Source organism: Nyctereutes procyonoides, unplaced genomic scaffold (assembly GCF_905146905.1).
Source record: "Nyctereutes procyonoides isolate TBG_1078 unplaced genomic scaffold, NYPRO_anot_genome, whole genome shotgun sequence".
NCBI lineage: Eukaryota > Metazoa > Chordata > Mammalia > Carnivora > Canidae > Nyctereutes > Nyctereutes procyonoides.
Window position 1 is genome coordinate 44326962 of NW_026575139.1, and position 118314 is coordinate 44445275.

A 118314-nucleotide genomic window follows, 5' to 3' on the forward strand; every position below is an offset into this window, starting at 1 on the left:
TAGGTAGTTGTTTTTCATCTCCTTGAGAGAAGATGGGACATCGGCTCAACTTGTAGTAACAAGGATCTCAGCCAGGCAGAGAAGCTGTCTGTTGATCTAAAAGAGCTCAAGCATTAGACCATGCAAGGTAAGAACAGAATACTCATCTCTGCAAGACCTTTTAAGACAAAATAGAAAACCTTCCAAATGTTTGCCATTTAACATCTGCCTGACACTCCTGGTTCTCTGATTCTCACATTATCCTGAGATTAAAAGATATGGGGCCTGCCTTGTGCATTACCTTGTGCTTCACATTTACTTGCCAGAAAATGATTGTGTCATTTTCTTAATGAGATCTACATTTATCAAACATCAAACTGTACTGCATGATGATAACAAGAAAAACAGGAAATACTTGAAACTTTTTGGAATCTTTATATCTTATGTCCTGTGCATATATCTTATTTATGATTTTTTCTGACATTTATTGATTAATCCACTCAATGCTTAACTCATGCTGCAGAAATGCTTTCTGTATAATGTTTCTCCATTAGCAAGAAACTGAGGGTAACACTGAGCAATATCATCTGCAGGCATTAGCAGCAATAATACTGTCTTCTCTGAGCATGTCTTTCTAGGTTACCTGTTTGCCTGAGCCAGATGTAGCTTTCCGTGATCCCAGCATGATGATTTCTCTTCCACTTTTGGAAATCCTGAGAAAATTGTAGCTGAATCTTTCTGAATCTTTATGCGAGGACTCTTTGCTTTCAATACATTTTTGTAAAACAATGACCTTGTCACCTGTATAAATTTGTACTATAGGGGACCATCTGTTTATTTCAGTGATAGCAAATGGCCCACAACATAATACTGCTTAAAATGCTTTTAGGGAATGAAGAGGTGCTAGAACACTTTTAATATAGAACCGTTTACATTCTAAATGCCTTTCTATAATTATATAAACTTTTATAACTCTGTGTGACACAGACAAATATGGTCCTTGTTTAGCAGAGGAGGAAATACATTTGGAAAGAAGTCAAATGTTGGAATCAGGATCACACAAGAAATCATCAGCTAAATCAAGTTTGAACCATTACTCTTGCCAGATTCTTTTTGGGCCACTGTCTTTGAATAACAAGCAGAAAAAAAGAAGCTTCTTTTTGGCTATTCTGAAAGATAATAAGCAGATACCACCACCAGATCACATTGGATGTTAAATTATATTAATCTAGTCAACCTCCTTGCCACTGCATATCCCCATATCACATGGTAAAAATTATTTTCAGAGGCCTCATGAGTAGAGTATGGGATAAGAAAGGAAGATTTTGACCTGCTTTTCATTGTTCTTCATTTCTCTAGATTTAAACCTGTAGGGGTTATTTTCATTCCATCATCAATAAAACTCCTCATTCAAGTTAAATGCCTGCCCTTGAGAAATTTACAATGAAGTCAAGGCGGACTGACTATACATATTCAAAATGGAAAATATATGTGCAATCCTAGTGTCTAAAGCTGGTAAACACACTGTGGTCCCATTGATATACATATCTACATCTTGATGGCATTGATTACCAGAGGTATAATGTCTTCCAGTGTCTTTATCCCCAAATAAATCTTGGCATTTCCAGAATGCACACTTGTGTCCAAGACCCTGTCTTGATTATTGAAGCAACAGGTATGAGAAAGCCAAGGTCCTGATCTCCTTGTTCTGACAGCCCCCAGGGGTGTCTCTGATGATGGTGAACACTGCTTGCTCTGCATGGCCACTGACAAGTGTATACATGTGGTTCCCACCAAGATGCACCTGGGCTGTCTTCCAAGTGTTGAGAATACTTCTATATTGTCCTCCATCAGTGCAGGAGAGGGAAACCTATTTATTCAGCAAATTCTTATTGACCATCTGTTACATGCCAGACACTATGACATCTAGGGTGAAAAAGAGGTAGTCCCTCATGGAACCTATGTTTTCAATGGAAGAGAAAGACAATAAACAAATAAGGACACAATCTTGTTAAAGCAAACTCCTGAAGAATCAGTTTTTCCAAGGGCTTCAGTCTCTTTTTGGTGTTGTATCATCAGTAAAAGGCAGAACAAGGCAAACATGTATGAGGATAATTACAAATATAAAAAAAATGGAAATTGTTTTGCATTCAATTTTTAGTCAGTGTAGGCCTAATTAGGAGAGTAAGTCTCAAAGGATAGGTTTGATGGATTTTAATTAAACAAGTGACTGTTATCCCTTTTATTAATTAATTGTTTTGTCTTTTTTGACGTATTTACCCAGTTCCAGAAAAATACATTAAATATTATCAGACGGCAACTTGGCTGACCAGGAAATGGGCCAGGGCAATTTTATTACTTAGGACTATTTTAGCCAATAAATGTATTCTAGCCTCTTGAGCAACTCAAGATTGAGTTTTCTTATTTTCTGTGGGGGACCATCGTCAGACATAAATTATGAATCTTACATTATAGTTCAGGAATCCTTGTGTAAACCAAAAAAATCTATATTGGACAGCTCTTGGTAAGTTTTGTAAAGCTCTCAATAAAATGTAAGTAAATGATAGAATGGTTTTAAATGCTTGGAAAGAACACATTACCATATCCAAAAAATATTTTAGTATGGTAAGGACAAGAGGACTATTTCATTATTCAATAAGAATAGACTCAAGAGTATTGAGGTACTGTTAAATGAGAATAGGGACTAATAACAATCTGATTTTATTTTATTTTTAATTTTTTAATGTATGTATTTATTTTAACAATCTGACTTTAATTGGTCTAATTGTAGAGGACAAAATCCCAGGAGAGTTAAGAGAAAATGCAGTGATTCCTGTAGTTTTATGGAAAAATAGTTTGGACCAGTTTGCACGATTAGTCACATGTCTCCTTATTTTCTGATGTCCTTGCATTCCTTTGAAGCTCAGAATAATATCAGTAACAGGAGCTAATTGGTGGGGATCTAAAATCCCACTGAAGTATAGAGATGTGTCAAAGTTAAAATATGTATATTTTAGTGAATTTGGGGGCTATAGATTAAATTTATTATGCAGAAAGTTTAGTGGTCACTGCAATTCTTTGAGAAAGGCAAATTTAGTTCAGAGAATTCTATAGGAAAGGAAGTAGTTGAGAAGAGATTGAAAGAAATTAACACAAAAATAAATAAAGAAGAGACAATAAATCTTAAGTTCAATGATAGGTCCTTTGACCCAATCATAGATGTTCATCCAAAGGTGTTGAAAAAAAAACTATCTATACTTAATGACACCTTTTTTCATTCACAGAGGGTTGGGAAGTAAGCTGATGACTTCCAGAAGTTGTCTTGCTTTTGGAGGACTTTTAGTGAACCTTGAGTCAGATATATAGTGGTCTAGACTTTAGGATACAAATGGAGGATACTAAGTATGTTTACTGCCACATGTGTGTCTACGATATATGTCTTGGAATTTAAGAACAATATGTGTGACTAAGAGTACCTGAAATAGTCCTTTTTGGTGTAGTGTTTGTTTTGTTTTTTTTAAGGAGGCTCCATGCCCAATGTGAGCCTTGAACTTAGCACTCTAAGATCAAGAGTTGCATGTTCTACTAACAGAGCCAGCTAGACGCCCCAACATCTATTGCATTGCATTTTTTTTAAGTAGGCTCCATGCCCAGCATGGAGGCCAATGTGGAGCTTGGACTCATGAACCTGAGATCGAGCCCTGAGCTGAGATCACGAGCTGGATGTTTAACTGACTGAGCCACCCAGGAGCTCTGCATTTTTTTTTCTTTTCTTAAGAAAACTCTATACCCAACATGGGGCTTGGACTCAGTGCAGTTTTAAGGCTGACTTTCACTGGGGTCTGTTTAAATATATTTGGTCTCCTAAATCTATATCCTGTAGTGATAATTTCAACTATGTACCTTTTATAATGGCAGCTCACATCTTTTGCACCTGTGACCACATACCTACCTGATCATATCTGACAAGACCAAATAGAATCTGCCAGGGAAAGAGTCAAGCTTAGTCTCACAGTGCTTTATGCAACAATTTTACAATTTTTTACAGTGCATATTTATGGAGGTTTTGACAGATTCCATTAAAATGGAAAACTGGGACATTTTTTATTTTCAAGTACCATTAGCTCATTTTATTTTCATAGAGTTTCAGGAAGGATATTTCAGTGATATATTTCTTTAAATATTTCTGCATATATTTTAACTGTAAAATGAGATTTAAAAAAATCATCCAGTTTTTCCTGAATTATGATAGCTAAATATAGCAGGATTTGATCATCTGTTGAGTCTCTCAGGTAAATTTTTTCCAATTCAGTTTTGTAAAGTCTGAACCGATTTAGCCCTACCACTGTCGCTTGGGTTTTTCCAAGTATGTGTGTGTGTGTGTGTGTGTGTGTGTGTGTGTGTGTGTGTGTGTTGATTTGTAAGTATAAAAACTTAGAGATGTGGTTTGGAAAGACATCAAGGGATGTGAGAAAATTTTGAAATAGTATCTTTTCTTTTTCAGTGGAGAAGATTGTTATATGTGAGGAACTCTATTTTATTCAGAAATCCTATTGAACCACTGTATTTTAATGATAGTAACACCCGCATGGGGTATTTGTTTTGTATAATAGTAGGTTAGTCTATTTTCTTTTAGAATGGTGCCAGTCTGAATTAATGAGACTTCCCTTTGGATATTAGACTGTTCCAATAAGTAGACATTAATTTTTTAAATTTGTAATTGGAGTTTCCAAGGAGGTTAGAAAACCCCCTTTTCTGGAATAACATGTCAAAATCATGAAAAATATCAGCTTAGACATGTTTTAATTGTGGCATACTCACATCAGAGCTATCTGAGGAGAATAAGCTATTGATAAAAGAATATCTAGAATCTATTACTCATGCAGTACAAACTATGTATTGATTATTCTTAAGATGGGACAATCACCAAATATATCATTGTCATGAGGGTTGAACAGTCCAATCAGAACAGAACAGTCTTTGAACAGCTCTTTCATGTCATGAGATTCTTTTATATTAGGAAGAGAATAGGATGTCTGGCTGCCTCAGTTGGTAGAGCATGGGACTCTTGATCTTGAGGTTGTGAGTTTGAGTCCCCTGTTGGGTGTAGAGATTACTTTAAAAGGTTTTAAATAAATTTTTTTAAAGGGAAGGTTAGGGAGAGTTATTAGGTTTGGATCAAAGCAGCATTTAATCATGTATTGGAAATAGCACAAGAATTTAATAGGTGAAAATCAACCAGCCTAGAGTGCTGGTTATTGTTGGGTTGCCTCCAGCAGATAAACAAAGTATATAAGCCTTAGATGAGGGGTCAAGAGAAACATAAGCAATGGACTTATGATGAGCTCCTACTTTGGAATAAGTACCCTTAAAATATGACCTTGTCCATGATGCACGTATTATGATAAAGGGTTGGTATAAGTTAAAATGTCAAAAGTAGAGAGTTAGTCTAGTTTTTGAAGAAAAGAAAGGCTCATTTTGTATCTGGATCCAGAAAGTGAGCATTGATACAATTATTTCAGTCACTCGTATAGCTGATGGAGCTAATTAAACTATAAAGAGCATGAAACATACCTTATTATTTTAATATCATTCCTTTTATAAGGTGAGGGGATAATTCTTTTTAGTTACCTAAGGACCATCTGGAAAACCTCAAAGATATTAAGATGTAAAAGACTCTTCACAGATTTTTTAAATAAAATTTGAATTTGGGGTTTAAATTTACAAAAGACAAAAGAGTCTCTATGCATTTAGGAATAATGATGCAGCATCTGTAGGATGACTTGGAGTGGAGAAGGCTGGCAGCCAAGGAGATTAGTTAGGAAAATATTGCAATAATCTAGGTATGAGGTAGTGAGAACCTGAACAAGAATCTGTTCTTGAGAATGGAAAGGAAGGGAATGATGTACAGTAGGGAATGAAGGGAGAACTGGCAGGTCTTAGTGAGTGCCTGAGAGAGAAGGGACAGGAGAAGCCAAAGATAAAGTCTAACTTTGATCCCAGGTCACTGGGAGAAAGAAGGGAACCTAGGGCAGAAATGGGTTTAGAGTACAGGGGAGTTGAAATTTAAAAGGCAGGGGGAAAGGTATGTGTAATCTTGTAAAGGAGGAGATAGAAGGAAAGTTATGTGTGTTTTCATTCATTCATTCATTCATTCATTCATTCATTCATTCATTCATCACGTTACCTCATTCCACAATGGACCTGAAGCCACTTATAAAATTACAAAGTATAAATAGACAAGAGAATCAGGTGGTAAGAGAAATAGGAAATATCAATCAGATGTGATATCAGCACATAGATTTGCATGTTTAAAGACACTACACTGGATCTTACTAGGTCTATAGCCACATTTCCACTATAAACCTGATAAGACTAGGTTTTTGCTTACTAAGCTTCTTCTCCCTCTGCATGATTTGAAGACAACTCTGCCTTTGCAGACTTTTTCCCCCTGGATTTTGTTGATGACTAATTGAGAGAAAAGGGAGAAGGATGGGAGCCAAGATATGTGTGAACTAAGATTGGGAGAGAAACCCTCCAAGGACTTTGGGAGGAGTTTTGGCTTAAAGAATCTATGAGGCATGAAAGAAACACAGAAGAACAAAATGCCCCCCTCCCTTTTTTTAAAGATTTATTTATTCATTTCAGAGAGGGAGAGAGAGTAAGAACACGAGGGGAGGGGCAGAAGGAGAGGGAAAGAGAGAATCTCAAGCAGACTCCCCACTGAGTGCAGAGTCCACTGAGGAGCTCAATTTCATGACCTTGAGATATGACCTGAGCAGAAATCAAGAGTTGGACACTTCGCTGACTGAGCCGCCAGGTATTCCAAGAACAAAATGCTTTTAAGAAACATTGCTGTTGGGCAGCCTGGGTGGCTCAGTGGTTTAGCGCCACCTTCAGCTCAGGGCCTGATCCTGGAGACCCAGGATCGAGTCCCATGTCAGGCTCCCTGCATGGAGCCTGCTTCTCCCTCTGCCTGTGTCTCTGCCTCTCTCTCTCTCTCTCTCTCTCTCTCTCTCTGTCTCTCATGAATAAATAAATAAAATCTTAAAAAAAAAACATTGCTGTTGATTATGTATCTCCCTCATAGTGTTTGAGAAATATTAGTCAAAGATTGCTTCACTTAGAAATCTTAGTTGGTGCTGCAGCTTTTTCTGTGGACGTTGGCACCATTCTGAGACTGATGGATGTGGGTCACGGTGCCATTATGGATCTACAAGGGGCTTTCAGGTGTGATAGCAGACTCGGGTGCTGGACAGAAATCACCAACACAGCTAAGAGCCAAGAAACAGTTTCCCTCTGATGGTTAGACCAAGAGCACTGGAACAGGAGCCAAACAAGACTTGCTTTACTATGAGTTGCCAAATAAGGGATAATGCATGTAAGTATGTTCACTTAATTGATGTTGTTTCATTAGAAATAAAATGAGGGGTGCCTGGATAGCTCAATTGGATAAATATCCAACTCATGATCCAACTCATGATTCTGGCTCAGGTCATGATCTTATGGGTCATGAGATGGAGCCCTGGGGGCATGGCGGTCCTTGCTCAATGGGGAGTCTGCTTGAGATTCTCTCCCTCTGCCCCTCCCCCACTCTTGCATGCACTCTCTCAAACAAATACATAAATCTTTTTTAAAAAGAAATAAAACAAAAACAAGACAGGAATCTCAAGAAATGACCAACTTGAAGTTGCTTTGTATGTCAATATATATGAATGCCTCCTTTTTAAAAGAGCTCCAAGAAGAGATAAAGGCCAGATTCATGTTCTGCATGATTGTGATTGTTCCAGTAGCACATTTAATTATAGGACATTTCTTTGTGAGAGCTGCAAAAAAAATGAGTGTTCCTAGCCTCTCCTTTGTGCTTCTATTGCTCCCCAGAGAAGACTCTGGCTTTATCTAATGAGCTTTCTTCCTCTTCTCCTATTGTCTAGGCAGTGTCCTGCCCTTAGTAGACAAATGTCTCTGGAATTTTCCTAGAGATTTAGGAGTGAGAATCAGTGGGAACTATAAGATAAGATGGTTGATCCCAGGTGGCATTTTTTTCCAGTAGCTTTATTAGTTTTTACAATCTCATTGAGGTATAACTGACATACAATAAACTGTACGTATTTAAAATATACCATTTGATGAGTTTTGCTATATGTATAGTCATGAAATTATCATTACAAGCGAGCCTGGGTGGCTCAGCTGATTGAGCATCTGCCTTTGGCTCAGGTGGTGATCTCAGCATCCTGGGATTGAACCCTGTATCAGGACCCCTGTTCGGGAGGGGGTCAGCTTCTCTCTCTGCCTCTGCTTCTCTTCCCTCGCTCTTCCCTCCTTGTATTCTCTTGCTTTCTCTTCCATGCTCTATCAAATAAATAAAATCTTAAAAAAATAATAAATTATCATTACAATCAAGATAATGAACTTGTGAAAATAAAGAAAACCATAATTATTAAAAATGGAGTCAGGAAGCCCAGAAGGGAAGTTCTCACACACTACTATTTTCATACTCCAGCAGAGGGAGGGGAAGAACTTCTCCTTGTCCAGCAACAGCTCAGCCAATGAGAAATTGCTGCATGATGAGCAAGAATGTTCTTTTTTAAAAAATATTTTATTTATTTATTCATGAGAGACACAGAGAGGCAGAGACATAGGCAGAGGGAGAAGTAGGCTCCCCACAGGGAACCAGATGCAGGACTTGATCCTGAGACCCCGGGATCATGACCTGAGCTGAAGGAGGACACTCAACCACTGAAGCACTCAAGTATCCTCAGCAAGAGGGTGCTGAGTAGCACTTAGGACCTAGCTAAGGTTGTGTGAGCCCAGCCAGGCCTAGCAGCCTGAGATCACAGTGGGAAAAGCCAAGGGCTAAAGAAACTGGGTGAGGCCGATTACCCAGGGAAAGCTATGAACCAGGCTCTGGGGTCCAGCCTCTGCATGGGGAGAAGTAAATCCAGAAGGAGGTTGGTGTTCAAAGCAAATGGACCAGAAGAGTATTGCTCTGTGGGACTTTGGTTCAAAGTTAGCCTGAAGAAGCTGAATTCTGAAAGAATTCTGAATTTCTTAATTCAGAGAAAGAGACTTAAAGTTTAAGGTCTTGGTGGTGAGAAGTTGCTATCACTGTGTATCCTGGGAAAATTAAAGTTGGAGGAAAGTTAAAAAAATTTGCTCTAGGCACACAATGAACAAGCTGTGCAACCTAAGAAACAGGATTTCACCTCTTGGAGTCCTGTTATCAGAACAAAGTGCAATTCTAAAGTCCTATTTGTCTTTCTGGCTTCCATAATACTGCAGCAATGGTGATATAGACTCATGGTTCAGAATGAAGAAGCTGTCCATAGATAATCTTGATTTTACCCTGCTATAGAGTATATCAAATATATTACATATTCCCAGAAGTCCCTCCAGCAAAAGGAGGAGGTGGATGGTGGAGATAAAGAGGAAGTGATAGAACTTCCCCAGAACACTGGAGGACCAGCAAGGGACCATCCTTTCCGCATCCTTCCTTCACCAGCTTATAGGGTGTAGCTTCCGGAACTCCACCAGTGCTCTTAAGTCATGTCTGCTTTCTCCTTTTTCTGCTCCACCCTGGCACACCCTGGCAACAGAGTGAAAAATGAATGGATGACCCTTTACCCAACTGCCCAATTGGACTGCCTTGAGCCATTGTGCCTCCACCAAAGGACATAACAGGAGGGTGACCAGCTACTCCTTTAATGATGTGGGAACTAAGAGGAAGGCTTGAGTGTAGACAGGAATCCAGCCCTGTGGTTGTCTGGATTATTCTACACTATGGCAAGTGGAACCTCAGGCCCAGGCCCTTAATGTGTATGCCTCTGAACCAAAGATTTTTATATTTCAAAAATTTATTCCTCTGGGCTCAATGAATTTGGATATTTTGAAGCTTGTTACACCCAAATTTTTAGCTACTTTTTTTTTTTAAAGAAAAACAAAAAGGATGAAAGCTTTAAGATATTCTAAGGAGGAAGATTCTCTTGTTGGCATTATATCAAATTCTTTTCTCTGGGGGAGGCCTGCTGTTGGGGCAGGGTGGGGTGGGTTCAAAAGGGTTGTAACATATTCTGGCTTTGGGCCCAACATTGTTGAAAAATGCTCAGAGGAGACTCAGAGCACTTAGATGTTTGGCTTTAAAATTTTCTTTGTTTAGATGTTCAAATTTGTTTAAATATTTTCTGAAACAGAAACAATAAAAGAACTTGAATAGAATTTTTTTCATGAAACAAATTCTTTCCTGACTTAGACTGACAAGTTCACTCTAAAATCACATGCATGTCTTTGTTAAATATTGTGCAGAAGGAAGTGAAATATATATAGGATTTGGTTAAGTTTTAAACTACTCCTGACTTTCCACAACAATAATAACAGCCACTATTTGATGGTAGGTCCTAGGTCCGATCATAAATGTTTCACATACTTTCTTTCACTTAATCTTCTCAATTGTCTTTAAACTAAGTAGTATTATTATCTCCACTTTAAGGGTCAGGAATCAGAGGCTTGTGGCTCTAGGAACTTGCCCAGGGGACATTAGTGAGTGTAAAGTTTAGGTTTGGTTGCAAACCTGTATTGATTGGACCTCAAAGCTTGGTCTCTGCCAGTAGTGTGATGATGACTGTTCAACATCCAGCTCTCTGGTACAGGAGTGGAGGTCTGCTTTAAAGTGCTTGCCAATTTCCAGTAGTATAAATATTCAACTACCAAACAATAAACCACCAAATGTTCAAGCCACCAACTTGACCTCACTGAACACAGAATGAGGAAGAAATACACAAAACCAATCCTTGCTGCTATCCACTGCCTCCAGCACACCACAGTTTACCTTGCAGATTATGTTATCAAATACATGTCGGAGCCTGGAGGAAACCTGTGTCACTCACCATTGAGTGGCAAGGAATGCAGTCTTCTTACTCCTCATATTCCCACACATTTCCTCTTGTATGTTGTTCTCTTGGAGCACTGCTCCCAGGTACTTCACCTGGCCAAGTCATAAAGACTTCCCACACAATTTTCTCATCTGATTTTCTCTATAGTGGGAGACTACTGTTGTTTTCCTTCTTTCACAAAATGAGGAAACAGAGGCAAGGGTTTAAGTACTTTGGTGAAACACACAGCTCACAAGTGAGTGAAGTATTGCTAGACTAAGGCTAGCCTTGAGTCTGTCAATTCCGTAGATGACGAACTTTTCAGGAAGAACTGGAAAATAAAGACGGAAGAGAGGTAATGTTAGCCAAGTAAGATTTTACATAGATGAAGTTTATCTATATCATGCCAAAAAAAAAAAAGCTATGAGTCTGATAATAAATATCAAAATGATTAGCTGAGTTTTTAATTTTAAAAATCTGGATAATTTGGGAAAAGTAGTTATGGTACAGTGAAGAGAATGTGAAGAAATCAAAGAGTCTGGATTGAGTTCACTTCATCCAATGGATAGATACACGATCTCCAATGTGTCCCTTGACGTTTCCTAGCTTTGATGATCTCATCTCTAAAACGGTTGACTAGACATCAACTGAGACAATTTAAGTGAATGGAGTTAACCATCCAAACGTTTATATAATATTAAGTTTTGGTGTTGATCAGACATGGCTGAACAAAAGGAACTTCCTTTTGTTTACAACTTTTGAGATTTCTGGGAAAATGTTAAACATTGAGAATGAGGGGCACCTGGCTGGCTCAGTTGGTAGAGCATGCAACTCTTGATCCCAGGGTCATGAGTTAGAGCCCCACATGGGGCATGGAGTCTATTTAAAATAAAAAAAATAAATTGAGAATTAGATTAATAATTGCATAATTCGAGTTTTGATGATGAAAAATGATACATTATTTTTTTAATCTTCAAGAATTTTAAAGAACGTGTCCAAAAAAGCTATTTTTTTCATGGAACTAAAAAGTTGTGAATTTATGGGATGAATATCTGGAATCCATCTTCTCCAGGAGAACATAGTCCAGTTGCTTTATTCTGTTTCTTAGACCTTTTGGTTCTTGCTGATTTTAAGGTTAGGATAGAAAGCCACCTGGATCCAGATGGACTAAACCTGTTGTTCCAGGTCCCTTCTTAGGGCTGTCTCTCTAAGTTCAGTTGGCACGGAAATGGTAGGTTTATCTAGCCACAGGCTTATGAAAGTTTTCTCATACATCTATACATGCAAATCACAGGCAGTATTAAGACTTGATGCTTAAGGAATTAAATCCTCTACATTCTCTTTTGACCAGAAGGAATGTTGAGAAAGAAAAGTATAGCTCTGTTCCCCCATAGATGTGATAAAGTCTGAGCCTTGCAAAAGAGCTTAAGTAGTACAACTTGTGTAAGAAGAATTCTTTGGGTGCAGTTAGTATAAACAAAGGGTCCTTGGCACGAACAGAGAACTAAGCAGCTGCAAGAGATTTGCTTTAAAAACCAAAAGATTAAATACTCTTAGGAGAGAGAGAGAGAAACTCACTAAGGTCTCCGATATTTCCTTTTTCTTTCTTACTTCTGTGTAGTCTTCTAGATTTAAATAATGCCTGTCTGTGGTTAAAAAGACCAAAAGAATCTTCTGCTTAAGAATGACCATATTGTCAGCATTTTCCCTTTATCTCTCTCAGTTTAAGCAAGCATAGGAGTCTAAGGTTAAGTCACAAGAAATAAATCATTTTCATTCCCTTGCCACCATATCTGTTCTCTATGAGATCATCAATGAAAGGATAGTGATAGTAATTTGACCCCCATGAGAATATTATGAGTTAGTGGGAGTGATTGATGCAGAAAGTAATTGCCTTGAAATGAAATAATTAAAAGTACATGCCAGAACCAGTTTGTTTAATATGGAAAATCCTGGTGAGGAATAATATAGTGTAATAAATTTCTTTGTAGTCTTGCTATTCCTTATGATACAGCAGCTACTCACATGCCAAGTTTCTTAAGACATAAACATGAAATGGACTAGACTTTGTTTTATATTTCCACACAATTCAACTGGTCACATCTTTCTAAAACAGTCCTTATTGCTGCAACATAATTCTCAGTTCAAAGCTGGGGAACGTGCAGTGTATAATTTCATCAGGAAGTTTATACAACTTTAAATTTTACTCAGGTATACTAGAAATACAATTGCTATTATACTGAAGCATATGGAATTGTGGAAATGTGATTTCTTTAACATAAAAAACACAGAAAATTTGCTTTATTGGAAAATATAACACATTAGATGATTGAATAAAGCATACAATTGAATAGCATGATGTAGAAGGCTAGCCAAGATTATTGTTGGGTGATAAAAGCAAGTTTTCAAACTGTATATATAAAATGCCACTGTTTTTGCACTTGTATAAAACTATACTATATACATACTAGAGCACATCCATAGAAACTATATGGAGGAATATATAGCTAAGCTGTTGTAGCAGCTATAAGTAGAAAATAAAATTATTAAAGGAAACTTTGGTATTCAATCTATTATATTTCTGAAACATTTTAAGTTTTTAATAACAAGCTGTATATTGTGTTTGAAATCAGATAAAGGTATTTTTAAAAATCTGTATATACAGATGGCAAATAAGCATATGAAAAGCTGTTCAACATCATTCATAATTAAAGAAATACAAATTAAAACCACAGTGAGGGAACCCCTGGGTGGCTCAGCAGTTTAGCGCCTGCCTTTGGCCCAGGGTGTGATCCTGGAGTCCCAGGATCGAATCCCACATTGGGCTCCCTGCATGGAGCCTGCTTCTCCCACTGCCTGTGTCTCTGCCTCTCTCTATCCTCTGTGTCTTTCCTGAATAAATAAATAAAATCTTTTTAAAAAAATAAAACCACAATGAGCTACCACTACATATTTATCATAATGGCCAAAATGAGAAATAATGGCAAAATCAAATGCTGGAGAGCATGCAGAAGAAAACAGATCATTGACGCATTGCTGGTGGGAATGTAAAATGGTACAACCATTCTGGAAAACAGTTTGGCACTTTCTTATAAAGTTAAACATACTCTCAACATATGACTCCGTAGTTCCACTTCTAGGACAAGAGAAAGAAAAATTTAATTTCCACACAAACACCTGTACATGAATATTTCTAGCTGTCCTAGTCATAGTTACCAACATCTGAAAACAGCTAAGTGTCTTTCAACTGGTGAATGGATAAACTGGTATTCCAATAAAATGAACTACTATTCAGCAGTAAAAAGAAACAGGCTATTAATTCATATGCAACAACATAGATGAGTCTCAAATGCATTATGCTGAGTGGAAGAAGTCCACCCAAAGAGCTGTATGTTTCCATTTATATGACATTCTGGAAAAGGCACAACTGTAAGTTGGTATCCAGGGATTAGGGATGGGGTGAGAAAAGTGGAAGCACTGGGCAGTGTTTTAGGGTGATGGAACTGTTTTTGATTTTGAGTGCAGTTGTGGTTATACAACTCTAAACATTTTCAAAATTCCTATAACTATATGCCAAAAAGGTGAATTTTATCGTATGTAAATTAAAAAAATACTTTTTAAATGCTATTAAAAAGATCTAATTAATATTTTTATAAATCCACAAGTTTTGATTCACCCTATGAATTTTCTGGGTCATATTAAGAGAAACTGCTTTTAAATTGACCAAGGCGGTTGCCAATTGTAAATTAACTGTGAGATTCTTGCTACTTAAGGAGAGATTGGGAGTTCAGAGCCATATCTTGCAAAGTCTCTGCATAAATGAAGACTGTATGACGTGCAGGTCAATACTCATTATTCAGGAGTAGACTGCAGATTGTAGGTGCCTTCTTTTAAGGCTTTAACCCCCTTCGCACCAGAGGGTGGCATTACCCACCCATTACTTAGATGCAAAAAATTGTTTGATCACCTTTGTCTCAAATGTCTATGCTGCTTCTTCCTTGATTCAAACCATAGTAAAGAAGTCCCTAGAGGGCTCCAAAACCTAAAATGAAATGCTTAGTGGGCAGCATTAGAAAATCTTTAGGGCAGCCTGGGTGGCTCAGCGGTTGGTTTAGCACCACCTTCAGTCCAGGGCATGATCCTGGAGACCTGGGATTGAGCCCCGTGTCGGGCTCACTGTGTGGAGCCTGCTTCTCCCTCTGCCTGTGTCTCTGCCTCTCTCTCTCTCTCTCTCTCTCTCTCTCTCTCTCTCTGTCTCTATGAATAAATAAATAAAATCTTTTTTAAAAAAGGAATAATCTTTAGCAGTTAGCATGGTACTCCGCAAAATAAAAACACTGTTTCCAATTATATTTCCCTTTAAGTTTGTGTGTCTTATGGAGGAGTAAATAAATGAATAAATTTTTAAGAGAGGAAAAAGAAGAAAATGGAGAAGACAACACAACAAAATCTGCTGCCTAAGGCTGAAAGCCTGAGCTTTTCTTGGCCACATCCATTTTACAGCTCAGCTTAGAAATGAAGTCTACTCATTTCACATGTCTTATTAATGAGTCAGGCTTGATAAATTTTGGTTTGTTAATAGAAAAGGCTGAAACAGATTGTTCCATATAAATAAGTTCTCAAAGTAGCACCCTAAGTAATGGTTACGATGCACCAGATGTTCTTAATGAAGTGACCACTTCACATAACAGTGTACGCTAGAGTCTAAACTGAAGGAAGTTCCCCCTCCCCACCAAATGCCTATCATTTTTTTCCCTTCTTCTAATAGAACATCTCCTCCTGTCCGCATCAGAAAATAACAGTGGGACACTAGCTTGCTGCCTCTTTGCTTCTGTCATTCTGTTTACTGTGGTTGCAGCTGCTTCAAGTCAATGCTAATAGTAGGTCTTTTCAACCCAGAGCATCAAGCTAATGTTTCCATATCTCAGTCAAGCGAACAGAGTCTATTAAGTCCTTCCTATATACTTTGTCTTTGACAGGAATTTGTCTTTGACAGGTACCCTCAGGAAAGAGGGTACCACCACTGCTCGGCACTGATCTGAGAGAGGGTGCTTTTTCTTACCATCACTGTGTTATCTCTGGCATGCCTGCTCTAGTGCAGCAAGGGCTGGTGCTCTGGCTTTGGGATTGCTAGCCTGGGAACTAGGCTTGATGTGTTCCTCCTGGTGCTATGACCTGGGAATAAGTGACTGTAACTTTCTGAGTCAGAATTTTGTCACACTAAAACAAGGAGATTAGATGACGGGATTTCCTGAGCCCCTTCCAGTTCCTTTTTTTATTTTTTGTACTGGAGTTCAATTTGCCAACATATAGCATAACACCCAGGGCTCATCCCGTCAAGTGCCCCCTCAGTGCCTGTCACTCACTCACCCCCTCCCACCTCCCACCTCCCTTTCCACTACCCCTTGTTCGTTTCCCAGACTTAGGAGTCTCTCATGTTCCTTCACCCTCACTGATATTTCTCACTCATTTTTCTCTCCTTTCCCCTTTAATCCCTTTCACTATTTTTTATATTCCCCAAATGAGTGAAACCATATAATGTTTGTCCTTCTCCAATTGACTTACTTCACTCAGCATAATACCCTCCAGTTCCATCCACGTTGGGCTATGAGTCTATGCAAAAAGGCGAAAACATAGGGTCCAATCAGTAGTGGAGTTCAAGGATACACAAGGCCTAGGATTCTTCCTGAATCATTAACTCATCTGCATTACAGTATACTACTCATTCAATACATAGACTACAAAGTGAAGAAGTGGTGGGTACAGGCAAGTGACACTATTAAAAGATGACAATTTGGCAAGATTGAGATGTTTCTAAAGTCCTAGGGCACATGGCATAGTGACAGTAGATATTCAAGTTTTTGAGTCAGCCTGCCCTGGTTCAAATGTTAGTCTTATCAGGTAGCTGTGTATCCTTAGCCAAATTCCTTGCTTTGGGGCCTTTGCCCATCAGATGTGAAAAATGATAATAACATTACTCTCCTTAGAGAGTTGCTCTGAGGATTAAATAAAATAATGCATGCTTGCCTGGATCATGAAACATTTGAAGTCAATTACCAACACCACTTCTGCTGCTTCTTCCACATACAGTTTGTAGTGAATGATATGCTCCAGAACCACACTGAGCAGCAGGCAGTGGTGGGGAAAGGAATGGCAGTGGTGGAGTGACTAAGGCACCAGACTTGGCCTCCAAAGTTGGATTTTACTTCAAGATAACACAGAGATCAAGAATGTGCCTGCAAACAAATTCCACAGTTTAATTTACGCTAGGCATGTACCGCCACTTCCTAGCCGGGTGACTTTGACCATGTAGCCAACCTCTCTGAGCCTCAGTGTCCCCATGACGGCACTAATGCTTATCTCTTAAGGATATTGGAATGAGGTACGTGAGATAATGCACATGAAATCATGCATTGTAAACCACAAACTCCCCCACAAACGCAAGGATTGCTATGTGCCAGTAAGAGTATGAATGAAAACTTTGGACAGAAATCTTTCTGAAATGATACTCTGTTTCTCCGACATACTGAAATAATTTGCAATTATTTTTTTTAATGACTCAGGGTTATCTTTGTGAACATCTATTACAAACAAAACATACCTGTCTGTGGCGCTTCACAATTTTACCCTGTTCACAGGCCCAACTTCCTTCTGTTCCCTCTGAGAGGTGCAGAAGCTGTTTGTCCTCATCCTGACCCTGTGCTTCATTCCCATCAGCATCTTCCTTCACAGCTGCCATGGTCTGGTTGCTGCTCCCACTTCTTTTCTCTCATACCACATAGCTTTTATTGGAAGCAGATGTAAGAATCCTATCAAACCCTTCTGCCCAGGGCGTGATCCTGGAGTCCCGGGATCAGGTCCCATATCAGGCTCCCTGTGTGGAGCCTGCTTCTCCCTCTGCCTGTGTCTCTGCCTCTCTCTCTCTCTCTCTCTCTCTCTGGTCTCTCATGAATAAATAAATAAAATCTTAAAAAAAAAAAGAATCCTATCAAACATTCATCTTGAATGCTAGGGCAAGGGGAGCCTTTGAGTAAGGAAGAGGCACATTCAGGTGTTTTAGAAAGCTTACCTAGAAACTGTTGATATGACGGGGTGAAGATGGGGACTGGGGTCAGAACAGAGTAGTGTTATTTACTGACAAGGAAAGATGAGAAGAGCCTGTATTTGAATGATGACAGGCAAGAGCAGGAGGGGGTAAAGCCTAAAGAGAGTACCAGGCAAGCCAGCAAGTCTCTAGACCTGTATTTTTTTTTTAAGATTTTATTTATTTATTCATGAGAGACACAGAGAGAGAGAGGCAGAGACACAGGTAGAGGGAGGAACAGGCTCCATGCAGGGAGCCCGATGCGGGACCTGATCCCGAGTCTCCAGGATCACGCCCTGGGCCCAAGGCGGAGCTAAACCACTGAGCCACCCAGGGATCCTCTAGACCTTTATTCATTCGATAAATATTTATATTTATTTATATTTAAATTTAAATATTTATATTTATTTATATTTACCGTGTCAGAGATTGTACCAGGGAATACATTGGTGGGTGAAATAGGCAGAATCTTGATGTCTGTGAAATTATGGTCTGTTCCATTAACTGGAGGTCAGCGAGAAGGGAAAGGGGAAAGTCAAACAGAGGGTGCCAATGTTTCTAGCTTGCGTGTCTGAGGAAATGCTGATGCAACTGACAATAAGGAAAGGACAACAAGGAAGGAGGACTGGGTCAGTATGAAAGGTGACACATTCAGCGTTCAGCAAAATGGACTTGAAGAATTGATATCTAATTAAAATGCTTTCCTAAAATGAAATAAGCTTCAACTCTTGAGTTCTATGGCTGGAACCAGGTGATCTGTGTGGAGTGGTAGTTTCTCAGTGTCTAATTAGAGAGACATCCAGATTAGACTGGAGATGCTCATTCCTGGTCTCGGATTTGGGGAGACTTTTTTTTTAAACCTAAAATGAGAAAATTCATTAACGTAGACAATATCTGTAAGCATAGTTTTAGAAAAAGATACTAAAATATATGTCAAGTTGACTTTTCCCATAAAGACCTTCTATAAAGTTGAAAGCATAAAAATAAGTCTTAACCCAGTCAAGGTATTTTTTGGAGGCAGCAAGACAAAATAATCCAAACACATTTTTTATAATGATATAAGTTAATATAGGGATGGAATATAGAACTTATGTCCCATAGGCCATGTTTCAAATATCAGATGAGTCTAGGAAACTACTGCCAAGGGCTGGATTTTGGTTAATTCTTGGCCAGAGAGATTCCCTGCCTGCTACCTAACACAGCAATATTCAATGTGGCTCATCAAAGAAAGCTCTGTAGGCCACTGATACGTGCCAACAGAGTTGACATGCTGCTGGAAAAATTTAGAAACCTTCCTCTTTTACTCCTTCTCAGGCCAGAGATCATTCTACTTCCTCGTGGAGGTGTGCCACTGAGATGGTAAGATCATAGTTTCCTCAAAAAAAAAAAAAAAAAAAAATTAAAAAAAAAGTATAGTGAATCTGCTCATACTTTTAAAGGATTTGTTTAAACCTTACTGCTTTGAATCATAACTACAGAAGAGATCATTTTATCTCGAAAAAATATTAAGAGTAGGTTCACACAATCAGTGACATATATAAATAGGTTTTCCTTAGGTCAAGGTAGCCAGCAAGCTATTATTTATAAGGTGTCTGTAGAACAGTGGTTTTCAACCTTGGCTGTATTTTGAATCACCCTGGGAACCTTAAAACATATTGATACCCGAGTCTGACCCCAGGGGCTGTGTTTTAATTGGTCTTTGAGAGAGAAAAAATTTCCTAGGTAATTCTCATGTGCAGCTATTGTTGAGAACCATAACTGTAAAACACTGGATTTGGGAGTAAGACCATATCCCAGGGACATAAGCTGGCCGAAAAACAAGGTCCAAAGAGAAATCCTTATTTACTATGACTCAGTGCTTACTTAGCCCTTTTCACTTTGATGTACTTTACTTTGGTGGTAGAAATGCACCCTAGCCAATTCAAGGAGTATCTTTATCAGGTTACATGTGCATGGTAGAAACAAAAAAAAAAAAAAAAAGAGAGAGGGCAGCCATGGGATATAGCCCCTTTACATCATTTAGAACTTGAGACCTTGTTCTTACTCATGTTAACCTTGGTAGTAGTATTACATTATAAAGAAAAAGAAGTAGCATCTGATATGGCCGCTCCACTGCTTGGGGGAATCTATCAATATATTAATGGAATCAAGCCCTGAGAAGGTTTTGTAGCCTTCACATTTTTGTCTTTTCTTCATTTATTTATTGTTTTTGTTATTTCTGATATTTATGCTTGGAAGATTGCTAGCTCATTTTGGTGCTCATGCTCATTCTGGATGACTTATGTACCAGATTCCTGTCACTGGATGCATGAAACACAATCATATTTACATTTGATGTGACTGTTGGGGCCATCAGATCATAGTTCAGCTATTGCTTGTTGTTATAGCCTGAGCAAGTCAGTTTAGGTCTCAGAATCTCATTGTCCTTGTCTTGTAGGGTTGTTGTAAGGATTGCAAATAATATATTACAGTGTCTATTGCATAATAAATGCTCAATAAATTATAGCTGTTATCTCCAAATCTAGATTACAGACTCCTTAAGGGTATTGGGTCATATTTTCTCTATGAAGTTTAGGTATTTATAGTTTCCTAAACATGCACGAGATGGTTTTCAATAAAGGTAATACAATTCCAACTTTATAAATGATAGGGAATATTAGAAAGAATTGCCTTTATCAGGCATACAGAATTGAAAGTACTGTCTACGACCGTGTTACAGAAAAAAATGACCATGTCTACTGGAGAATCAGGTCCACAGTCTTAAGAGGTTAAAAGCTCGGGTCCTAGAGTCAGACCATCTGAGTTTGAATTCTGGTTTCAATTCTTGCTGGCTGAGTTTTTGCTCAAGTTGCTTAATCCCTCTTCACTTGTTTCTTCATCTGAAAACTGGATATGTTGAATGGATGAATGAAATAATGTATATACAGTTCTTACCTAGAATCTGGTACAATATAAAGGTTCAGCTAAGGCTTGCTATTATTATCTTTGGCTTTATTAGCATTGTTCTGACTCATGTACTAACTTCTAGAGGAAGGGACAATGGCCAGCAGGTCACATGCAAACAGAAATGAGGTGACTCAATTTGGTAAGAAGCACAGGATGTCTAGGAAAGAAGCACAGACGAAGCCAAGGACAACAGCCTTTGGAAACACAACCACAGCCACTACCCGATGGAGACAGCACACACTGAGGTCACTCTTGGGCAGTCACTCAACTCATTAGAATTTGACCAGCCCTATTTATTCAACATTGTGTCCGATAGTGGTGGAAATATTTAAAGGAAGTGAAAAGTAGACCCTTAGAGGAACTTCTAGTCTGGGTGGGGAAAGAAGTCTTTGTGAAGAAGGTGGATGCTGATGTTAAGTGCTAACTTGTGAGGTTCAGCCTATGCTTGCAGTGGAGTTTCAAGAAGAGAGAGAACAATTTTGGCCCTTCTGCCACCATTCTTTCTAGAGGAAAATAATGCTGTTACTCAAAATACCTTAAAATATGATTAGTAGTGAAGGTATCCTGGCTACCAACATAAAAGCCACACCTTTTAATTCCTTTTATTCCACAACAATCCAGGATATAACTAATCTGTGAAGAATCAGGGAGTAGATTATTCAGGAAAAGGTGTGGGAGTTATGGAAGATTTCTTTTTATTTATTTGGAAGATTTATTTACAACACTTTTTCCCAGAAATAGCCCAGAAGGTTGTACCAGGTACTGTGCTAGACCTGTGATGTTTAGGATGAGAAAGATATGGTCCTACCTTCAGGGTTGGTTCACATTCTAGTGGCCTATCAAGGTCTGTTTCTTTCTCTGTGCTCAGGATTGTGGTCAAATGATCTGAAATAGATATACTGAATCCATATGACTATATAAGAAAATAAAGAAGACAAAGGTGTGCCATTATATGAAAACTACCCCTTCAGGCCCTTTTAACCAGTTGAAGGGACAAATATAAACAGAGCACTTTAGTATTTTTGGTGAGGACCTGAGATGGGAGTGTGCCCAAGTGTTACAACCACTTGTGGGGTAAGTTCTCTGCCAGAACTCTGAGAGGCTGCAGATGTGTAGTGATGTCCGAACTGAAGTCCCAGAGGGAATGAGAGATCATCAGGTGATAAGAACAGTATTTTAAGCAAGGAACAGCATAAACAGGGCACACTGGAGTCAAGCTATCTGTGGGGATGGAGAGCTACCAATAGTTTATTATCCCTGACGGTATAGGTAGGAAAGGGCAGGAGTTGACAGACTGAGGGCAAGCCACAGGGACTTTCCAGCTAAAGATTTAGCCTGCAGGTGAGGGAAGATCCAGCAAAGGGTCCTAGACAGGAATGTGTGGTGATCAGATTTGTGCATTAGAAAGACGTAGAGAAAGGAGTTAGCCAAGTATCAGGATTAGGTACTATTGCACCCAATGTTGGATTAACACCAGTGCAGGTTTGTTTTCTCACATAACTGACTATCTGGAGGTAGGCAGTTACAACCAAGTCACTCATCTCCTATCTTTATACTTTGCCATACTTTTGTTCTCATAATTGTCACTTTATAGTCAGGAGAGGGTTGTCCAGGCTCAAACCAACACATTGATATGTAAGGCAGCAAATGGAGAAAGACACAACTATGCCTGGAAATCACTTGCCTTCCAGCAAACTGTTAGCAGTTCAGCCTAACAGTTTGGTAACTAATGGTGACTCCAGCCACAAGAGAACCCGAGAGAGCACTCATCTCCTTCCATCTATGGTGGATTCTTGCAAGGGAGGAGATTGGGAATACAGGTTGGGTAGATAACCGTCATTTCTGTCACAAAAGCTAGCCAGTAAGAGGAGACAAGGACTGGAAATGGGGCAATGGTAAGAAAGAAAGAGTGGTCATTGCTGCCACTAACAAAAACTGAACACAGAAATTCTGAGTAGTGGATCTAATTCTAAGAGTGGGTTTGATGTGTCATCCCACCTAGGGATGGATATAAATGAAAAACTCAAGTGAAAGCCTAGGGTTTGGGATATATTTGGAGGTCATTAGAATGTAGGGATCCCATCAGATATATCCCAAGCACTACTGGGAATTTCTAAGCAGTGCATGGTTTTTCTTAGGCCTAACAACTTCAATTAAGCCTAAGTCTGTGGAGGCCTGCTAATTTGCACAGCCCTGTTTTTTCTACATGTCAATATACCCACCCTGGAATTTAATGGATAGTAAAGTTATGCAAAGAATCACTGTGTGCAACAAGAACCAGAACATTTTCTGCCAAGCCCACCTCCAATACAAACACATACACATACCAGTCAGGGCTATACATAGAACTTGCTCTTGAAACCCAACATCTATTTGCCACACTGTGGAGCAAATGTGTTTTCATTCTCTTGATTAAAATAACAGGAAGTATCATCATTCTTGAAGTCTTGGTATTTATAACAGACATATAACCACACACACAAAAATATAACTATGGAGACTCTTGATGAGGTCTGTTGGCAAGGTGTCTGGTATGATTCCTGGCTTGGGATAAAAAGTCCTGCACCTGAATCATCTTACCTCTCAAGTAATAGTGCTCAGAGCTACCGTGAAGATGGAATCCAAGAAGACTTCAACATCTATAGAGGTCTTCTTTGACTGCCAACCCAAAAGGGGCCTCTGCCTTTTCAGCCAGTCTGGCAAGTCATGGAAATTCTACTCTGGAACTGGATACAAGAGAGGTATTTCTTCAGTATTTACTTTGACCAGTGAAATTACTATGACAGATTTTTTTTTCTTTTCCTCAATACACAGAGTGACATTTTAAAGGAGAAACCACTTGGTGCCATAGTCTTTTAAAAATAATATTAGAATAAGGGCTCAAAGGAATGTCTGCTCAGGCACAACTGTCTATAGCCTCGTATTTCAAGAAGAATCCGGCCACTCTAAGCAGACAAAGAGCCAGAACTGCTTATTTCAGCCCCTGCCCCTTCCCTGTACTCGGCATCAGATTAAAAACTAGTGACATCCTCTCAGTGCAACAGCTCTTTTGGCCTGTTTTTTTTTTTTTTTAATATTTGAGAGAGAGTGAGAGAGAGAGAGAGCAAGAGCACAGCAGAGGGGGAGGCAGAGGAAGAGGGAGAAGCAGACTCCCCATGGAGCAGGGAGCTGATGTGGCCTCATCCAGGACCCTGGGATCATGCCCTGACCCAAAGACAGAAGTTTAACCTACTGAGCCACCCAGGTGCCCCTCCTTTTGCCTGTTTTGCTGCCGAATCTATGCTACATTGTGGTGTTGCTTTTTTCATATTTATACTTTATTTTTCTGACCAGATTAAGAGTTTCTTGATGTCAGAGGTCATACTTTATAATCTAATACATCTTGCAGAGTTGTGTTTGTCATGGTAAACTTGCAGAAAATAATTGTTGGATGGATGAATGAAAAAATGACAAAAACTGAAAAACAGTGGAAGATGAGTTGCTTTACAGCCCGGTAAAGAGGATTACGAAACTCAGGTCAGATTAACAGGAAAGGTGGTGTGGGGGAAAGAATGTTTCATTTGTGTCAGCAGACATGGATTTTAGCCCCAGGCTGCCTTGCTTGTTTTCACTTATTCAACAAACATTTCTTTAAGTTTCTCCAGATGAGCGATGAGCGGTGTAATCCTTGCGGCAGGCCCTGAATAAGACCAAGTCCCTGCCCTCACAGTGTGGTGGTGAGGGTGAGGAGGACATGTGGCAGTCAGGGAATATGGGAGATACAATGTGATTGGCAATATGATAATGGCACATACAGGGCACATGGAGATTCTAAATCAGACTGTGGATTTCGGGAAAGCTTCCGGAAAGAGAAAGATTTTTTTTTTCAAGTGTTGAAGGATGAATGAGTGATGGGTAGAGGAGATTGATTGAGAAAAGCATGATAGGTAGAGGGACTATCATGTGAAGGTGTTACATACCGTAAAATGGAAGATTGCATTTGAGAACTAAGGGCTCAGCTATAATGGTAGCTGTGGCCAGAGCTGAAGTTAGAGAAGTAGGCTAGAACTACCTTGCAAAGGGCCTTATGGAAATATGATTTAGTGTTCAGAGCAGACGTTTAGAAATCAGACAGAACTGAGTTCAAATCCCAGCTCTGGTAGTTAGCAGCCACATAACTGATTTTTTTTTTAACTGTAAGTCTTGGTTTCCTTAGCATAGTGTCTAGCTCTCTCATTTATCTATTGCTGCCTAAGAAATTATTCCAAACCATCACACATTTATTAAATTCTCAGTTTCTGTGGGTCCAGAATCTGGTCCTCTGCTTCAGGATCTCCACAAGGCTGCAATCTAAGTGTCAGCAGAGATGAGGTGTCATCTCAGAACGTGACTGGAGAAGGATCCATTTCCAAGCTCCCTTACATGGTTGTGGGCAGAATTCAGTGTCTTGCTGACCATTGGCCAGAAGCTGCTCTCAGTTCCTTGCCATGTGGGCCTTCCCAAGATAACAGCTTGCTTCATCAGAGTCAGTAAGAGACCATCTGTGACCAAGACAGATGTAGCCTAATCACTAAAGTGACTTCTCAACACTATTGCCACATTTTATAGGTTAAAAGTCATCAGGGCAGACTACACTCCAGGGGAGGGGATTATAAAAGGAAATGAGCACCATGAAATGGGGATCTTTGGGAGTCATTTTAGGCTACTAGCCTATAGATGGTAGCTTATATTACCACCAAATAAATGTTAGCGATTTTTATTATGCTCAATTGAGAGATTTGGAAAACCTAGAGAAAGCTGGTGAAGGATTTTATATCAAAGAGTAACTTCAGCTGATTTTGGCTAGGTCAAATCATGTCATGTCTTTGAGCCTTCATTTTCTCCTCAGTACAGTGAAAATACCTACTTCCCATAGAAATGAGAACATACATGTGCAAGTATAAATACATTTTTGTAACAACAAGCATACAACTCATCACAGTCAGAGGAAGCAAACTGCTTTGGGCCAGTTTTCCATTTTGTGTTGATACTGTGAGACTCACCGTCTGATATCTTCAAAGTTTTCAGGGCCTGGCCCTCTGGGCCCAGAAGGATTTGTATAACTGGAATAAACACCCACAAAAAGAAATTTGTCTTTTGAACATCCCTTAAGGCATTTCTAAGGGTTTGCTTTTTTTCCCCCCTTCTTTTTAAATACCTTTGCTTCCAAGGACCCCATGGGGGCTAGAGAGAGAAAACAGACTATCTGGGAAATTTCAAGCTCTTGATAATAAAAGTGGTAATAAAATCTCATCTGGTTCCTGATGCTTCACATAGGGTTTGTTTGTGGTTTATGGGGTTCCCCCACATCTAGCAGCTGGTTTCCAGTCCCAGGGAGCGACTCAGGTTACTACCCTCTTGCCCACCCCAAGGCCAACCCCTGTGCCCACAAGGCAGCGGGTGAGAGACGGAAGGTACCCCCCCCCCGCCCCCTAGCGCCACGCCCATTTCCGCTTGGTGCCCAAATGGGAGGCTTCATTCCATGCCCCACGTGGAGCCGATCACACACAGTAGTGTTTCACGGTCTTCCCAAGTGCTGTTTTCCCTGGGAAAGGTACACAGCGCTCTCTTGACCCAGACGCAGACCCAGACCCAGGCCGGTGGGCATTTCGGCTGGGTAGCCCAGTCTTCCCAGGTGGTAGCCTCTGGACGCGGGTCGGAACTTAGGAATTAGAACCCCCACCCCTGCACTCCCCCCCGCCCCCAGCCTTCATTCCGGCTTCACACAAAGGCGCGCTTCTCGGCTGGGCGTCTCTGGGTGGAGCAAGGGAGTTGCGGCCGCGACAGTGCCTCGAGAGCAGGGGCACCCGGGACTCCACCACCACACCCTCGTCCTGCCAGCCTGGCGGGGCTGCACACGCCGCTGCGGGGTTCCCCCTTGGCGCTGAGCTCCCCGCTCCTGCAGCGCCGCTGGCCTCGGACTTCGCGGGCCGTTTGGTCTCGGGGGAGGGGCTCGCCGACCCCTGCGGAGCTGTCCCCGCAGGAGGGCGGGAGCGAGCCCGGCAGCTCTCGGGTTGCGGAGGCAAGAGGCGGAGCAGCACGCCGGGCAGCCCCGGCCCGAGGCTTCTACCTCGCCAGCCCCGCCGCTCCGGCGACCGCTGCCTCGGAAAACTTTTAATAAGAACCAGATGTCGAACTTTCCCCGAGCCGGTGATTGGGTCCCCGCCGGGGGCCGCAGCCAATCAGCGCGCTGGGAGGGCCCGGAGTCCCGGCCCGCCCGGGCGCCCGCGGGGATCCAGGTTGCAGGCTGGCGCGGCGCAGCTAGCGGACTGGCGGGCCGGGCGGGCCGGGCGGGGACGCGCTCTGCAGCGGGGCAGCCCAGGAGCGGAGCCAGCATGCGGGGGGACCAGGCAGCCCGGCGACTGGCGCTGCAGCCGCCGCCGCCGCCACTGCTGCTGCTGCTGCTGCTGCTGCTGTCCCGGGCTGCGGCGCTGCACCCAGGCGAGCTCTTCCCCTACGGGCAGTCGCGGGGGGACCAGCTCCTGCAGGAAGGCGACGACGAAAGCTCTGCCGCGGTGAAGCTGGCGAGTCCCCTGCACTTCTACGAAGCCCAGTTCAGCTACCTCTACGTAAGTCCATCCCCCCGCTTGGTGTGGAAACCCGCAGATTTCTCGCAGCTTCTTCCCACGGGTCAATGTAGTGTGGATCTCCCCGAACCCCTGTTTTCCAAGGGGAGGAAATAAATAGAACGCACGCCGGGCTGTCCCCGAGCGCCCCCGGGGTGGGACCTGGCTTTGCAGCGATGCTGCTGACTTGCTTGCTTTGCTTTACCTCGAGAGGAGGGGCATTAATTCAGACCCACAAATTCTCAGCCACACAAGCGTCCCAGGCAGGAAAGGAGGTGGGGATGCTGGGGCGGCCAGTGGGATTTCCAGGAAGGACCACGAGAAGGCTGCGCGCTTCGGCAGAGCTGGCGGGTCCCCCCTCGGACCCGGAGGTTTTCTCCGGCGCTGTGCGGGAAGTGGGAAGATACGTGGACCAGAAGTTTTAGGGGATTCCTGGACCCATCGCACCGCGCTGTGGGTTGGGGTGGCGGGTGGGACGTCGGCTGCAGTTGGCGCTGGTCGCCCTGAATCCGGAGGCCGGTTCCCAGAGGGTGGAGAGGGGGGAGCGTCAGGCCCCCGGGCCGTTGCCTTCCCTCCGTGCGCAGCAGGGTGGGCGCGCACATTTGGACCCGTGGTGGCCGCCCGTGGGCCTCCTGCCGCGAACGCGAGCGTCACCTTCTGTCCTCCTCCTCCCACAGGTGGGCACCAACGGCATCATCTCCACTCAGGACTTCCCTAGGGAGACCCAGTACGTGGACGATGACTTCCCCACAGACTTTCCGGCCATCGCCCCCTTCTTGGCGGACATCGACACGAGCCAGGGCAGGGGCCAGGTCCTGTACCGTGAGGACACGTCCCTGGCCGTGCTGGGCCAGGCCGCCCGCTACGTGCGCGCAGGCTTCCCGCGCACCGCGGCGCGCTTCACCCCCACTCACGCCTTCCTGGCCACCTGGGAGCAGGTGGGCGCCTACGAGGAGGCCACCAGCCGGGCGCCGCCCTCAGGAGAGGTGAGTGACCCGGGGTGCTTGGCCGCGGGCCAGCGGAGGGGTGGGCTTGAATCCTGGGCTGGAACCCCGGGCCGGGTTTGGAGTTGCTCTCGTGCTGAACCTGATGGGTGGATGGGTGGCCCCAGGGCTGAAGTGGCTTGGAAGCGAAGAAGGCTGTTTTCTCCAGGGGTCCTCTAAGGTGGGCCTGAGGGTGACTGCTTCAAGCAAGGGAGTATGAGGGCCCAGTCCAGATGCGGAAGGCCCTCCGAACACAAGGAGGTTCACTGTTAGGTTGTTTAGAGTCACCTCTAAGTATCTAAGAATTATTTCTAATTATATGTTCATTGAAGGAAAACATCAGCAAATACAGGCAATTTAAAAAAGAACAACCATCCATTTTCCTACCACTCAAAGATAATCACTGTTAAACATTTTCATTTCTATATTCCAGAGGTTTTTTTTTTTTTTTTCCTACTGATACCTGTATTTATCTGTCACTGTCTGGTAACACTAACGGGTTCACACAGCACATACTGTTTTATAAAAGATTTTTTTTTCACTAAATAGTATATTGTGAGTATGTTTCAATAGCATCATCTATACTATTTGCATAATATTCCACCCAGTGAATTTGCCACTGAGTCCAGGGGTCATTAAGGTTATTTCCAATTTTTCATCATTATAAATAATTTTATGAAGCACTTTTTTTTAAGCACTTTTTTTTTAATTTTTTTTTTTATTTATTTATGATAGTCACAGAGAGAGAGAGGCAGAGACACAGGCAGAGGGAGAAGCAGGCTCCATGCACCGGGAGCCTGACGTGGGATTCGATCCCGGGTCTCCAGGATCGCGCCCTGGGCCAAAGGCAGGCGCCAAACCGCTGCGCCACCCAGGGATCCCCCCAAGCACTTTTTTTTTAAACTAAACATTTCCACATGTCCTTACTTGATATTCCAGGAAGTGGAATTGGTGGGCCACAGAGGATATACTTTTTATAAAGGTTCTTGATAGCTTTTGCCAAATGCCCTGCATACATCAGTTTACATGCTCCCTAGTTTGTAAGAGAGTGTCCTCCATTCGTTTTATAGTCTCTACCTAGGAAGGTAAAACAACCCAAGCTCCCAGGCTTTAGATTTGGCAGCAACATTTAAGGTACTCTAAATGGGGGAGCCCGGGTGGCTCAGTGGTTTAGTGCCTGCCTTCAGTCTAGGGCATGGTCCTGGAGTCCCGGGATCAAGTCCCACATCGGGCTCCCTGCATGGAGTCTGCTTCTCCCTCCACCTGTGTCTCTGCCTCTCTCTGTGTGTGTCTCTCATGAATAAATAAATAAAATCTTTAAAAAAATAAATAAATAAAGTACTCTAAATGGACATCAGGTGGAATCAGGGTAGCTTGGCAAATGGGGAACTGCCTCATTCCTGGAATAGTTAAGGTCTTCCTCCCGTGAAATTAGACGGAATCTAAAATGTCATACTCGAAGGGCTGAAACTCTTATAATTTATCTCTATTTTAACTCATCAGAGTGTTTCTAAGTTATAGAAAGATGGCATATATCCTCCCTAGAAGATTTTTTTTTCCTCCCTAGAAGATTAAGTAGTTTGCTCACTCTCACTGAATCGTTCAAGAAGATGGCCATTCTTGTTTTGTGTTCAAAAAAGAAAAGAAAAATAAGAAAAATATTCCCAAAAGATATCTAAGAAAATCTAGAAATAAAAGATATTTGAATTTGTGATTTTTTTGACATTCTTTTTTTTTGTCAGGCAGCATTTAGTTTTGTTTTTTGAGTAACTTTTTTTACAGTTGTGGGCTTGACATTTCAGTTATTCAGGGCAACAGAATACACTCAATTTGAACAAATATATTGGGCACTTCCCTTTTGCAGCGCATTGAGCTAGGTGGAGGGCTGGAGAAAGATGAATGAGAAAGGGCTCTCCATTATTATGTTGCATTCATTCATTCACATTCATTCATTTTTGTATATAAGTTTTAAAAACTTATTTAAAATTAGTGGCGCCTGCTTGGCTCAGTCAGTTGAGCTATGGACTCTTGATTTGGGCTCAAGTCATGATCTCAGGGTCCTGAGATCAAGCCTGGTGTCAGGTTCCTGGCTCAGCAGGGAATGTTTCCCCTCCTTTCCTCCCTTCCTCCCTTCCTCTGCCCCTCCCCCAGCTTGTGTGTGTGCTTGTGTGCTTGTATTCTCTCTCTCTCAAATAAATAAATAAATACTAAAAAATTAAATTAAATATAACATATTTATAGTAAAAACTTAGGAAATAAACATTATTTATAATTATAATTAGCAGAGGTTACCACTGCTAATAGCTTATTGTTTTCTGTCAATCTTTTTTTGTAGACATGTATCTTATATGTGGTATATTCATATAAATGTGTGTATAAGTCATTTATATTTAAATGTAGTTAAGATTTATTCATCCAGCAAATTGTTTTTGCACACCTACTATAGTTCAGAACTGGTACAGATACAATGAAAGGACCTCATAGTTTAGTGGAGACATTGATTATGTTCAAATGGTAAGTGCAGTAGCATCTTCACTTGGAGACTAACTCCTCTACTTCCTGGTTAGGGGACTCAATCTGGGAAGGTTTTAATGAAGAAGCAGTTTTGAATCTGAGTTGAGCATAGTGGAACAGTCTCCAAAGAAATAGCATGTGACATATTACCCATGTTCTGTAAAGTATAATGTGTTTTGGGCATTGCATGTGGTACATTATTACTGAATAGGAAGGGTGTTTAGGCATGAGGATGAAAAGGCCATGGGGTGGGGGCAGATCATGCTCTTCTGGGAGTTTGGACTTGTTTCTTTGGCAGTGGACAGGTTTTGAAGAATTTTAAGCAAGGGATTGAATTTCTTTTTCCCCAGAGTTCTTTTTTGTCTATATTGAAAAGGTAAGGGCTCAAAGGAAAGACTACTAAGACAATTATTATATATGTTGTATATTCAAGCTACCTAGTTAATTCTTAAAACCATTATTTTATCATATTGTCTTCCCACAACAATCCTACAAGATAAGTACAAGAATTACTGTTTGCATTTCACAGATAATGGCAAATAGAAGATAATGCAATTGTCCAGAATTCTGCTCTTAATGAGGCAAAGGTCAGTTTAGAGTACACATTTGATTCCTAGTTTTTTTTTTATTGCCTTTATTTTTAAGTAATCTCTACACCCAGTGTGGAGCTTAAACTCATGACCCCAAAATCAAGAATTGTATGCTCTACCAACTGAGCCAGCCAGGTGCCCGTTTTGTTTGTTTTTTGTTTGTTTGTTTTCTTATTGCTTTTAGCCCAGATTTTTTCATGCAAGACCCATTTTCTTGGCTCAAGTAATGTAGGTGGACACAATGATAATTGTGCTTTTCCCAAAGACTTCCAATAAATAAGGCTTGATGTGATCTTAGTATCAGAGGAGTACTTGGCATCATATTTCATTCAAAGGAAAAATGGACTTGCAATGAAATTGGCTGGCAAGGATGCTGTTGATACCTTAATACTTCCAAATTAGCATTCCAGTGCTCTGAATTCAGCTGCACCTGTCTTACTTTTTCAACAATATAAAGATGAAGTTGAGTTAAGTGAGAGGAGTCAGAGAGATGAACAGTTGTACAGAAGTGCTGGGATGGTGAAATCACACTAGAGCTTTAAGATTTCATTTTTTCACAGCTTATTTGAAACCAAAAATTACAATATAGAAAAGGTGACTTCGTTACTTATTGTTTCAATTTCGCCTGTAGCATGGGAATACTGCTCTTTCACCCACCTTTCAGGGTGGTTGTGAAGACAATGACAATACAAAAACAGTTTGAAAGAAGATGTGGGTTGTGAAAGGTTAGCAGTGGCTTTGGAAGCAATGACTTAGCTTCATTCTTAGATTCCTAAGCTGTAAAATGGGGGACAAATGCCTACCTTACAGGATTGTAGTCAGAATTAACTAAGGTGACGTTTTTAAGTAGTCATTGTATTCTTTTAGACCTAGTGGATGTGGCTGCTCAGCCAATCTGTGTTCCTATATGTTGGCATGATACGGGCAGATTCTGGTTTTTAAATTTCTCTATCTTGTAAGGACTCAGTGATGTAAGGCCTTTACATTAGAACTCTTTAAATATTAGGTTTTCTGAACTACAACTTCTGTTTGATCTCTTTTGGGTGGGAACTACGGGAAGATTTGTAGATTCCAGCTCTCTTTTCTAGTTAAAATCATTCTTCAGATATTGCCATATGCTGAGTTGGCTTCAGAATTTGTTTCATTTCAAAAGAAGATAAGGGTTCTGTTTGGAGAGAGGATGTTTTTTCAATTACCCACATTGAAGGTTCTTCAGAATACTTTAAAGAGCTCTGTGATTTGAGTTCTTATTTTAACAGTTCTTTGGAGATAGATTTTGGCAAGCAGTCATCTGCCTTGCCTGAAGGGCTGTGTGAGTTCTACGTGGCTTTCTTAAACCTTGACACACTAACCCCTGTTTATCTGGGAAACTTGAAGATACCAGAGGAACAGGCATCTTTACCATTTAAAACTATTTCAGTTGTTGCCCTTCCTCTCCATGGATATTCACGGGGGTTATGACAAGATGTTGTACCTGATGTTGCAGGAATGGCAAAGTGTAACTGCAACTAAAAACAAAATGGATAAATATGGGGTGCCTCAGTGGCTCAGTTGGTTAAGCATCCAACTCTTGATTTCAGCTCAGGTCCTGATCTCAGGGTCGTGAGATCTACCTCGTTGGGTGCTTTGGATGTGTAGCCTGCTTAAGATTCTCTCCTTCCCCTGGCTCTCTTAAAAAAAAAAAAAAAGGAACAAATAGTGTTTATCAGTTCAGTTGATCTGAGACTCCTCAACTGTCATAGGTACCTCACAGGGCAAAGAAGTCACAGTATTGACCTTCAAAGAACTTGTTGACGGAGACATAAAGAGGACTGCTGTTTACTTCAGCTGTGGTTTGCAGGGAGGGAGAGAATTGTTTTGTTGTTGTTGGACGGATGGGAGTTATGGAGAACTGGTCACACAGATCTTTGTGATATGGGGATTGTTTTGTTGACCTTGAATGTCAGTTGAGCTGAAAGGGCTGAAAGAATGGATCTCAAGAATGAAGCAGCAGGAGAAAATGTTCTAAGTAAGGCCTTGTTCTGGGAGCAGGCTGAGAGAGCTGAGGTGGGAGACATGGATGGAGTCATGGGGCCGTCACACATGAATGGAAGGTTGCCCATTGGAGCCCATCGGGACTAGAGGGTGTTGACTTGTTTCAAGGGATGATTGTCGTTGATGCAGGGTGGTGAATCCACAGAGAGAATGAGAGGTAGAAGGACTTCATTGTAGCTTTTTGACTTCTGGAGCTGAAGTCCAGAAGACGGGAGGTCTGGGTCTATCCGAAAACATTTAACCTGAGGCTAAGACATAGCTGTGAAGATGTGCTGAATAGAGACATATATGGAAATTGGTTCATGAAATGTTTAAGCTTTCCTAAGGACTAAGAGTCAGGAAGGATGTCACATTAGAGACAAGAACATATATCTTTGAATTTTGGGCAGGATCTGTAGGATTTAGGGCATAAATAAATGAATGAGGGGAAATCAAGCATGTGACAGCAACATACAGGTACTGGGAGGTGGAGAATTAAAGTAAGGGATGGAGGTTAGTGCTCACACCAAACACTGGAGGCCAGAAGTCAGTGATGCTACCACTGTAGAGAACATGTGACCCTAAGGAAGACTGGAAAGAGAACTTTGTGACCCCTGTAGGATTTACCCTACTTCTGAATTTTTATCGTAATTTTTGTAAGCCACTATAGGTAAACCTGTTTGAGACAAGGCTGGCACCATTCTGTTTCTTTGCCAAATGGCTGAAAATTAATTAAATGAATTGTAAATTTAGAAGCCTGTAAAGGAGCATGTTTTGTATCCCTCAGCCTGGTTCTGCCGAGTGTCAAGTCAACATTGATTGGTGATGTCCCATACCTGAAAGGGAGAGTCGGACCCTGCCTGGTTCCTGCTGACAACTCTGGCTTTTCTCTCTGATAACAGGATGGCAGAAACTTTGAAGCAAGGCAGCCACTGGCCCTGATCCTTTCTGTGCTACTTCTCTTCCCATGAAGGCCCCTCTCTCCTCCCTGGGATCCTGAGGAAGTTGGGAACCGGTGACCCTTTTGTAGGGTTTGGCAGCCCATCTGAGGGTTTATCTTCAGAGACAGAGCATGTGTGGTTCTTGCAAAGGCACTGGTCTCCAGGAATGTGAAGACCTTTCCGGTCTGGAAGCCAGTCGAGGAGTGTGTTGGGAGGAGGAGTCCTTCAGGACTTTAAGAAGTATGCTCTTTAGCAATTAGATGTAGAATTTTGTAGAACCAAGAGAGAGAACTCTAAAAGTGATCATTTGGTGTGTGGGTGGTTTTTAAACAGCCAAACTCTTTTGGCCTGTACTTTAGTATCATAAATTCTATCTAAAATCCTCCTATTCGCCTTTTTCAGTGGAGACAAGTAGATTAAAGACAGCCTTGCCACCTATATAATAAGTGCTTGCCTTAGGGATGGCGTATAAAAGGCATTGAATAAATTTTCATCAAACTGGATTTTTTGACTGACAGAATGAATAAAATAAAGTGCTAAATTCCCAGGCTCCACAGTAAAAGCCAGACACTCCCCTTCACAGCTCTGTTTATTTTCTCCCTCCTCTCCTCCCCCATCCCCTTCAGTTCCTCACAATCCATAGGACCCCCCCCCCTTATCTTACAGAATTTCTCTAAACTTAGAACCAGGGTTCTTCATATCTTACATTTGTTGTAGGTAATCAATGCCAGGAGCTTGGAAAGCTTAGCTTGTTACATGTCCTTTCTCTTTCCTCAAGTACTTTGATTTCCCTAGCTGAAGCTTGTTGATTCTGACCAAAGGAGTACTCTGAAGTTATGGAATCAATGCTAATCAATGACATAGTATGTATTATGTATAGACATACTGCAGAATAGGCTTTGTTTACATTTGGCAGGAGTTATGGTTTCCTAGCTTTGAGAAATTCTAGAAAGCATCTTTTGCCTTTTGTTTCTGGAACCGTCAAACTTTGCTGATGAAACTATCAACAACTGTAAAGATAACAAATATATAGCCCTCTAACTCCACCATCTTTAAGTATGTGAGCTTAAAGAGAGAAAGCAGGGGTGCCTGGCTGGCTTAGTCAGTAAAGCATGCGATTCTTTTTAAGATTTTATTTATTTATTCATGAGAGACAGAAAGAGAGAGAGAGAGGCAGGCAGAGACACAGGCAGAAGGAGAAGCAGACTCCACGCAGGGAGCCCAATGTGGCACTCGATCCTGGGACTCCAGGATCACGCCCTGAGCCGAAGGCAGATACTTAACCACTGAGCCACCCAGCCGTCCCAAGCATGTTCATTCTTGATCTTGGGGTTGTAAGTTTGAGTCCCATGTTGGATGCAGAGATTACTTAAAAATAAAATCTTTAAAAGAAAGCAAAATAAGGTAAGTGTGTCTATGTTAGAGAACAAAAAGAAAGATTGTGTGTTTTTCTTGAAAAGCATTTAACACCTGAATTGCTGTGTCCTATAAGCAAAATGTCAGAACTATACTTGAAATTAAGCATTGGAGAAAGGAAGAATAAACATTGGAAGAGTCTGAACACCATATGGGGAAGGGCCCAGGACAGAATGAAATGCAAGGCACTTTCCTATTGTTTGCTATTTTATTTAGTAAGATATGATGTTCTTTTCTGGCGCCTACTTTTGTCTGTCTAGCAAAATGGAGAAATAATACTCCATTTATTTAAAATGTTATTTAAAACATTGTTTAAAATAACATTTCTAAGAGTCACATTATTTAGGAAGTAGTGGTATTTATAAATAGCTCCCAGTTCCCTACCAAATTGTAAAAGGAGAGGGATTTAGTGAGAGAAGAGAGTCCTAGATATAATACCGGTTTAAGACAAGGAAATACCACTAACAGATTACTTGGGGGTATGGATGGAGATAGCATTATATAGGTAAAGGCAAAAAGCGTCTGGCTGAAAATACAAGAATAAATTGGACTTTAAGGAGTGATTTTATGAGGGCCTAGGTGTGGAGTTTGTGGCTAATTCAGACTCCTGGCCTCTCACTCTGGTCTGCTTTGGCTCTTCCTGTGTTTATTAATGTTCACAGGCTGCCTCTGTGATGCCTCCCAGCCTAAGCCTGACACCTCACACACCCTCATCTGGCCTGTACTATCTTCAACAGTAACTGTCCTGAATTCCAGCCATGGCCGTTCCCTTCTAAGTATGAGACTGTCCTGGGCAGAGACTCCCTTCTTTGCTCCATTTTCTTCAGCACCAAGCGTAATGCCTCATGTTTAGTAGGTACTTGGCTGAATTAATGTGCAAGTGAATTAATAAGTGGAGTTTACAAACACAGAAACAGCTAACCAGGCAAGATGGAGGTAAATACTAACCAGAAACACCCACAAAGGTGTTATGGGTGGTCAGAGAACAGAAATAAATCTACAGAGAATCATAGAATACTTCAAAAGGGCAGCATTAGAAGGTTAGGAGGGTTTCCAGACACAGAGAAACATGAGCAAAAATACAGAAGCATTAAAGTATGTTAAAGCACAAAGGGGAATATTACTCAGTGTGATGAAGACCCAGCGGATCTAAACCTGGGGAAAGAGTTTGGGGCAGTTAGAAACCACCTTGAATGGGATGCTAAGGAGTTAGGATGCCTAGTGGTGCAGGGTATGGACTCTAGAGCTGGCTGACCTTAGGCAGATCTGTTAGCCCACATGTCTTGTTTCCTGGTCTGTGAAATGAGGGTCAGATAACTCAGGTGCTGGTGTGAAAAGGCAGATGAAAGAGAAAAGAGAGAGGCTGTGAGAATAGTATGGAGGCTTTTGGTCAGCCAGCCAATGGCTAACACCATGCCTGCCCATAATAGGCGTTCAGTAAATGCACAAATGAATGAATGAATGAATGCTCCACATGAGTGCCCAAGGCAGTAAACTAAGGCAGCAATTGTGGGAATACACAGGTGAATTTTGGTACTTGCTTTTTTTTTTTTTTAAGATTTTATTTATTTATTCATGAGAGACACAGAGAGGCAGAGACATAGGCAGAGGGAGCCTGAGGCAGGACTCCATCCCAGGACCCCAGGATCATGACGTGAGCCAAAGGCAGATGCTCAACTGCTGAGCCACCCAGGTGCCTGATACTTGCTCTTAAAGATGGTTGGATGAGAGAAGTTTGAAACCTTAAAAACATTATTTTTGGAACCTATGGTTCTTACCTATGCATATTACAAGTATCGACCTAAATGATAAAAGAGGATTATGGTAATGATATAGCTTATAAAATTACAACTTGAAGAGGAATTTGAATAGAAAATAATATATAAAAGCAATTTGGAGGAATCCTGAGAAGGTAGGAGACCCTTTATACTTTAATGATGCTTTGCTTGCATTGTTTTTTCTATTCTTATTTAATTAAGAATCTTACCTATTTTTTTTGTGTGTTTGTTCGTTTTTCATAGCTGAACACTTTCCAGGCAGTTCTGGCATCTGATGAATCTGATACCTACGCCCTCTTTCTTTACCCTGCCAATGGCCTTCAGTTCTTTGGAACCCGCCCCAAAGAGTCTTACAACGTCCAGCTTGAGCTTCCTGCTCGGGTGGGCTTCTGCCGAGGGGAGACTGATGACCTGAAGAGAGAAGGACCCTATTTCAGCTTGACTAGCACTGAGCAGTCTGTGAAAAATCTCTACCAGTAAGTAACATAGGGCATAAGCCCTTCCCTGTCAGATGTAAGGACCCTTTGCAGCTACCCAAACTTGAGTGGCCATAACACCATTAAATAATATCTTGATGACTTCTTTTTTTTCTCTCTATTTAAAGATTCTATTTATTTATTCATGAGAGACACACAGAGAGAGAGGCAGAGACACAGGCAGAGGGAGAAGCAGGCTCCCCATTGAAAGCCCGATGTGAGACTTGATCCCAGGAGCCCTGGATCACAACCTGAGCCAAAGGCAGATGCTCAACCACTGAGCCACCCAGGTGCCCCTCTTGGTGACTGCTAAGGGAGGCTTCAGGTCAAAACCAGGAACTAGATTAGACCCTGGGAGGAGCAAATTCACCAAAATATAAAAGGCTCTCTATCCTTTCTGCCCTATTTGGTACAGACATCAGAAACAGAACAGTGTGTATGTGTTTGCACAGCCACTGAGGCTTGCTATGGAAAACATTGCTCTTGGAGCCACATAAAAATATCCAGTAATATAACAGATTTTTCCAGGTTAATCATTTCACAGGAAGAGATGTTGTGATTTAGTCATTTAGACAGATACACGTTAAAAGTTAAGTCAAGAATAGTGTAATTTGGAGCAAAGGGAAAACCAAACACATTGGTAGCATTCAGAGGTCTCAGGGTTTCCGTACAGCTTCATCAACTGAAACCACACTGGTTGGTTTTCCATGAGGTAGCCGGCACATTCCTGAGACCCATCAGAGGCTTACTCTACTAGTGCAGTAATAAGCCCCTTTGCTCTTTGTCGGTCCACATAGTACCATATCTGGGTTAGCACCAGTGGGTATTTGTTAATTTTAGGGCTTGCGAAAAAAAAAATCTTTGCTTTTATTTCTTTCCCAAGTCCGGGTCTAGAAGCCAGGCGGAATACACTGGTTACTTAGCCTCGCCTAACTGCTTCTCCCTTCCATTACATTATTCCTGGGCCCTGGAACACCTTACACTTTTGCATGCCATCTGCTTTGCTCAGCTGCCAGCAAGCAGGCCCTACAACCAAATATGGTTACTTAGAGCTGGCATTTATTGAGAGCTTGTTATTTGCCAAACACCATGTAAAACACTTTCCACAAGTTATCTTAATTAAAACTCACAAGAATCCTAGGAGGTAAGTTCTACTATTTTTCTCAATTTGACAAATGTGCATAGGGAAGTTAGATTGCCTGTGACCTCAGAGTTATTCAGGGGCAAGTTCAAAATTCAAGCACGAGCCTGGAGTTCTGAACTACTTCTTTTGTGCTGAATCCTCGTCTCCTTTCCCAGTCTTATGACCCACCTTGGGCATCTTTAGGTCTCCACCCAGGCTGCCTTTAGAAATCCAGTTGTGAGAAAACTTAGCTCTTTGCTTTCTCTTCTATGGTTGCACCTTTCTCTTCCACTTTTCCACAGATTCTCTTCTCCTCACACATTATTGAGAGATCACAATGGGCCGAACACTTGAAATACAAAGATGTCTGAAACATAGGCCCCGCACACACTAACAACCTGCACTCTGGTAGGGGCGACACACGAACAGATCAACAATTCCAGAGCATTGGAAAGAGTGCCAGCAGTACTCAGGGTACAGGAGGCAATGGGGGCCAAACAACCTGCAGGAAAAAGCAGTTGTGCTTCCTCACTGCGGTGATAAAGACCCTTTGGAACTAGGAGACACATGCGCATGCACACACACACACACACACACACACACACGCAGCGCTCGCATTTACCTCTGTCAGTGCCTGCCCTCAGTTTGTATTTTTGATGCTTCTTAGAGATCTCCAACTTGCTTGATGAGAACAGAGAAAGATGTGGTACAGAGGGAGGGACTTTTCTTTAGTATAATCCATGCTTAACATAAAAAAGAAAGCACAGACTTTAAGCACAAATTACCCAGTATCACTACCCATTTCACGTGATAACCAGTGTTAGTTATTTGAGGACTGTAGGACCATGCAGAAACTTTTAAAAACCAATATGGTTCTTTTGCTATCCATGCGACATTTTCCCATTTATCACTATTTTATAGGTATCATTCAGGAAGATACGTGTGTTTTTTCTTTTAATCATTTTAAGACTACAAAACACTGCATCATAGTTATACTATACCATTAAGATAATAACTTATTGATGAACACTTAACATGTTTTTTTTTATTTTTCTCATTATAAATATCATTGCAGAAACAGCAGAACACACGTTGCTCAGATTCTCATTTCCACTAACAATAACTTCTTAAGAGTAGAATTGCTGAGAAAAGCTATACACAGTTGAACATTCTGATGAACAGGAACATACTGCCCTTCCGAAATGTCCAGTGTATGTCCTCACAAGATAGAGCTGTGATCAATAGCTTGTCAATATTTTATTTTATTTATATATTTATAAAGGTTTTTATTTATTTTATTTGAGAGAGAGAGAGAGAGAGAGAGAGTGCACAAGCAGGGGGAGGGGCAGAGATAGAGGGAGAAGCAGACTCCCCACTGAGCAGGGAACCCAACAGCGGCCTCCATCCCAGGACTCCAGGATCATAACTTGAGCCCAAGGCAGATGCTTAACTGACTAAGCGACCCAGAAGCCCTCTTTTCAATATTTGTGAATCTGATCAGTGTAAATGTTATTCTCTCATTCTGATTTCTTTGATTAGTAGTATAATAGCTATTTATCTATCTTTGTGACTTCTCTGCCCCTGTCCTTTGCTATTTTCTGTTGGAATGTTTGCAAAGAGAGCTCGTAAATAAGAAAAAATATAATGAGGATATTAATCCTTTTATATGATGTGAATATATTTGTCCAGTTGTTCATCTTTAAAGCTATTTACCATCTAGAAGCTGTAAGTTCAGGGTTGGCAAAGTTAGTCTCTTCCTTTATGATTTTAGGTCTTTGTTACTCTTAGAAAGTCCTTCTATACCTTCAATTGTAGGAATGTTCCTCAATTTAATATTCTATTTTACTTTTCATTTAAATTTTCAAAAATACACAGAAGAATGGAGGGAATACGTAAATGAACACCCAAAATCTCATCCCCTGGATTTAGAGTTGTTGATATTTCACCATATTCATCTTTTTTTAAGTATTTTAAAGTCAATCTCAACATTAAGGATCCAGGACATCACTAAGTCTCAAAATTATGTACAATAATGTGTCATTATTATTTGTTTGGCAAAGATTTTTAAGCATACATTTTCCCAAGCGTGTTAAAAGTAGAGAAAACATAAAATACTCCATCATTCCCTATTTGTTTTCAAATAGCCAGATTTTAGACAAAATATGTGAATTTTAGAGATTTCTAACTTGATGGTCTAGCATTCTGAAACCTAATGTCAAAATTTCAGTATGGTCCTCTTAGTTAGCATGTAGGCCTGGTTCTATTTGGTTTTATACTAGGGAAAACTTTGAATCTGATCTTAATAGTCTTTCAGTTTTGAAATAAATTGCTCACCATTGTAGGATGGTGGGTAAGTGGACACTTTTGTTATGCACCGTTTCCTTTTTATTTAGACAGAGCAACCTGGGGATTCCTGGAGTGTGGGCTTTTCATATCGGCAGCACCTCCCCACTGGACAATATCAGGCCAGCCACCATTGGAGGAGACCTTACCAAAGCCCACCCTTCACCTCCCCCAGGGCAGTCCTTCAGGCTTGAGGCAGCCCTGGAAAGTGACTACACTGAGGACAATTTGGATTATTATGATGAGAATGAGGGAGAAGTGGAATACCCCCCGAGTGAACCTGAGGAAGCATGGAATGGCCACAGCAGTATTGACGTTTCCTTCCAGGCGAAGGCTGAGCTGGGACCTGGAGGAGGTGGGATATCTCCACCAGATTCTGTTCCAGCCTCCCCTTTGCCGCATCTGACAGCTAGTGATGGGCAATCCTACCCTGAAACAGAGTCTGCCACCTTGGACCCTCAAACCAAAGAGGGGAGAGTTCTAGAGGGGAGAGATGTTCCAGATTTAAATGGCCGAGTGGAGTCTTCTGAACAGCCAGGGACCAGAGGCCCAGCCCCATCAGAGATAGAAAGCGATTCACTGGATCCTACCTGGGGAACCCCACCTCCCCATCCAGGTAGAGGGGCACCGCTTTCAGAAGAGGATGTTCCTCCAGCCCATCCTGAAGGAAAGGCAGTTCTTCTGAATTACTCCATGCCAGCTCATACTCCACTGGGTCAGAGGAGGCAAGTGCTAGGTGTGGAAGATGTCATTGATTCCAGCACGGAGGGTAAGTGCCTGAGAAGACTGGGTGCTGGGATTTCATTTTTAAAATGCTGGTTTGCACAGAGTTGCAATTTTTCTCTCAAGTGAGTTGGTGTGATGTTTAGAAAAATGAAGATTGGAATGGACTTTTAAACCTATGTTTCAGGAGATGGAGTAGCTTTCCTTTGCCAAATAAATCTTGGCAGGCAGATTCTGTTGGAATTTCTTGACCATTAATAATGTTTTCTACAAATGGGCCTCATGAAGCAAGTGGGGAAGAACTAGGTTGCTCGGGCCAGCTATGCTCTCAAGTGTAATGAAGTATTTCAATTTGAAAGTTCAGCAAAGGTGAAACGTTCTGGGGTTTCATAGACATTACAGGGATGAAAGGGTTAAGGCAGTTGTTTTAAGTGACTGCTTATGCTGGCTCAGAGGATCATTCCAGATTCGTACTCCACTATGGGACAACGCGTGTGCTCTTCTTGGTGAGAGATGCCTCGGTGGCGTGTGGGAGAGGAGACCCATGGGGAAAGAAAATTGCTAACCACCTGTGTCTTGTCATTTTTGGTTCATGGCTGTGCAGCTGTGGTATTCACCTCCCTGGAGTCTTGTCCTCATTTCATGACTCACTGACCAGAGTGAGGGGCCAGAAAAGAAATGCTGAGAGGAGGCAGTGGTTAATTAATACAGACACGAAGTCATGTCGCCTTCCTTTCCTTGTTAAGACTTGTCACATTGGTTCTTTCTTTCCAATCAGGGATGTAAACATGTGAGTGGGCAACTGAGCCCATTTGTTCCAGGGATTGCTCTTCTGACCTCTAAGAGGAGGAAAGGGGCCAGAGGTGAAAGCATTCTTCAGGACCGCTTTCCCCCTTCCCCACCACCTTTTCTGTTTCCCATTCTTTTGTAGTAAAAACAAGTCGGGACCTAGCAAAGAGGGCCTTCTGGGTTCTTCTGCCGTGGTAGGGATCAAGCAAGAATATGTTTGAAGATGTGCCTATTCTAGGAGGAAAGAAACGATTTTGTGATGAAAGTGGCCTCGTGTAATGATTAGAGGGAGAGCTATTGGTGTCAGAGTTAGATTTGAATCCTAGATGCTTTGCTTGCTTGTGTGTTTGCTTGAGGCACTCATGGAACCCCCAAGTCCCTGATTTTTCTTAAATTTGCTGAGGGGACTAAATGAGATAACAAAGTTCTCAGTGTCTGCACTAACTGATCCTTAATAAATTGTGGCTGTTGTTACTATAGGAGATTTAAAACAGGAGGAATAGGGTGAAGGGATGGCAAGAGACTAGCCAATAGGCTTGTTGAATCACCGTGCTTTATTTTGTGCTGTAGGGCCACATTTCAGTTAAATCCAAGATGTGAATTTTATCGGAAGGCTTCAGAACCTTCACTTCCTTATGACAACCTCCTGACTTTTCAGTGAAAACTCTGTATATCTAAAGAAAATGTAAAGCCAAGTATCAAAGATTTATAGTAAAGGGATTTTGAGGTAAAGATGGAATCCTAAAATGGTCTCTTCCCTTGTGACTTCCTGGCCTGGGAAGAGGTTGGAATATTAAGCAGATCTGTGGAGTGATTTATTAAGGAGTTAAGAAGAAGGGGCTGCACAGCCTGCTTTGAGCTGTGAGAGGTTAAGCTCGCTGCAGTAATAGGGGAGGAGGCTTAAGGAGAGTCAAGAACAGAGGCGGCAGCCATAACCCTTCTGGGGCATGAACTCTGATATTTACCAGCTGCTGGAGGGCGTTTACTCCTGACGTCTTAAAAATGGCAGAATGCATATGAAAAAGCCGGTTAATACACTACGACATTTAGGGGGGAAAATCCAACCAGAAATGTTTGAACAACAACAACAACAAAATCAGCAACAGCATGTTAGAAAGCACAGAGAAAGACTTGGAAACTTGAAAGCACAGAGGGAAAATGGGCAAGCTTCTGCTTTCCCCTCAGGTTTTAGGAAGACTGTGTGGCTTATGGGACTATGCAGTTATGACATTTTCTTTTTTCAGATGAAACATTGGCACCCCAGAGGTCTGTGTGGACTTCCTCTGGGACAGCTGGTGGGTGGGGATGGTGGAGACTCACACAGAAAATTGCCTACAAGTGCCCAGCTGTGAGCCATCCTGCCTGGCTGTTTCTACTGATGGAGTAGAGAAGCATGGCTTTAGGTGTTAGGTGGACTTGAGCTTGATTCCCAGCTCTGCTGTGTGTTTTTTGGTAAGATGTATACTCTGTTTGACCCTCATGTTCTTCAGCTATAAAATGGAGGAAATGTAGACCTCATGACGTAGCTGTGAGAATTAAAGTTGAATATGGAAGGCACCAAGCCCATTGCATTTTAATTTCCCTTTAAACTTAGAAGTCATCTTGCCAAATGAAGATATTAAGATTTAAAGAACCCCCAAATCTCTCTCCCTTTCAATTTTTCCCCTTAGGGACTCTTTTTAGAGGCTCTTCTTGTTATTGAGAAATCTAGATTCTTTTCAGAACATGTGTACACCACGCAAGAATGTCCCAACCACATTCTAGTTCTGTCCTCAAGTGTATTACTCACTTTGTTCTGTTCTCATAGACCACAGAACCAGCAATAAAGTGGAAATGCAAGCATCCTGTCTGAGGTGCCTTGTGACTCCAGGGAGCTCCAGTAGCTTGTCGACAACCCAGAAAGTTACATGAGCACCTACTGCATGTCCTTCTCTGACTGAAACACTAGTAGACGTTTTGCCTGGCATTTACCACATACCCAGTGGGTTGCTAAGTGGAACTTGCTTTAGTTTGTGCTGCCATGGTCACTCTTCTGAGCTTCCCTGTGAGGTAGATACTCTTATTGTTCCCATGTTACAGAGAAACTGAAGCCTGGAAATACGGAGCGATTTGTCTGAGTAAGAGGCAAGGAAGCCATGGAAGGATTGGCACAGGTGGTAAGGTAACAACAGAAGGTAGCCCTACGTGTCCCTGCGGTCTGGGAAGTCTTTGTGACGGAGGAGGGCCTTGAGCTGGACCATGGGCTCAGGGTCTGAGAAGGAAACTGGGGAAATAGTCTGCACAGAGGACTGACAAGTATGGAGATGGAGAGAGAGATGATGAGGGGGTGGGTGGAGAGGTCAGAATTACAGCTGACCGGGTCTGCCTGTGTGGTGAGGAGCAGGGGTCATGACTTCCAGAGCTCTTAGATATTCTTACACCTGCTGAGGTGGTGCTACCAGGAGCTTCATCTAGCCTCAGTCTGCATGAATTAGAAAGGGGAGGGACACCCGGCTTTCAAAACCTACTCATACAGACTCCATTGTGGGATCCTCATGTTCCTACTTAGATGGCAGTCGAGCTGGGAAAGCCCAGGCTGTCACAGGGATTTCCCTGTGGCTTTTAGTCCAACCCGACTTTTGGCTTTGGGAAAGGCTGCAAGAATGTGTTACTCATGCAGCTTCCACCTCAGGATGAATTAGAACAGGCTCTGCCTCCCCATCCGACCTTCCAGAGGAGAAAGCGTCTCTCCTGGGTACACCTCCAGGGTGCTCAGGGTCTGTGAACACCAAGAGTAACTAGTGAAGACACCTGCAAGGGAGAGCCTGCTGGTGATCCTAATAACTGTTTGTCCAAGCAGCATCGGTACACCACACACACACACACACACACACACACGAAATAAACACACATGAAAACCGGAGGAAAAAGCATGCCACTGTTTTTCATTTACAAAGTTGGATGTGGTTTTTCTTACTAATCATTCTTCAAGGCAGGGAAACAGGAAGATCTTTCCTTTAGTGAAAATGTGGGTCCTTTTTTGAACAGTGAAAGCTGTCAAAAGTAAAAGTCATGCCAGCTGCCAGGGGCAGCCCCATGCTGGGAGCCCTCTGTCCCCTCTCTTCTCGCACACTGTGCCTGGAGCCTGCCCACTGTCCCCTTCCACGTGGCTCCATCAGAGCTCTTAGAGAAGGGGGCAGGCCAGGCCCAAGGCTGAAAACAGGTGCTTAAATGTTGCTGGCAAAAGGAAAGGTGAAGGACAGATCCAAAGCAGTGCAGAGAGGTTTCCATATGCATGAGTAACTTCCAATTAGGACACATCTCAAGTACTTTGGTAATGCCTTTGCTTCTTTTCTCTTATGTATCCCCGCCCCATTTTTCTTTCTATTAAGGATATGAGTGAAGAAGCATTAAATGGGAAAAAGAAATGATGTAAAAGTCCTTATGTGACGATTGCTTCAGCTACTGTCTAACCAGTTAACAAAGCCTTTGCAAACTGATCACATCAAAACTGGCTGGCCTCCATCCTCCTGCTGTACCCTGAGTCACCAGCAGACTTGTCTCTACTGTTCTGACTCTTTGGGACAGGTGCTTCCAGGCAGAGAGTGGGTCCCAGGAGGGTCTGGAAGGCAGCCTGTGGGTAAATTCAGGAGACAGGAGGCCATGGAAGAAAAATGATTTATTAATGTATGGACTCTAGTCCACTTGCCTCTGATTCACCCGGGTCTTTCTTTAAAATGCCACTTTCCACACCCCTTCTCCACCTTCTGAACCAGAATCTGCATTTTTAAACCAGGGTCCCTGGGTGATTCCAAAGGCCACACTTGAGTACTGCCCGGTGTAATAGAGCATGGACTTAGAGCCAGAAGACCATATTTCCATGGGCCTTAGTTTTCTCATCTGTAAAATGGAGATGATATCTATTTACCAGAATAGAAAGAAGTGAGAAAATATATCCAAAATTGATGTGGAGAAGCATATAAATGATGACTGAAAGAGAAAACTGCCACTTTGTTTTGGGACACACTCATCGCACAACTCATCCAGCTGAGATTCAGACATTGACTCTATACCTTCAAGTAGTTCAGCATCTTTGGATCTATCTGCATTTCCCATAGAAATTTGGCCTGAGGTTGATAGCTGCATGTGGGATCCTGTTTCTAGGTCCATTTCTGCCTTTTCTTCAGGGAGGGGATTTGGCTTCGAGGCTTCTGGATTCCCTCCACTAAAGGATCTTCACTTTGCATGCTTGTGGATCTGGGCCTGAGTGGGCAATAAGCACCGAGTCCTCCTGCTCAGCTGGCCAGGAATGAATGTGAGAGCATTCCCTGAAATCCCACCACCCCAGGAGCTGCTGTCAGATGAAATTCATTAACCACGCACGTTAATGAGCATTCTCTAGCTCTTAAATGGAAAATTTACAGATGTCCCGAAGGTCATTACCTATGGGCATAAGAACCACCTGGGGAGTGGCGCAGGTGCAGATACCTGGGCTCCACCCCTAGAGCCTGAATTGGTAGGGCTAAGATGTGCCCTGGGAATTCGCATTTTTAACAAGCCCTTCAGGTGATTGTGATGCAGTGATCCCCCTTCCCCAACCCACAGTGAAATGCCAGCTCTCCTTCTGCCTGGTTGAATGGTGCCCTGCTGAGGCTCTAAGTCCTGTGGGAGGCAGCAGAGCTTCCCTGATGCCTCCAAGCTGTTGCTGGAATGGATCCCTCACAAGCCTGCCCCGCCACGGTGCCCCTGTCTCAGGAGACGGCAGCTCACCGAGATGTGAAAGTCACCATAGACATCTCTCTGTCTTCTCTTTCTCCCTCGCTCTTGCCTTCTCTCCCTTTCTGCCCTCGTTCTCTGCTCCATCCAACCCATCAGCAAGCCCTGTCAGCTCCATCTTCAAAATATTCCGTATCTGGGCCCTCTCCTCTCCAACAGCACTTCCAACTGCTGGCACCCACTTACTGGCTCGTTCTCTGAGGTATCCTTAAGTCCGATGTTGTCACTCTTCTGCTCTGGACAGCTCAGTGGCTCCCCTTCTCACTCGAACTGAGGCCCAGCTCCATCCTATGACCTGCGGGGGCCCTCCATCAACTGGCCCATACATCCCCAGCCTTCTCTCACTGCCCCTGCTCCTCTCCCAGCCCCCCTGTGTCCTGCTGATAGTGTCCCTGCCTCCAGCCTCTGCCCGGAGGTACCCCCCCTTCTCCCATGGTCTTCTCTGATCCTGCTGTTCTAAAGAACGAAGTCCCCTCCCCATCAGCCCTCTTGACCTTCCCTAAGATTCTGCACAACTCTTAACATCTGTGCTAAATAATTTACCTGTCTGTTCACTGCTGCCTAGGATAATGTAAGCTTCAGTACAAATGTTTGTCTGCTGTGTCTCTAATTCCTAGAACAGAGCCAGGCCCTTAGTGAGTGCTCACATTATTTTTTTAAGATTTTATTTATTCATGAGAGACCCAGAGAGAGAGGCAGAGACAAAAGCAGAGGGAGAAGCAGGCTCCCTGCAGGGAACCCGATGTGGGACTCATCCCAGGACCCCAGGATCACAACCTGAACCAAAGGCAGATGCTCAACCACTGAGCCACCCAGGTGCCCAGAGAGCTCACATTATTTGCTGCATTAATAAATGAAAGAAAAGTGCAACGGGCATTTACCTTTCCCCTAATGAGCTGTTGTAAGGGGTGCATCTGTGTGCACATCTATGTGGAGGCAGGCACAGAAAAGCCATCCTAAGGGAAACATGTGTTCCCCATTAGGAGTGAACCCGTCTTTTCCCTGTGTAGCTGTCCTGGGGCTGGAAGGCTGAGCTTCTATCTGTGACGCAACAAGCTCCATCCTGCGAATTCAATGTTCCCCTCGAACAAAACTGCTTATGAATATCCCCGAGCCAGCTTCCCAATGACCACTAACCTGTCATAATAATAGTTTAAGCCTCCTTATGGTCTTTCATGGAAGCCTAACCAGTGTTTTTTGTTGTGAGGAAAAGTGCAGTCTGGATGGCAGTCAGCTCAAACTTTTGCACAGTTGCCTTTGTAAGCTGCTGGCTGCACTACCAAGCTCCTCTCCTGTTGCCCATATGAAAGCCATGCCTGAGCCTTTTTAGCTAAATTAACCCACTCTCCCTATTTATTGTCTTCCCGTGTCCCAGGTGTCTGTTTGATGACTCTTTTGCAAAGGGGACTGAGTGCAAGGACACGTCTTCACCAAATAACAAATAGAGGGAATATAATATAAACTCACAATTTAATTCAGAAGAACAGTGTTTAGAGCTTGGTTTTCTTTTTCCTCAACCTGAAAATGACTACCCTTTAGATCTGTATCAGATTGCTTTTTTACCTTGGTACTCAGAAATATGTTCAGAAAAAGTGTGGCTTCTGGCGATGAAAGTATGAGAAGTGTGTCACCCTGATTTTAGAGAGGAAGGAATAGTGCATTTCTGCGGATTGCACAGAGCCACCTGAGCTGTGGCCAAGGTTGAGTTCTAGAGGTGGGGGTGCCCCCCCCACTGTAATCCCCTATGCCATGTCCCTCCCCACCTTGTTCTAGAGGAGAGTCCTGCCTGAGGCAGTGCCCTGAGCACTTACCAGTGTGCTGCTTTCACTAAGCGCTTACCTTTGGAGCTGGAGAAACCCAAGACTGACCAGTTACCTTGGTTTATTTTACTCAAACTAGGTCCCCACAGACTTCTTAAACCAATGGTAGACAGTGATACGTAGTTTTCTTCACAACAGCATCTATAATATCCATTCTGGTTTTTGTGGTGATGGTGGTGGGGGAAGGATGCGAATTCTAGATCACTTTCCTATTTCAAAAAAAATGTTCAGGGCACCCTGGGTGGCACAGCGGTTTAGCGCCGCCTTCAGCCTAGGGCATGATCCTGGAGACCAGGGATCGAGTCCCACGTCATGCTCCCTGCCTGCATGGGGCCTGCTTCTTCTGCCTGTGTCTCTGCCTCACTCTCTATGTGTCTTTCGTGAATAAATAAATAAAATATTTTAAAAATATAAAAAAATGTTCAGAGTTATGGCTAAATTTTTATGTTTATCAAACTGAAATTTGTCAGCTGTATCATCAAGGCCATATAGCAAGTCTTGAGTCATTGACTTTATTCTCATGATGTTCACAGATATTCCACTTAAACTGTATTACCATCCTGCCAGCCCCTCAGCCTGCTGCTTTCTCAATCTATAAGCAGCAGTCAAGTACTGCCCGAAAGTTAATGCTCCTCCTATGCTTTTTTTCTCTGCTTGCTGTAATCCCCATCTGGAGCATCTCTGCTATCTCCTACCATTAGGCTTGATTTCTAAAGTATGCCTCACATCTTACTTGCTGAAGCCTATGCTGATCAACCTCAAGCACCTGATCAGATCCTTAACCTAGCTCTCATGGTCTAGGTACCTGAGTTCCATTGGAGCACAGCTATTAGGAATCTGGAGCCAGACCTCCTGGGTTCAAATTCCAACTCTGCTACCTACCACCTGTGTGACTTCAGGAATGTCCCTTTAATATCTTTTTTTGTTGTTGTTCAGTGATTACTATTTTTTTATAAATTTATTTTTTATTGGTGTTCAATTTGCCAACATATAGAATAACACCCAGTGCTCATTCCGTCAAGTGCCCACCTCAGTGCCCATCACCCAGTCACCCCCACCCCCCGCCCACCTCCCCTTCCACACCCCTAGTTCATTTTCCAGAGTTAGGAGTCTTTCACGTTCTGTCTCCCTTTCTGATATTTCCCACTCATTTTTTCTCCTTTCCCCTTTATTCCCTTTCACTATTTTTTATATTCCCCAAATGAATGAGACCATATAATGTTTGTCCTCCTCCAATTGACTTACTTCACTCAGCATAATAGCCTCCAGTTCCATCCACGTCGAAGCAAATGGTGGGTATTTGTCATTTCTAATGGCTGAGTAATATCTTTTATCTGCAGAACAGGAATAAAAAGAGCCCCTGCTCACATGCAAATTGAAAGCCTTAATAAACTTCACAGTAGTCTCTGGCATAGAGGAAACACTATTTAAATGTTCACTTTGTTCGATTTTTACTTGCTGATAAGTCCCTTTCTGGCTGTGTTGTGACTTACCGTGGTGCTACATCTTCCCTCTGTTGGTTTGTTTTCTGTTCTTCCCTGGAATCCTGTGTGCCTACCTGTTGATCTTTCTATTTCTTCCTTACCCTCTGGTTTCCTCTTTATCAGACCTACATCTGAAGCACAGCTGCCACCTAGGTTTGCCTAGGAGTAGGGTACCTGTCTTCCTTGGGAGCTGGCACTTCGCAGCAGCAGCAACAGAGTCCAGCACTGGGGTTCTGTGCTGTCCCTGGGCTCCCGGAGTCTCCCAACTCCCTCTTGCCCCCGGGGAAGGTGGAGGCCAGGTGTGCATGGCCACTTTGCCTCCTGGTGGCCACACTCGGATTAACATCATCCCTGGTGTCCAGAGAGAGCCTTCTCTTTTCCCTTAACGTCCTCTAGTCACACTCCACTCCCTTGGTCATTTCCTTTATGGACAATGGCCTCTGCCCCAGTTCCTTTGTTTCTTGGGAGTACAGATGGCTGCCTTTTTATTAATGGGCAGAATAAGTGGAAGATGGAAGGAATACTACTGGTCCACTGGAGTCTCCCAGAAGAGTTGTGATTGTGACCCACTGTCTTATACTGCACAGCAATCTTGCTTGTGCCATACTTGCCACCAGAAACCCTGCAAAGGCATAGGACATCTAACAGCTGCATTCCCCTCTCCCTCCCCCTCCTCCCTCCCTCTCCAAACACTTTCCTTAGGGGGTGTGCCCTTGAAGGCCCTATTCAGAAGAGAATCTACTTCCCTGGGCAGTGAGAAGCTACAAGTTATTCTCTCTAGGGTCAGTGTCCCCTAGAAGAAAAGCATTCTTGGACCTGAGACCACATTTGTTATTTCTCTCTTCGGTCTTCCTCTCGGGGTCGTTGCTCTCAGGTTGAGCCACATAGAACTGCTGCTATGGGGATCCCTGGGTGGCGCAGCGGTTTGGCGCCTGCCTTTGGCCCAGGGCGCAATCCTGGAGACCCGGGATCGAATCCCACGTCGGGCTCCTGGTGCATGGAGCCTGCTTCTCCCTCTGCCTGTGTCTCTGCCTCTCTCTTTCTCTCTCTCTGTGATGACTATCATAAATAAATAAAAAAATTAAAAAAATTCTAAAAAAAAAAAAAAAGAAAAGAACTGCTGCTATGTGACCATTGTAGGTTCATAAGATGGCAGCTTTGCGCAGGTTGGCCTAACCTGTGCTTACTGGTTGGCTTTTATGTTCCTGCACCACCCCCACCCGAGTGGTGAGTGGTGCAGCCTCCTCTGACTTCACCAGCTCTGTGGTGAGACCAGATGGGAGCAGTCAGCAGTACTTCTTGTCAGAAGACCAAGTAAGTGAGTTCCCCTGGGTTGAATGTTGTTCCTGTCTCCTAAACATCAACCTACTTGTTTATTACAATCTGAACTGATTTTATGGAGTAGATGTGGTGTCCCTAATGAAATTTGACAGCAACGATGCTGGAATCACTTAGTCCTTTTAACGCAAGTTTGTTTTTACTTTCCAGTCTTCACGTATAATGCTGCCAACAAGGAAACCTGTGAACACAACCACAGACAGTGCTCCCGGCATGCCTTCTGCACGGACTACACCACTGGCTTCTGCTGCCACTGCCAGTCCAGGTTTTACGGAAACGGGAAGCACTGTCTACCAGCAGGTAAGGGATACAGGCTTGACTGGACTGGGGGCTGTTCCGTGGGTATTTTCGCTAGTTTCCAACTGCTGCTGTGAGCTTATGGACCTTGCATCTCCCCTGCTTGAATCAAAGCACTGCCAACTTGCAAGTGCTTAATAAATGTTTGAGAAATGAACACATTTGGGCTGATTTCCCAATTTGAGGATTAGCCAGAAATCTTTTCTCCTCTTTGCCAGCTCTCATTAGAGTCAAAATGGATGGGAGAGTGGGAGGATGGGAGAAGAGAAATCGAAGACAGGTCTGTTTTGTATGTAGATGGTTACTTGTTTGGTGACAGCATCACAAAGATGGCTAAAGACCGAGTTTTGGGAATTGTGAGTGGAATTGTTTTCTGTGCACCCATCCCCAACCTGGATGATGGTCAAAATTGATTGAATTTGCTGTCTTTTAGGAGCGCCTCATCGAGTCAATGGGAAAGTGAGTGGCCACCTCCGCGTGGGCCACTTGCCCGTGCACTTCAGTGACGTGGACCTGCATGCTTACATTGTGAGCAATGATGGCAGAGCCTACACGGCTATCAGCCACATCCCTCAGCCTGCGGCCCAAGCCCTTCTCCCACTCACACCAATCGGAGGCCTATTTGGCTGGCTCTTTGCTTTAGAGAAACCAGGCTGGGAGAATGGCTTTAGCTTCACAGGTAAGTAAGAGGGCCTTTGAAGAGGCTGATGGTCACCAGCCATCATGCTTTAGTTTTTATTCCGTGAAAGGGGATTTGTTTGTTCAGTGTTGCAGAGCCACAGGTGTATAGTTTTCTGTGTGGAGGTAGTTGGGAATGGTTTGGTCTCACAGGACTGCTTTTGAAAGACTGATTTCTTCCACACATCTCCAAGTTGTCCTGAGAAATAGGATGATGCCATTTGGAGCATTTATGCCCTCTCACTCAAATCGGTTGAAGCTTGTCAGGTTGTGTTTACTTGAGTTGTTAGATGCAGAGCTGTCAAATAGGGATGCATGAATGGTGATTCCAGGGTATCTGGAGAGGAGTTTACTTCATGAGCAGACTTCCTTCCTCCTCTCACTCCCACGACCCTGACCTATAATGGTACAAACCAGTGCTTCTCAGACTCTAATGTGCAGCCCTTGTGAAAGGGCAGATTCTGGCTCTGTGGGCCTGGGTGGTGGTTGGGAGGGCGGGGGCTGTGATTCTGTTTTCCTAGCAAGCTCCCAGGAGATGCTAATGCTGGTCTAAGGACCACATGTTGATAGCAGGTGTTTTGAGGATACTTTTTGCCTCTTTCCTCCCTACCTGAAAAGGCTTGTTTCCTATTGGATTTATCCTTATCATAGGTACTGAGAGAAAAGTTCTTCCCCCACCTCTAGCTATAGACTCAAGAGCTATTTGTAAGAACTTGTTTTTCAGCAAATTTTGAATGAAACTTTGAGTTAGAAGTAGGTAGAGTATATCCAGTCACATCTGAATTTCAGGTAAACAGTCATCATTTGAATAACCTAGTAAAAGTACCAAATATTGTATGAGATGTATCATACTAAAAATACACTCATTGTTTCTGAAATTCAAACTTAACTGGGTATCCTAAGTTTTTGTGCTAGTTTTTGTTGTTGTTGTTGTTGTTAAATCTGGCACCTTACAAAGAGAAAGCACAAGGTGTTCCTAGTAGCTTCTCACAGAAAACAGGCTGTTACAAAGAGAAGCAGTTTGAAATGAGGCAGGATAAAATCACACTGTTTAATAGAAGATTTGGGGAACCGATGAAATCAGCAGCTGGTAATACTTAGTTCTGGATATCCAATGATCTTCTGAGGCACTGTTTCCAACAGTGGTAGAAATTAAGATGTATGACGTGGTAATTATTACTGGAGGGTACTACATCTCATCCTAGCTGTGTGCTGAAGTCGCTCTTCCTCTCCAGGTGCAACGTTTACCCATGATATGGAAATCACTTTCTACCCAGGAGAAGAGAGGGTTCAAATCACTCAAACTGCTGAGGGACTTGACCCAGAGAACTATCTGAGCATTAAGACCAACATTCAAGGCCAGGTGCCTTACATCCCAGCGAATGTCACAGCCCATATAGCTCCCTACAAGGAGATTTACCACTACTTGGATTCAGGTATGTGTAGTTTTGACATCTATAAAATGGGGACAGTACATACCTTATGAGATATTTGTGAGGATGGTGAGTTATTACAGGGAATGTCCTTAGAACAGTGTGTGGCACATAAAAGGAGCTCAATGTCCTTTTTATTACTCTTACCAGGTATATAGTATAAGGGAGAGAAGTGTTGGCTGCTACACAAATGAATATCAAGATCCCTCTCCCAGTACTAATGTAATGCCAGTAATAATGTAATCAACAGCAACCTTGTCTCGGGGGGTGGGGGGTGGGAAGGGGTTGTATAATTACATACAGTGTTTAGCCATCTGTGCTCTTTGGGACACAGGGAATTATGGACTGTTGGAATTTTTACTTGTCCTATACCCTTGTTTCAGCCTGTTTTAAAATGAGATGCTGCCCAGTGTTGTAAAACTAATGCTAGATTTGGAGTCAGAAGATCAGAATTCAGATCATGGATGTGTAGTTTAAAATATATGGGAATAAGGTCACTTACCATCCGAGGGCCTATTTTCTCCTCTTTAGAATGAGCATTAAGAACACCTTTGGAAAACCACCTGAATGCAAGACGCTGACTTAGCAGTTGCTGGCCTGCAGCACTGCAGTTTGCTTTGGGCTTCCTCCTTCTGTGGGGTGAGAGGTAGAAGCCAGGTAGGAGATAAAGAGAGGAATATGGGTAATGGAGACCCAGGTGGTAAACAGAACAGCTGATGGCCAGAAAACTAGCCCAGGCTTCCAATTCCACACTCAAACTGAGACAAACGGCCCCTTCCTTGGCCCAGAAGTCTTCAGACTTATGTGCAGGGTGTTGGGAGCTGTCACATCTGTGTAATCTAGAGAATGGACTGGTTGAAAACTTGGGGTATAGAGTCAGGCTGCCTTGTGTTCCAGTTTCACCTCTATCCCACACTGACCTTGTGTCTTAGGCTGCTTTTCAACCTCTGTAAGGCTCCCTGTACAGGATCACAGGCTCACGTTGCTGGTATGAGGTATATATAAGGCAGTGTTTCTATAGCACTTGGCATGGCTGGCACAGAGAAGCAGAATTTATCCTTTGCTAATAATGACAGCAGTGATTCTATCTCCTGCTGCTTAGCACTTTGGCTTTGTATCTACTCAGATTCCTGGAATTGCCTTGCAGGTTTTCCATATAAACTCAGGAACTTCCCAAGGGAACATGCTCCAGGCATCATATGAAAAGCTGTACAGAAAAAAAAAAATCTATGAAAATCTCTAACATCTTAAAATTTTACCAATTGGGCTAACTAATGTCTATTGCAGCTGTGACCTCCACAAGTTCCAGAGACTACTCCCTCATCTTCGGTGCTATCAACCAAACACGATCCTACCGCATCTACCAGAACATTACTTACCAGGCATGCAGGCATGCCCCCAGACACTGGGCCATCCCCACCACCCGGCAGCTGAATGTAGACCGAATCTTTGCCTTGTACACGGAAGAAGAAAGCTTGCTTAGATTTGCTGTGACCAATCAGATTGGCCCAGTTGAAGGTATGTTTCCTTCTGTTGTTTTGGGCGAAAGTGGAATCTATTTCTTCCTTCCTTTGTGAGTAGCCTTAGAATGACTCACAGAGTTTACTAAGGGTTACTGACTGCCAGGCTCTGTGTTAGGTGCTGAGAGTAAGGATGAATAAAGCAGGGTCTGTCTTTGAGGTGGAGACAGGTAGGAATGGAACTTTTAGAACAGTGTTCCTGCCAAACTAGGGAATAGAGTGAAGCTGGTGTGTGCCAGTCTGTGTTGGAGAGACACATGTGAACAAGGTGAGACCAAGAGGGAAGATGAAGTATTATAATAAGAACAGGGTGCTGTGAACCTCCTCTGGAAGTTGAGGGAAGGGGTCCCTGGAAAGTGACAGTTTAGCTAGAGCTTAAAGGATGAGAAGGATTTCACCGAATCAGGATAAGACAAAGAGCCAGTGCCTAGAAAAACAAAAAGAACCACATTTAAGAAAAACCCAAGTTAACATCATACTCAATGAGGAGAGACTGGATGCTTTCACTCTCAGATCAGAAATAAGACAAGGATGTGTGCTGTTGCCACTTCTATTTAGCACTGTATTGGAAGTTTTAGACCAATTAGGCAAGAAGATAAAAGGCATCCAGACTGGAAAGGAAGAAGTAAAATTATCTTTGTTCTCCTGTGATATAATCTTATATGTAGAAAATCTAATTCATTAAACTATTAGAACTAAGTTTGGCAAGGTTGCAGGATATAATTTTTGTGTATTGATCTTTATTTCTATATAATAATGAGCAAACTGAAAGGGAAATTTTAAACAATTTTGTGGCAAAAATGTTTAGAAATAAAAAAAATTTAAGTGTAATACTTTTCACTTTTGCATTAAAACCTATAAAGCATTTTAAAAAAATAAGACCTGGGAAACCTGGGTGGCTCAGCGGTTGAGCATCTGCCTTTGGCCCAGGATGTGATCCTGGAGTCCTGGGATCAAGTTCCACATCCGGCTCCCTGCATGGAGCCTGCTTCTCCCTCTGCCTGTGTCTCTGCCTGTCTCTCTCTCTGTGTCTCTCATGAATAAATAAATAAAATCTTTAAAAAAATAAAATAAAAATAAATAAGACCTAAATATAAGAAAAATCAGAAGACCTTATTTGATTATGAGTCAGATGACATAGTATTAACATGGCAATTCTTCCTAAATTGACTTCTAGATTCAATACAATCCCATTCACTGACCTTTTTGCAAAAACTGAGAAATGGATCCTAAAATTCATGGACATTTAAGAAACCCAGAAGAGGCAAAACAATAGTGAAAAAGAACAAAGTTGGAGGAATTCCACTTCCTGATTTCAAAACTTAAGAGTAATGAAGACCATGTGGTCCTAGCATAAGAATGGATATACAGATCAATGGAATAGACGTGCGAATCCAGAAATAAACACATTTATAGCCAATTGGTTTTTCACAAGGTTGCCAAAACAATTCAGTGAGGAGTTTTTTTTAACAAATGGTTCAGGAACAGCTGGATATCCACGTACTAAAGAATGATGATGGACCCCTATCTTACACCATATATAAAAATTAACCAAAAATGGGTCAAAGACATTGATTTAGCTAAGATTTTAGAAAAAAAAATAGAGGTGAATTTTTATGACTGAATTTGGCAATGGCTTCTTTAGATAGGATACTAAAAGCAAGAAAGAAAAAAATTGGGTGTCATCAAAATTAATAGCCTGTGCTTCAGAGGATAGTATCAACAAAGTGAACATACAATCCACAGAATGGGATAAAATATTTGAAAATCCTGTATATTTTTTAAAGATTCTATTTGAGAGAGAGAAAAAGCATAAGCAGGGGGTGGGGCAGAGGGAAAGAGAGAAGCAGGCTCCTTGTTGAGCAGGGAGTCCATTGTGGCTGGATCCCAGGGCCCTGAGCCAAAGGCAGATGCTTAAGTGACTGAGCCACCCAGGTGCCTCCGAAAATCCTATATTTTAATAATAGACTTGTATCTAGAATATATGAAGAACTCTTACAATAAAAAGTGATCCAAAAGAAATTTAGAATATTTTTCAGAATATATACAAATAAGCACAGGAGAAGATGCTGAATATCATTACTCCTCAGAAAAATGCAAACACAGTCAAAACCTTAAGTTGCAACTTTACATGCATATGGACAGCTATAATAAAAAATATAGGTAATAACAACTATTGGTGAACATGTGGAGAAACTGAAACCCTCATACACTGCTGGCAGGACTATAAAATAGTATGCCTACTATGGAAAACAGTCCAGTTTCTCAAAATTAAATACAAGGTTACCACTTGTGCAATTCTACTCCTACTTACAGAGCTAAGAGAAATGAAAATTTATGTCCCCACAAAAATTTACACATGAATGTTCATAGCAGTATTATTCAGAATAGCCAAAAGGTAGGAACAACCCAAATGTCCATCAGTTGACAAGTGCATTTTTTAAATGTTCTATATCCATGCCATGGAATATTGCCAAGACCTGAAAAGATGAGGTACTGATATGAATGAATTTTGAAAACATGCTGAGTGAAGGTAGCTTGTCATAAAGGACAACCTATTGCTTGATTCTATCTAATGAAATATTCAAAAGAGGCAAATCCACAAAGACAGTAGATTAGTGGTTGCCTGGGGCTGGGCCATAATAGGAGGATCGGGAGTGGATAGCCAAAGGGTACTAGTTTCTTTTTTTTGGGGGGGGGGGTTCAGATGTTTTAAAATTGATTGCAGTGATGGTTGAGTAACTGTAAATATACTAAAAAACGTCTAATTGTGTACTTTAGATGCGTGAATTATATGGTGTGTGAATTATCTTAACTGACAAAAAGTTGGGGGGGGGAGCAAAAAATACTAAAGCAGTGTTTCTCAATTTTGTTAGAATTAACCATACCGTGAAGCTTGATAAACATGATAAAAAAAAGTTCTAGGCTTTTTAAGGCACCATCATGCCTTGTTAAGGCATTAAGGGTGTGAGGAATCTTAAGTAAATATTGCTAAGTGAGAAAAGCTGGTCTGAAAAGGCTTCAGCTGTGTGATTCCAGCTACAGTTGACCCTGAACAACATGGGTTTGAACTGTGTAGGGTTACTTATCTGTGGATTTTTTTTCAATACAGTACTGTAGTCGTATGATTTTCTTAACATTTTCTTCAGTTTATTATAAGAATACCATATATAATATACAAAATATGCGTTATGAGTAAAGTTTTTGACCAACAGTAGGCTATTAGTTTTTGGGGTGCCAAAGTTATACAGATTTTCAATTATGCAGGGGGCAGCACCCCTAACCCCCATGTTGTTCAAGGGTCAACTGTATATACATTCTAGGAAAAGTGAAAATATGGAGCATAAAAGGATCTGTGATTGCCAGGGGTTTGGGGGAGGGAGGCGGGGTGAATAGGGAGAGCACGGGATTTTTAGGACAGAGAAGCTATTCTGTATGCTACTGTAATGATGAACACATGTTACTATACATCTGCCCAGACCTATGAAACTACATAACACGAAGAGTGAACCCTAATGTAGATCATAGATTTTAGGTGGTATATCAGTATTGGTTTATCAGTTGTAAATGTACCACACTGATACAAGAAGCCAATGAATTGCAAACTGGAGAAAGTGGAGGACTATGGAAGCTTACTTTCTGCTCAGTTTTTCTACAAAACTTAAACTGTTCTTTAAAAAAAATTTTAGGTGAGCCAGAAGATGAACCTGCGAAGTCTGGAAACCCTAATAGGTAGGAAATTGTCAGATGAAAGGGACATTTTAGTTCTGAAAGCCAATAGCTAGCGCTTTCCCCTAGAAGGGGCAGTGAAGGGAAAAGGGAAGGTCTCCTTCCCTTGGCTACACACTGATACTTTGGAGGCCAGAATTGGTACCTCTGCGAGGTGATTCTATACTCAGCATTGGAGAGGAGGGCTCCGCAAGCCTCCTCGGGCTCCAGGTGGGGCTGCCAATTCCAAATTATGATACTGAGATTGAGGCCTGAGGGCTGGACTCTTAAAGAATGCAGAGGTGACTTGAAATGAGAATTCTGAGTTTGCTGGTGTGGGGTGGACAGGCAGTTTGGTTTTAGGAAACTTGCTTGTGGGGTGCAGGCATCGGGAGCCCAAAGATGATAAGGTATTGAATTAATAGCATGAAAATGTCTGTTGATTTTAGAGAAATGTACATCAGAAGAGGGGAAAAAGATTATTGCCTATTTCTCAAGAAAAGATTTGAACAAAAACAACTGAGCAAACTGTCCTACACTTTGCTAAGCATAGATGTCTGTATAAAAACAATGATTAGTGGAGGAGCCTTCCAGGCCCAGAATCCTACTCAGATTCTAGAATTATGGAGGGAGAAGATAAATCTCTGGCTGTCTTTTTCCTGGAGACCTACCAAGATGGGAGTAACAAAAAGAATGCCAGCAAACTGGCAGGTACCAAGCGGCTCGTCTTTTAGAATTTTATGTGATTTTTCCCTTCCATGCAAGTCAAACGATAACAGTTGCAAAGGATGGTATACTGGGTGCCAAGCACTGTTCGGAGAACTTTCACAAATTAACATTTTTAGGTCCCACACAACCCCCTGCCCCAAAAGGAGATCACCATCCCCCATTTTACAGAGACTGAGGTATAGACATGAAGTAACTTGCCCAGTCACAGCTACAAAGTGGCCAGCTGGGACCCAGGCCTGGGCAGCAGCCCCAGAGCCCATCTCATAACCTCACCTGGCACTGCTTTCCCACATGAACTCCACTGGCCTCAGGATGGCCTGAAAAATTGGGCCAAATTTCAAGAGGGAATGTGTGTTTTAACCCTGTGTGTTTGTCCCCTGTTTCAGCCACCCCTATGGAAAACTGCAATACGGTTTATGCAACCTGAATAGGAGAGACTGGGGGAAAGAAAACAAAGGACAAAATAAAACCTCCCCTCCCATTCTTGCACCCCACCCCACCCCCGGCCCCCACCTCCCTGCCCTTGGTGCATCGCAGTATCTTCTTGAGTGAGTGTTTCCAGCCAGACCGTCATTCTCTCTGGAGGAAGGGAATGTGTGGGACCCAGCACAGCCACACCGGCTTGATGTGGGCGCCTGTGGCTTCCCTGTGCTTGGGAGGCAGTGCTGTGGGGTCTGCCCAGTGACAGTCAGAGCCTGGGGCCCGGCCCGCTTCCCAGCTGCAGCTCCTACACCTCGCCAAGTGTTTGCACTTCAGGTGTGCATGGGCGGTCTCTCCTGGGCTCCTGGAATGGGACCCTCTTGCACCCACCGTGGGGCTCCTTCTGGCTAGTTGGGGAGACTGGGCAGAGGGCCACTCAGTGAAGTGGAACGGACTGTTCCTTGAAGGAAAACCGCTCTTCTCTTGATTAAATGAGTAAATTAGTTCCAGATCTCCTGTCAGAGAGTCAAGCTGTTGGAGAGGGTGAGGGCGAAACAGAACTGGTCGTGAGGAGGATACTGCTGTTCTTACTATAATAGGAGAAAGCTAACAAGCCATGGAGAATGAATAGCCACATGGCTTTAGAAATGTATTTTTAAAACTATATTTTTGGAAACCAAATTCAGCGAACGGGGCCTATGCTCAGAAGGGCTTTTATACTTGATTTAATGCTCTGCTGCTGTTCTTGTGAAACTCTTAATTTTTGAGCAAGGGGTTCCACATTTTCATTTTGCACTAAGCTCTGTGTATTATGTGGCCCATCCTGTCAGTGAAGTATATTTTAAATCAGTGTCAGATAATTATGGACAATTTTTCCCCTCAATTTTTAGGGAGGGCGGGGTATCCTGTTCAAGTTTGAAAGTCAACTTTTGCACTGCATGTTTTGCATGCCTAGCAGGCATAAGCTAGCAGACATAAGCTCTTGACATCTATGCATACTTACTGATCTGTGCCAGAATGTGCCACGGTGCAAGTATGATGTTGGAAAGTACTGAGCAAAAAGGTTAAGCGTTAGTATTTACAAATTAAAACATTTCAGAGCTCACTTCTCCCTGGGTAGACCAGGCATTTTTATACAGAATCTTCTTCTAAAATGAATAAGAAAGAATTGTCTTGCATTGGGTCTTTAGTGAGGACATGACCCTGCTGTTCTTAATTATAACCATGCCGGGGACTGTCTCAGGAAGTTGGTCTGTCCTACCCTATAACCCCAGAGTTGTGCTTCCATCCTGTCCACTACGAGATCCAGAGGTAAGAATGAGGGATATGCAAGGGTGTCTGCTTGATTTGCAGAACTCAGGCTCATGTGGACATACTTAAGTTCATCAAGTTTAAAAAGGGCCAGAGCCATTTGTTGGTCCTTTTTTCTTGGCAAAGATTCTGTGACATAATCCAGCTAACATCATTGAGGCAAACCGAAGATAAACATATGGCCCTCTTTCCCCCCCCCCTTTTTGGACATAATGTGGTAATAAGAATAGTCCATTGCGGGAGCACATGGTGGTGTTTCTTTTAAGGCAATGGGAGGCATCCCAGTTCACAGCAGATTAACACAGAATATTGGAAGAGTCCACGTGGGCAATGGCACAAGCTCTGGATAGGTAGATGGACCTCCTGCAGGACTGGTAGGGAGTCTAGTCTGAGGCAGGTGGCAGCAGCAAGCACTTGGGTGTAGACTAAGAGTTACTTTGGGCAAAGCCCACCCACTTGTGATAAGGGTGAAAAGATATGGGTGAGCTAGAGAGAAATGAGAGGGAATCTGGAAGGAAGTGGGTCTAGGAAGTTAAAGTAGGTGGTACTGCCAACATGTCTACTGATACTGAGAGGTTGGTCCCTAGAGCTGTTGAGAGCAAGGCAGGTTTGGGTGAAGTTCCTAAAATCTTTTAAGTCTCAGATCAGAATTAATTCTAGGGACTGAGACAAAGCTGAAATCACATGAAGATGAGCAGTGGCCCCCACTGAGGAGGGAGAAGGAATGGAGTCACTAGGAACTGGGTAGGCCTTTCCATGGGGGAAGGGGGGATGCCTTTCACATATATCATGTCAGTTTTTCTTTATTCTCCTCAGTTTTTGTAGGTATCAGTATTATCTTTATTCCTATTTTACACAAGGAATCTGAGGAGTGAATGGAAGTGCCCAGAGTTAATGGATTCATTGTGTCTAGGGCTCTTTCTAATATCATCTCTGTGCCCTTGGCTTAGATACCTCTCTGAAGGTCCTTTGGTGGTGGCTGTAGCAAAATGGTGGAAAGCAGACTGCCTGCTCCAACCACCTCTTCGGACTGTGTGAGCTTTGGCAGGTTACTTGACCTCTCTGTGCTGTACTGAAAGTAAAGATAGTAATACCTTCCTCACAGTGCGGTGGTGAGGATTTAAAAAGATAGTATGTGTAAGAGGTTTAGAACAGTGCCTGGCAAATACGTGTTACTACTGTGTTCTATTTAGAAATAAAACTTTTTAGGGAAGATTTGAGATATTAAGAGTTATCACTACCTAGGAGATGGGTGGATCTGTGGCAAGGTTATTCCTAAAAAGTAAATACTGCAAAAATCATTCCTCTTTAGTCTTTCAGATCTTAACAAAGCAAGATGTTCCCAGTAATCAAATTTTGACTTACCAAATAGTTAATTTTAGTGAGAGATTGCCCAGTTTAGAGGCAGAAATTTTGGATTTCTTGCTGTACCATTTCCTGGCTTTGTGAAATGGGGCATTTTTTTCAATGTCTCTCACTTATCTGAGAGACATAATTACCATATCCATAATTACCAGTCACAGGGCTGACAGCCCACCTCACAAAGTTATCCCGAGACTCACACAAGGTGATAGAGTGAAAGCCACTTTTAAATAAAATTATGACATGGGTTGGATGCTTTTATTCCCTGGACACAGGCCTACTATAAGCAAGAAAAAGTTAGCTGTCTGCAGAGTAGGCAAGAGGAAGCCATTCTGGAATTTAAAACTGCAATTTAAATAATCTAGTCCAGCTTTGGGTATTAATAATTTAGTAAGGTAGCCAGGTGGGCCCCCCCAAAAATGAGTATACATCTGTCCCAAGGAGTCTTTTATCTTTTGTCTGTGCCATTCTCTTTACAACAACCAGATTGTGCTTGTGTGTTTTACTTCCTCTCTACTCATGCAGAGAACTCAGAACCCACCCCAGTGAATCCTTGCTATGATGGGAGCCACACATGTGACATTACAGCTCGGTGCCATCCAGGGACAGATGTAGACTACACTTGTGAGTGTGCCTCTGGGTACCAGGGAGACGGACGGAGTTGTGTGGGTAAGTTGTGTGTACTCTGTTCTTTCATGGGATTCCCCAACTCGGTGTTAATAGAAGATAAGCATGTCTGCTTTAGGTTCTCCACTGATTGAGAGGCGCGTTTAGCAGCTGTTCACCTAAATGCTCTCATTTCAAAACTAAAGCACGTTCTGGTTAGGTTTGAGGTCTAGAGGATAGTTTGGAGGGGAGTATTTGGAGCTAGGACTGGGAAAAGAAGACATGTTACAATTCCTGCATATTTTGATTTCTCAAGTTTTGTCATTTTAACCCTGTATTATTTCTTATATTTACTAAAACATATGCTTTCCGGTTATCTTTAGGTTTCAGACATTGTGTTCCTTTCATCCATTACATCCCCACAAGTCCCAGAAATTTCTTTATATTTCTAAAGGAAAAATTGTTTGTTTTTCTTTTAAGTGTTGAGTGGTTGTTTTTGTTTTTACTGTTTAAAGATTTTTCAGAATATTCAATATTTCTCCCTGTGACATATACTTGAATGATTTGAGATAAATATTACAACCTGCAACATGCATTCACATCTGATGCTTAGAAATATGACATTTTGACTCCCACCCCCCAATTTATTTGTTCATTGAAGCTTCATGGTAGTGAGACAACATTGGGCTTTCAGAGCTTCCACTTGGAGAACTCTTGATTTAAGGAGTGCTTCTCTGTCCTTGTTTCTTCTTAGATGTAAATGAATGTGCAACTGGCTCCCATCACTGTGGCCCCAACTCCATGTGTGTCAACTTGCCGGGAAGCTACAGGTGTGAGTGCCGGAGTGGTTATGAGCTTGCAGATGACCGGCACACTTGCGTCTGTGAGTGCATTTCTCTTTTTGGCCAAAATGGTGCTGATTCATTAATGTTTCCACTCTGACATACAGACATTCTGCCGTATGGTTTTAGAAAAGATTTATGTTGAAATTACCCAAAGGTATGGATCAGTTCAGTCCTGTGTTGTTTTCCTCTAAATGGATACTTCTGGTGTTGAGTTATTGAAAGGTGTTCTCCCAGTTGGGATTCCTATGTCTTGGTATTTGGCCCAATTGTGTAACAAGACTATGAACCTCTAATACCATCAGTTCTAGATAGAAGTAAGGTATTTATCAAATTTAAATGAAATGGATTATAATTCAAAGATGCTCATTCCACGTGACCGACTATAGACCTCCATCTGTAATAAATCTACTCTTGTAGGGTTAAAAAAAAAAACCAAAACCAAAAACAACAACAACAAAAAAAAAAACCTTTGGATCTAAAGAAGTGGATCTGAGAGAACTAGGATTCCAAATTCATCCCACTGGTAGAGCCAGATGATGATAGAGAAAATACACTTTTTAACCCAGTGGGATGAAAAAGTAGCAGTGATCACAGAAACTCTGTGTGCTTGTGTCTAGTTCTGGTGATTTATAAACTTTAATCAAGGACCATCTCAATGACTGACCTTCATGTTTAGTGTTTTTGATTATAAACTCAGACCAGTACTCCCCAAACTTTAATATGTATCCATGCCATCTAGGGATCTTTTTGAAAGTCAGATTCTGATTTTCTGGCTCTGGGATATGGCCTGAGAATCTTCTGAGCCCTCAGATGTCCTGATGCTGTTGGTGTGTGGATCACACTGGGAGGAGTAAGCCTCACCCATTCGCAGGCCTGCACTCTTAGATGTCCTTGCCGCCTTCTCTTTTCAGTGATCGCCCCACCTCCCAACCCCTGTGAGGATGGCAGTCATACCTGTGCTCCTGCTGGCCAGGCCCGGTGCATTTACCATGGAGGCAGCACATTCAGCTGCGCCTGCCTGCCTGGTTATACTGGCAGCGGGCACCAGTGTACTGGTGAGTACCTGTGGACTGTCGACCTCAGCGATTCTGGAAGGTCGCTTGGATGCAATGTCTCCACATAGCCAGAACCTTTCTCAAAAGGACCTCTCCCTTCCTTCACTCATGCAGCCTTGGAATTATCTAAAGAGCAAGAGAAAAGCTGTATTTTGAGTCAAAAAGCAGAGCGAGGGGTGGTTTCCCTTGGACTAGATTTTTGAGCATATACAGTTATCCTTGGTGGAGACATTCTTGGAGCACTAGGAAGCCACTCTCAGATTGTAACTTTCTGTTCCTTGGAGCTGGTATGGGCTGGAGGATCTTTGGGAAAGCCCACTCACCTGTTGGGAAGTCTCTATCCTTCAATCTCTTTGGTTAATGGCTTCATCTAACGCTTTTAGTCATGCCTAACTGGCTGAAGTGGTACTTTAAATAATCTCTACACTTACATGCAATGCTTTTTCTCTAATTTTCCCCCTTCCCCTCTCTCTCCTTTTCTTCTGGAAATCCGAAGACATTTAAGGTGGTTGAGGCTTGATACAGTATTATCATGAGACTGGAACACAGGACTAACCATTAACATTTAACTTGGCTAAATAATACTAATGACATTTGAGGTTGTTACTGAGCGAGGTATAATTCTCTGGGTATAAATGTTCATGAAACCACGATTAGTAGTACTTTAATATAGTGATTATTTAGCAGATCTGCATAATCCACCAAAGGTTTTCAAAATGTATCCAGTGACGTGATGGAATTGAAACCCAATTTCATGCTGTCAGTAATATCCCAGAATTATGGTAAAATGAGACCCTGGGAATGAGAGAATGGTGGGGAAAGGGTCTGTTTGGGGATTATAAACCTGAAACACAGGCTTTCTCCCTCTCTTCAAATCACTGCCTGCATTGGCCAGGCCACTGTACCCCTGGGCTCCCCGAGCTGATGTGCTAGAACAGCCGTGTAACTCCTGGGAGCTTTACAGCAGCTTAAATAGCATAGAGCCCACCCCACTCCTTACCAAATGTTTGCTTCTCATCCTCCTCCCACTCCTCTTCCCCTCAGTTTCAGTGGAGAGGCTGGCTGGACCTGCAGACGGAAGCCATATGTTATGGACAGAACAAACGTGTCAGGGCAGCACAGCTGTCCTCTCCTTCCCAGATGTGGCGGATCACTGGGCATTGTCTGCACAGGCTCTTTAATGTTTCCACTTCTGTTGTACAGAAGCTCTGCTGTATGGTTTTATTGAAAATACAGTTTATACTGAAATGACCCAAAGCTATGGCTCAGTTCAGCCCTGTTTTTTTTTCCTCCCCTCCTAAAAACACCCCCATCTTTAGAGCTCAAGTGTTTCTCCAGTTAGAATGAGATAGATTTGGAATTCACAGATGCTTCTCTCATTTGACCAGCCAAAGAGCTCCATCTGTCGTAGGACTCTTCACAGACAGAGGTAGCCTCCACAGGTATGGGGGTCAGGGTGTGAGGTGCACTAACTCCTACTGGTGTGGTTCTGTTATTTCTCACAGTGGGAATAATATCTTTTCCACCCTCGTGGAACCTTGTCATTCAGTTTCATTTAACACACTTCTGGCTCTAAGAGATGAGACTGCTTGGAGAATCAAAATCTTTTTTTTTTAATTTTTTATTTATTTATGATAGTCACACAGAGATAGAGAGGCAGAGACATAGGCAGAGGGAGAAGCGGGCTCCATGCACCGGGAGCCCGACGTGGGATTCAATCCCAGGTCTCCAGGATCGCGCCCTGGGCCAAAGGCAGGCGCTAAACCGCTGCGCCACCCAGGGATCCCGAGAATCAAAATCTTAAAAAAAAAAAAAAAAAAAAAAAAAGAAAGAAAGAAAGAAAAAGAAAAAAAAAAAGAAATCTTGTCAGAATTTCATATTTAAACATTGGGCTGCTCAGGACAGCAGAGGTAGTGATTTTAAGGTATTTAACTCTTTAGGTCTTTGGTTTAAAGCCAATAAGTTGAAATTAATTGCAGCCTAGATGTGATGCATGTTAATAATCAGAATACTATTTGAGTTAGATGCTTATTGGCCTAATTCCTTCTAGAATTATTCTCTTATCCTTCTTTTAACTTCTTCTTGTCCTGTAAGACTTTGATTATCTTTGGGGTCAGATTGGAACTCGGAAATTGGCCACATTTACACATTGAGAACTTTCGACTGATGCCATTCATTGCTATTACTTCCATCTTGCTGATTTCTGCCATTTTAACTTAATTCTTTTGAAGATTTTATTTATTTATTCATAAGAGAGAGAGAGAGATACATAGGCAGAGGGAGAAGCAGGCTCCCTGTGGGGAGCCCAATGCCAGACTTGATCCCAGGACCCCAGGGATCACGACCTGAACCAAAGGTGGACGCTCAACTGCTGAGCCACTCAGTTGCCCTAGATTTCTGCCATTTTTAATTGTCCTCATTGAATCTCTGCTTCTCTACTTTTTAGATTTTCTCTGGAACCTGCAAACCTTAAAACACGCCAAACCCATCAGTTGCTTCCCTAGTGTGTTAGTTATCTATTGCAACATAACAAATTACCCCCAAACAGAGCAGCTTAAAACAATACACATTTATGATATATAGGTCAAGGACCTGGAAAGGGCTTAGCTTGGTCCTTTGCTTTAAAGGATCCTTGCAAGACTGCAAAGCATAGGCCTGGGGTCTCAGCTAAGGATCTAACTGAAGAAAGATCCTCTCATGGTTACCAGCAGGGTTCAGTTCCTTGAGGACTGAGAGCCTCAGGTCCCTACTAGCTGTTGCCTGGAGATAACCTTCAGCTTCTTGACACACAGACCATGAACAAGGTAGCTTACTTCCTCGAAGCCAGTGACAGCAAGTCTGCTAGCAGAATGGAAGTTATAATCACAAGAATGACATCCCCTCAATATTGCTTTGGTGTGTTGGCAAGATGCAAGTGACTGAAGGGAAGAAGATTACACAAGATTGCAAACACTAGGAGGTAGGGATCTTTGGGATTCCTTAGAGGCTGCCTCCCAGAAGCAGTTGCCATGTGGTTGTCTTCCAAGCTTTTCAGATTGTAGAGCAGTAGAAAATGAATAGTATTTTCCTAAAGACCTATGCCATGCCTAAATCAAGCTGGGCTAATCATGAAGGTGACTTACAGGATAAATATGTAAGAGTAGGAGTGTGTGTGTGTGTGCACGTGCACACATGTGCGTGCATGCATGCACATATTTAAAGGCATGCCACAGTGTGCATGTGTCCCTGTGACCACAGAGAGAAAACAGAAAAATAGAGAAAAGGTTCTATTTTGTGGAAAGTGTGCATTCTTGAAGCACACATATTTTTCTTTACTCCCTTAAAGTAGCAATAAAAGGGTGTGTGAGTTTTCCTTTAGCCAGTTTGTCAAAAACTGAGTTCCCTGGAGAGGCTGGACTTGGCTTTGGATTCTCAGTCTAGTCTGAGTCACTAGCAGGAATTACTTTTATCCAAGTATAAGTAAATCTTTTCCAGCTTCCCTCAATCAACCCTAATTTCAGTGGTTTCAGGGTTGATTTCAACCATGTATTGATACGAGTTTATAATGCTCAGGCCTGTTTGTCCTCCTAGATCTTGGTGACTTTGCTAAGTGCAAAAGCAGATTCTCTTGAGTCAGGATCTTTCCAGGGAGGAGCAAGTGTGAGTTGAATAGGTGGGATGTTGCTCAGTGCCCTTACCACTCAGGAGGGACATGAGAAGATGTACTTAAATTATTTTCTCTTAGATCTCCTGTCCTAAGAATGGAGAGGTTAGGAAAGGTATGGTCAAGTCGCTGCAGCCACAGGAGAAGAGAGCAAGGCTTGAAAGGAAGGAGTTTATTAGGGTCCCAGAGAGAGGGTCACCACATACCACGTGGGGCACAACCGGTGGGGTACAACCGGTGGGGTGCTTGATTGAATAGGTGAGGAGTGAGAACTTGTGGGCCAAATCCTTTTTTGGAACTTTCACTGAATGGTTTAGAAGCAAAGGGGATGGGGTAGGGTGGGATAGGTTGGCGGGAAGCTAGGAGGTGTTGGATTTATTTTGAAGGGACTTCACCTAGTTTTGGGTGTGAGCAGAATAAGGCCAGTGAGAAGAGTGTTGAAACACCAAAGTATGAATTCAAGATGGAGGATTTTAACAGATTTTCCATACAGGTTTTTCACCAGCTTAATAGGTAATAGAATGGAGAATTATGCTGAGATTGAGCCATATGTCATTATCTGAATAGCAAAGGAGCTCTTGAACCTTGTTTTCTTGACCTCAGTGTCCTAGCAACCCCTAAAGACCCCAGACATTGGTTGTTAAGCATAAATGGCAGCCCCCTCCCCCAGTGGTACAACAAGGAGTTTCTCCTTTGCCAAGGGGCTGAACGTCTTTTCATGTTTTCTGTCCTGACACTGACTCTGATCAGAATTCCTAGGCCATAGGCTTTTAGAACATAAGTTAACTTGGTAGCTCTGGGGAGTCCCCTCTCTCTTAGTTCAAAAATAATTTCAAGAAACTGATCCCTGGGTTCTAGAAATAGGCCCTGTGTCTCAGGAATTCCTGCTTCCTGTCATTGCCTGGGGTTCCTGTTAGCATGAGAAGTACTTTTAGCATATGTATTATGAATAGCTTTAACTTCCTGCATTTACTTTCCTGCTGGATGTTCATTTTTACAGCTTTGGTTTTACAGCCAGTTTTACAGCCTTTTGCAGGCCCAGGGAATTGAACGGCCACAGCTTCACTAAGCTAAGGATTTGAGTTGTCCTTTTGAAGAGACAGAGCCAAACTCAGGGGTAATTAAATATGACAATAGAGAACCCATATCGATTAGATTGAAGATAGGGTTTTTGTTGTCATTGGTTTTGTTTGGTTCCTAAGGAAAAAAAAAAAAAAGCTGAGGAACTAAACCAGAAAACCTTCTTTGTTTCCAACTTTGTAGATGAATTTATAAGTATTGTTTTGCCTTTGTAGGTAGAAAGGAAGGTAACCAAAGAGCCCAGCTGCTTATCTGGGCAGAGCCTCTTTGGGTGGCATTAAACTTGGTTGTATCAAGCATTCAGGATTCTTTTGGACTTAGGGGAGCTAATTTATTTTGACTAAACTTCCCCAAGACCGAGGATAAACAGAATGTGAATTTGCTAATTACAGTGTAAGGGATTCCTCTCCTGTGAACAGAGCATCTGGGTTTCACGTCCAGCATGTCCACTCAGTGGTACCCAGGAAAGCCCCTTAGCCATGGGAAGGTGTCTCAATGAGAGCCAGGTCATAGCCAGGCTGGTACTGACAACCCTAGAAGAGATTTCATCTGCTGCATTGAAGGTGGGCCGAGGAGCCACCTCTGTCCCCAGCTGATTCATGTCAAATTCAGGCTGTAACTCTCCAGATTCCTGGGTTCTCTGTGTTTTTGCCACTGGCTGTAGCAAATTGATGCAGTTCACTCCTGGGCCCCACACTCTTCTAGGTTTCACACTGATCATCTCAACTCACATTTTTTTTTTCCTATTCACACATTTAAAAATCATTTTTGGGGTGTTTTTGTGGAAGCAACTGCTTTCTTTTATTTTCAGTAGAGCCTTGTTCAGGCCTATACCCTTGATCCTTCTCTAACTCTGGAAGACTAGGAAGTCTTTGCAGGTAGCTTATCTCAATCACCGACCATTGGTTTTATTTTATGTATTTTTTTAAGATTTTTTATTTTTCTTTTTAAATAATCTCTTCACCCAGTGTGGGGCTTGAACTCTCAACTCTGAGATCAAGAGTTGTATGCTCCACCAGGAAGGAGCCCCTGGCCATTGGCCTTAATAGTTTGACTCTCAGAGGTTTTTTGGGGATAAAGACAGTGTGCCTTGCCATTGTCGGCATATGCTGATTACAGTAAATAAAAGGACTCTAAGTTGGCATTTGTTTGAATTTGCAGGATGTTGCAATTTTCAGAAATATGAAAATCTTCTGGTATCATGTGGAAGTGGAGGGTGCTGAATTGTTTATACTGATAAACCTGACAAATTTAGATTTTCTTTTTTATGTGTTGTTTCAAAACTTCTGACAGTATTTTTCTTGCACTTTTCTATCTCTTCTAAAGACAGAAAGTAGAGAAAATATCTGATTAATTGGGCATTTGTAGATAGTAGGACTCTGATTACATGAGCCCAAATGTGCTTCTAACTTAGTTGAAAAAGCACGCAGAGCCTCACAGGCTGCTGTGCATCTGCATATTGGTGCTATAGGGACATGGATCCAACAATGCAAGAATAAAATCATTGTTACACATATTTACTGCTGTGGTACTGAAAGGAAGTGAATGATTTACAGTCTAAAGGCTAGTTCAAAGGTGATAACTTCCTGGAATTCACTGCGGATGAAAGATGCTCTAGAAATATACAGCAGGATATTTTTTACTGGAAGTGACCACACATGTTTGATTTCTAATTAGACATTCTTAGTCTAATGGGTTGACTCTTCTGTCCCTCAACTTTGTGCATTAAACTTGCCTTTAGCTGTCATTATATTTCTGCTCATGTGCAAAGGTCTTCTAAGGTTGACCCCTTGTCGGTGACCCATGTGTACTAAGGCCATGTAGTAGCCCCAGTTGGGTGCAGTGAAGTCATGCTGTTCCTTCCTCCCTCCCCCACCCCCTCATCTCTGTTCCTGCCTCTGCAGATGTTGATGAATGCTCGGAAAACAGATGTCACCCCTCGGCTACCTGTTACAATACCCCTGGCTCCTTCTCCTGCCGATGCCACCCTGGATATCACGGGGATGGATTTCAGTGCACACCTGGTAAGGTTTGGAGAGCCAGAGTAGGCCCAGAAAACTGGCTCCTTTGGTGCTATTTTTCTACAGCCTTCAGCCCACTCTTACTGGAGACCAAGGCTTTTCCTGTTCCCTCTAGCTGCCTATTTTACTGAAGCTCACTGGCTATTAGCATTCTGGGAGGCCAGGAGTATGACCCATCCATTATCCTGCTGAGTGTCCTACCAGTTGTGGCAACTGCCTTAGTGATCTGCTCTGCCTTGGTACGTGTGATTTAGATGAAGAACTTACATCACGCTTACTAAACAGGAGCCATCTGCACTAGTGAGCTGCTAGTAAGCCCCATGACTATTCTAGGAGGTCTTGGCCAGCATGGTGCAATTTTCATGATTGCCATTGACTAGAGCTTCTCAGACTTAAATTCTAGACTTCAGGGGATGAACAAAGTTTTACTTATTTTCTCCCAAGTCTCTTGGGATGTTTGGACAGAAGCCATTCATGTTTCTTCATTTTACGCTGACAGCCGGGGGGACCCTGAGGGTTGAGGGGGAGGGGCTATTTTATAGTACAGTCAGCTCAGGACAGGGGGAAGTGTGAGAATTAGGGAGAAGTTAGGTAGGTTGTGGCAGAACTAAAAGTATCCAGGAGTTCAAGCTCAGTGCCTTGCTCTTTTTCCCATGTGATACTATCTCCCAAGTATATGGAGGGAAACACAAAACACCTCAGACCAAGGACTTTGAAGTTAGCTGTAGAAGTGGGCGGGATGCAATGTGTTTTATTCCTCCTGTGTACATCTCCTTTACCACGGCCTCTTCGGAAGACCCCGCCTCAGGACTGAAACCCTGTGAGCAGCAGCAGCAGCACCACGCCCACGCTCAGCAGGCCTATCCTGGCAGCCAGCTGCACATTCCCCAGTGCGACGATCAGGGCCACTTCCTGCCCCTGCAGTGTCACAGTAGCACGGGCTTCTGCTGGTGTGTGGACTCCGATGGTCACGAAGTCCCCGGCACCCGGACTCCACCCGGCTCCACGCCACCTCACTGCAGACCACCAGGTGAGCCGGTCAGGGAAGAGAACTTGTTCTAGCCCTGGCCTGGGGCCTGAGAAGCGGGACCGTGCCGACTAGGGGGCAGATTACCCTCCTTGCCCAGACCATGCAGACCCAGGGCTGATCTCCACCCTGTCACAGCCTCCTTCCTCCTAGGGACATGTGAATGATCTGTGTACACCTGTGTGCTCACTCACGTGATGGGGATGGACAGACATACATACGTGATCACTGTGGCACACTGCACTGCCACCTTAGACTTGTCCGGTACAAGACTGGAACCTGAGATGGAGTGTGTAGGTCAGGCTGAGGCCACTGCCCTACATCAGTTACGTCAGCTTAGGGAGATCTGAGAGCTAGACAGATCTAGACAGACAGAGCTAGACAGACCCACCTTTTGTCCACAAGGAAAACTGCTTTCCCATCTTCCTTTGTATCACTTCACTCTGCCTTCTGAATTGCAGCAAACAGTATGAAAGCCATTTCAGCATTGATAGGAAAAATAAGTATGAACCTGTGGGTGGATCCACAGGTTCACAGCTAGTTTGCTGTCAGCTAATCATCCCGGTTGTCTCTAGCCAGGCCTGGCATGTCAATGGGGAGAGTCCCACTTGCCCCAGCTACCATCAGAAGAGGTGCGGGAACCCGTCATGGTCACCCATGCGGTCTGAGATGCTGATGGTGAACCTGTCTGTGTCATCTGAGCACTCCCCGTCTGGGTGGGGCCTGTTTCTCAAGTGCTCACATTTCATGCCACCTGCAGATTGCCAGGGCAGGTTTGTGCTCCCTGCTGAACTGTTCAAAGTGGGAAGAACTTTTTTTATTTTTAATATAGAAGGACTTTATTATGAAGAACATAGGATTGATATGATACCATTTTAGCCCAAATAATTCCTATAGCCATGAGCTTGCTATTCAAAGATCCATTTTTACTACCGAAAAAGAGAAATACTAAGCTTGGCTTTTAACATATGAGAATAAGAAGAGCTGGAGAATTACCACCAGTTTTGCATCATGGCCAGGACATTAGTCCTTCTAAGATTCACAGAGGTAAAAATTGGTTAATACTGGACATAGGTGTATGTCCTTATTGCCATGAAACTCCCAGTTTCTCTCTGTCCCTATTTTTAGGAAAAGATTTTGCAGGTTCCAAAAAAAAAAAAAAAAAAGGAAACCCCACCCAGAAAAATTGTTTCACTCCTGCCTACTTTTGAAAAAGTCTTGGTTCTAACTCCATCTGGGATTTAAAGAAATCAGATGGTTGCAACACGCCTTGGGGAATGGTTTTGAGTTCTGTTACACTTCCTAAGACAAGTATGTGTGAATGACAGGGAGTCAGAAGAGAGCCAAGAGATTGAGAAGCTAATGACTGAAGGAGGGACATGTTCTCTTGGGCAGACTCTTTCCCCATGGCCCAGACTTTTCTTTTGGTGCTGGTTCGGCCTTGGCTGTCATTTCTCCTCTGCATTTATGGGGTTGGCTTGAAGGGAGGAAAACACTCTGTGTCCAAAATTTCAAAATATTTAAAACCCTGCCAACCAAAAATAGAAAAGAAAGAAATCTGTGGTTGAATTAAGGAGCTTCAAATAGTAAGGAACTAGAGGGAGGCATACATATCAGATGTGAGGTGCCTGTTTCCCTGAAGCTGGGTGTGCTGTGTGTCTGCATTCCAGACAGAGCTTTGCCTCACCGGGTGGTCCCCTGAACCAAGACTGTACCCTCTGAGTTTGCACTGGGAGCTTGGGGCAGTGTTGGGAACTTCTCCCAGGAATCCCATCTTGATGTAGATGGCTAGTGTTTGAGAAAGGGCCATTACCCTGTCGGGGTCTTTGAAACACATCTGGGTGAGGAAGTCAGAGACTCTCCTTCTCCATGAGGTCTTAAGAAGAGCTTGGCTCCCCAAGGGTCATGAATTATAGAAGTGACCTGAAAAGCACCCACTTCCCCCAAACCCAATGAGTTTTGTAGTTGAGCTAGTTGGGTTTGAGCTCTGAGGATTTTATTTACCACCCTCCCATCTTCCTGGAGGAATTGTAGGTACTAGAACTAAATTGTAATGTTTCCAACTTTGTTCTTTGAAGCCATTGGGGGTTTTGACCAAAGGAGTGACATAAAATGACTGTTTTAAAGGGACTCTTCCTGGCTGCTGGTCATTTACACTGGGGGACAGGAGAAAGGGTGGAAGCCACAGAACTAGTAAGAAAGTTTGGTAATAATCCTAGCCGGAGACCATGGGGCTTGGACCAGGGTGTCAGGAGTGGATGTGTTGAAAAGTGAAGATTTTCTGAATGTATTTTGAAGGGACAGCTGACATTTTCTGACCTATCAGATGTGGTGAGAGAGAGAAAGGAGTCAAGGATGTTTGGGCTAAAAATGGAGGTGCTATTTACTGATACAGAAAAGTCTAGGGGAGAGCAGCGATGAGGGTAGAAAGCAGGCCCCCCTTCCCACCCCTGTTCTTGTTCTGAGACTGATGTTCTACACCCAGTTGATCGTATCAAGGAGGTACTCGGCTGTATGATTCTACAGACCACAGGCTTTGAGTTGCAGGAATTAAGAAAGGAGAAGTACCTTCTACTTGAGTTCCTTAGGTAAGCGTATCCTAGATGGGTGTACAAGTTATTTCAGCGTCTTACAGCAGAGTCTTACAGCAGACCAAGAACTGAGACCCACCACATTTGGGACAGAGTGACAGCCCCGTGGAAACAGGCTGGGAGGAAACAGCTAGAGACACGGTTCTGCAGGAGCTGGTAGGGGGAGCAGGGAGGGGAGGGTGCTGAAGGGAAGCGGAGAGCTACAAGGCAGCAAGCTGGAGCCTACTGAAAAAAGGTTCAGCTCTGAGCCAAGGGCTTCTGGGAACTGGAGTGTTTAACAGTCAGTTTGGAGTTGTTGGCCACCACCTCTGCTGTGCTCACACATGCTCATCACAGCAAGTCTCACTCCATATGGTTTTCCAGTGAGCAGACATTGAGGGCCACATAAGTAGGGCACTCAGGGACCGTTTCTTTTTTCCTTTTTTTTAATAAGTGCCCCCTCGGTGCCCGTCATCCAGTCACCCCCCCTCCCCCGCCCACCTCCCCTTCCACCACCCCTAGTTCGTTTCCCAGAGTTAGGAGGCTCTCATGTTCTGTCTCCCTTTCTGATATTTCCCTCTCATTTTTTCTCCTTTCCCCTTTATTCCCTTTCACTATTTTTTATATTCCCCAAATGAATGAGACCATATAATGTTTGTCCTTCTCTGATTGACTTACTTCACTCAGCATAATACCCTCCAGGTCCATCCACATCAAAGCAAATGGTGGGTATTTGTCATTTCTTTCTTTCTTTTTTTTTTTTTTTATTTGTTGTTTCTAATGGCTGAGTAATATTCCATTGTGTACATAGACCACATCTTCTTTATCCATTCATCTTTCGATGGACACCGAGGCTCCTTCCACAGTTTGGCTACTGTGGACATTGCTGCTAGAAACATCGGGGTGCAGGTGTCCCGGCGTTTCATTGCATCTGCATCCTTGGGGTAAATCCCCAGCAGTGCAATTGCTGGGTCGTAGGGCAGGTCTATTTTTAACTCTCTGAGGAACCTCCACACAGTTTTCCAGAGTGGCTGAACCAGTTCACATTCCCACCAACAGTGCAAGAGGGTTCCCCTTTCTCCACATCCTCTCCAACGTTTGTTGTTTCCTGTTAGTTTTCCCCATTCTCACTGGTGTGAGGTGGTATCTCATTGTGGTTTTGATTTGTATTTCCCTGATAGAAAATGCTCCACATCACTTGCCCATGTGCTTGTTGGCCATGTCTATGTCTTCCTCTGTGAGATTTCTGTTCATGTCTTTTGCCCATTTCATGATTGGATTGTTTGTTTCTTTGCTGTTGAGTTTAATAAGTTCTTGGATAGTAGCCCTTTATCTGATACGTCATTTGCAAATATCTTCTCCCATTCTGTAGGTTGTCTTTTAGGTTTGTTGACTGTATCTTTTGCTGTGCAAAAGCTTCTTATCTTGATGAAGTCCCAATAGTTCATTTTTGCTTTTGTTTCTTTTGCCTTCGTGGATGTATCTTGCAAGAAGTTACTGTGGCCAAGTTCAAAAAGGGTGTTGCCTGTGTTCTCCTCTAGGATTTTGATGGAATCTTGTCTCACACTTAGATCTTTCATCCATTTTGAGTTTATCTTTGTGTATGGTGCAAGAGAATGGTCCAGTTTCATTCTTCTGCACGTGGATGTCCAATTTTCCCGGCACCATTTATTGAAGAGACTCTTTTTCCCAGTGGATAGTCTTTCCTCCTTTGTCGAATATTAGTTGACCATAAAGTTGAGGGTCCACTTCTGGATTCTCTATTCTGTTCCATTGATCTATGTGTCTGTTTTTGTGCCAGTACCACACTGTCTTGATGACCACAGCTTTGTAGTACAACCTGAAATCTGGCATTGTGATGCCCCCAGCTATGGTTTTCTTTTTTAACATTCCCCTGGCTAACAGTAACTTCTTGCAAGATACATCAATGAAGGCAAGAGAAACAAAAGCACAGAAGAGAAAAGAAACCTACAGAATGGGGAGAAGATATTTGCAAATGACCTATCAGATAAAGGACTAGTGTCCAAGATCTATAAAGAACTTATTAAACTCAACAGCAAAGAAACAATCCAATCATGAAATGGGCAAAAGACATGAAGAGAAATCTCACAGAGGAAGACATAGACATGGCCAACACGCACATGAGAAAATGCTCCGCATCACTTGGCATCAGGGAAATACAAATCCAAACCACAATGAGATACCACCTCACACCAGTGAGAATGGGGAAAATTAACAAGACAGGAAACAACAAATGTTGGAGAGGATGTGGAGCAAGGGGAACCCTCTTGTACTGTTGGTAGGAATGTGAACTGGTGCAGCCACTCTGGAAAACTGTGTGGAGGTTCCTCAAAGAGTTGAAAATAGATCTGCCCTACGACACAGCAATTGCACTGCTGGGGATTTACCCCAAAGATACAGATGCAATGAAACGCCGGGACACCTGCACCCCGATGTTTCTAGCAGCAATGTCCACAAGAGCCAAACTGTGGAAGGAGCCTCGGTGTCCATCGAAAGATGAATGGATAAAGAAGATGTGGTCTATGTACACAATGGAATATTCCTCAGCCATTAGAAACGACAGATACCCACCATTTGCTTCGATGTGAATGGAACTGGAGAGTATTATGCTGAGTGGAATAAGTCAATTGGAGAAGGACAAACATATGGTCTCATTCATTTGGGGAATATAAAAAATAGTGAAAGGGAATAAAGGGGAAAGGAGAGAAAATGAGTGGGAAATATCAGAAAGGGAGACAGAACATGAGAGCCTCCTAACTCTGGGAAACAAACTAGGGGTGGTGGAAAGGGAGGTGGGCGGGGAGTGGGGGTGACTGGGTGACGGGCACTGAGGGGGGCACTTGATGGGTTGAGCACTGAGTGTTATTCTATATGTTAGCAAATTGAACACCAATAAAAAATTTATAAAAAAATAAAATATTCCCCTGGCTATTCGATCAGGAACCATTTCTAAGACACATGGTTGGTCTCAAAATAGCCCTCAGGTGTAGGTCCTGGAGCTGGAACCAAGTGGGAAAGAATAAATATTGTCTTTAAGCATCATGCAGGCCACTGAGTTCCCAAAGAGGGTCCCTGCTGAGTGCTCTTTAAGCAGAGGCTCTGGTCACTGGCAGAGTGGTCTCCATGGGTCTCTCCTGGCCTGAGTGTGCCCTGCACCCCTGATCTTACCTCCTCTTGCTCTCTACTGATTCGGCTGGGCCCTGATGACTAATCCTCCCGGCCCTGGATATTTTCTTTCTCTAGATTCCTGCCGGGAGCTACTTAGAGCACTTTACTGCAGCGGCCCAGTGTCCAGGGGCCTGGCTGAAGCCTTCTAAGCAGACACTAGGAGGGCGGGAGGCCAGGTGCAGGGATCCTCAGCTACATGCTGCATTCTGTCCTTGACTCACCATCAAAGGCTTTTTGTCCCCATCTGCTCAGAGCCCACCCAGAGGCCCCAGACCGTCTGTGAGCGCTGGAGGGAAAACCTGCTGGAGCACTATGGTGGCACGCCCCGGGACGACCAGTATGTGCCCCAGTGCGATGACCTGGGCCTCTTCATCCCCCTGCAATGCCATGGCAAGAGTGACTTCTGCTGGTGTGTGGACCAAGACGGCAGAGAAGTACAGGGCACCCGCTCCCAGCCAGGCATCACCCCTGCATGTAAGCAGCCCCCAGGGACAGCCCCCCTCCCCCGCGCCCCAGTCACCTCATCAGCTCTGCGGGGTTTCGGTAGGGAAGCTGCCAGCTGTGGGTGACAGTGGGGAGGGAAATGAAGGGTAGAGTCCAGTGAGAGAAGTCACTCCTACACTGTTGATTTATAATCTAGTCTACCAGAGAACCCAATTTGGATTTAGTGTTTGGTTTTGTCATTAGCAGTTTCTGTAATTAGAACATCTGGAAGTCAGTTTAACATGCAGTTACTCCTCCTCCCTAGCCCAGGGTGAAAGAAGACACGTGTCGCCCCGAGGGCCCAAAGAAAAGCGGACACAATACTGGCGGGGTTTTTTCCCCCCCTTAAGAAGAAAAAAAACCTTTTGCTTTGTTCTGAGGGAAATGTTTCGTCCTCCTCCCTAGTAATTGGCAGTGTTTTACATAATCCTTGGGGGGAAAAAAACCCTTAGAAATTAGAATTTCTTTTAAGGAACATCTGGAACACATCTGTCTAGGGTAAGAACCTTTTGATGTTTGTGGAGGTTCTGCTATGTGGAAACTAACTTCTTCCCTTCTCCCCACTTACCCTTGATTCCTTTCCTCTTCCACGGCAGGTATACCCACCGTGGCTCCGCCCACGGTCCGGCCCGTGCCACGGCCTGATGTGACCCCTCCGTCTGTGGGCACCTACCTGCTCTATGCCCAGGGCCAGCAGATCGGTCACTTGCCCCTCAATGGTACCAAGCTTCAGAAGGATATGGCCAAGACCCTGCTGTCACTGCATGTAAAGTGGACTTCTCCCGTGGGGGTGGGACCGCACAGGGCTTTCAGATCCCGGCAAGGGCCTGGGGTAGAGGGAGGTCCTAGAGGATTTCTGGGCTGTAGTCCGACTTCAGGAGTCTGACTCTGCTACCACAGCAAATGGGGGCAGTGTTGCCGGGAGTCACACTTTACCAACCAATGCTTTCTCCCGTGGTTCATGGGGTTTCAGATATGTGGAAAGGGAATTTCAGAGTTGTCAGGATACTGAGGCCATATGATGATCCAAGATGAAATTAACAGAACCGAATCCCCAGGGTTCTCTCCATGCTAGACCTTTCCAGAGGGTCCAACAGGTCCAGCTCAAGGGTGTGGTTTCTGTGGTCAGTTGAGAATCCCAAGTGGAAACAAATTCACCAATACCTCATTGTTGCAGCCCCCTCCATTCCCATCCCTCCCCACATTTGGCTATGGATCAGTCTCTTCAACTCCTTCACAGAAAATCTGGGTGAAGGGGAATGCTGAGAAAGGAGCAGACAAGCTTTCCTAGATGCTTGTTGCTTCCTGAGCCTGCAGGATCCCTTCTGCCAAGGCACTCCATTTTGGAGGAGGGATTTCTTTAAAGGAGAAAAGAGTAGGGAGTTCACCAGAAAGGCACAGGCATATTTATAAAGGAAAGCTGTGTGATTCCATTTCTAAACCTCATGCAGCAGGTACTCGCTTACCTAGAATAAAGAATAGTATAACGTCCATGTCTGCCTTTACTTAACAAACTAACCCCTTATCTGAGTCCAAAAATTTAGAAGCAGCCAGTATTTAGAGGCAGATGTGTTTAAGATTTAGGTTTTGTAGTCATGATTTAGGTTTTGTTGTAGTCAGCAAACACTAGCATGCTGTTTTGTAAGTTTCCCTAAAAGATGTAGAAACTCAGAAATTGTCAGCACCTCAAATCCAACTATTCCAGCCAAGTCTGATGGCTGTACTGCATTTCTGAATTTGCCTCTCCCAGGGCAAGGTCATGGTAGTGGTGGTAGTGGTAGGGGTGGAATTGAAAGAGAACGGAACATGAGTTATAAGCACATCTTGGAGAAATTTACTTAATATGATTTATTCTTCCAAGAAACTTTGAAGTCAGTACAGGGGTTAACGGATCCCATGACTCCCTCAGTCAATGGAAACCCACATGGATGTACACTCCTGCCTGAGACAGAGGACTTTTACTTTTCAAGTAAAACTGTACTTTGACCTTCAGATCCTTCCGTATACACTGCCCATTTTTTTCACAGGAGCCAAATCCTGCTTTGTTCAGTATTTTTTATATTGACTCCTCTCCCAGAGGCATGTCAAGCCAGCCCCAGGAGGCTGTGTTAGGCAAGTCAGGACCTGGTGTGACCTCAGGGACAGCCAGATGGCCCCTAGATGTTTGCTTTGCACATCTGTTGGGTTTCTCAGACCAGGAGTCTGAGTTGGAAATTAAATGAAGCAAGTACTGTGGAGTTTTGCAAAAAAGTATCACAGACTCAGCATTAAAAAGAAGAAGAAGATTTATTTAGCAATAACAAAGGGAGGACCTCCCTAGCCAGAGGTTTGTTGGCCACCCACTCTCCAGTTCCTTAACTCCTCCTAACTGGAGACTTACATAAGAGTACATCCAAAAAGTTTGCTTCATAGTTAAAAGCAGAAATATAGGGGTAAGCGATTACATCTCAAGGGAAAAATTATATTCACAGGGGAAGGGGGAGTAGATTTTGTCATTATATGCTGGTGAATTTAGAAAAGCTGTTTCAAAAGTGCTGATGCTGATCTCATTTGGAAGGAGTAACAGTTTTGTCCGTGTTCCCCCCACCCCCAGGTAAAATATTAAGAACTTACTTTGCTGAGACTAATGTTTGTCCTTTAATCACTAAAGGGGCTGATAAATTCATTTTATTACTGCTGGCAGTAATAGTGCTTATTGAGCACTTGCTCCAGACAAATGAGTGATTAGGACACTATACAAGAATTTATGGTACTAAGTTTTAGAGCAGCACCATCAAGTAGGTATTGTTATCTTCGTTTTACAAATGAAGAAACTCAAGCACAGAAAGGTTAAGTTATACAGCTGGTCAGTGGCCAAGCCTGGCTGGGACCCCAGAAGTCCGCCTCCAAGCCCACTTGTGTCACCATGCCACTTGGCTGCCCGTATGACTGTATTACAGGTTGCTCACTACAGCCATGTGCGAGACAGCTGAGCGAGAGCCCCAGGGACATGCAAGGAGTCCTAATTCTTCCAATTTCATGTTTTGGTCCATGAAGGGCTCCATAGTTGTGGGAATTGACTATGACTGCCACGAGAGGATGGTGTACTGGACAGATGTTGCTGGGCGGACAATCAGCCGTGCCAGTCTGCAACCAGGAGCAGAGCCTGAGACGATCATCAATTCAGGTCAGCAACTTCATCCAGAGGACACTTTGTTCTTCATTTGGTTCTACTAAGTTGAACAGGAGAGGTTAAGTGCCCCAGGAGTCACTTCACTGAGTGGTGCAATACTAGTCCCTCTGTAAACACGCATTCATAATGTAAGAAATGATAAAGGGATCTTACTGTGAGCCTACTGAGGAATAGGGCTCTCCACAGAAAGGGCTAGCGCTGAGCACTCGGAGCCTGGCGCCAGCTGCTGCTGCCTGGCCCCAGCCCAGAGCTGTGCCTGCTGCTGCGGTCCGGCTGGTGGCTGTGTTGGCCTAGAGAACTACAGGTGGAAGAACAAGTAACAAAGGTCTGTTTCTCTATTAACCTGGTTCTTATAACTGAGATCCGCTCAGACCTTGGACTTTTCAAACATAGTAGAGCGCTCTGCTTCAGGTTGTTCCCTTTTCATACCTGCAAATACTCCAGTCTTGTTGTTCTATTTTCAGGTCTGATAAGCCCCGAAGGACTTGCCATCGACCACTTCCGTAGAACAATGTACTGGACGGACAGTGGCCTGGATAAGATAGAGAGGGCCAGGCTGGATGGCTCTGAGCGCAAAGCTCTCTTCCACACGGAACTGGTGAATCCTCGAGCCATTGCTGTGGATCCAATCCGAGGGTCAGCTGGGCTTCCTGATTCTCCTGCTACCTGTAGATCCTAATTTGAAGCCCTTGGATTTTAAACGCCGTGTGAGGAGGATCAGAACAAGAGTGTAAAGCTCCAATGCGTGAATATAACAACATCTACTAGGTGTAAACACTGTTCTAGGCAAAGACAGAGTCTGTTCTTTCATGGAGCTCACATTCTAGAAGGAAGACAGTAAACTAATGAATAAAATAAAAATTATTATTTTTTTTAAAATTTTTATTTATTTTATGATAGTCACACAGAGAGAGAGAGAAAGAGGCAGAGACATAGGCAGAGGGAGAAGCAGGCTCCATGCACCGGGAGCCCGACGTGGGATTCGATCCGGGGTCTCCAGAATCGCGCCCTGGGCCAAAGGCAGGCGCCAAACCGCTGCGCCACCCAGGGATCCCTAAAATAAAAATTATTAATTTGTGGTATGATACATAGAGAATTCAGAGACTATGTGAGAGGGACTGGGGGCTGATACAGATCAGGTGACCTGGCCAGGCTAACATTTAACCTTGAATGAGGCGAGTCTCCTTCAGTAATGCATTAGGAAATCTTCATGTTGAAGCCACAGGTTTATCTTCATTAAATGGTGAAAGTAACCAAACGCAGACTATGACACTTACTTCTCTGGCCTCATTTTCACTATATTTAATTTATTCCACAGCAACTTGTACTGGACAGACTGGAATCGAGAAGCTCCTAAAATTGAAACATCTTCTTTAGAAGGAGAAAACAGAAGAATTCTGGTGAATAAAGACATTGGACTACCTAATGGTTTAACCTTTGACCCTTTCTCCAAACTGCTCTGCTGGGCAGATGCAGGTATTACTGGTGGCAGGCAAACACAGAGCTCTTCATTACCATGGGTGCCAGCACTCTACCACAGATTTTACAAAACCAAATCTCATCATGTAGAACTTTTGGTTTAAATTTTTAACAGTATGGTCCAGAACTACTCATTTAGTTGGTGTATAAACTGTTAACACTTTGTATTGATACTTATAATCCTTCCTGGGGTTTTTTTTTTGGGGGGGGGGGGCAGTGTCTGTGAATTAGGTGCTTTTTGAGGGCTAGTTCTATGTCCAACTCATTTTTGTACCACTTGTCCTTCCCCACACAAGCACTTCGTATATTGTTTAAAGTAAAAAACTTTACCTGCTGTTGAAATTGACAAACCTAGATAAGTGAACAAGAGGTTTTCTTTTTTTGCCAGTGAGAACATTTTAAGTATCTGTTGCTTTACCAGTCAGTAGGTTATTAATGCTGAGGAAACTCTGGAAAGTGACATGTCAGGATGGCCTTCAGGAATAAGCTGGGGTTGCCGAAACTCAAGGTCTCGCTTTCTGTAGTGTGATTTCCTCACTGTAACAACTGACCAGATGCTGTATGTCTACTTATATACTAAGGAATATGAAAATATCCATTCTTAAAGAATTTATAATCTAAGCCAGTTGGTCCAAATCAAGTTATTTTTTCTAATGTTACATTGTAAAAAACTGTGAAATTTAAATCCAGGTTCCATAAGAAACTGATTAGGTATTGCAAAATTTTGAAGGCTGCTTCCTTTACACTGAAAAATACGAACCACGTTACCATTTTAACCATGTTACCATTTGACTTTCAATTTGTATCTAGAAAAAAAAACAAGTCTTTAAGGATTTTGTTAAAAGGCATTACACACTCCTTACAAAAGGCAAGTATTTATCTAGATGTTATGTTTACAATTTATGAGGTGATACTTGAAATTAATTAGGGTAAAGTTTATGTCTAATGTCCTACTTTGGGAAAAAAATGCAATCCTCTCTTCACAGGAGTCCAAATTCTAAAAACTAGAAGGCTATTAAACAAACTGAAGACTGAAAATAGAATAGGAAAATTTTAATTTTTAAATTTTAACACTGCATTGGGAATAAAATATCTTATTCCCTATTCTACCTATGTTTCCTTGCAGAAGGCCCCTACCTGCCACAAGTATTTTTGGCAAAGGAGTTTTCTTTCCTCATGGTATGAAAGGATCTCATTTTCCCTTTCTGATGTTTTAAAAGGAACCAAAAAACTGGAGTGTACGCTACCTGATGGGACTGGACGGCGTGTGATTCAGAACAACCTCAACTACCCCTTCAGTATTGTTAGCTATGCAGATCACTTCTACCACACAGACTGGAGGAGGTAAGCCTGACTCACACTAGCCAAGCCTGGAAAAACAAACTGTTCTGGAAGACACACCACCTGTCTTACCTAATGTCACTAATGACTTTAGTAATTCAGTGGAGAGTGTAAGTTTTCATTATTTCTTAATTAGTAGATATCATTCAAGTGTTGCTGCTTTTAAAATCATAATGGTATTGCTCACATGTTGCTGAAAAGTGGCAGAGCAGATACCAAACAATCCAAAAATGAAGTGCATTAATCTAAATCTGATTTTCAGAGAATAAAAACTACACATAAGTGGTAACATGAGGTATATTAGCTGTATGATTTAAATTGATTTTTTTAAATGACATTATGGATATATTAGTTGTCCACCTAGCAGGAGGAGAAATACAATAATTTAGGCTAATTTCCCTTAGCCTTGCAGTCTTGATTTCATTGGCCTAGTGTTGTAATACATCAAGTAAATTGTTCAGCAAAGGTTGATTTACACTAGTGGTTCTCAAAATTTTAGTGTGGCATCAGAATCTAGCTAAGGGATTGTTAAAAACATATTGCCAGGTCCCATCCCATAATTACCGATTCAGTAGTTGGGAGTTGGGGCCCCAAAATTTGCATTTCTATTAAGCTCCCAGAGGATGCTGGTCTGGGGACGACCACTTTGAGAACCACTGATATAGAAAATCTTCGAATCTAAAGGAGTCAAAACACATTTGGTAAAATTTTAAAAAATACATTCTAGAAGACTAGCTAGCAGACATTCTCTATTGGAATGGACTTTCTATCCCACCTTCAATCCCACAAATTTACTCTTCCTTTCTGTTACCAGGGATGGTGTCATATCAGTAAATAGAGACAGCGGCCAGTTTACTGATGAGTATCTCCCAGAGCAGCGATCTCATCTCTACGGGATAACTGCAGTCTACCCCTACTGCCCAGCAGGTAAATAAAATGCTCAGGCTGCTCCTTTGGACCAGCAGGGTAGAGAAGGATATACCTGGTAACAGATTACACTTGGCCCAGGTACCAGCTGCTGCCACAGCCACTGTGACCAGTGAGAGACACTTTGAATAGGAAAGTTAATGGCTGATACATAGGGGTAAACTGTCTTTACTACCCTAAGTCTACCTAGCTTAACTATACACAAAAAGTCAGTCTATGAGGACATATCCTCCTTAAAATACTTGCTGTTGCAACTGGGTTATATTCACTCACTGTCCCTTCCACCTCCCCTCACAGGAAGAAAGTAAATACAACATCATAAAGGACTTGGAGTTTACAATCAGAATCGGACCCTAAAGAACATTTACTACAAACAAAGGTGAAGAAAAGTGAAAAGGAATTGGACTTACAAGATGAACACTTTCAGTACAAAAAGACTATCTTGTGGAAAGTTAATACCTCAATCTTTACTACTGTATTTTGAAAAACAAAAGTTACTACAAGCTTTAAAAAGTAACCATTTTAATTGTTACTTATTAAAGCAATTTTTTGTACACCTATCATATTTAAAAGGTCAAATTCAATCAACTAAGAACCAATTAGAATATGTTAAGACCCTAAGTCTAATTTTTGCTAAGGATTCTTTCTGGCCAAGAAATTAAAGCATAGGTTATCAGTATAAAGACAATCCTGAAGATACTAAGCCTTGACCTAGAGAAGGCTATGCAGAACTGGTGGGGAAAAAACCAACTTATTTAAAGATTTTTTTTTTTTTTACCTCTACATCACTGCATTTCTATTTATATTAAAAGGTGCTAGAATGTTTCAATTTGTATCTTCTGATCCTGTAAGTCCCTGTATACTTACCCACAGAAGTTACTACATTTATAAATACCAAAGATGTAACAATTCTCAAATTTTCTATATTACTCCAATAAAATATTTTAAGTTTTCCTATGATCTGAGGATCTGTATTGTCTCTATAACAAAGCTGGGGGTTGGCATATATCTCAACCACAAAAAGGATGATTAGTTATATACACAAACACAAGAGTCAGAAAAAAATTCACTTTCCTGAACTTTATTAAAGAAAAAAAACAATGATGGTAAATCTTGAGAACATAGTCAATTTTCTAGGATTCTTCCCTTGAAAATGTGACATTTGATTTCCAAACACATGCCAGAGCGTACATGGTTCCCAATTGTACTAATCAGGTGAGAAGCTGAAATCCTAAAATGTTCATCTTCCAACTTTACCCAGTCTGTGGTCTGTCTTTGGATCAGCAATAATTGCCTGAACAGCTACTATGGCTTCATTAATTTTTGTCTGTAGCTCTCTGAGCTCTTCTATATGCAGCAATCGCAGAATTTGAGCAGCTTCATTAAGAACTGCATCTATTTTATAAGAAAACTGCATTAATCAGTATTCAAGACCATTTATTGCCCATTTCTCCCCCAAATATTCATCCCCCAAATGTCTAAAAATAGTTTGAATTCAAACAAAATCACTTACCTCCTGTGTCAAAACCAAGAATGTGTTTATCTAATGCAACAGGCAAGCCCTTTAAAAAAAAAAAAAGGTCAAAATAGTTAAGAATCATGTTTTCTCACCTATAACTGAAAATCAACTAGCCATTCTGTTAACCCTTTTAGCTGCAGTGGCAAGGGGGCAGAGAATTTTCTCTCTAGATTTGCCTTTTGATGAAAGAATGGCCTCTACATGTAGTGGAAGCTAGTTCTGTATCACCCATTCCCTCTTTTAAGACGAGGCATACAAAACAGTAGCTCCTTTTACAGCTATGCTCTATCACTGCTGCTAGGGAAGGGCAGCTGAGCAGGGCTGCTGCTGCCCTACTTTAGCTATAGCTGGCATGGGAGTACAGGGCAAATGGAACAGGATTATTTTTAATATTTCTGTGCACATTAATTTATCTTTATACAAAATCTAAAATACAACCTTTTCTTCAGCTAGCATGATGATTACCAGATTACCTATATATAATTTAAACTTTCAGTAATAGCTCATTTGGAAATTTTTCTGAAATCTACGAAAATGAACACACTCTAAACCATTTATTTAACTGATCAGTACCTACACAGAGATATGCCAAAGATGGTAACCATGATGCCAAACATATGGAGTTCACAGTAACAGGAACAGTCTAAACTCTGATCATACTGTATAAAATCTATACTTTCAATGTTATAAATACTAAGCTGTCACTACTTGATTCTTGCCTTATCCATTAATGTAAATCTACTTAGGCTCCAACTGCCTTAAAATAACTAATATTATCTAAGTGAAGAAATAAATGGGTATGTAAATTCAGCAAACAAAACTAAAAACTAGAATTGCACTGAGTGGCTTTCTATGTCAGTCTTGCTTTTGCTTTGTCTGTCAACAGACCACCAAGCTATCCCACATGACCCAAATGCTAGTTATGGTTATAAACAAGAATACTTATTGTAAGAATTTCTGCACTGTATTACCATAGCATGGTACTAAGCTTAGGACTTAGAGCACATAAAATAAAATTTTACTTTGCAAACAAGAGCAAAAAGATCTGGCTATGCCCTTATTTGCACTGCCTTCAAACTGAGGGCATAGTTTCGCTGAATGAATGAATGAATGATTTTATTATGCCCAAACAATTTACTGCCTGTTCTACAGTGTGGGTGAAAGAAGCTGATCTTTAATCCAATTTCCAGTGGTCTGATTCATACATAATTAATAAGCAATAAGAGCCTTTAAAACAAACAGTGTCTTTCAGGGGGGACTACACTGCCCTGGCATTAATAACTTTCTAACACTGCTGGGCCTTGCTAAAGATGGAATCAGAGGACAAAAGACATTGGGGAATTAGGGGAGACAAAAAAGGACCAGAATCTAGAATGTTTGTTATATCCAAGGCATTCATTGCAGTTATCTATGCATAGCAAGAAGCATGATCAGACACCTGCAACAGCTGCTGCTAACCCCCGAGGACATTCTCTGCACTATCTTTAGTCAATGAGACTTTGAGAGTATTTGGATTTCTAGTATGCTTCATCTCTAATACCTCAGAATTAAGGGAAAAATAGTTATGGTGTTAAGACTATTCCTCAGCCTACAAATCAGGACAGAAAGGTGACAGCTGCAGTCACCTGTACCCAGAAACTTATACTCTAATATAGCCTCTGTGCCCCCCTACTCCCTTCAATTGGGCTGATCAACTAGCTCATACGGGCCTTCATACATAGACCTTTGTCCTCAACTACCATTAAGAGCACTGGTTCTTCAATCAGACTGCCTGAGCTCAAACACTTACTACTTAGGGATAAATTACTTTCTCCTAAGTGATGCTAGGAAATAGGAATAAAATGAGGAGAGATTTCTCTGAACAAAGAGAAAGGACAAGATTTAGGTCAAAAAAGAAAACAATTAGTAAGACAAGTTGTATCCTGTTTTTGAGCAATTAGTCAAAATAACCCAATAATACTATTTTACAAGGTAAATTCTCTTAAACATTTAACTGGGCTCGTGCAATGGTTGTGCTGGTAGACTGTGGATGTGCTATCAGTAGCTGCTTTAAGGTATGAAGTGAGATAAGTTTTTCACTCAAAAATAGCTATAAATTGCTTAAAACCAAATTCAATCCCACTGAAATAAGCTATCCTTTTTCTGGGCAGTTCTAACTAGAATGCTTATCTTAAGCAAATACATAAAAATATTAAATCATAAGAATACCAGAAGGAACTTTCATTAATAATTATTTTAAAATTTATTTAAAAAATAACGCGTACCTCTTTTGTTTGGTTTGCTTTGGCAACTGCATCTTGTGTCAGGCGCTCCTGTACCAAAATGCGAATTGCCTAAGAAACACAAAAATAGTTTTTACTTTTTACTGGCTGTTCACCTTTTTGCTGAGTTCTAGAGAATAACGATACCCAGTTTGAAGAAGTTAGAATTACCTACACCTCATTAACAAACTCACCAATAAATTAAAAAAACTGCTGACAGAAAGCTTTCACTTTTAATATTTTATAATGTGGAAAGATGTTCATAAACAAAACAAAATCATCCCTCTACACAGTCACTGGAATCAGACTATTGTGGATCATTACAAGGACTCTATTATATTATAAGCATGCTCCAGCATAAATGCACACACAAACTCTTGACACAGTGGGTTAGCATATAATACACACTGTCCTTGATTTTTTTCACTTAATTATGGTAAAATGTTTTCAGATCTCTCATACGACATTGTTTTTCTTCATCACCAAAGCATTTTATTATGGCAGCTACAAGTGCATGCATGTACCTAAGCAGATACTCTAAAAAATAAGATTTTTAAAATGGAATTTTAATTAGTGGATAACAATTTTAACTCAAGTGCAAAAACTTAAATCATTAATGGCAAGCCAAATGCTACATTTAAAAAGAATCATTAAAAGAAAAAAAAGAATCATTAAACAAGTCTTTAATAGGGATCACGAATTTATTCATCAGTCTAGTTGCCAAATAGTATATCAATTCTCAGTTGGCAAACCTATCAAAATGTTTTCCATGTTGTCATGGGCTGTTTGAATGCTTCTTAAAATAACTCCAAACACGCAGCTTAGAATTTTACAAAGTTTTAAAAGATTTTTATTTATTCATGAGACACAAAAAGAGAGGCAGAGACCCAGCAGGAGAAGCAGGCTCCCTATGGGGAGCCCAACACAGGACTCGATCCCGGAATCCCAGGATCATGTCCTGAGCTGAAGGCAGATGCTCAACCAATGAGCCACCCAGGTGTCACATAATGCTTTTGATTATGGCTGATTTATACTTTTTCCCTTTGGGTTTTTAAAGTCTAACAAAAGCACCCCAAATATGCTAGTCTATTTATCCTCTCACTCAGTTGATGAATAAAGGTGACAGGACCACTGCAGAACTACTGTTCCAAAGCAATTTACATAATGGCCTGAGTAAGGAACAAGCCTTTGAAAGGGGTAAATTTCAATAAAAACAACTTATCTATTTTTAAAAGTTTTTATTTATTCACTTAAGTAATCTATACATCCAACATGGAGCTCGAACTTATGACCCTGAGGATCAAGAGTCACCTGCTCTACTGAGCCAGCCAGCTGACCCAACTTTTTGTCTCTTGGCATCCAATCTGAATTAACATGCAGATCCAGTATAGAGAATTTTAATAATCTAGAAACAGTTTTTCTCTTATTACAACTGTCATTTAATAGACACAATTCTAAAAAGTAAAATTAGTTTTGGCTAATCTTTTGTGGGTAGAATGGAATTTAATTACTGAATTTAACTGCAAAGTAGATTAAGGTAATTTACCTGTATATAGTCCAAAGCACTTCAATTTCTCATAAAATCAATACTAATTTCTATAATAATTTCTAGGTCTGGAATCTTAAGTACCTTAAATATACTGCTCCCTTCTCCCTATCCTGGCCCACTGTACTATCACAATTGCATGACATAAATCTTCTGAAGTAGAAGTATGTTTTTCCTCTTAGAAGAGACCTATTTCAGATCATTAGGTTCCCTGAACTGCAGGCATGAATTGAGTGGCCTATGTAGGATGGAACACTAGGAAAATAAAAACATTCAGTCCTCAAAAAGATTTTGGGGTATAGGGTAGCCCAGGTGGCTCAGCAGTTTAGCGCCACCTTCAGCTCAGGGCATGTTCCTGGAGTCCCAGGATCAAGTCCCATGTCAAGCTCCCTGTATGGAGCCTGCTTCTCCCTCTGCCTGTGTCTCTGTCTCTTTCTGTCTCTTGTTAATAAGTAAATAAAATCTTAAAAAAAAAAAAAAAGATTTTGGAGTTCGTATTTTTGACCACATCCACCAGGACTAATTTGACATTTTCTTTTAGTGAATACAGATCACGCATCTTTAAAAGGACTTATTAAATAGAAGGGCAGATACAAGAAAAAGAATAAACCACAAGGTTAGAGTGCCTAGATTAAAATCCTGCCTCTCTCATCTTAGACATCATTTATCTATTCTCTTTAAGTCTCAATTTTTTCATATTAAAATGAAAGGATATCAGCATCTACCTCCAGGATTGCTAGGAGGACTGAATGAGATCATCTTTGCCAAGGATTGAGGACAGTGGCAGGCACAAAGTAAACACTTTCATGTTAGTTGTTACCAGATAATCTAAAACAGATGAAGTCATGAAATCTGCTTTAAGTCTCACATTCCTCAATATTTCAGTCATTTAGCCATATATCTACATATCAAGCATAGGTAATTTTTAGAAACTGAAGTTTTTCTTCTAAAGAGTTTACGTCAAGAATCAAGAATATGCAACTGACCTTAAGCATTACCAGGTAATCATCATGACGCTGAATCTGAAGAAGGTTAGCCAAAGCCATTACACCAGCCTTAAAATCAGGATTATTTACTATAAAAGATTAAAAATGGAAACTTATGGCTCTGCAAACATGTAGTTACATATATGTAAGCATATAAACTTACAAAATACATTTTTAATTTTCCAATAACAAAAATAAAGTCTCTTAGTTTTTAAAACTACTGCTGCTGCTAAGAGAATTGTTGGGGCACTGATGATTAGGTAAACTGATGAGATCAACGGGGTCTGTATTAATCAGCTACACTGAACAATCCAATAAATGACTAAGTTAACTCACATTAGGACTGTGCTGTAACTTTTCTGGCAGGGCACATTTATGTAACACTTAAGTAACATTTCTTTCCAAAGCAAGCTATTAATTTTAAACCAGACCCCTTCAATGGACAATTTTCCCCAAACCTTTTCTCTAAGCAGTAGCTCTAGTCTTTCTAAGCAGCTTGTTTATTAAGAGTAACTTGTAAATTATAGGTCACAATGAATCTATCATGAAAGAATACTTAAATTATTATAATAGAATCTTTGTACTTTTAAAAAGAGAATACTTAAAGGCATCTAGAAAGTGAAAATAATGAAAAATTTTTACCACTTGTCTAATGTTATTAGATTAGAAAAAAATAGTTTATGCATCCAGAAAGGCAAACAATCACCACCATGATTATATACAAATCAAAACCCCCAAGTTAATATGAAGAGATCGAAGAACAGCATTCTAACATTCAAATACTCAGCTCTAAGAGGAGGGAGAAAACACACTGTAAATGACAATAAAAACAGAGAATAAAGCATCAAAATAAAGCATTCTTAATTTACTAAAACCAAGGAACCCAAGACTTCCTCATTCTAGGAAATAAACATTTAAGGGACCAAAAATGTTGATGATCATTTTTATGCACTTACATACTTACCATCCAAATTGATCAACGGCTCGGCATTTTTAGCTGCGTTGTCAGCATTCTTTGTATTATCGGGTACCAAGTCCTTGTATTTTTCAGCTGTAAACATAAGCAAAAATACAATTTGCAGAACTGCACCTTAAAGTAAAACAAACATTGCTTATTTATTGAATTTAACTGAGCCAAACTGATAAGCATAAGATAACTCATCCAAACAAAATTATTTTTTGCTATAAAAAAATCCATCAGAAGACAATGCGATTGTAGCTTCCTGATTAAGCTAAAATGATTACTGACATATCTATACAAATAGCTCTTCATTAACATTTCTGCAAGTAAGACATTTTAAACACCATCTAAATTTGAGGACAGAAGGTATGCATTTACAGCTTGCTGAGAAACTTAGCAGGGGAAGAATCAGAGGAAGGTTAAGTATAGGTTACACAAGATTAAATACAAACTTGCTAAAAAATAAAAAGTTTCTTCCTAAATCTTTTGAACGCCATATATGGAATCCAAAAACTGTGCTTTCTAAAAAAATCAACACTTCAAAGACACAATCATACAAAAATCTAATTTTATGGAGACCTGAAACTCACAATTCCAAAGGCAAGTTTTACTTACTTTTACTTGAGAAAACACTTAAAAGAGGGAAAATAAAAACATTAAAATTTAAGTCAGTCAGGAGTTACCTTAAAGGAGCTCCCACTGGCCAAACCTGGAACAGTGTAAACATCAAAATATACAACGACCAAAAAAGATTATGGCCCACTGAGTAAAATAAGAATCCACATTTCTATAATGATTTAAATAGACAAACATAAATTGAAGAGAAAGGAAAGCTGCTCTTTACAGTAAAAAGCCAACACATGAATGTAGAACAATTAGAAAAATTAGAAATTAGAAAAACACCACTGGCAATCATCAACATAATAATGGACTCAGGCAAGAATAATCAAATGGAAGCTAAAGGTAAAGTCTGAGGAGCAAAAACATACTGACATCATCTCAAAGTATCTCCCCACAAGATACAAATTTATTACAGAGGGGAAAATATTAATTTTACAGTGGAGAAACCTTATCAAAGTGATTAGAACATAACCAGTAACAGGGCGTATCACTAACTTAGAAGAACACATTATTTCTGTGCTATTCTTAACAAAAGTACAAACCTTGAATCTACTTATGAAGAAACATCAAACAAACCCAAACTGAGGGACACTCTACAAAATAAATGTCAGCATCGAGGCACAAATAATGACTGAGTAAACGTCCCAGATGACAGGACACTAAAGAGACAGAACAACTGAATGCAACACATGGTCCAGGATTGGTTGTTTTTTTGCTATAAAGAACATTACTGAGACAACTGGTGAAATGTTGAGTAATAGCTATATATAACAGTACTGAATCAAAGTTAATTTCTGTACTGTAATTATGTAAGATAGTGGTTTTTTTTTTTGAAATGTGCATCAAAGTACGTAAGGGGAAAGAGTCATTTATAACTTTAAAATGGTTGAGAAAAAAGGTACGTATATGTCTATGTATATATAGAGAATAATGCAAATTAAGTAAAATGTTAACATCTATAAAATACAGAAATGTGAAAATTCTTTGTAATATTTTGCAACTTCTGTAAATCACCTTAATTGACAAGCTAATGAAAGGATTTAAAAAATGTTAAGGCACAAATAATAGAAATTCACAAAAAATGTAAATACCTTAAAAGTCTGGAAAAATGAAACATATTAAAGTAAAGCAAAAGAACAACAGCACCTCCTATTGCTAAGGGATAGTTTTACTGCTTTAACTTTTTTTCCAAAAAAGGGTTTGCAATTCTCAATTTTAAAATTAAACAGAAACTTGTTTTCAAGTTTAGACTTTTAATATACTTTGATACTACTTACTTTTCAACTATAATTCAACTAACATTTCAAGTAAAATTCAACTATAATTTTTCAATATAAAAAAATTTATATTTCAGACATAAACTTAGTTTTTTTTTTTTTAACATACTAAAAAAGACCCTGCTATTACTAATAGATATTTGTACTTAAGAGCTACAGTCAACTGTAGGGACACACACTCATATGGCATCTACTGTTCTTGGTACCCAGGTAACCTAAACATGTAGTATTATAAAATAGGACAAGAGAAATAAAAGGGTAAAACATGAATGAACTGAAATGTGACAATTGTATTTGGGAATAGTTGGAAAACACTTTGGAAAAGCTGGGGAAAATTTTGTTGCAAATTAACAGTTTCTGCCAACTCAAACCACAACACACAAAGACTTTGCTAAAGACCCTAAAAACCAACCAAGGCTACCAAGACTTGAGATTACATACTTACTAAAGGAAGAGACTTAACTATTTTTTTTCCTAAACTAAAACTGAAAGTAAAGAAAGTCTTAGAGCTTTCCTTAAGATTTCTGCCATAAGGCTTCTGAAATTTAAACCAGCAAAACACAGCTGGTTGGATGCTCTGTATCAGTATACCTAAACATTCATAAACCATATTCATCATTTATTAAAGTTGATAAGCACAAATATTGTATCTGACAAACTATGTCAGATTACTGTAGCAGTAAAATCACGACTGCTCCCCTGCCTCCCCAGCCCCTAACCCCAAGATATCTATTATCCCAATTCCTGGAACTTACGATTATGTTACATTACATCGCAAAAGGGACTCTGCAGATGTGATCAAAATAAGGACCTTGAAATAGGTGGATTATACTGGATTATCGATGTGGGCTCAATATAATCATAGCATCCTTATAAAAGGGAGGCATGAAGATCAGGGTCAGAGAAGGGACAATGGAGCCACAAGAGAGATATGAAGATGCTATGCTGTAAATCTGAAGATAAAGAAGACAGTCAAGGAATGCAAGCAGCCTCTAGAAGGTGAAAAAGACAAAGAATAGATCTTCCCAGAAGGCCTCCAAAAGGAACAGGGCTGTGTAGACAAACTGACTTTAATCCAGTAAAACAGAAGTTGGACTTCTGACCTCCAAAACTATAAGATAATAAATCGTGTCTTAAGTCATTGAATTTGTGGTAACAAGAAACTAATAGAGGTACTACATAGGAAACAAAGCTGAGTATCAGCTTACAATTTAGTGGGGCAAATAAGACATATAATATAAGCAAAGTGGAAAGTGACAAATGACCTAAAGAGTAGACAAGGTAGAGTTAAAAGCTATGAAAGTTGGGAAGGAAATATTGTTGCGAGGTGGCATTTGAGCTGGATCTTGCAAAGATGAGTTGCATTTGGATGTGTAGAGCTAGACCGACATGACATAATGGCCAAGGAAAAGTGTATGCAAAAAAAAATCTAGGGGAGAAAAAGAGATAGAAACAGGAAACAGCACTCTTAAAGTTTGGCTGGTATGTCAAGTATGTGAATACTAGTTAGACACCAGTTATCAAAGGTCTTGAATCAGGCCAAAAGACCTGGAGTTCCTTTTGTAGACAAGGGGAAAGCAATGGTGTTTCTGAATATGTAAGAGCTGTTCTTTGAAAACAAAGCAGAGAATTCTAAAACATTTATGTTTCAAAAAATAAGCCCAGAGGGCCTGAGGATGAAAATAGAGGTTTATGCTAATGGAAAAGGAGTTTGAAAGATACTGCAATAATCTCAGCAGAAAATGATTAAGAGCCTGAACCAGGGTGAAAGGAGTGGGAATGAAGATACAATGGACATCAGAAAAGATGGATGGCAACAGAATGGGAGGAAAAAGAAGACAAAGGTCCAAAAGGCTTCAAAAGGGGTGCTTAGTGGCTGGGTGCGCTAAGCGTCCAACTCTTGGTTTCAGCTCAGGTCATGATCTCAGGGGTCCTGAATCAAGTCCCGCCTTGTACTCCTCACTCAGCAGGGAGTCTGCTTGAGATTCTTTCCCTCTGTCCCCACCTCCCACTTCATGGGCATTCATGCATGTTCTGTCTAAAATAAATAAATCTTAAAAAAAAATAAAGTCTTCAAAAGCAGAAAATGACAAGGACTGGGAATGACAGCCCCATAAAAAACAACAACATAAAACTCAGAGGATGGAGGTAAGATAACTGGACTTTGCCTTTAGATCCTGGCAGGCCTTTCAAAATGAAATGGTCTAATGAGAAGAAACAGGAGTTTACTGGAATTTCTTTTCTTTCTTTTTTAACTGCAGATACTAGTATTCAAAGGTTTCCAAATAAGTATCTATAATAAAAAAAAACGTGAAATATAAGCAGTAAACATATTTTGGCCTATAGTACCTATTGGCATTAGATGTATGTTTCCATTTCTTGTGAAATTACCTGCTGCAAATAACACTCTAAAATATTATCAATTCTGATACTCTTAATAATTTAACTCAGAAGGCTAAGGTGCAGACTGTAAAAGACAGCAAATTTACCAAAGTAATGTAACTCTGTGAGAAGATAATTACCAGGAGACACCATTCCCAAATTCTAAAAGAAAAATCTAAGTACCAATGAGAGGGCTACTTTTCATGTTTTCTAATAAATGAAAAGACTGTAATTTTTGAAAAGAAAACTCTTTCCTAGACAATTTGGGAGTTGGGGGGAGAATGAGAGCTAGACATAAAAGGATGGTTACAAAAAATAAACTGTTAAGTTCCCTACATTTTAACATTCCTTTTGCCCCCACCTTTCTTCTCCCTCTCTTTAAAACACACATTCCCCACAAAACATACCATTATCTCCATATTCAAGTCTAACAGCTAAACCAAGAAGCCAGTCAATTGCTTCTTGTCGATCTTGAATCTTGAAAGGACAGTTAACATCTCTGAGATACTGTGAAGAAAAAATATCTAGTTTCATTATTACTATAATGTCACAGAAAGAAAAAATGGTAGAATTGAAAGAGATCTTAGTTTGGATCTCTATGAATGCAAACAACATTTACATTACTAAACTGTTGATGCAATAATATAACCCAAAGGAAACACTTAAGTGTACCACTTAAAGAAAAAAATTGTTTCCATCATGCTTTTTAAAATTTTTGACTTTTGCAGATTCCTGGAAGGGCATCACTGATCTAGAACAACTTCCTTATTTCATAGACGAGGAAATAAGGCCTCAATATTAACACTTGTGAATAGCTACACAACTTGGATCTAGGACTTGAACCTAAACTTTCTGATTCCGGGTCTGAAAACACATGGAATTTAAAACAAACAAACCTTTAAAAAGAATACACAAACCAATTATTATCTAAATCTTAGCTTTCATATTATGGAAATGCCACAGCCATGTGACACAGATGTAGAATGAAACCAAGCATTTTAGATGAATGCCAGAAGCTATATAAAGTGGCCACTATCCTTCGAATGCGTCTCTCAGGAGCTTAAAATCTCATTCCAGGAGCAATGCTATTAGTAAAAACTTCTGCAACTCCCTTTTGGGCCTAATTAGTAAATCAGCACTTTTTAGCTATAACTCATTTTCTAACCAAAAATTTATACCCTTACTTTTAAGAAAACATCTCATTCACATGATTTGGTCATGATACAAAAAACAAATCTACCTTCAAAGTATAAAAAATTATCAATATGAAAGATATTTAAAATATGTTTCATGATCTAAAAGTAATTACAAAAGTTATGCATATGCTTTGAACAGTGACATCATCATTCCAAAGAGACCAACTTGAAAGATAATGTCTGTTTGGACTGTAAATTCCAATATATTTAAGTTATCCTATTTTACCATCACTTCTAAGTGTTTTTCATTAGAAGATTTTTTATATTCTTCAAACAGTCTTATATGATACTATGTGTTGTTCTGCACACACAAATGGGTCATGAGGTGTGATATAAACATGTTTCCAAGTCTCAAACATATTAAAAAAACAAACACAAAGAACTTTTTAAGAGCTAAAGAAAATAATCCAGTAGTAGCAATAATGGTAGTACAGGCAGGGTAAGAAATAAAGCATATAGCAGTTGCTATGGGCCAGGCCTGGCTATATTATCACTCATTAACAATACACTCCATCACTATCACAGAGGAACCACTGTTATTTATTGATTATGAGATAAGGATGTTTAATAAAACTTGCCTGTAGTCACAGAACTAGTGTGTAACTTACACAATTCCCTAATTCATAAACTCTCTGATTCTAACGAGAAAGTATCTGATCACTTTGCAGAAGCAAATAAAAAATGTAGTCACTTTTTGTATTTTTATAAGGAAAATATATTACTCTTCAAAGTAATATAGCTGATTAAAATGTTTAATGTAAATAATGATACCGGGAAATGTGATTTTTATTCTAATTTGGAAACAATTCTCTTTTCTGCAAAAATGTTACTACAATTAAACTAAGTCAATGGGAAAATTACTCTAGCCACAAAAATAAGATATATACACAGACTTTTTCAGGATTAGTTATAGCATACACAACAACGGACATCTGTATATGTTAAACAGAACCACAAACAAATAATCTTAGTTTTTAAGCACGTCAGTGTCTTTAACAAAGTAAGTGTGTTATTGTTACCTTTTGGGTCTAAGGAAAAAAATCTGATTTTGGCCACTTCTACCATTTATAGAATAGAAACCTCATAGTGTTTCCAGACAAAACTATTTCTAACACTGAAAGCTTGTAGGAAGAGACAATATAATTTGCTTTAAAGACATAATAAAAAGTTGTATCTCTCATATCCAGTTTTTCTAACACTGATCATTACTTTTACTATCTTAAAAGAACAACATAATTTTAAGCTTGACTGTCTTCATATAAATTTTAGAAAAGCTCAGCTCTCTGTACAGTGTACTTTTATTTAACCTTCTAATTCATTACCTTTTCAAAGAACTTAGGCCAGTCACTGCTGTGGATGTTTCTTAAATTACCTCTGTCTTCAATCTTGTAGTGTCTGATTTTCTGGTCTTCAAGCCAAACAATAAAGTTTCTAAATTCTGTTTCATCTGCAACGAAAATATCTCATAAATCACTAGAAGCACTAGATAAAACACTTCCTTCTCTACAAATAAATGGTCTTGTGGACTTTTTTATTACTCCAAAACAGTAAGTTAACTGAGCTGCTTGAAGTAGAAGTTGAAAGTGCAAGTTTTAGATGAACAGATTAGCAAATATTCTGTTCAAATTCTGGCCTGCATTCATATTCTGGCTACAGACACCTAGTGGTTGTGTGAACTTGGGCTTAAACTTCTTGTGCCTTAGTCTGATTTACAAAATGAGCATAATAATACGACTCACCTCTTGCGGTTGTTATGAAGATAAAATAAAAATAAAAACAGTGGCTGGCACATAGTTTTGCTATATAAGTGTTGGTTATTATTCCAGTTCCTCTGGGGGGGGGAGTGAGGGAGGACTGGGCAAAGTTAAATGTACATCAAAGTAAAAGTACAAGAAATCAAATGACAAAACAGGAACAGAAGATACCACTGTCATTTCCTGTCATAAGGGTACATCTGAGAAAAGTTGATACGTTGCACTTAGTCCTCCGAAATCTTTCTGAGGAAGGTAATATCCCCAATTTATACAAGAGAAAACTGAAGTCCAAAGATTCAAATCTAGATCTAAGCTCTGTTGCCACTGACCCTTTTTAATTAAATGAAGGCAAAGTAAAAAGACAAAGTCCTATACATTGATATGCTTCTATAGGAGATCAACAAAACACCCTTAACTGCTCAGAAATCATTTCCGATTTCAAACTCGGGCTTCCCTTATGAAGTCCTGAGAACCATACAACGATCTAAGGACCCTGGGTTGTACGTGATCACTTTCAAAGTTGTTAAGTCTAACCCCAGGCCAAAAACTCTGGAAGAAATGGGTAGTGGTGGGGAGCAGTTAAGCAACAATGGGGAGCAATGTTAATGCTTTTTAGAATTTTAACGCTGGGAAATCGGAAACACCTTTCCATCCACAATTCAATCGCCCTGATCGCCTGCTATCTACTTTTTCTGCACGACTCCGTAAGCCTGTTGCGGTGCGTACTTACCCCAAGACGGTCAGTCCTGGACCTCACCGTGCACTCTCTTGATCTCAAACTGCAGGGTGGGCTCCGCCTGCACCCCCCTCCACCCACCCCTTAGTTCCTGGCGAGCAGCGAACTAGTCTTCAAGTTACTCAGCACCTTCCTCAGATTTCAGCACTGTGCTTCAAGTATCGCCCTCTTACCCGGGGGAACCAAGTAGCTGAAGAGCTACGTTAGAAAGCGAATACTCTTAGTGTGTTTCAAAGTGTGGGTGGGGGGGTGGGGGCTGGAGTTTTAGCAAGTGCCCCAAGTGGCAATGCCCAGGCAGGAACCGGTGCGTGTGGGGGGAGGGGTGGGGCCTCCGAAGCCCAGCACGGGCGGCGGAAAACAGGTGCTAGGCGGCCCGGAGGGGAGGGGCCAGGGGGCCCCCCGCGTGAAACCAGGCCGCAGAGGGTCCCGGTGGGGAGCCCGGGTGGGGGCGCTGAGGGAGCGGCCGCCGGCGGGGTCACAGACGCGCGGCCGGCCTGGGGCCGCCGCCTCACCTTTGCAGTTGAAGCCAGCCGGGTTGTGGTAGTCGAGGGCCGTGAGCTTGCGTCGGAACATGGTCCCCGCGTCTCGCTCCGGTCCCCCGGGCCTCGGCCGGGAGAGGAGAGGCGAGGAGGTGCGGGCGGCGCAGGCACCGGCGACGCGGCGAAAGGGCGGGCAGACGCCGGGACGCTCCGAAATGACGGCGGCCCTCGCCAATCGGGGCTTAGGAAGGGCGGGGCCTGCCAGTGCCCACCAATCGCGGCTCCGGTTGGGGAGGCGGGGCCACGTCGAGGCACGTCGACGCTCAAATAAACTTTATTGTCAGCTTCCTGGTTGTACAATAGGCAGAAAGCGGCTGAGAAGCCAGTTGTCTCGTCTTCCAAGGCCGTTCCTTCTTGTGTTCCTTGCCTTTTCGGTACAGCAGGCAGCGAATAGTAAATATGTAATTTCTACTGTTGGCCATTCGTCTCATTGGGCCGTAGAATTACTGTTTAGTATTTTCAGTTACGTTCATTCGTTCACGTATGGTATGCCTCCCGCATAATAGGTGCTCTTCTTACACGGCCAATTCAAAGAGTTTTCGCAACGTCCCTTTCAGACGAGTTGGGAGAGACCCACGAGTAGACGTATGACTGTAACACTGTGTGATCGTTCCAGACATCGCCACCAGCTGCCGAGTCTGAAGCCAGAAACTGGGAGCCATCCTTTACTTCCTCTCGCTCAAGTCATAGCACCCAGTAGGTCGTCCATCCCTACTGTTCTCAAGTCTCAAGTGCCTCACCTCCTTCCAACTCCACTGATGCTACCTCAAATCAGGCCTTATTTTTTCCTTATTCTGATGATCAGATTTCTTAGAGTCAGTCTTGCCTTCTCCAATCCATTCCCCTCCCTCTCCCCCTACAGCAACTAGAGTGATTTTCTAAAGCAAAACCCGTTTACAATTTTTTCAATGGTTAGTATCTTTTGATGGTTCCCTGTTGCCTTTTGGAAATGGTCAAAATTTAACTGTATCGAAGCCTAATTGAGTCCCTGTCGGTTTTCATGCACTACAGAGATCGCAGTGAGCTGGACGGACCAGGCCCCCACTTTCATAAAGTTTAAAGGGCTAATGGGGGAAGACAAACAATAAACAGATAAACAAGTATGAACTATGGCTTGAAGATGGCTAGGAGCTCACAAGGCAGTCAAAACTTTTTAAGATTTTATTTATTTATTCATGAGAGACCCACAGAGAGAGGCAGAGACAAAGGCAGAGGGAGAAGCAAGCTCCCTGCTGGGAACCCGATAAGGGACTTGATCCTGAGATCAGGCAGATGCTTAACCACTGAGCCACCCAGGTGCCCTATTTTTTTTTTAATTTGCAATCTTTATTTTATTACTGAATATATTGTCCTACCCGCACCACCCCTCAATAAAAAATCTTACTTAGAATCCCCATCTTTCTCCCAGCCCACCCCCACCAGCCTGGCACAAGCACTTCAGGATTCTCTGCCCACTGGCAATGTATTTTTAAGGGAAGCAACTGGAAAAGCAAGGAGTAAGCAGCAGTGTGGCCCAGAGAGGCTAGAGTTTATGGGATCTGGAAGGTAGGTGAGAATGACAGCTGTTATGACAGTGGACAGAGATGGGGGCCTGATCAAGAAAGGCGTTTCATACCATGCAAAGAGGAGCTATTGAAGTTCTTTGAGATAAGCCAACTCTATATGCTTCATTTCATTTCAACGGATTATTATTAAACACTGTATTAGCACTTGTGGGGCTTACAAAAAAGCTATTTCAGGAAGTTAAATAAATACTTATAATCTAGAGTTAGAAAGTAATAATTTATGGGAAATACAAAGTGTGCTGTTAGATCCAAATACAGGTTTCCCCTGCTATCCAAAAGGAGAGCGTTCCTATGAAAATTTTCATAAGTTATAAATGGTGTAAGTGAAGAAGCAATTACCATTAATTTATATGGAAAAATTTTAAGTGTTTCCAGACCCCCAAAACTACCTTTTCTTAGGGTTTTCTGATACCTTAAAACACACCTCACTAATGAAAGCACAAAATAAATCAAAATACCACAGATAGAGTTCAAAGTTCTGAGGCTTAATGCAAAGATGCTGAGTGTATTTCCTGGGGAAAGGGACCTGTCTGTGCCACTGTTGCTGCTTCAGGTGCTGCTGCCTCTAGGATGGCTTACTGCAAACAAATGTTGCAAACTCTTTTTGCTTTTTGCCTCTTATTGTAAAAGCAAAAAATCAAATTTCTTTCAGTTAGCAAAAAGAGGTACTGATAAAGGTCTTTCATAAAAGTGAGGTAGCGTAATGTGAACTTTTAAAAAACAGGGGATACCTGTACAGCTTTAAGGAGGGACTGTGAGACAATCTATATATTCCAATTAAGCTGCTCAAAGAGTGAATCAAGAAAACCAGTTTAAAGAGTGTTTTGTCTCAAATAAAATTTGATCAAAGCTGAAGCTATAAGCATATACTGTGATGCATGCTAGTTGTATAATTAATGAAATACTGGTGAAAAAAAGAAGAAAACAATGAGCCAGACAAGGAGGGAAAATAATAAATGAATGTTTACCTGCAGTTGCAGATAATGCATTTCTTTAACAAGTGGGAGAAAGCAGCTCTTAAATTTGTCTTCTGGAATTGACCTTTTAATGCAAATCAACAACAACAAACAGTAGCAACAACAAAAACCTGTATTGTTAGCATCTGACTTTGTCTGAAGGCCCTGAAGGACCTGAAGGCCCAAAGTTTCCAGCCATTTAGAACTGTCTCTGGTTATCAGCCCCAGCCATTCCCATGTGCGGGGCAGTTGGAATGCTGAAAGGGACCCACTAGACTTGAGTAGATCATAAAACTAATTTTGTAAAAGAATTAAAATAGGTTATAAGCATTCAATCTTTTTTTGTAAATTTATTTTTTATTGGTGTTCAATTTGCCATCATATAGAATAACACCCAGTGCTCATCCCATCAAGTGCCCCCCTCAGTGCCTGTCACCCAGTCACCCCCATCTCCCCGCCCACCTCCCCTTCCACTACCCCTTGTTCATTTCCCAGAGTTAGGAGTCTCTCATGTTCTGTCTCCCTCTCTGATATTTCCCACTCATTTTCTCTCCTTTCCCCCTTATTCCCTTTCACTATTTTTTATATTCCCCAAATGAATGAGACCATATAATGTTTGTCCTTCTCTGATTGACTTACTTCACTCAGCATAATACCCTCCAGTTTCATCCACATCGAAGCAAATGGTGGGTATTTGTCATTTCTAATGGCTGAGTAATATTCCATTGTATACATAGACCACATCTTCTTTATCCATTCATCTTTCGATGGACACCAAGGTCTTTCTCTTTTTTTCCTGCATTGGAAGGAGTCCTTGGGCTTATCTCAAATGAAAATCCAAGGGAAAGTGCACATAGACAATTTCAGCTCAAAGTCCTCTATGCTTCAAGAAGGAGAAACCAGCTTTTACCATTAAATAAGCTGAACTCCAACCTAGTGGTTGATCTGGGGTTTGATAGGTCATGAATCTAGCTGTTTAATTATCCAACGAAGCTGTTAAGTGTCATCTGTGTGCTGGGCAGTCTTCCAGGCACTTTGGATGCACCTATACATGGAAACCTCTGCCCCCAGACAGCTTGCCATCTGTCAAGGAAAGACAAACAATATTGCCAACAAGCACATGAGGAAATGCTCCACATCACTGGCCATCAGGGAAATACAAATCAAAACCACAATGAGATACCACCTCACACCAGTGAGAATGGGGAAAATTAACAAGGCAGGAAACAACAAATGTTGGAGAGGATGTGGAGAAAGGGGAACCCTCTTGCACTGTTGGTGGGAATGTGAACTGGTGCAGCCACTCTGGAAAACTGTGTGGAGGTTCCTCAAAGAGTTAAAAATAGAGCTGCCCTATGACCCAGCAACTGCACTGCTGGGGATTTACCCCAAAGATACAGATGCAGTGAAATGCTGGGACACCTGCACCCCGATGTTTATAGCAGCAATGTCCACAATAGCCAAACTGTGTAAGGAGCCTTGGTGTCCATTGAAAGATAAATGGATAAAGAAGATGTGGTCTATGTACACAATGGAATATTACTCAGCCATTAGAAATGACAAATACCCACCATTTGCTTCGATGTGGATGGAACTGGAGGGTATTATGCTGAGTGAAGTAAGTCAGTCGGAGAAGGACAAACATTATATGGTCTCATTCATTTGGGGAATATAAAAATAGTGAAAGGGAATAAAGAGGAAAGGAGAAAAGATGAGGGGGAAATATCAGAGAGGGAGACAGAACATGAGAGACTCCTAACTCTGGGAAATGAACAAGGGGTGGTGGAAGGGGACGGGGGAGGGGGGTGGGGGTGACTGGGTGATGGGCACTGAGGGGGCACTTGATGGGATGAGTATGGGTGTTATGCTATATGTTGGCAAATTGAACCCCAATAAAAAATAAATAAGTACATTAATGAGTGTATTAAAATGTAAAGTCCTATGTTAATCATAATGAAATAAGAGGGGTATGGGGTAGATGTTGGGACCATGGGGGCAGTAAAAAATGATACAGTAGGCAGTTTTAAACAAAGATGGTCAGGTTAGGCCTCACTGAGAAAGGAAAATGCAGAGACTTGAAGGAGGTAAGGGAGTTAGCTACACGAATAAATGGAAGAAGATCATTTGAGATCAAGCACTTGGTACAAATGAGACAGAAGAAGGGCTTATAGATTTTTTAATAGTTGAAAAATCAAAAGAAGAATAGTTGGTTCATGACACAGGGAAGTTACATGAAATTGAAACTTCGGTGTCCATAAAGTAATGGACCACAGCGCACCCATTTGCTTATTGGCTGCTTTGGTGCTACAAGGGCTGAGTAACAGAAACCATATGGTGCATGAATCCTAAAATATTTGCAAGAGTTTATATGGACTCATAAATGCAAGGGTGGCAATTTTGCCAATATTATCAGGCCAACACATCAAGTAAGACAACAAATCAGAGATACAGGTTGTTCTTTGAAGGTTATTTTCGCAACATTTCTTAGAGTCTTAGCTGTTTTACTAGACCCCTTTGTTCGAATTACTCTTCCAAAGATAGTGAACAGAACAAATTGGCAACACTTAAAAATAACCACAGAAGTCTCTATCTTGCACAGAAAAACAAGTCTGATGTTTTAATGAATGTTATCAATTTAAATCAGATCTTTTTAAACAAGTTGTAAATGTAAAGAAGTCTTTCTTCCTCGGAGCCCACTGAAGAGCAAACATCTCCTTCATCTTTTTCTGAGATTCTTTTTGTTAATTATGAAGACTTCCTTTTTTTTTAATTTAGGTCAGGCACTGAAATTTCATGATTTAGCATGAAAAGCAAAGAGCAAGCAAATAGAGCTCAGTTTTAATAGTAGAAACAGAATAGGAGTGAATTGGAATTTCCTTAGTCATACAAGGACCATGAAGTATTCACCTTCCCTATTTGATACAACAAGGGAAGAGCTTGCCTTGATAAAGAAAAGAACATAGAGAAAACAGACATGAGAGGTAGAGAAAGACAATTTCTGGAAATGTCTTATGAGGGCCTAGACATAGCTTTTCATATATGTGAGCCAATAAATTCCTTTTGGTGCTTGATCCAGGTTGGGTTGGATTTTGTCACTTACAATTGAGACAGACCTGGGGCAACTGACTAGCTCAGTCTGTGGAGCATGCGGCTCTTGATCTCAGGGTTGTGAGTTTGATCCCCATGTTAGGTATAGAGATTACTTAAAAATAAAATCTTAAAACTGAAATAGTCCTAACATGAGGACAGATTCCAGAAAGAGTTAAAAGAGATGATCCACAGTGACTCCTGGGTGGCTCAACAATTGAGCATCTGCCTTTGGCTCAGTTTGTGATCCCAGGTTTCCAGGATCGAGTCCTGCATTGGGTTCCCTGCAGGGACCCTGTTTCTCCCTCTGCCTCTGTCTCTGCCTCTCTCTGTGTCTCTCATGAATAAATAAATATAATCTTTTAGAAAAGGGGGTGATCCACAGAGTTGATGGGACTCAATGAAGATGAGAAGGAGAAGGATGCCTTAAAGGTGACCTTGGAAATGTCTTACATCAGAGGGCTGGAGAACAGTGGATGCAGGCATAGAAATAGGAGCACTGGGGACGCCTGGGTGGCTCAGCAGTTGAGCATCTGCCTTTGGCTGAGGGTGTGATCCCAGGTCTGGGGATTGAGTCCCACATCAGGCTTCCTGCATGGAGCCTGCTTCTCCCTCTCCCTATGTCTCTGCCTCTCTCTCTCTATGTGCCTCTCATGAATAAATAAATAAAATCTTAAAAAAAAGAAAGAGAAAGAAAGAAAGAAAGAAAGAGAAAGAAAGAAGAAAGAAGAAAGAAAGAAAAGGAAAGAAAGAAGAAAGAAAGAAAGAAAGAAAGAAAGAAAGAAAGAAAGAAAGAAAGAAAGAAAGAAAGAAAGAGAGAGAGAAACAGGAGCACCGGATAGAAGTGAACCAGCTGGGGAGGCTCAGGAATCAAGTTCAAGTTGAGTTTGAGGTGATGCTAGGTGTCGCGTACGTAGGAAACCTCTAAATATGCTTCTCTAACATAAAAATTATTTTGAGCTGGGGATTCCTGGGTGGCTCAGTGGTTTAGTGCCTGCCTTTGGCCCAGAGCATGATCCTGGAGTCCTGGGATCAAGTCCTGCATCGGGCTCCCTTTTGTGCCTAAAGACAGGGCATAAATTCTCCTTTTCCTAGAAAAAAACTCTTACCAGCTCAATGATGCAACAGAGGAAACTGCAAACAAACCTTACTCCATTTGTTTCCTCTCATATATTTACCTTCCCACGGTTTGCTGCCCTTAGAGACTAAAACTGCTGTTTTCTGTCATTTCTTTACAAACATACTGCTCCTTGTTGAAGATGTGACATCAGCTGGAATCTAAGCCTCCATTTTGAGTTACTTTTGGTTTAGGTTTTTGCTGCGTGATGTGTGCTGTATGCATAAATACAGGCATATCTTGAAGATATTGCAGGTTCAATTCCAGACTACCTCAATAAAGCAAATACAAAATAAAGTGAATATTACAATAAGGTGAGTCAAATGAATTTTTTTATTTCCAGTGCATGTAAAATTTTGTTTATACTGTAGTCTATTGAGTATGCAATAGCATTATGTCTAAAGAATGTATAATCTTAATTTAAAAAAACCTTATTCTAAACCACCAACTGAGTTTTCATCTAATCACACTTTTTTTGGGGGGGGTTGTTTGTTTGGTTTGGTTTGGTTTTGCACTGATGGAGGGTCTTGCTTCAGCATTAATGGCTGCTGACTGATCAGGGTGCTGGTTGCTAAAGGTTGGGGTGGCTGTGGCAATTTCTTAAAATAAGACAGGTTGAAGTTTGCTGCATTGACTAACTCTTCTTTCACGAATGATTTTCTCTGTAACATGCTTGCTGTTTGATAGCACTTTATCCACATTAGAACCCCTTTCAAAATTGGAGAGTCATCTCAAACCCTGCTGCTGCTTTATCAACAAAGTCTATGTCGGATTCTAAATCCTTTGTTATCATTTCAACAATCTTCACAACTTTTTCACCAGGAGTAGATTATAGTCAACATCTGCAAGGTTCAAACATTTCTTCTGCAGCTTCCTCACCTCTCTCAGCCTTCACAGAAGTGAAGAGAGTCAGAGCCTTGCTCTGGATTAGGCTTTGGTTTAGGGAAATGCTGTGGCTGATTTGATCTTCTCTCCAGGTCACTAAAACTTTCTCCATATCAGCAACAAAGCTGTTTGGCTTTCTTATCATTTGTGTGTTCACTGGAGAGGCCCTTTTATTTATTTTTTAATTAATTTTTTAAAAAGATTTTATTTATTCATGAGAGACACACAGAGAGAGGCAGAGACACAGGCTGAGGGAGAAGCAGGCTCCATGCAAGGAACCCAATGTGGGACTCAATCCCGGGACTCCAGGATCACACCCTGGGCCAAAGGCAGGTGCTAAACTGCTGAGCCACCCAGAGATCCCCTGGAGAGGGAGTTTTAATTTCCTTTCAAGAACTATTGCTTCGCATTTGCAACCTAGATAACTGGTGCCAGAGGCCTAGCTTTCGGCCCAGCTCTGCTTTCCACATGCCTTCCTTACTAAGCTTAACCATTTCTAGCTTTTGGTTTAAAGTGAGAGACATGCAACTCTTCCTTTCACTTGAGCACTTAGGGGGCATTGTGGGGTGATTATTGGTCTAATTTCAATATTGTTATTTCTCAGGGAATAGGGATACCTGAGGAGGAATATCAATGATCATGGACCACAGATCACCATAACAAATATAGTAATAAATAAGCTTGAAATAATGTGAGAATGACCAAACTGTGGCACAGAGACCTGAAGTGAGCAAATGCAATTGGAAAAATGGTGTTGATAGACTTACTTGATGCAGGGTTGCCACAAATCTTCACTTTGTAAAAACAAAACAATACAACACAGTATCTGCGAAGTGCAATAATGTGAAACTCAATAAAACAAGGTAGTCCTGTGAACTGTTTTTCTCTTGTTAATCTTATTGTTACCAGGGTCTCAGCCAAGAACTCGGAGGGTAGAGGGAACACCTAGATCTTCTCTCATAAACCCATAAACACTCCTGAGACTCAGGACTGAGCTTGAGTGAGTGGTCAAACTAGAGAGGTCAGTGGGGGAACCATCCACATCAAACTGTGGTTGAAATTACTAGGATGAACTCCCTGAGAAGCCACATGGAAAGAAAAGAGGGGCAATGACTGCATCTCAGGAAAACCCAATATTCCCATCTGAATGGGTAGGAGAAGAGTCATGGAAAAGTTTTCATGAGAAAGCAGTTGGAAGGATAAATGATACAAGAAATACATGGAATCCCAAAAAGCAGAGAGGAGGGGGTTTGGAGAGACAGGGCAGGGACTAAGGGAGAGATTATGATCTCATATATTAACTAACATTCAGTCAAATTTAGATAATCTGCTTCACAGACTCCCATTGATACTCCTCATTCCTCTCTCCATCACCCCAGTGAGCCCTCATGTAGATTGACTAATTCTCAGAAGTAGGCACAAAGGCTCTTTTTTTTTTTTTTTTTTTTTTTTTTTTTTTTTAATTTCTGAGAACTGCTCTTTCTCCAGGATGCTGGGAGTTGCCCCGAGGCTAACTACTGCAGGGATCCTGCTAGTGCTAGAAAGTCAGGTTTCCTGGAGGATCATGAACTTGTAAAAGGCACTGTCCTATTGAGTAGGCTCCGAATTCAGGCTTCACTTTGGGACCAGACTTCTCAAGTACCTCCCTGCAAACCACAGCACTGGAGCTCAGCCTGCAAACTGTAAAGAAGGCGGGGGATGGTGAACGCCTCCAGATCTGCCCTGATCTCACACTGGCTCTCAGATATGAGGACATTTTAGGTAAAATTCTATTTTGATGCAGGAACACAAGATCCTCTCCTTTTTGCTTCAACATGTCAGAATTATTCTGTGCTCAAAAGATATTCATATACATAAGCCAATACATTCCCTTTGGTGCCTACGCCAGGTTGGGTTGGATTTTGTTAAATTAGGGCAATTTAGGAGGAAATCAGACCTGAGTGAGGGTTGAGAACATTCATTCATTCTTTCAGCAGATATTTATTGAATACCTGTTAAGTACCATGCTAGACATTTAAGATATAATGATGAAGACAAACCTGATCTGCACTTTCATGGTGTCTACAGTCCAACAGGGAGACAGAAAACAATAGGTACAGGCAAAAGAGATGGAGATGGACGTAATGAGACCTACTTTAGATAGGGTAGTCAGAGGAGACCTCTTGTAAGAGGTGTCATTTAGGCTAAGACATAAGATATAAGCTATAATTAGATGTAAAAATGAGCAGAAAAAAAACAGAAACCAGTGTGAGCACAAAGGCCATTTAGTAGGAAGGGTGTGATACTGTGGAATTGAAGGTATGTATGTCAGAGTAGTAGGGGAAGCAGGGAGCAAGGTGGGTAGGTGGCCCGGTGTTCAGAGAGGAGGGAGTGATGACAGAGGAAGGGCAAATGGCAAAGACCCTCTCTGTGGCCAAACTCTAACCAGGGTCCTCTGAGCCCACTTCTTGACTAGCCTTCAACCTTGGTCTAGGGACGCCTGGGTGGCTCAGCAGTTGAGCATCTGCCTTCGGCTAAGGATGTGATCCTGAGGTTCCAGGATCGAGTCCCTCATTGGGCTCCCTGCAAGGAGCCTGCTTCTCCCTCTGCCTAAGTCTCTGCCTTTCTCTCAGTGTCTCTCATGAATAAATAAATAAAATCTTTAACAACAACAGCAACAACAACAACAAAACCTTGGTCTATAAAGACAAATAAACACTAACCTAGCTTCTAACAGCTCACAGCCACATCCCCAGGATGATTCCAGGACCCCACCCCCTGCCTTTAAGATCTTCCTACCTTAAAGTACCTGCCTGAGAAAACTCAAGATTGTCAAAAACCTTTACTATTTACTGTTTGGTCTGGAGCCATCATCTGGAGATAGGGCCCTGCCTCTTATCTTAGTTCCATGAGAGGATACAATCCAAACCTGGCTAGTTGCCAGCTAGCAGACATAGCTGGCCTAACTGCATTGATACTGACTAGCTCTTTGTAATTTTTCATTTCCCACACTGTACTACAACCCGACCCGTTTGCCCCCTCTCCCTCCTCTCTCATTGGCCCATTCACCTCTACAAATGGGGGTTGAGTTCAGTTCAAGATGGACCCTTTTTTCCTACTGAAGTAGTTATTATGGATTAAAATCTGTCCTTACCAATTTAACTAGTGTCCATCTTTGTTTATCTTTGACTCAGGCCAGCAGGGCCTTGGAGGCCATGGTGAAGAATCTGGGTTTTATTTTAAGTGCAACAGAAAGCCATTGAAGGTTTTAAACAGGGGTGATGAGCTGTGACTTGGCTTTTAAGATCCCTCTGGCTGCTGTGTGCAGAACAGAATGTAGCTGGGAAAGAATAAGAGTCAGAGGCCAGTTAGGAGGTCGCTCCCATGGTTGGGTGAATATCCATGCTATGCACAGTATCCAGTACATCATAATCTATCAAGAGAGGATTAGCTGTTGCAAATTACCCTTTACTCTCTTTCAGCCATCACTGTGATTGAGTGAGAGTCATTCCCATGAACTGTTCACCTCCATGCCTCCCATTTGTTACTCAGCATTGCTGGAAGAGCCAGATAGCCATTTGGGTAATTTTTCAAATGTAGAAGAATAAATTCTAAGGCTGAGAGAAAGAGAATATTAGAAAGAAAGGGAGAAATATAGCTGTGATCAGTCAGAGCACACACTCCCCAGCTCTCCCACTGTGACTCTTAATTCAAACAGATTTTCCTATTTTCTAGTGAGATGCTGGTCCCAATTCCTCTCCTAGGCTTAGGAAGAGCACAGCGATTTCTGTATATGTTTTTCCTTTTACAAAGTCCCTGGAAAATATTGCAAACGTGTTACGACATTGAATATCAAGAGCAAATTTTTTCCTCTAACACTTGAACATGGTATTTCCTTATTTTTCATGTTTGCTGGGTCATTTCTGCTTTAGTTTTGGCAAATGAGAACAGCAAGCAGCCTCCTGGGAAGTTAGCATTCAGTACCTAATATTCCATGCTGGGCATGGGTGCTAGCAAGTGTAGGGGAAAGGTAGTCTCTCCCATCCTCTCCTCTCCAGCTGAAATCAGGCAGGCTCTTGGATGACACGGCTGGAACCTGAGACCTGACCTCAATGGTCCCACTAATGACTACAGAGGAATAAATAATTGAGACTGTTAATGAGATTTTGAGTTATTTCCCCAATGAGCCCAACTTTCTGGCAGCTGCTGTCATTTTCACACCCTTATTTCAGAGTCAGGAAATATTTGGAATTTGTTTTTTGGTTTTGTTTTGTTTTGTTTTGATATGGGCCTCTTTGATAGTGCCACTAGGAGACAAAGTAGGTCCCAGCCTGTCCACTCCAGGCATCGCTGGAGAAAGTGAAATAAAAACAGTCCACAAATGTGAACCTATTTCCTGCTTTGAACCTCCTTTCTATACATGGTAAAAGCTAAGTCCCAAGTATGATCTCTTTCTCTATAGGTTGCACCTAAATTTGGGGGGAACTTCTCTAAGGCCAAGGAGTGAGTGGCAGGAGTTAGATGGGTTCAGTGTCCTCATTGACCTCTGCTGGGATGTTTTCATTTTGTCCAGTCTTGGTTGTTGGTGTACAAGTCCCTGCCATGCCTGGCTTATGGCCACTATTGGGTCTCTAGATTCTCTGTGTTGTGTTACCTTCAGTTGTTCTGGAATATCTCATGGCTCCTGCACCATTTAAGTGACAGGAACTCCATTTCCATGGCCTCTGGGACCCTGGGATTGCAGAATTGATCCTCTGCCACAGCCTATGAAACAAAGCAACCCAGCCCTGTCTGCCCACATTGAAGATCCCAACTGGTAGCCCACATGTGGCCATCAGATATGTTTCGTTTGACATGTACTAATTGATGAAAAAATTAAAAATTATAACCATCACATAAATCAGAAGATTTACATATTTCAGATCCTGCTCCTACCTTTTTCTGTCACTTTGCTTTCTCTGAACCCACAAATAGACTTATATCACCTTAAAAAAATAATTGCCCACAACATGCCTCAATCAACTATTTCAAGCTTTTGTTTCCAGTTCTGTTTTATGTGTAACACTGTATGGTGCTAAAGACTTGACTTTCCCGAGACCTCGTGTTTCTCAAACTCTTTGTGGCAAAGGACTAATTTTTAAATTTCCAGGTCTATCACAGATCAATACTTTTGAAAAAAAAAAGAAAGAAATGTAACACCAGAAAAATGAAATTAAAGAGATACACACAAATACAAGCTCAATTTATTATTATTTTTAGTTTGAACCAACGTAAAATTACTCTATAAAATTGCTGTATAAGCTTTTTAAATGCTTACTCTCAGTTTCTGTACTTTCATGACTGTGGATCAATAATAGTTGTAAGCATTGTCCTAAACAATTCCTAGACTTCTCTGCTTTTGTGGCTTAGCTTATGCTGTTCCCTCTCACAGGATGCTGTGCATGCTGTCCACCTTCCCTTACTTCTCTCCCCCTCAATGTGCTCACCTTCCAAAGACCTCCTGATCCTTTAAGACCCTTTCAAATGCAACCTCTGGTAGGAGACATCTTACCTGCTCTGTGAGCCCCCATTGGGCATAGATTGACTGTCATCCCCTTGACATCGCATAATGATCATTGTATGTGATGTCATCATACCCCTACTTGATGTTAAACTTCCTTAACTCAAGCACTTTCTCATGGTACTGACCCAGAGCCTAGTATATGGTGAGCTTTCAACACACAGTTGCCAGGTTGAAATACTGCAATTAAGAAAAAAAAAAAAAAAAAACAAGGATGCCATTGGATTGGTCATAGTGTTACAGGCAAAGTGGGAACAAAACTCAGTGCTTTGGGCTTTTAGTTAATTACTATGAGTTCTCACAGATTTAGCCCTAAAAGTGAGGTAAGTCAGAAAAAGAAAGACAAATACTGTATGACATCACTTACACGTGGAATATAAAAAAGCTGAACTCCTATATATGGAAATTAGAATGGTAGTTACTAGAGGTTGGGGTGGGGAAATCAGGAAGATGTTGTTTAAAGGTACAAACTTGCAGCTAATAGATAAATTAGTTCTGGAGATTTAATGCCCAGAATAGTGAATACAGTCAATAATACTGTATCATAAACTCCAAAGTTGCTAAGAGACTAGATCTTATTTGTTCTCACCACAAAAAAGAAGTGATAGTTATGTGACATGATAGAGGTGTTAACTAATCATATTGCAACATATAAATGCACCAAACCAATATGTCCTGTACACCTGAAGCTGGTGTCTATCTTGCCCCTTCAGATGGAAGAATGAACACTAGATGTCATATCATCCCCAGGCACAGCCCAACTGACCAAGGAATCTATATGAATTGCAACCCGACTAGCTTATAAGTAGTTAACTAGCACCACTTTAGAGATATAACCACAAAGTATACCGATTGAATTCTCTAACAAAGAATAAATAAATCTTTTCAGATTCCAAGTCTCTTGAGATGGAAAAGAACTTGAGGGACCAGAAAAAGCAATACCAGATTGCTAGCATGATATCATGGGCATTCAGTCAGCAGCATCCATCTTCTCAAAAGGCCTGCCCAAATTTTGCCCTTGAAATCCCTCAATTTGTAAGCCATCAGGGATTTCAGGACTTTGAGCATTAGCTCCCTGTTCTTCTGGGTGATCTCACACCAGCAAATAGGCTCTCTTTCTTCTCTGCAAAAGCTTGGTGTCAGTTTTTATGGCTTGCTGCACATCAGGTAGACAAACTCTCATTTGGTTCAGCTATATACTTTAAACCTATACGATGTTTTCTTTCATATTTCAATTTTCGAAGCAAAAATAAAAACAAAAACCCTTGAGCTTTCTATTAAAGAGAATCACAGAAAAATCTGATTAAAGAAAGAAAACCACAGCTCTATTTATTGTTGCCAAGTGAAATTTGGCAGTCTGAGTATCTTACCTGAATTATAATGAAGGCTCAGACATCTTGAAGAAGTTCATGTAAAAGCCCCAGAATTAGAATTTGCATGCTTTGACCTTGGTACATTTTCACCCAAGAATTGAAATTCCCTCTTGTTTTTCAGTATTAATAAAGGGAGTGGGGAGAGGAACTCAAGAGAATCAAGAGATCCAAAAGGGGTATTACTCAGGTGGGTGCTAGAGGGAGATCACCCAGCCTCGAGGAGACTGTTCTAATTTTTACTTACTTACTTACTTACTTACTTACTTACTTACTTATTTATTTATTTATTTATTTATTTATTTATTTATGATAGTCACAGAGAGAGAGAGAGAGAGAGAGAGAGAGAGAGGCAGAGACATAGGCAGAGGGAGAAGCAGGCCCCATGCACTGGAAGCCCGATGTGGGATTCGATCCTGGGTCTCCAGGATCGCGCCCTGGGCCAAAGACAGGCGCCAAACCGCTGTGCCACCCAGGGATCCCGAGGAGACTGTTCTAAGAAAGGAACACCTGTCAGGGCTGCAGCAGTGAAGGAAGCAGCCAGCTAGGGACGGATACTGAGGACACCTGTAAA

At 41.7% G+C, this 118314-nt stretch overlaps 2 protein-coding genes across 3 annotated transcripts; one reads left to right on the plus strand and one right to left on the minus strand.

Moving 5' to 3' along the window:
• The first annotated feature begins 26794 nt into the window (after positions 1 to 26794).
• NID2 (nidogen 2) lies at positions 26795 to 88403 on the plus strand. 2 transcript variants are annotated; one of them, XM_055303757.1, is made up of 21 exons: positions 26795 to 27464; positions 28139 to 28447; positions 37940 to 38172; positions 41689 to 42407; positions 52698 to 52847; positions 53278 to 53523; positions 54758 to 54958; positions 56243 to 56473; positions 64531 to 64674; positions 65366 to 65494; positions 66368 to 66511; positions 73139 to 73258; positions 74052 to 74285; positions 80294 to 80515; positions 81121 to 81290; positions 83561 to 83690; positions 84161 to 84332; positions 85015 to 85172; positions 86396 to 86519; positions 87331 to 87443; positions 87741 to 88403. In XM_055303757.1, the coding sequence occupies exons 1-21, from the start codon at positions 27024 to 27026 to the stop codon at positions 87749 to 87751; spliced, it is 4401 nt and encodes a 1466-aa protein (XP_055159732.1). In that variant the 5' UTR covers positions 26795 to 27023; the 3' UTR covers positions 87752 to 88403. The 2 variants fall into 2 exon arrangements, with proteins under 2 accessions (XP_055159732.1, XP_055159731.1); XM_055303756.1 differs by lacking the exon at positions 87741 to 88403 and having other exon boundaries at positions 27008 to 27464; positions 87331 to 87451.
• Positions 88404 to 88504: 101 nt separating this feature from the next.
• On the minus strand, positions 88505 to 103354 carry RTRAF (RNA transcription, translation and transport factor). The gene is made up of 8 exons (XM_055303758.1): positions 103195 to 103354; positions 101515 to 101639; positions 99404 to 99503; positions 94720 to 94806; positions 93756 to 93844; positions 91227 to 91295; positions 88957 to 89005; positions 88505 to 88838 (listed from the first exon to the last, which is right to left on the minus strand). Exons 1-8 carry the CDS (start codon positions 103253 to 103255, stop codon positions 88684 to 88686), a joined length of 735 nt encoding a protein of 244 aa, XP_055159733.1. The 5' UTR covers positions 103256 to 103354; the 3' UTR covers positions 88505 to 88683.
• Between the last annotated feature and the right edge of the window lie 14960 nt (positions 103355 to 118314).

What these genes read in the sequence shown, in the direction of transcription:
- RTRAF (XM_055303758.1), bottom strand. Translation starts at nt 103,255, where the DNA reads ATGTTCCGACGCAAGCTCACGGCCCTCGACTACCACAACCCGGCTGGC. An exon ending in GGCTGGCTTCAACTGCAAAG is followed by an intron (nt 101,640 to 103,194) that starts GTGAGGCGGCGG and finishes TTTTCGTTGCAG; the next exon opens with ATGAAACAGAATTTAGAAAC. An exon ending in AAGCAAACCAAACAAAAGAG is followed by an intron (nt 89,006 to 91,226) that starts GTACGCGTTATT and finishes TTTTTTTTAAAG; the next exon opens with GGCTTGCCTGTTGCATTAGA.
- NID2 (XM_055303757.1), top strand. Translation starts at nt 27,024, where the DNA reads ATGTCGAACTTTCCCCGAGCCGGTGATTGGGTCCCCGCCGGGGGCCGC. An exon ending in CCCAGTTCAGCTACCTCTAC is followed by an intron (nt 27,465 to 28,138) that starts GTAAGTCCATCC and finishes CTCCTCCCACAG; the next exon opens with GTGGGCACCAACGGCATCAT. An exon ending in GCTCTGCTGGGCAGATGCAG is followed by an intron (nt 85,173 to 86,395) that starts GTATTACTGGTG and finishes ATGTTTTAAAAG; the next exon opens with GAACCAAAAAACTGGAGTGT.